The sequence below is a fragment of the Gymnoscopelus microlampas genome (assembly GCF_963454915.1).
Source record: "Gymnoscopelus microlampas genome assembly, chromosome: 10".
Taxonomy (NCBI): Eukaryota; Metazoa; Chordata; class Actinopteri; order Myctophiformes; family Myctophidae; genus Gymnoscopelus; species Gymnoscopelus microlampas.
Window position 1 is genome coordinate 13,823,474 of NC_139947.1, and position 144,179 is coordinate 13,967,652.

Consider the following 144,179-nt stretch of genomic DNA (forward strand, 5'->3'; position numbering starts at 1 on the left):
TGGTTGTGGTGACGTCATGATGATTTGGTCTATAGTGGACTTTGTAGAGCTTAAGGATGCTTTCATTTAGTCCTTGTTGTGCATTATTACAACTAAGCCAGATCCAGAAAGTCTTTAAGCACATAATGAGGGTGCAAAGTACTTCCTTGAATGAGTAAGTGAGGAAATAGTTCCTCAGCAAGACCTCACACTTCGCCTTTAAAGCCGGAGCAGGTAGCGTACTAAAATGACAGGAATTACACAACGCAAAAGGGTACGCCTAGCCGATCTACAAACTCCCAACACGTTGCAAAGTGACACGTTATGAGCTTCTAGATTGGCTATTTTCGCCTCCGTGGTTAAAAAGACTTATGAACAGGTTTTGAATCAGGCTTTAATTCTCAGATGAGAACCTGTGAGGTGTGGTTGTGAACTCACAGCAGGGGAACATATGGGGATTTCCCAACAGGAAGTGAATTTGAACATGTACCAATTCCACACCAGCGCTGCGGTAGGGATGAGGGAGGGAGATTTTGCCACACAACAAAAAATGCAGATGGGCAAGACGGAGTGATGAAAAGAAAAAAATATGTTAATGTTTACTCAGTACTCATGACATCCTAGCCTTTGTTTTTAGATTTTTTAAATCTCGATAAGTTGATGAGTGACCTATACTTTAGTTACCCTACCAAAGACTTGACGAACACAAGGAGAATTGGCTTTCTTTTTAAGCTCAAGAGGTATAATTGTTTTGTATACTTATTGCGAATGTTGGACATGTTTACTCAAAAGGATAAATGTACATGTGAATGTGCAACATCCAGCAGGACCTCATTTTCGATGTGTATCCACAAGTTTCCTAGGGGGCATCACTTCCTGTCAATTTGATCAGGTATCAGGGATCAAATCAACAGGAAGTGATACCTCATGCCCACCCCCCCCTAGGAAACTTGAGCATAGAACTTTGAAATACAATAGAAGAAAAAAATGAGTGCATTTGTAAACTAGAGATTCCTCAGCTAGAGAAGGCGTCATTATTTTAATTACCACCATCTCAAAGGCCTACATCTCAAGGCACGAGCCTTCCTCTGCATTTATGTGTCATGCGAAGCCCCTTGAGTCCGGGAAGGCAGGTCCCCATGGCTTCCTCCTCCCGCCCTACCGCACGGCGTGGGCGTCTTCCACACATAATCACAGGTTGGCCCTGCAGGTATGTGCCACGCCGGCCAACCCGTCACTCAACACCTTTTATTATCACAACTGCAAGGTGTTGCTAGGCAAGTCCCTTCATGCGATGTCGGAGAGGAAGAGAGGTTTCTTTCTTCTGCCATTGGTTGGACAGCGTCTGGCTTTACTACAGCAATAACTCCTCAGGCATCTCAGCTCCGAGGGTGGAGAGAACCAAGATTGAATTTCAGCGTAGTATTTTAAACCGCCAAGATCGTAATGAAACCTGGGCTAATACGCCGTTTTCAGAGCAGCCATATTGACATTGAAATACAAGAGGACTTATTCCAAAAATTGGCCAAATTTGTATTTTTGCTTTTTAAGGTCACAATTATGGGCTTTATTTTACAAAATACTACACTTAGAGACTTGCATTTAACATTACAATGAAGTTACACTTTACAATGAAATGAATAATACTGCCTGATAATAAATAATAAATATAACTATTATTAACCAGTTATGATCTTAGGTAATTATGGCATAGAATAACCCCCCCTCCCCCCTATCATTAATAGCTTATTAGCTTTCATCTTACTGGTAGCAATGTATAGCTTTTGGTTCTGTCTCACAGTCTGACCTAGTTCTAGGAGTGGGTGTGTCTGGAGCTGCTGCCTGCCAGGGCGCACACCTGGAGACAATCATCTGCAATCAAGCCAGCTGTATTTAAGTAGAGTTTCATTTCAATTCATTTTTTTGCTTATACTGAGCAGATAGCAAGCACTGAACCAGAGCAGAGACCATCAACCGGTCAGGAGTTAACAGAGTGTGTTGTGAATTCGGAATCTCCAACAGCCCCACTAGTTGAACCGGGGGCTTATTTAAAACCATGGGCTACTATGTGATCACAAGCTGCCCAGATCCGTGAACATCAGCCCCTTCTGCGTACTGCAGTTGTCAAATCAAATGAAATCCCCCAAATGAAATATGCTAAATGCAGGCCATCTACGCAAAAGCAATTGACTGCCTAGGACCTCAATGGAAACAAGACCGCAAGGACGTTTTTGGTGTTATCCTTTTAGACAAAGTGTTTGACTGTACTCGTGCTGTTTTTACATTTCTGTCTAATAAAATATTCAATCAATCAATCAATGCAAGTCACGCAATGCTCCAACGTGTGCTTGCGTGGTAAATGTGCTGAAGTGCACTCGGGGGGCTGCCAGAATACCCCCTATGATCTGACAACACAGATGCACATGCAAGTGATAATCATATTGGAAATGAACATTTTTAAACAAATGGTCAGCAAATCACATGTTAAAACAATGGTTCCTGTCAGTCGGAATGGACCCTGCAGCACACCTGAATATGCCGGTATTAAAATGACATTGTTAAAAAGGTGATGTTACCTGTAACATGGGTCAATTTAGGCAAGGCAAGACATGGCACGTTTATTTGTATAGCAGTTTAGTTATATTAAATGGTTAAATTACACTGAGAATTTTACTGTGTACAATGGTCTGGTGTTTTGGAAATGGACGGTTTGCTGATGAGTGCAGACATTAGAAACGTGGTGGTGGTGGTGGTGAGGTCACTGGATGAGGTCTTTGAGAAAGAAAATAATAAACAAGTTTTTAATGGGAAGTTCAGTGTCTGGTGAAAGAACAGTGTACTATTAACCACTGGAGTCATCTGGGCCAGGGTTCTATGCTAGGCCCCATCCTTTTTCCCCTCTACACCAATATAGGCTTAGTCACCGAAAATAGCCAATCTACAGCTTGTATATTTCCGCTGAATATTCGCCATAGAATAGCGACATAATGTGGTTAGAGGGTAGTTCACCCCCAAAATGGACCCCCATGGAGACTTGAATTCATGGATATGTTTTTGTCGCATTCCTAAGCCAATAATTTGATGGCCAATAATTTGATGGTTCCGGTAGGAGACTGGAACTGCTGCCTACCAGTCCGCTGGTCATTAAATTATTGGCTTAGGAATGCGGCAAACGAAAAAAATATCTATGAATTCATATCTCCATGGGGTGACTAATCGATAGAAAAAAATATTTTTCTGGGGTGCCTTCCACACCACACCTTTAACTACGGTTTAACTATACTGTTCACCACTATCACCGTTGTGGTGTGAACTCTGCCATACACTTCACGTAAGTTTTAAAACAATGTTTTTATAGTTGTAATTATAGTGCTTGGTTCACTGGTGGTGTGAGTGTGATGCTACCACCAGGGAACTGTCAGTTCCTTTGGAAGGGTTGGGGGGTGTTTAAGTTACATGCTGAGTCAGTGGACAGACAAACGGATATGTGACTACACTCAGCGCCCGGAAATCCTGTGGTCCCATCAGAAAGACACCTTATGGCATCAAATATGAAAGCAAATTAGGACAGGGTGATAAGCAGAAAATCTAATATCACAACACTTTGGACCAAATACTTTGATAGCGATATTGTGGCAATACATTTTTATTTTTTTGAACAATTTCTAAAATAGCAGCTCTACAAGCTCACAATGCCTTACAATGTGTGCTGTAGATCAGCTATTTTAGCTTTTTCTTCCTTTCTTTTTTTCCTTTTTACATTTTGAAAATGTTTGAAAGTATAAAATAGAGCTTAAGTAATTAAAACCAGGAAAAACAATATGCACGATATGCAAAATCCCAGGATTGGCTTTAGGACCTAAAGCATATAAATTGGATACTTCTAAGTGTTCTATATAAGTGAAAGCAATGACAGATGACACACAGTCAAGTAAAAATATACAATATATTTGTTGTATAAACTTGTACACAATGTCTTGGACATTTAGTTTTACATATACTATACATAAAGTAATAGGGTCACTTTCACATCCTTCATGATTTTGGAGAAAATGCCCTACCCTCCTCTCCCCTCCCCTCCCCATTATGACCACCAAATTGTATGTACAGCTTTACAAAACACATACCAGACAAAACAGCCCTTGGATGCACTTTAAGAGGCTGTGACAAGATACAGTTGCCTTATAAAAGATACAAAATAAAAGTCCCTGAAAATATCTCTCTGAGGTAATCTCACATCAGTCCAACTCCTTTCATGTCACCTACTCAGAGCTCACTCATTTCATAAAGACAAGACTGGCAGTCGAGAACGGATAATTATATGTCATGTTTTCCCTTAATATAATTATGCCACGGGAAGATTAGCTGCAGAATGAAGACTGAATGAACAGTGAAAACAATGTGAATTCCTTTAGAGGTTGGAAAACGTGTACAGTTGAGCCGTTTCAAAGCATGACAAAAGACAATCCTTTGCACTGTATCGCCACACAGTAAAATCCACATTATTTAAGGTGCCGTACGTGACATTTTTTGGTTAATTGTGTGTGTTTGTTAAATAACAGGGGTCTCCCGTCTCTCCAACTCTTTCAGATGGGACACCAATTTCATCCCATCAGGAGAGAGGACCCGTTTATCAGCATCAATTTTATAGTGTTCCAATTAAATAAATAAAAATCACCACTTCCAATTTCACTTGTTTATCCTGTATTCTGTATGAGCTTTCTCTCCTTATTGGATGAAATTGGTGCCCAGACCTGAAAATGTATGTTCTGTTTACTAAAGAAAGAAAAAAAAATATATCACTTTAATACACCCCCTTTAACTCTGAGAGTGTACAAGCCTAACTAAATGGACCTGGATGAGTTACATTTGTAACTCAAGAGTTACAAATGAACACTGAGGATTTTGCTGTGCAGTTACCGGAAGCAGACATACTGTAGATACATTTGGTGTTAAGGTGCAGTAAAGGCCACAGGAACAGACAATATGAATTATATGAGGGACATGAGGTACTATTATGTCCTTGATAGAACATAATAGTACGCAAAATGATGCAGTTGTAATCAACAGAATGTACAAAGATAGTTGCTGGACAAATATATTTCACCACTGATTATTTCTGTGATGGCAAACCATAGAAAAGATTTAAAGCGCAACCACAAGTGGCTAAAGTTACTGTATTTTCCATGTAAAGATATTAGTGAAGGTATTCTGGGTAAAATTCAGGGTAAAATGCATTCAATGGTCAGTCCATTCTGCTGTGAGAGAGCTGCATTCGAGGAAGATTGTACGATAATTCAAGGCCAGCTTACTGTAGTAGCTTATTTGCCTCAGCTAGAGTACCATCAAATCGGATTGGTCCCAGAAAAAAACATTCGGAAAGGCCAATGTCTTTCTTCAGACCAACAAGGCAAATTAACCATAAACCTTGATTTATACTTAGTTGTGCGGTGCGCCAGGCACGCACGCACCAACAAAAAAAAACAGATCCACAAGCTCACAAGCTGTTCTGAGCTTGTACATTGGCTATTTTTGGTGTGCGACACAGCATGCAGCCAAGTATAAATCAGGCATGAGCGTTACAAAGAAACACACATCCACTTTTACAGCTGGTGAATAACAAATAACAGTCAGTTAATAAGAGCCATTATCAAATGTCCTGTGATTAGTACTGCCCACCACCAAGCATCTTACCATGAGTACCATGTATGGGGGGGATTACAAAAGCAATCCTTGTGTCAATTATTTAAGGCATCAGAGATTGGAACCTAATGGAGATTATGTACTACTATGCAAAAGAAGGGGTGCATGCATACCATGAAAAAGAAACACAAAAAGGTAAACCTTTATTGATCCCGCGGGGGAAATTCTGTTTCAGTGAGCTGCGGGCTGCTTAGATGGTCATGATGACTGCACGAGAGAGCTATAAGGGGTTAATTCGTCTTGCTCAGGAACGCTGTGACACGTAGACTGGGCGGACCCCAGTCTACTGAACCTGGGGACCTCTGTACCCACTCAGCTATGGCCGTGAAGAGATCGACATAGAGGCTTTTGCTGACTGACTGACTCGCTGCCTGCTGCTGTGTTCACACTAGCAGCAAAAAAGCGACTGGCTACAAGCCATTTCCAATGGAAGCCATGATGCCCCGACACCCCTTGCTGCGTGACGAGCTACAGAAACTACAAAAAAGGTTGAACTGGCTTCAACTTTTTTCCAGCGCTCCAATGAAGCGTCAATGAACCCCATTTTTTGTTTCACCATTTAATTCAAACTCCCCTTCTTTCTCTCTCCACACCATTTCTGCTTCTAATAGAGCACCGAAGTCTGACGTAATTCACGCATCCTACCTGGGTCGCGTTTTCCCCCCCCCATTCTGAATTCCCATAGACGTGTTTAATATGGCGTCATATAAGAACTGTGTTCCAAAAATAAACAAATGATCCCGGCGGTTTGACTCTTATGGATATGAAGCATCAACTGACGGTGAGAAAACGCTAATGTTACTTCTACCAAATTAGTAAAATTTTCGCCGGAAACAGACTGTATCAAATATGATAGACTGACTATCACAAACGACACAGAGCCTCCTCCCTGACAATATCGCCGAGACAGTTTGTTTATTTTTGGACCACAATTCTTATATGAGACGATTCTAAGATGACCCAAAGTTATTCTCCATAGAGGAAATGACTTCCGCGACCCAGGGGATGAACGAGTGACATCAGGACTTCTGTACTCTATGGGGGGGAAACATATTCTTGACAATGCCATCAGCCAGGTCCCTGTTCTTTATATTTTCGATTATAATTTTTCTTCGCTCGTTGCTCTCACACAAGGATGCACGCATGATGACATCAACGAGCATGTTGAGCAAAAGCCTCAACCGCAACTCGGCAACAGTGAAGCAGACGACTTGGTGTCGAATTGTAGCTTTTGTTTCTGCTAGCATGAAAACAGCAGCAGGCAGTCAGCTCAGCCAGCCTGGCATCTTGACTAGGCTACGGAATGCAACGGAGAGGGTCCAAAGTCTGGTCTAACCCTCATCATGTGGACTCCAGTGTGTCCAACTGGAAGACATTGTGATTGGTCGGCGTGGTGAAGAAGAGCTTCTCATTGGTCGTGGTGGAACGGTTGTCGCAGGGACTGTGCAGCGTCCTCTCAAAGTCCAGGAGCTGGCCCATGAAGTTGAAGTTCGGGGAAATGTTGGACTTCTTCCTCTTGACGAAGTCGTAGGCGTCGTTCAGAGACAGGTCCAGCCTCTGCATCAGGTAGGCCACGGTGACCGTGACCGAGCGACTGATGCCTGCCAGACAGTGGACCAGGATGCCACATTGCTTGGACCGCGCCTCATCTGTGAGAAAAACGTGAAGAACAACAGCTGCTGATGAATATTCATAGGGATGGGCAAAATATATATAGAAATACGCGATCTAGCGATCTAGACGGTTATGAACATTTTTATGAGTTATGAAAATGTTCTACTGTACCACTCGTCCTATACATAATAACATCATATAAAGTTAAGGAAAAGGCTAGTCCGGAATTCTCCTTTAAAGCTTTATTTTGTACACATAAATCGTTTTGAAATGTTTTGAAAAATGCACAAGAAAATATAAATATATTATCGTCACAATAGGATATTATCTTTATCTTCACAATATTGATATTGAGGTAAATATTGAGGGAGGATTGTCATTCAAACTTGCACAAGGAAGTCAGATCGTCACATCAACAGATCATTTCGTACAGTAAACGTGTCCACACCTTGTTTAAAATGGCACCTTACAACTGATGGTAATTTCCTTCTAAGTTACACTGCATCCACTGTCAAATCCTGAGTGTTGAGATAACGCAACTCTGAGTGTACAAATGGAACCAAATGCACCACTAAGTGTCCATTTGTTTCCAAATATATACAATAACACTAAGGATTTCACTACATACACATTTTATTCAGTTCAATGTAGGCCTAACAAGTGCCACATGGAATATATATACGGTACATATATTCATGTAAATTCATACTTATTCATCCATATCAATATGTATGCCCTTTCATAGCCTCATATTGTTCCTATAGTTTCTTCATACTATTTTTTATTCATACATGTATTGAGAAGTTATGGTGTAAATATGTTTAATACTTGTTGCTGTTCTCTACATTGCACCAACCTTTCCAGGTAAAATCCCTCACATGCACATTATGGTCATAATCTATATACTGTATGTGCAAACATATATGGTGATATGAACATTTATGATTCCCATTCTCTAACTCATTTAGCCTTTAGGATTATTATTATAGTAGTCAATATGATACTCTTTGACTACATTAATACTGGATCTATACCCGTTAATAGCTCATACCCCACGCTAATCCCGGGGGAGTCCAAGTGCAGTGTGCCAAGCATAAATCTCCTGGTTTCTGGTACTTAATTCCTGATACTAATGCTTTACTGCCATAAACTCTTTATTATCGTTACAGTATTTACTCCTCGATGTATACTTTTTCTGTACTGTGTTGCATAACCGGCAAAATCTATCCACACTCACTAATTTCTCCTCGATAAGAGTATGCCTCACATCCTCTTTTAAACTTGTTTACAGATATCATCAAACTGAGTGTCAAGGAGCTGACGCCCTGCATCGCCACAATCAGGATATGTGTGCACCGTAACTCATGACCTGACGATCAAACAGCCATGTTTCCTTCCTCCTTTCTACCACTAAACCCTGAACATGGAACGCTGCCAAGCAAACCACCGCGCACGCACACACACACACACACACACACACACACACACACACACACACACACACACACACACACACACACACACACACACACACACACACACACACACACACACACACACACACACACAGACACCTGTGGTTTCAAGTGGAGGCGTGAGAACTGAAGATGGGTTACGTTTAGCAAAAGTACACTTCAGACTTAGTTATGCTGATGTGCTGCCACAAAAGAAAAAGCATTGTAAATATGACTGTGCTGCTGTTATCCTCAGGGCTAGGCAACCTTAGGCACGGGTGCCAACATTGGCACAGGGGAGGGTGATCACTGGCACAATGGCATAAGTGTGAAAGAGAGGTTTTTTCTTTTAAATTTAAATCAAGTCCCCTCACATCCATATACAAATGACATCCTACACATCATTCTACATTCATTCAAACTCCTAACTCTGACTGGGGAGGGAGTCTGGGAGATGGGTGGGTTATTGAGTCTAATGATCATTAGATCCTGATGCGAAAGAAAATATTTCTAAAGAAGAAAGAAATAAAGGTTGTTATGTATATGGACAATCAAAATCAGTTGGAAATATTACATTTTGACGTGGTGTCATAATTAAACTTAATTTTGATATGGCACACTGACTATCAAAGAAATGAAACACTTAATGTCAAAAAGGTTGCCGACCCCTAACCATTCAGTTATTTGTTGTGTATGTGTTCTTTGTGTATCTCGAGAACCACTTCACACTTAGTGCGCTTCGCCAGAGACCCAATTGAGTGTGGAGCCTGGTGTGAGAAGTAGGTCAGATCAGCAGTACTCCAGAAATATCTATAAATCCACAAATCCCCCTATATATATAGATATCCCTGCTGTTATCAAGGAGATGTCATTGTATTGACGTCATGGGCTGGCCTCCGAGTACTACAGTATGATAATGGATGCTGCACTAAGTGCTCTGACAACAGGTATTGCATAACAGGGGCATAGGTTCCAAAGGCATCACACACAAGTGTATAAAAAAGGTCTGTCTGTCACTGTCTGTCTGTCTGTCTGTCTGTCTGTCTGTCTATCTATCACGCAAACTTATAGTTACTTATATTTACTTACAGTAAATGTGTTGAAATGCTGAAATGCTTTTTTTCCAGTTTTAGTCATAGTCTTTTGAATCAAATTCCAATTAGTTTTAGTCATATTTTAGTCATCTGAAATGTTAGTCTTGTTTTAGTTGACTAGATATCATACATTTATAGTCGACTAAATCTACGGTTGATTTAGTCGACTAAAATGTATTTTGGCGGGCCTTGATGCCGTCGTAATGGCTGATTTTACAATTGGTTGCATGATGAAAACGCGTTGTGAGCTTGTAGATCTGCTATTTTCAGAACGCAACCAAGTGCAACCAAGCATAAAATGACTTGTCGTAGTTCTACTGGATCTCTTCTCCACTAGTCACTCCCTAAAATTTTAGTCTAGTTTTTATTTGTTGACAAAATTGTCAATATATTTACTCTTAGTTTTAGTCATTATAGCTTAGTTTTTTTGTTTTTATTTAGTTTTCGTCAGTGAAAAAAGGTAGTCGACGAACATTTTTCGTCACTGTTTTAGTCGACGAAATCAACACTGATTTGCTTAACATGGGTCAGCCAACGAGCCATACTCACCAATGAAAGAGATGGCCTCCGGGAAGAACTGAGACAGATTCTGACTCCAGTGGTCCGAGATGGGGATCTGCTTGTACCTGAAGTGTCCGTCGTGTTCGAACATGTTGGGGAGGTTGGGCGTGACGTTCAGGATGTACTTGATGTTGTACTGGGACAGCACGTCCAGGTTGGCCGAGTCTTTGGCACAGCCCAGGTACAGGTAGGGAATGATCTGGACCGGGAAGGCGGGCTGATTGCCGACGGGGACGGGGCTTTCCTCCGACTCCGTGGCGCTACTGCTGCTGGGCTCGCGGTCCGACTCGCCGTCGGAACAGTCGGAGCTGATCCGGAGGTTTCCCAGCCCCATGACGGACAGCGGCGGAGACGAACCGGGCCAGGAGCCGTCGTGGAGAGTCTCACAATGTTCCGGGTATTCCGTCTTGAACTTGAGAAATCCCCCTGGAACAAGAGGCAAAGTGCGTTGTTAACCACATGAACCCCTAGCGTCCCTAATAGCCGATCTCCATGCTTTTAATGTGACGCATTGTGAGCTGAGTAGATTGGCTGTTGTCGGCAAAGAGATTTGGTGTAGAGGCAAATACTAGCAGACCTACTATAGAGCCATGTGGGACCATGGTCATCTAAATATGTAGGCCCAGGGTTGAAGTAGAATGGTAAATGGTGCATTTATATAGCGCTTTTATCCAAAGCGCTTTACATAAGATTACATTACATTCACCCATTCACACACATTCACACACCGATGGCGGAGGAAACCGTGCAAGACACCGACCTGCTCATTGGGAGCAATTAGGGGTTCAGCGTCTTGCTCAAGGACACTTCGACACTAACTCTGGGGGAGCCCGGGATCGAACTGGGAACCGACAGTACTAAAACCCATTTCACAGACGTAGGTTTAAATCCACTCCTCAGGTTAATGTGACCTACACGCATCAAGGATTGAAGCTACTTGACGCCTAAACAATACTCAGTATTAGGACGCTGTCGCTTGCCAAAAGGGGCTGATTTTCGGCAAGCGGTTCATCTTTCCCCAAACAAGCCATTTGTGATATGCATGCCTGGTCCTGTTGGAGCAAAAACACAGTGCAGCCATTTTGGAATTTTAATTGAGAATCTCAGTGACAGTCCAGACACCCAAAATGTGTGAGACATAAGCTACTCTCAAATGCTGCTGAATATATAATAATATGAATACATGAATCCCTCTAACAACATGCCAATCTATAATAATGTTAACTAATTACAATTCTATTTCCAAACTTCAAAAGTAGACACAAGAAAGTAGACAGTAGAAACCTTCACATTATTAAAGCTGTATTTGTGTTAATTACATTATTATAAGCATGAACCTGAATTTATTCCATCAATTTACTCCATCGTGTGGCTTTTCAAAAAGAACAGATCTACAAGCTAACAACACTTTGCAAGCTTGTAGATCAGTAGTTTTTTTGACAGGCGACCTACTACGGAGTAAACAACTCCTCATCATCACATGACTTTTTGATTACAAGCTCACAATGATGTGAGCTTGTAGATCAGCAATTTTCAAATGGCTGAAATGTATGTAGGGCTAAAGTGGTTAATGTATGTTTTGTAATAATAATCAAAATCTACAAAGTAACTAGTAACTCAAGTACAATATTTGCCTCTGAGATGTAATGGAATAGAAGTAAAAGTACTGAAAATTAAAGTAAATAAAAATAAATAAAAAACTCAAAATTGTACTCAAGTACAGTACTTGAGTACATGTACTTAGTTACTTTACACCACATGGGCCAAATCTTTGTATTTACCTTCCAGGTAATACGCTTGGCAACCGTCCTCCCACAGCTTGTGGAGCAGCAGCCCCAAGACCGAGCCCCCCGACCCGGACGGGGGGTCCGTGTTGTTGGGGGTCCCGGTCCAGTCCGCGGTGGTCTCGTCGTACAGCAGCACCGTGTCGCCTGTGGCGCACCGCCGCACGAACCTCTCCTTGTCCTCGTGGTTGGAGATGCAGGTCCGCACAGGGATGTTGCCCTTCCTGAACCTATAAGGATCGATAGATAGGCCTGTCACAGTTATTACATAATCGCCTGATCGCAATTATTTGAGATAATCGCGATATCATTTTTTCATATTAAAAAAGTTCATATATTTAAAAAATAATAATCAAAAATGGAGTGGAAATAGCAGATCAAGCTCAAAACGGGTTCCACTATTAACGTTTATTTTCAAGTATAAAATGTGTTATTTATTTGTCATATCTGCCCTGTACAACTTTTGTTTACTGAGGCTAAAAGCCAAACAGAACTGTCATTTTCATTCATAATGTTCCAATAATGTTCAAGGCAGTGTTCATTTTGACAGCAAATTCTGTTTTAGTCTTTACATATCTCTTTTGAATAACACACCATTTAGTTGTGTATATAGTCCTATTAAAGTCATCTGAAATTGTTTAGTCTTAGTCTAGTCTTAGTCGACTAAATATCAAAATCTTAGTCTTTTATCTTAGTAAACAAAAGTAACACTGGTCCAAGGACGGAAACACAAAATCGTACAAGACAGTAACAAGTAGTAAAATTGTGTCATAATAATAAATCGTGACAGCCATAACCTGGAACGCATCTGTGTCATTTTTTGATTTGAGCTAAAAAGCATTATTTTACACTTTGGCTATTCAAAAATAGCAGATAAAGCTCATGCTTGTAGATCTGCTATTTTTGAAAAATCGTGAAAATGTGTGCAAATATTTGAATATATATATTTTTAAAGCAAACATTTTTAACTCAAATCTTTGCTTCTGGGACCCCCTGGAACTACATATTTTGAGATGGGGGTCCGACCCCCAAATACAAATGTGGGGGTCCTTGACATTAAAAAGTTTGAGCACCACTGATGAACATACGTTTTTTCAGAATACTGTTGGGATTTAGGAGACATGTAGAATCGGCTTCAGGTCTTAATGGGTTGTTAACAGAACTGTACCTGCGGAGCATCAGGCCCGGCACGGCCACGTTGATGGCCGTGAAGACGTGGGACGCCTCGTACAGCTCGTGCGGCCGGCAGTCCAGCACGAGCACACCCGGACCCGGACCCGAACCCGAACCTGAACCTCCACCACCCCCGCCGCCGCCGGACTCCTCCAACTGGAGCCGCAGCCATTCCACGCTTTTACAACACGGCTTCGGCTCCGTCGTCGTCGTCACATTGTTCGACATGTTCTCGAACTCAGTAATAACATATTATAAGACTTTTTTGTCTCTCCAACTGCTACATTGTTTGTTTCGAATGAAAGTCACGAGGGTACAATGTTTCACTGTTAAAAAAAACAACTAAAACTAAAGCCAACTGACTAACGCATGCCGCACGCGCCGCTTATAACTAGGTCTGATATGATAAAAAGCGGATATTTCTTTTTACACATCGCGCTCCTTCGGGTTTTCTTCTCCGACGAAGAAAAGATTTCCTCCTCTTCATCTTTCCACGTCCATTAGGTCATGGTAATGGTCATAATAACGCATAGATAGACGCTTATTACACGTTAATTCGTGTATTAAATGTCAAGTTAAAAACGTCTAAACAACAGTTAGTTGAACTTCTCTCTCTCTCTCGCTACTCGCTTGTCTCTCTGTGTGTGTGTGTGTGTGTGTGTATGTGTATGTGTTGTGTGTGTGTACGCGCGCGCTGCGTGCACGTGCTCGTTCATTCCGACGCATGAAGGATTTCTCTTTTTCTTTTTTTTTCACTCTGGTTGACAGTAGAACCAGTGTTGCCAGATTTTAAGCAGAAATAAGCAATCAGGTCTATGAAAACAAGCCCAACAATATGTAATAATAATAATAATATAATCATACAGGTATAAAAATACATTACTTATATATATACAAGCTCACGATGTGTTGTGAGCTTGTAGATCTGAATTATTTATTTATTTTAATGTTGGGGAAAAAAGTGAAAAATTCTGAATACTTTAACAACACAAATCTGGTATGGGGGTGGGGGGGGGGGGGGGGTCCCTGCCACAAAATATTGTCCACGGACAAATAAAGGCCAAACAAGCAAGCAACTGCACTTTAGAAATACGCCCCAAAAAACGCAACCCGCAACTTACTACCAATATTTACAAGCAACTTTACAAAAACTCAAGCCCAAAGTCGCTTATAATAAACAGACCTGGCAACACTGAGTAGAACGAGGGAGGGGTTTATGTTCCTTGTGATTTAAAGACATAGACATAGTAGTGCAGTGATTCTCAGTGGTGGAAAAAGTACTCAAATGTTTTACTTACGTAAAAGTATCAATACTGCAATGTAGAACGTATGGCCGAAATGTATATAGGGCTGAAGTAGTTAATGTATGTTTTGTAATAATAATCAAAATCTACAAAGTAACTAGTAACTCAAGTTTTCAAATAATTGTAGTGGAGTAAAAGTACAATATTTGCCTCTGATATGTGGAGTAGAAGTAAAAGTACAGACAATTGGAAATACTCCAGTAAAGCAAAAATACCTCAACATTTTACAGTACTTCAGTACATGTACTTAGTTACTTTACACCATCAGTGATTCTCAACCTTTATGCATTACTGCTACATTTGATGTTTCATCACTGGGACCCCAATATACGTGGCCAAATCCTCTGAAGAGCATTTTTTTTTTTTTTTTTTATACTCTTAAGAGTAATGGACGCGGGCCATAAGGGACTAACCTACTATTTGTTCCCAAACTATTATTTATTTTGGGAACAAAATGATTCTACCCGCTGGAACGCCCCCAAGGACCCCTGGGGTTCCCGGACCCCAGGTTACGATCCAGTGACATATGGGAGTAATGGGATATTATAAAACTTTATCCGAATAATCTTTTTTCAATTATTTCTTTATTAACTTACGCACTATTGTTTCATATCATAACCATGACAAAGCATTGTTATAAATCTCGTTTTCAGCCATTTCCTGGGATCCAAACACTGATTGCAACACTGATCCAACTCATCACTTTATTTAAAAAAAAGTATTTCCATTCCAATGACTTGCCTTTGTTTTCACCATCATCTTCATCAGCATGTATTTCAGTCATAGCCACAACTCTGAGAATCCCCACCAAGTGCATTGCTTCCTCCATGCCTCATTTTGCCTTTTATTTATGATGTGAAGAATAACCCATGTATCATGTACCGTGTATCATGTACCATGATATGTACCATGTGTATAATGTGCCATGATATGTACCATGTGTATAATGTGCCATGATATGTACCATGTGTATCATGTACCATGATATGTACCATGTATCATGTACCATGATATGTACCATGTGTATAATGTACCATGATATGTACCATGTATCATGTACCATGATATGTACCATGTGTATAATGTACCATGATATGTACCATGTGTATAATGTACCATGATATGTACCATGTGTATAATGTGCCATGATATGTACCATGTATCATGTACCATGATATGTACCATGTGTATAATGTACCATGATATGTACCATGTGTATAATGTGCCATGATATGTACCATGTATCATGTACCATGATATGTACCATGTGTATAATGTACCATGATATGTACCATGTGTATAATGTGCCATGATATGTACCATGTGTATAATGTACCATGATATGTACCATGTGTATAATGTGCCATGATATGTACCATGTATCATGTACCATGATATGTACCATGTGTATAATGTGCCATGATATGTACCATGTATCATGTACCATGATATGTACCATGTATCATGTACCATGATATGTACCATGTGTATAATGTACCATGATATGTACCATGTGTATAATGTACCATGATATGTACCATGTGTATAATGTACCATGATATGTACCATGTGTATAATGTGCCATGATATGTACCATGTATCATGTACCATGTGTATCATGTGCCATGATATGTACCATGTATCATGTACCATGATATGTACCATGTGTATAATGTGCCATGATATGTACCATGTACCATGATAGTACCATGTGTATCGTATTATGTGACATGTCATGTACCATGTAGCCTCGGAAAACCATGCCTTTTTTTTGTTATGTACCATGTAATGTACCAGGTCATGTACGGTACCATGATATGTGCCATGTGTATTGTGTACCATGTGCAAGTATTTTCTCGTTTCTCTTGACTGTGTTTCCCAACTCTGTTAGAAAATAATATGAGATGCATCAGCGTGCTGCTCATTTCCTAAGTTATTACACAACACTGAAGATTTACCAGATTCCCCAGTGATGGGTATAATGTGAGTGAGGAGAGAGAGACAGATAGAGAGACAGATAGAGAAGTGAGAGAGAGATAGAGAAGTGAGAGAGAGAGAGAGAGAGAGAGAGAGAGAGAGAGAGAGAGAGAGAGAGAGAGAGAGAGAGAGAGAGAGAGAGAGAGAGAGAGAGAGAGAGAGAGAGAGAGAGAGAGAGAGAGAGAGAGAGAGATGAGTGCAGTGGGAATGCAGCCATGCGGCTCATCTGTCTGTGCACGTGAGTGGGAGACACAGATGTGCAGTGCAGCAGGATTAACACAGAACGATGAGCTAAACCTGCATGTGTGTACATGTACACACACACACACACACACACACACACACACACACACACACACACACACACACACACACACACACACAAGTGGTTCTCAACCTGTGGGTCGGGACCCGGGGGGGGGGGGGGGGGTCGCGGCCTGAAAAAGGTTAAGAACCACTGCACTACACTGGTGGTTCTCAAATTGTGGTATGTGGACCACCAGGGGTCCTTGGGCAGGTTACAGGGGGTCCCCAACCACTGAGAGTTAAATAAACAGAATTGTGTACACCACCTGCCTCCAACAACAACATAGAGGGTATACAAGGCGAGGAATACTGACAATATACTTTGAGCACCTTTGTCACAAACGTTACACCCTGGCCTGGCAGAACCTGGCACAGGCCTGAGAAGTGTCCTGATAAAGAAATGCACGGCGTATAACACAGAATAGAATGATTGATGTGGAGAATATTGAGGTCAGACACACAATGCATTACATAGAATGTTCCACCTGTGCAACTATGACTGCAAGTCAATTTGACAGGAAATGCATAACAATAATGTAAATTTCTGAAGTGGGGGCCATTCCCAAAATGTGTGTGTGTGTGTGTGTGTGTGTGTGTGTGTGTGTGTGTGTGTGTGTGTGTGTGTGTGTGTGTGTGTGTGTGTGTGTGTGTGTGTGTGTGTGTGTTAAATCTAACATGGACATGAAAAATGTGACCTCAGTCTAATAAGTGAAGCGGAGACACACAACTGAAATAGGCTACATATTAAATATAGCATTGCGGTGTGCTTATGATTTCAAATCTGAATAATACATTTTAAATTGTTATATAAATGGCCAGCTCACTAATATCACAGTCGCTCCCTCATAGAATATCAAATAGAATAGTAATAATAGCACGCTGAAAGAGAAAATGTCCCCGTGTCAAACCATCAAAGACTGTAATCCTCACAGGCTGGTCACCTGACTGACTGTTCCATTTATACAGCATGGCTTCAATTACATAACACCATAACACTCTGAACGTGAGCTCATGGTAATTCTCTCACAGGAAACTGCTTTGATTTACAGAATCCCTGCACTTTAAGTCCTGAGTGTTCATTTCAGTCAGACTTACAAATGGATACATTAATGTTGAACGCACACAATCTTGCTTTTGTAAACAAAGAATATGAAAGTAAAAGATAAATAGAAAGAGAGACATAGAAGAGTAAGTAGGAAAGTAAAGGTAGAAAGGAGGAGAAGAGATAGAGAGGATGTATGAATGCACAGTATGTAATAGTATGCAAGGGTTCTAAATTAGAATATGAATGAGGAAATAAATTAAACTGTGTGTGTGTGTGTGTGTGTGTGTGTGTGTGTGTGTGTGTGTGTGTGTGTGTGTGTGTGTGTGTGTGTGTGTGTGTGTGTGTGTGTGTGTGTGTGTGTGTGTGTGTGTGTGTGTGTGTGTGTGTGTGTGTGTGTGTGCGCGCTAAAGGATCCAGGAGGGAGGAGGGACTCCACTCTTCATTGATGTTTCGCAGTGTGTGGCGTTGTGAAGTGGTTCGGTCTAAACATGTTCATGAGAGGCTGTGAGACGAGAGACAACAGAATGGGTAATAATTATCTTAGAACAAACCTCTATAAATTAGATAGGCCCTTAAAATGCGTGGTTAAAATTACATCCAGATGTATATTGGTGAGAAGTTGTGCAATTCCTGCACGCTTCTGATTTGGTTTTAGTCTGCTACAGTGACGGCCAATAAACTACACAGTACAGTACATGGTAGATTATTTTCAGATTTTCATCAGAACCGACATGGTCTCCATCCATGTCATCTATTCCTGTCTTCTATCAATACCATCTAGTGGCTGGTGATGGGAGCTGCTACGCTTAACTATGAGTCATCCAAAAGAGGTGTGTATATATGTAGGCAAAGCTATCCTTCCTTACCTATGTCTAAATACTGTACATTCTAACAGCAAATGAACATTTGTGGTCTGGTAAGCCAGTTATTCCATGTTGCAATGTGACATAGCGCTGTTTTTGCTGTATTCCCTTAAATTGTAGGCTACATACTGTACATGTCTTTGTTTGTTTTATTTATGTTTTTATTTATTAAGTGTTTGACACTTACTTTGGCAATGTAAATGTAGGTCTTGGTCTTCTCATATGGCAATAAAGCTCATTCGAATAGAATTGAAGTGTGTGTGTGTGTGTGTGTGTGTGTGTGTGTGTGTGTGTGTGTGTGTGTGTGTGTGTGTGTGTGTGTGTGTGTGTGTGTGTGTGTGTGTGTGTGTGTGTGTGTGTGTGTGTGTGTGTGTGTGTGTGTGTGTGTGTGTGTGTGTGTGTGTGGTTGGTTGCAACGGGGGGCATAGAGGGGAGTGATAACATGGCACCGCAGCCACCAAAAGGGGGCCTTGTATGCCCTCTTGTGGTCTAAAATGTATTAAATGAAAAGGGCCCATAACTATGAAAGGACCGCACATTTCAGTGTTGCGTCATAATGTATCTGACCCGGAAGGGGTCCGTGTCAAATAACACTCAAGCCTTTTGTAACAGAGAGGACCTCTGTTACTGATGTTTGGCACTTTATAGCAGTTTGCACAGTTGCATTTTGCACATGATTTTACTATTGAATGATTATCATGAGGGGCAAGTGCAATGCAAAATGTATGAGTGCAATAGAGGGGGTAATGCTAAGTCATGATTGAAAGGCTTAACATGTACCAAGTGGTTCTGTGGCCAGTGTAATTGGGCTGAATCAAGTCAGAATGGCAGAGGGGGGTTGTGATATACATTTGTAGTTGCTAAGGATATTGTGGTTGTGTAATGTTGTAGTAGTGTAAAGAATTTATATTTATTTGTTGGTCATTGAAGTTTTAAGATAATTCATGTGGGTTATGTATTTATTGTATGGCTATTTATGTATATATGCTAGATCGAAAACACCCCTTGACATGGTGCAGTCCAAGCTCATTTGCTCAGCTGGCTATAAAATGCTGCCAGTTGACATCAGTGGAGAACTGTGAGTGGAGAGACAAACACCACTATGCCAAGGGTTCTGTAGAGATTATCCATATACGTCATTGGTGATGAATAAATACACCTTCGGGTTAGACCCTGCTCCAGGCCTCTGTACTGCTTCCAGCCGCAAGTCGGGCATTCTCACACCTTTCCAAAACATACTGGCCAATTATACTCTGAGTCTGTGCTGAGTCAGCTGGCATTCAATTATAATTCTAAATCAGATTAGGACTTCAGTTCCGGTAGGAGACACGTATCTCCACTGGTCATCAAATTATTGGCTTAAGAATGCGACAAAAACAAAAAAAAGATTTTGGGGGGTGAACTATCCCTTTAATAATACTGTATATGTTCATCTTGTTTGACTGAGAGTCATTAAATGGTACTTAAGGTGTACTCTTTGAATAAAGTCTCTGCCACAGACTTTATTGAACGTCTAGCAATGTCCATCAATCATATTCGCTATCTATGTAATCAGTGTATTCAGGGTTACTGCGGGCCTTTTGGGTGCCCTACTTGCGATGGCTTTTTTGGTGCCCCTGGCAATATAAGGTACACATGCTTATACTTATACAAAAGATAACAAAGATGACATACGTTTCGGCTATCCAGCCAGCCCAGCTGAAACGTCTGTCATCTTTGTCATGTTGAGGCATATGGAACAACAATAACAATTTTTACTTTTATTTCTGAGTGTGACACTCCAAATTATGATTTAGTCTCCACTGCGGTGAAATGTTTCTGCAAGTCCACCTTTAACAATGCTTGAATCCTTTGCTGTGTCTCAAATCTCTCTTGCAGAGACATCAAAGCAGAGTCTACAACACGGTTGAAAAATGATACCTTAAGCCCTTTGAGGGCATAGCGCTCCTGAGCCTTTTCTCCTTAAGCTCTGTCTCTATGTTCAGTACTTCACAGAGCTCCTTGGCATTTGACACAGCCTCAGCAAAACCAGAGTGTCTGTATTTGGAGAGACTGGTTTCAGCACTCTCAATGAGCCTGACTGGAATGTCAGTCTGCATTTACCTTGATTAAAGCAGCAAGTTCACCTGGTTAGTGACGGTAAGAATGTCACAACATACAACATAACAAACCACTTGCTAAACTGTGAGGGAGCTTAAGAACACCCCCTCACTAAAGGTGAAAAACAGATGTAGCCTATATTGACAAAACCTGCTAATACATCACATTTATTTTGGTTATGTTGTATTGTCATTGTGGGCATCCTAATTATCCTCTTCTCTTGAGGTCTACTTCCTGGAAGTGGGCAAGGAATCTCTTTTTTAAGGAAAGGACACCAAAATCATTTTCTCTATCCAGCAATGACAGACTCACACCGGAAGTTCGGTGAAATAACATTGGAGTCTATATAACAGATTGCCTAGCCTCCATGCGAGCTTCTCCGATTTATTTTACTATTTTAGTCTGCCTTCCCATCGAACATCACCCCCAAGATTTCAGCGTCAGGTGAACTTGGTCAAGTTGGTACATTGCTGTGTGGCTCCTGAAAAGAAAGTACAGTATATCCAATAGCATGGACTAGATGACTTGGCAGCATCAACTATTACAAGATACATTGCGTGCTGTGCAAGGAACAAACAATGCTCTTGAAATTTAGCCGTGGTAGTCAGGACTGGACACCTTGCTTCTTCCCTTTCATGTTGGCGCCATTGTCATAGGCCTGTCCTCTCCTATTTCCAAAGGGAATGTTGAGTGACTTAAGCTTGTCAAGAATGACACTGGACAGGTTTAAGCCATTTCTTGAGGCAAGAGAGAGTGAGTGATTGCCATCAAGCATGTGAGGACATCTCGCCTCTTTTTTTCTCTGCCTCTAGTAATGTCAGTTCCTGTTGGGCTATTTCATGTTTTATTTTTAAGCCGTGTGCCCAGTTCCCTCCAACTGAACATGCATTTTGTATGTTCTGGGCTACATTCATGAATGAGGATTCATGAATGATGAAATGTTATTTGTGTTTGACCAGTCACTTGGGCCCTCTGCAGTTAGCTTTATAGTCTTCTCTGCGTACACAAGCCAAGTTCTTATGATCTTCTCACCATTTGAAAGGGTTCTACCTAAGAGGCTGCTATGCTCGTTTTCCCTTGGAAAATTGAAATTGGATGCGACTTTAAACGGACCTCTGCGTGCATAGTTCTAAGCGAATATGAGATGGCCGAAAATCAGGATTACTGGAAGGGACACAATGGTCTCTACAGACTCAACCACTAATGGGGTCTGAATGACAGTAGCCTATGTGCTGATGCTGCTTTTACCTTCAGAACTCCTGGTTGCTCGGTGTTGGTCAGGGCTGGGTAATGTCGCTGTAAAGTACCATCAGAACTGCTGGTTGTGTGCCGTTGGTCTTGTGTACCTGTAAGGATGATTAACAGACATCGTTCTACCATTGATGTGTAATAAAAGGGAATAACACAAATAATATTTGAACATTTATCCAGACCTGGAGAGCTTTTAAAAAAAATCATGCATGCTTAGCTGCCAATCAATGTGACCTTGTACGTTAAAGTGACCAGGCCTGCACATTAGGCTATAGTCATGGTGGTGTCTTGTGTGCATCATCTGTTTCTCTGCTTGACCATTTTACACACAGTCTGTATTTGAGTTTAAGGGCCCTATTTTCGCCAGTGCCTTACCCATTATCCCTAAACTTCTTGGGTCATTTTTTACTATTTTTAAAAACATTTTCAAATAGTTCAAATAGCCAATCTACGAGCTCACGTGTCCAGGTAGATAGTCGAGGCTAGCTGAACTATTTGAAAATATTTTTAAAAATGGTAAAAAAAAATCAAAGAAGTTTAGGGATATGGGTACCGGCGAAAATAGAGCTCTACATGTTTTATACCTTAAACCTTATCACATCCTTGATAACACAGTGTGAAACACTTTGATTGAATGAAATATTGATTAGCCATGAAAACTTTTTTTCTCTATAAAGTAATATCAATGTAGCACGCACGGCTATTGTACGGTCTGGACCCCATGTTTTAGTATAATTGTGTTTACAAGGCTGGGGAAATTATTTTCCATGTTAATCAAATCAATGGCTGTGTTCATTTATTCTTTATGTTGGTATGGTCGAGACAAACCATTTATGGGAGAGTGTGTGACTGTGTCTGCTGGTACAAATTATAGTCCAGCAGGTGGCAGTGTAGTCACTTTTAGGCCATTTAGCGGTTTACCAGTATGAGCCATGATTAATTAAAGGCAAAAGTCTGTCTACTATACTTCCACCAACTGGACTATTTTTGACAGTCTTGCAACAAACGGATCCAATTTATGTAAAATTATATACCACAAGAACTTAAACACTCCAACACTAAAGAATGTATTAAAGAGTGCATCATTTTGTCTGACTGCACACAGACACTTGCAAAATATAGCCTACTGCAATTGTTAAATATACTGAAATCAAAACTGGATTCATTTTATATGCATTACTGATACTGTAACGAAGAGGTACTCCGTTACTTATAATTGACACTAATTTGCACTTTACTCTTTTGCACAGTATATTTGCACTAGGATATTGGATCATAAGAGGAATGTGCAATATGTTTTAGTGCAATATAATTTGGCAATATATATGGGATGTTGGATTGTGATTTTAATACTGCTTATGTCTGTCTGTTCCAGGGTGTTCGGGCAAAAGAGTCCCCAGGGTGCCCGAGCACCATATATGGGTGGACTGGACCACAGTAGAAGAGAGAGGGGGGTTTTGTGTTGTATATTGGAAGTTTTGTGTTGTATATTGGAAGCTGCTAATAATGTGATGTTTGTTTTGCCATAGGGTGTTTAAGTTATATGGTTTTGCCAGGGTTATTGATTCAGATGTTTTAATGGAATGTGTGGTTTAGATTTGTTGCATGTTTGAAGTAACCTGCAACATGGTTGAACCCACACTGATTGACTCACACTGATTGGCTCAGCTGAGTATAAAAGGCTGCCAGAAACAAACACACTCAGTTTTAGGACAAGGACATGGTGGAGCTGCTGACCACATGCCACCTTCTGCTGCTGATGCCCTTAACCTGTACACTTTGGATGAATAAAAGCACTTTGGTTGCAATTTACACCTGACTCTGTGCTGTTTCCAGCCGCTTATTGGGCCAGTCCTTTACAGATACTTAAGTCAAATTGTATCAGTAACAAAGAAATCATAACCTACTGGCACAAAAAAAAAACTCTTATTTATTTTTGCTTTAGTTTTTACCCCATTTTTTCTCCCCAATTTAGTTGTTGTGCCAGTTGATTCCTCCCCCTGTTTGTTGTCACTGCCATTGTTGTATGCTACTGGCTCACCGGCAGTGTGGAACCCCCACCAGGAGGACGTAGACTCTTCTCGTCGTAGAGCCTTCGTCCTACTCCTCCCACCCAATACTCAGACAGGTGCCATCCCATGCCGTAGGATAGTGTTAGGAAACACCTGTTGCCCAACACTGGCCCGCCAGTGATGACATCTGGCGCGGTAAATGATTTTGTAAATAATTTACAAGATCTGACAGTCCCACGTATAAGGCTAGTGATTCTCAAAGTGGGGCCCAGGGATCCCCAAGGCTCCTTGAGGGGCTTCCAGGGGGTCCCCAGCTAAATTGTAGTTTGGCACTAAATTGACCCTTAAAAAGTCTTTAACTCCGAGTGTACAAATGGAACCAAATGGACCCTACGGTTCCACTTGTACTCTCTCTGAGTTATGGGGGTCCGTGTACCAAACTGGAGATCCTTTTAATTTAAAAATTTGAGAATCTACCCCCACCTTAAGAATGTTTTTATCCATGTTGGGAGTGCTTCACAGGCATGCGTTTCATAAAGTTCCTCTTCATATCTAAGAAGACCTTGAGCTCCTATTCAATGAAAGAGCTTATTCATCTCTGTTCAAAAGGGAGTTTCTCCAGGTGTTTTTTTGTTTTTTACTTTTTAATTAACTAAACATCCTGATTCAAGGATGTGGCCTTCAAAAAACGATTACCCCAAGTGTGTGTGTGTGTGTGTGTGTGTGTGTGTGTGTGTGTGTGTGTGTGTGTGTGTGTGTGTGTATATATATATATATATATGCAGCTGTGACATTTGATTACACACACAATTCTATCTGTATTAAAACACAAATCTTTCTTCAGTAGCTTTTATAGCAATTAATATATTGATTATTGTATAAGACGGTCTGTCAAAGTTCCAGATCTTAACTTAGCCTTTATGTTCCGGTATTTTTTGTTGGGTTCAAGTGGTTTAGAAGTGGCCCATAGATCATCCGTTTCATAATTACTGTCCATCTGAAAGCACCAACCTCCTGGTGGAGAGCGCATGAGACACTGTCATATAAAAGTATGTAAATATAGCACGGCGCTATGCGACATGAACTGCCACGTGGTTGCCAATATGAAGGTCCATACTGTGCCTCATGGACGAGCTCCTGCCTTCTCATTTGAGCCTCGACTGCAGGCAGTTTCCTCATGGCTGGGGCCAGGCTCCCCTGAGAAACAAATGAACGTCATCTCCCGCTCTCTCTCTCTCCTCACACTCCCTGGAACGCTGGTGCCCTCTGGCCCCTTTCTTCTCCAAATCTACAGACCTCTCAAAACAAAACTAGTCAGACTACTACTAGACCTCACACCTAGGACTCACCTAACACCTGCTCATTATGCTAGGGTGGGATAGCTCAGGGTAGAGGACGGAGTACAGCAACTTGGCAGCAACAGGCCTGGTTTTCAAGATACTCAAGCAAACAGTGCCCAGTGTACCTGTCTAACTACTTCAAAAGAGTGAGTAACGCCAACAGGTACAACACCAGAGGGAGCTCCACAGATCTCATTCCCCCCAGATTCGGCAGAAACATGGGGATGAATTAATTCTATTATGCCAACAAAATGTGGAATGCCCTACCACCAGCCATCAAAAAGTGCAACTCCCTAGTCTTCTAGCTTGCCAAAAGAAATGAACCCCCACTGTTTTTCTGTAATATACTTTTATTGCTCCTAGTATTGATGAGTTCTTGTATGGTATTGTAAGTCTTTATACAGTATGTCTTGATGAATTGAATACACAGGAGTCAGGCCCACAATGGAAACTAGCCCTCATCATTGTATAACTGTACTTTTTACAAACTGTTAAAAAGTATTCAATCAATCAAAATACTGTTTTGCAGTAGCAGTAGGTGTGTGCCGATACACTAATTTCACCAAACGATACGATACGAAATTTGGCTCACAACTTCGATACTGTATAGATACGATACGATACGCACTTTTTTTATTATGAAAATTTATGGGGGAGGAAAAAAGTAAATGCAAACAAATAATTCTGTTTTTGCATTATTCAGACATGCAAACTTGTAGCTTTTCAGCTACAATAGCCGTTTTCAATCCAAATAGGGCAATAGTGTGACACCTGACCCGAAAAAAACATGTTGTTACCCTTTTCACCTCGGGGCTGTTTGCATGCCTGATTATAATGATTGTTAAAAAAATAAAATAATTAAAAACAATATTTTTTCCCCCCAAAACGATACATATCGTCACGAAAACGTATCGCGATATATCGGCACACCCCTAAGTAGCAGTCATCTCTCCTTCACTCTCTGCTCATCTGCTGTGTACAGCATCCTTTCTGCTCACCTTATTTTGCTAAAAAGGTTCCAAAAACAAACTCTGCTTTCGGTTTGTTGTCATTTCAGTCTGCTGCTGCCAGAGACTGGAATGACCTACACAAAAAGTTTGAAACTGGACACCTTCATCCCCAAATTGGCTTTTTAAAGATTCTATTGAGGACATTCTCAAAGAAAAATGTTGCCGTCCTTCAGACAGTTAAGACCTGCTCATTTTATCGGTCTTTAATCCGATTATCGCATTGAAGCAAAGTAAATATGGCTGTTAATTGATTTTAAATGTTGATTTCTCTTCCTTTTTAATACAGTGATTTTAATATTGCTTGCCCTACTAATACGATTAATTAATAGTATTAATATTATTAATAATTATTATTATTAATATTAATATTATCATTTCCCCTTTAGTGTAGTTTTATAAACATGGAAAAGTTAAGTAAATAAATGCATATAGCTTATATGAAAATGTACCTTCTGAAAGCTAGTGAAGTCTCAAGGAAACGCATGGCATCCATGCTTTCGTGCTTTCGGCATCCGTGTTTTCCAATTCCTGCCTGGCCCCCTCTTTCTCCTCCTTTTTCTTCAAATTTCTTTGCATCTTCACCTAAAAGCATTTCAAAGTATATTAGATACAATTAATGTCAGTCATCAAACAAAGTAGCAAGTAAAATAATGGCAGAAATATGAGTGGAGCATTTATGATGAATGCCATTATGAATGTAGCATTAGTATATTTTTCTGTATTTCTATGCTATTCTATGCCCCAAATCGGGTTCAGAATAAAAAAATGCTATAATGTGCGTTTGAGTACACGTACAGTCACCCCTGCCCTTCACTATTGTAAGTACTAATTACAAACTGTGGACAAATATATGCAGTGTCATCATATCCAGCAAACATAAATATAGCCTACAGTAGCCACTAGGTGGAGCCGGTCCTTATGCAGGGACAACAACAGGACCTCAGGGTTCTTGTGATGGTCTTATTTAAAGCCCGTCTCTGTGGCCTGTCAGGAAACAGAAATAGAACAGATAAACACATTTAGCCAAACTGCTGCAGAAATAGAAGGCCAGGGGTCACCAGATGTCTTTGATCTTGAACGCGAGTCACCATTTTCGATGACACCAGGGTTATTTCTTCCCTAAGAAAAAGGGGCTTGAAATAATAAAAAAACTCAATGCTTACATCATGAAATTTGCGATGGGCTAAGGTCAAAAACCTGAATACAAAAAAAACCCTAAACGATCAGCTGACTAACATGTACAATGACTTAATCCATTCAGACCGGGGAAAGAATCTGTCATTTTTAGATTTCTTTGGCTATTCGAAAATAGCAGATCTACAAGCTCGTACCGCGGCACTCTGCTATTTTTGAAAAAATAATGAAAATTTGTGCAAATCTTTGAATATATTTTAAAGCTATTTTTTGTAACTCAACTCTTTGCTTCTGGGGATTCTACAAATGTCTTCTAAATCCTAACAGTTTTTTTTTTTTAAACATAAGTTGCTATATATCAGTGGTTCTCAAAACATTTTCACGTCACGGTCCCCCCCAAAAATGATACGCATTTGGCCCAAATAAATCTACAAAATGACACACAGATGCGTTCCCGGTCTAAATGGGTTAAGTTCTGACTTGAAGGTTGTTGCTGGGGGTCAGGTGGTCTTTTGCCCAGCAGGATGTAGAGATAATGGATGTTTACCTTCAAAACAAAACAGGACTGTCTTCTCCTTGTGCAAAGCATGTGACCAGCGGGGCCTTGTTGGCAGGCGTGTTGTTCCAGCGAGCTTGCCAGTGGCTGTGCAGTGGCATCGGCCCATGGTAAGAGTCCCCCCCCTCCCGGTGTGGAGTGTCTGGACTGCGTCTCTCCTGCGAGGTTCCACCACGTTGCAACAGCAAACATTAACACCCCGCTACCAAGTATTGCACATGTGTGTGGGGATTTCACTGAGGGGGCCTGTTCACATGCTAGGACGGCAAAAGCTGTATATATAATCTGGTGGTTTTCAATACGACACTCGATTTGTCTGTTCAAATTTCAAGCAGATCGCTAGTTGGTTTGGAATCAAACCACATGTTTTCAATGTTTGGGGGGCAGGGGGGGGCAATTGGAAAGGAGAAGAAACATATATCTAAATCAATTCATAAGATTATTCTACCTCTTTCAACCTGGCACCCCCCCGAAAAAATTCAAACAGTTTCACAATAACCTCGCGTCACCAGACTCTCCACCTCGGAGGAATGCCTGGTATTCGTTCTAAAACTAGCCGTGTGATACGGTTTAGAAAAAAGGAAAAAAAGAATTGTGTTTCCGGTTGTCGTCGCATTGTTTTTGTTCCCCACATTATAAAAATTAGTTTAGTCTCGCTAGTCGTGCCACGAGTTAGAATAGAAAATGGACATACCAAACCATTATTGTACCAAAAGAAACGAAACAATTATACCAAAACTAAACAAGTTTTAAACTAGGGGAATCATTTTGGAGTTAAACGGCGCCGGTGGTTCCGGTCGTTGGTTACGGCCACCTGATGACGTAATGTTCCGACCGGATCAGAAACCCGAAAATGGAAATTGATCCCAGGCTAGTTCCACAACAGTGGGGCGGCAGCCAGAGTCCTTGGTACGTTAAAGGTTTGGGTACCCCTGCACTAGCAGACACAGACCAGCATTGGCAAAGGAATTTAACTTAATTTTATTAAAACAACAGTGAATAAAGAACTTTCTCACCAATAAAACGTTTTTAACCTCTTGAAAGAGACATGATAGACAAAAATGCAAATTAGTTTCCAAATCATTTTTTAAATATTTAAGACAACTTGCCAAAATATCCAGCTCATGATAACCCATGACCCATGATAAGGAAGTGACCATAAAAGATCAGCTCAAGGCTCTGGACGGTCGACACATATAGCCATTGCTTTTTGTTAAAATGTGCAAATTCAACGTTTTTCCTCAATCACTCATGCTTCCTGTCTGACAGAATATAATCCTCCTGAATGACAGAAAAAAAAATAAGGAGAAAAAAAAAACAATAAAAAGCAATTAAAAGATAAAGATGACAATAATAAAATTCCCATATCTATTCCATTCTGATTAAGACAATGCAGAATCAAATACTACTGTGCAACTAAAGCCCGATTTATACTTCGCTGTGCGCAGGTGTCGCGCGCCGAAAAATAGCTGATCTACAAGCCTTACGACGCGCCGCCGTCGTGCCGCGCGACACCGTCGTACGACAGGGCATAAATTAAGCATTACATGGACTACATCCAACTGCTTGCTTTTGATGGTCAGAGGTGAAGTTGTGCAGAGTAAAATAAGACTCATTTATACTTCCGCCGTACGGCCGCGTTGCTCGACCCAAATCGCGCGTTTTCTTAAAAAGGAGAATTCCGCCCGGCGTTTTTCTTACCTTTTGATATGATATTATGATATCCTAGGACGAGTGGTACAGTAGAAACAATTCATAACTCCATCCCGAGTCGACCGCAGCTAAAAAGCCGAGCCTATGGGACTTGCGCTAGGTCGCGTATTTTAACAGCTTTTTTTTTCTTGGTGAGATCTAACGTTGTTATGGACAGAAAACCCTCCACAATGTCGGGCCGCCGTAGTGTTGACAAAGTGACGTGGATGACGTCACGGGTGAAATCTCGTCTTGCGGGACTTCCGGAGAGGGTGCATCCAACATAAACACTGTGGAGTGTTTTCTGTCCATAAGAACGTTAGATCTCACACAAAAAAAACAAACCTGTACCACCACTAGGATATCATATAAAAAAGGTGAGAAAAACGTTGGGCGGAATTCCCCTTTAACGCGTCATTCCTGTCGAGTGCCAAGGTCGCGCGACCAAGTATGAATGAAGCCTCAGTTCAGGCTTTGCTGTTTTCTCTTTAAGGCAAGTAAGCTTTTGAAGGGTCCTCTTCATCAGAAACGCTTTGTGCAGAGCTCAAACTCCAAGAGACAATTCAAGTCTTTCTCTCTCTCGAGTTTCCTTCAAACGTCTGTGTGTGTGTGTGTGTGTGTGTGTGTGTGTCTGTCTCTAGGTAGGCGTGCGTGCACGCCGTGTGTTCCGTCTTTTAGGTAGGCGTGCGTGCACGTAGCATGTCTTGTCTCTAGGGAGGTGTGCGTGCACGTCGTATATTTACACATTTCATTAACTGCATTGCCTGCAGAAGACGGATGGACGGTGTGTGTGTGTGTGTGTGGGGGGGAGTTCTTGCAGAAGAACACCAATCATTCCTGCAAGTGGTTGGCAAATGACTGGCTTCCCCAAGCAGAGATCCATCAGTTTTTGATTGGTTCCTACCAATCCAGCAAAACGCCCTCCATAGTCGTTCCCAGATTCCACATCCACCCACTTCTCCTCTCTTCCTGCGGTACGTGTTTAACCCATTCAATCCGGGAATCCTGGGTCTGTGTCATTTTTAGATTTCTTTGGCTATTCAAAAATAGCAGATATGCAAGCTCATATTGTAGATCTGCTATTTTTGAATAATCGTGAAAATCTGTGCAAATCTTTGAATATATATATTTTTTTAAAGCGAACATTTGTGACTCAAATCTTTGCTTCTGGGGGGTCCCTGGAACTAAATATTTTACAAATGCTCGCTTTAAAAAATATATATATTCCAAAATGTGCAAAGATTTTCACGATTTTTCTAAAAATAGCAGATCTACAAGCTCATAGCACGGCACTCGGTGCCATGCTATGAGCTTGTATATCTGCTATTTTTGAATAGCCAAAGAAATCTTAAAATGACAAGGACGCCTTATAACGGACTCATAAATGTTCACCTTAAACATCTGTGCTTGATGCTTCATTTCGTCCCGTGCGTACGTGTGTGTGTGTGAGTGAGATATTTGGCGACGAAGGAGCAGAGGGGGAGGGGGCAGCAGAAGGCGGTGGGGTGTGTGCGTAGTGCCGTCCGAAGCTCTTAGAACACGGGCAGTCTGGAGGTGAGGGTGAAGACGTTGATGTCCTCGGCGTGCGAGGCCCGGTGCAGCGAGGGTTCCGAGGCACTGCGGTTAATCTTGGGGAGGGCGTGCTGGAGGAGCTCGATGGACGACAAGATCTGGAGAGACGCAACGTGCAACCACACAAGACAGGAAAGGAGAATATAAACAAAAAATATATTATGCCATTTCTCACTTCAAATGTTTTCAAAAACATTCTTAAGAGAACGTTCAGTTGTAAATGACATGGTGTGTTTGTTTACATGGCTGTCATGTTGGACACGGCATAAAATGAAGCAGCGCGGGTTGATAGGAGCAGGTGCTCTGAGTCTTTGATTAGACAGCGGTCTGTTATAGAGCTCATTCGTCATTATCAAGAAATGACACACCGCTGAATTCAGCGATTGACCAATCAGAATCAAGCATTCAACCAAGCCGTGTAATAAAATAATTTAGTCCCCTTTACTTGTTTTGGGGGTATTTGTCGTTGTACATTTGGTCATACTGTATGTGAAATTTGCCCTCTGCATTTATGTATGGCTGTATTTATGGCTGCTATTAATACAGTGAGGAGTTAAGTGTCTCGCTCGGAGGACACTCACAGCCTGGGTGGTCCTGGGGGGGGGACCAGTGACTTTGTGATTACCAGACAGCCCCTCTACCCACTCAGCTTGACAGCATTAACATGGTGGGGTTTTACCTGGGGGAAAAGCGGCCTCCCTTCCTTGGACTTATTGATGCAGTCGGCCACCAGTCTCTTCATGGCTTTGGGGCAACTCTTGTAGAGCTTACTGAGGTCTGGAGAGAGGAAGCATCGTCCCACCATGAAGATGATCTGACAAAACGAGTGTAGAGACAATGAACAAGTAGTTAGAGGAGGTGTATTTATCTGCAGTGGTTCCCAAACATTTTCATGTGGTGGAAAAGAGACCGTTAGTAAATCCACATTATCTAAGCTCAACTATGGCCCATGGGGGGTCAGGCGTGGCCATCAGCACCAGATGACCTGAGGAGATGAACATCAAGCAGTCTGACTGGCATCTGAAACGCCCAAGCTATCGCGGTGGCATTGAGCGTATTTGTGATCGGTACTAAACGCATAAGAGCAAAGCTATGTGCTTCCAAATCAGCCGAGGCATTTCAAGCAGGTGAGCACCAGCAGAGCAATGAATCACTCATATTCACAATCTACAGGGTAGACAAGACACTACTGTATGTCTTCAATGCAAGTCTGGCATACGGCCATAAACAGTGTTGCCAGACTTTGCGAGAGAAATGAGCAACCAGGTCTATGAAAACAAGCGACTAGGCCACATTAAACCTACATGCATCCCTGGCACACAATATTTTCAGATGGGGGTCCGTGGACAAATACATATTAATTTGGGTCCTTGACATGAAAGAAATGTTTGAGAACCACTGATTTAAACAACATGGAGCAAGCCCAAATAAGCAACTGCACTTTAGAAGCAAGCCCCAAAAAACGCAATCATCAATATTTTGAAGCGACTCAACAGAAAAACAAGCCCAAACAAACCCAAAGTCACTTATAATAAGCGGACATGGCAACCCTGGCCATAAATTGTATAAGAGGACAGATTATGATCCTGGCCTGGACTGTAGAATGGTCTGAGTAGACATACATAGAACCACAAACACACATAGGGTTGTGTTACTGGCTCTAAAATTAGTCCCGTGGCTCCAGGGTGGCAGAAAGCTTCACAGCCAGCCAGCCAGCCAGGCAGGGAACACTACTAGTGTTGCCATGTCTGCTTATTATAAACGACTTGGGCTAGCTTTTAAGTAAAGTTGCTTGTAATAATAATGGTAGTTGCGGGTTGTGGTTTTTGGGGCTTGTTTTGAAAGTGTAGTTGCTTATTTGGGCTCGCTTCCAAATGTATTGATTATTGTTAAAACCAGTGGTTCTTTAACATTTTCATGCGAAGGACCCGCAAATTAATACGAATTTGTCCACGGATGGACCCCCATCTGAAATAATTTTGTGCCATGGACCCCGTACCAGATTTGAGTTGTTAAAATGAAACTTTTTAAAAACTTTTTTCACTCAAGATATTTTTTTAAATAGCAGCTATCTACAGCTTGTAGACCGGTTATTGTCAAATAGCTGATGCATATAGCTTTAAAGTGCTCATGTGGCCTAGTTGCTCCTTTTGGGATCGTTTTCATAGACCTGGCTGCTTGTTTCTCTCGCAGAGAAATCTGGCAACGCTGAACACTAACAGTACACAACGTCCACGTGCTGGAAAGAAGTGGGTCACCCGTTCCAATTCTGTTTGACTTGTTTAAATCAAACAATGCGCTGAAAAGGTCACAGGCCTATACTTTATGACCAATCACTTTGTGTTTACATTAGGGTACATTATGGTGAGCCACAGGAACGGCCCACGGGACGGAGGACAAAGGTTGCCGGTTAGAATTTAGCTACACAACAGCATCGGTACGACACATATTGTTGTCGTCGGGCGGACACCTTGTTAGGTCTAAAACGTCCCCTCCCGTTCCCTCAGGTCCGGTGTAGCCAAGCTCCTGGAGGTCCCCAAGGCCAAGTACCGTACCGGGGGGGGACGGGGCGAGGGGAAAGGACAGGGCTTTCTCTATTGCTGCCCCCTCCCTCTGGAATGCACTCCCCAACCATATTAACCCATTAAGACCTGGGAAGGTATCTGTCATTCTAGGTTTAAACCACACATTATTTCATACTTTGGCTATTCAAAAATAGCAGATATACAAGCTTATAGCACATTATACACACACACATTTTGACACTTTAGTGCCCGGACAAGTGAATGGGAAATGTACTTGTCCGAAAGACAAGTGCCTCAAAAACTCAATGTCAAGCCCTGTCTTGTACGACGAAGTAGGGCATTCATTTACGTACACAATATGGACTATGGAGAGTTTTCTAGCCGGACAGCAGCGCCATCTTAGCCACGGACCTGTATTTGGGTTAAACCTCACCTGATCTCTGTTTGCTATGTGAGAGTATGGCAGCTCCCCCGTCATCAGCTCGTACAGAACGATGCCGTAGGAATACACGTCAGACTGGAAGCTGTACGGGTTGTTGTCCATCCGGATAACCTCAGGAGCCTTTGGACATGAGAGGGGGGGGGGGGGGGGGAGACATATTTTAAACCTCAACCGTCTTAAATCCTATGCATTTTCCCAGCTAGATTATAGAGTGCGAGTACTTATTAGAGGCGCGCGGAGTTTTTTTTTCGTCACCCTAATCCGCGCGTACACGTTCATTATCCAATCCGTCATCCCACCGCATTAATTATATCATCCTATTTATAGACCCGCACCCAGCGGTGTAAAGTAACTGAGTACATGTACTCAAGTACTGTACTTAAGTACAATTTTGAGGTAAATTTACTGGAGTATTTACAGTTTTCTGTACTTTTACTCCACTACATCTCAGAGACAAATATTGTACTTTTAATCCACTACAATTATTTGGAAACTTTAGTTACTTTTTACTTTGCAGATATAAATTATATTATATACATAGGCCATCTGAAAATAGCCAATCTACAAGCTCACAACGCGTCGTGAGCTTGTACATCTGCTATTTTCAAACATTTTAGTACTTTAAGTATATTTTGATGCCAATACTTTTGTACTTTTACTCAAGTAGCATTTTGAACACAGGCCTTTTACTTGTAACAGTATTTTCATAGTGTGGTATTGCTACTTTTACTTAAGTAAAATATCTGAGTACTCCACCCAAACTGCGGTTATCCGCGGCAACCCCGGCTAAAACCACGATCCGCGCATCCCTAGTACTTATAGACTCTGGCAGAGGTTCCGGTGCATTAAGATCTGTTCACAGTCTCAAATAGTTGTCAATAGATCATACAGAAATGACTCGTCTTACTGACCATCCACAGAATGGAGCCAGACGGCTGCTCCACCAGATGGGAGCCGCTCCATCTGGCCTTCACCGTAGCTAGACCAAAGTCCCCGATTTTCACCGTCAACCCTTCGTGCAAGAAGATGTCTGCGTTTCTGTCAAGGAAGCGCCACTAAGTCCACGACGGAAAAGGTTACATGATCAACATTGTGACAAATTCTTTCACCTATGAATGCAACACAATCACACACACACTCAGGAAAAATCAAGAGAAAAAAGGATACTGTTGGATTTCATGTCGCGATGAATGATGTTCTTGGCGTGCAAGTAGCTGAAAGAGAGACAACTGTTATAATGGCATTCTGCAAATCAATACATAGCATTCAGAATACATGGATTAAAGCAAAATAAAAGCTAGACTTATTTTTTTTTTTTTGTGAGACTTATTTCCAATGAACACGATATGTAAAATTGACGTTTTAGTAATGTTCCTGCTGTTCTACAACGGCCTACTAGGTGAAGAAATCACAGATTGAGGCTTTAACCCTTGCCTTTCATGAAATATCCCAGACCATTAGGGTTTTATGGAAAATTCTTCTAACCCCATCGCTAGTTTGACCACTTCAAAATGAATGCTCTAATCTTTAAAAAGATAACCAAAAATATTTTCGCTGCGAAACATGCTTTCATAGAAGACATTCTTGCTTCTGGTTCTGGCAGTGGTTCTAAAACTTTCTCATGTCAAGGACACCCAAAATCATATGCATTTGGCCGTGGACCCCCCATCTCAAAATACTTTGTTCCAGGGACCCCCAGAAGCAAAGAGTTACAAATGTTGGCTTAATTTTTTTTTATACATATATTCAAAGATTTGAACACATTTTCGAATAGCCAAAGTATACACCACTGGTTAAAATGATTGTGACGCTACACATTAACTTATTCAGCTGGGGACCACCTGGTGCCCCGCCAAGGACCCCCCTCTCTATGGAATCCAAATGACTGAAACCAGTCGTGGGGGGTACGGGGAACTTTAAATCCATGAGAATGCTATTCATTGGTAAACCTTACTCCATGCCCTGAGCACACTGCCTGGCGATGTCTATGAGCTGAAACATCTGGTAGTTGGTCTCCTGGACGTGGAGGTGCTTGTACAGGCTGCTGCCCTCGCACCACTGCGTCACAATGGCCAGGTTGTCCTTCGTCATGTAACCCATGAACAACAGGATGTTGACGTGTCGTGTTTTCCTGTGGTCAGAGCGCAGCGCGGCGCGGAAGAGGAAATTACCAGAATAAAAAAAAGATGAGATAACAGTTTCGAGAAGATCTCTACAGAGAGAATTCATCCGGGGGTTTCGTAACTGTTAAGATAGACAGATTAAGTTTGACTATTTCAACCAATAAAAACTTAAGGTAGGCCTGGTAGGGTAAGTGATATTTTTTGGTTATAACAAAAAGCTTTATGTTAAAAGGTTAAAGCACTATATTCTGATAGAAATCCTTGCTATAGTGTATAGTGTGTTTGTTCAGTCACAGGGGTCGCGCCGTCTCTCCAGCTCAAGCTTAATAAACAGAAAAATAAATTTCAGGTAGGTGATAACATTTCAGCCAATCAGGAGAGAGTACCCATTTATCAGCTTCATTTTGATAATGATCCAGTTTCAATTTTGTCTGCTCATTTCTTTGTGTCATCACTTCCAATTTCACTTGTGAGACTCCTGTTACTGAACAAACACTCTATCTATAGCAACGAGTACTATCAGAATATAGAGTTATTTAACACTTATTTTAGCCAAAGAAAATCACTTACCCTACCTTTAACTATTTCGACCAATTAAGACTCTGGGGAAACATTGCATCCGTGTTCTGTTTAACATGATATATGTCTTACCTCAGGACAGCTACTTCATTTCTGAAGGCCTGGAACTGCTCTGGCGTGGGATCAACCACCTTTAAAATCTTCACTGCTACGTCACCTAGAGCAGGTGGGAAAACAAAGCATGTTTAACCACTTAACCCCATTATGCTTTGTTGACTGGGGTCCCCGAGGGGTCTATACTTGGTCCCCTCCTGCTCTCTATAATAGCTGATCTACAAACTCACAACTGTTATTATTTTTTTTGCCAAATGTTCGCCTATTATGAAATGCCCAGAGTCGGGATGCTAGGGTTGATGTGGTGAAGACGAGGGGTGCAGTAGCCAGTGTTGCCATGTCCGCTTATTATAAGCAACTTTGGGCTTGTTTTTCTGTAAAGTTGCTTGTAAATATTGGTAGTTCAGGTGCGTTTTGTTTTGGCTTGTTTCTAATGCGTAGTTGCTTATTTGGGCTTGCTTCCCCAAATGAATATGCATTTGTCCCTAACCCCCCCCCATCTGAAAATATTTTGTGCCAGGGACCCCCTATACAAGATTTGCATTGTTCAAATGTTTCCAATATTTCACATTTTCTTCCAAGATTTTTTGAAAATAGCAGATCTACAAGCCCACAACATGTCGTATCCCGTTGTGGGCTTGTAGATCGGCTATTTTCAATGCATATAGGAGTAAAGTGCTCATGTGGCCTCGTCGCTTCCTCTGGCCTTGTTTTCTTAGACCTGGTTGCTTACTTCTCTCTGTAACAGAGAGGTCCTCTGTTACTTTCCATTTGCACATGTACATTGTAACCTTTATTTATGGATGGATTAATTGCATAGCATCACTTTAGTATTTGCACGGCATAATTTGCACATTGTAGTTTGCACAGAAAGGAATGCAGTCATTTTATTGTTGATTACATTAACTGAACATTTGAGTTGTGTCCTGTCCAGCTGAGCTGGCCACTCAGCTAACTAGTCCACCTATGGAGACAACATGTTTGGTGATATCTGGCAAGTGCAATTGGTGTACCGTAATATGAGTGCAATAGAGACTAAGTGGAGTCTCTATTGCACTCGTAACAGAGGACCTGCAGAGAGGTCCTCTGTTACTTTCCATTTGCACATGTACATTGTAACCTTTATTTATGGATGGATTAATTGCATAGCATCACTTTAGTATTTGCACGGCATAATTTGCACATTGTAGTTTGCACAGAAAGGAATGCAGTCATTTTATTGTTGATTACATTAACTGAACATTTGAGTTGTGTCCTGTCCAGCTGAGCTGGCCACTCAGCTAACTAGTCCACCTATGGAGACAACATGTTTGGTGATATCTGGCAAGTGCAATTGGTGTACCGTAATATGAGTGCAATAGAGACTAAGTGGAATGTGTGAGAGGTGCAATATGGGTAATGCTGAGTAATGATTGAAAGCTTAACATGTACCAAAGTGGGCTGTTCTGTTTGCCAGTGTAATGGACCCTTCGCTAAACCCCACCCCAAAAGCGATTGTCCAATGCCAGCTTAGCAACCGTTGTTAGCCTGGCACAGGTCTGGCAAACTTTCGTCACCTGCCATGTTATTTCGCCCGCACACACACACACACACACAATCATTTGCAACATAATAGCAAGAACAGGAATACCACGATAACGCAATGGTGACTATGAACCAGCAACAGATTCCACTTATCCACAACTGGAGGGTTCTCTTCCCAAGCTGAAATCTGCGCTTAAACTGGAAGGCTATGGCTGTGCCTGAGTTGTTGAACACAGCTTAACGTTGGGAAAGTTACACGACTCACTCGCCCAGGTGATGTCAATGATAATAATCACCGTAATCGTAACACAATTCAGAATCCCAGCGCTGCCTGTTTCGAATTCCGCACGTTAAAGTATATTCATTCATTTGTTCGTCTATTTATTAACTGCTACTGTAGTCTTACCCTGCGTTACATGAAAACTCCTGTTACAGTCATGGATCAACTTCAACCTGGTGTTTGCACTTTCTCCATTTACGGTCCGTACATCTATATAAACGTTCAGATTTCAAAATATAAATTGCTTATGCTATGGCCACGGATGTTAAAATTATGCACGGGACTCTCAAAAGTACCCGTATATTCTGTGTTGTTCAATAAAAAGCATTTTAATCCGATCGGTGGCCATTTTCTCATAGTTATAATGTATCAGAGTGCAATACACCTACCAACCGATAGGGTCGCTCATTTGAACGCATATGGAGAAAATGGCCACCGATCATATTAAAATGCTTTTTATTGAACAATACGGATGATACGGGTACTTTTGAGAACCCGTACATAAATGTAACATCCATAAACGTACATAAACGTACATAAATGTAACATAAATGTAAAATGTAACATAAATGTAACATAAATCTTAACATCATGGGATAAGCACTTTATATTTGAAATATGAACGTTTCTGTAGATGTACGGGCCGTAAATGGAGACAGTGCAAACACCAGGTTGAAGTTCATCCATGACGGTCAAGACAGTCGACCGTCGTGTATCCATGGCTATTACTCCCTCTAACATTTCCCGTGTTTTTAGTTTATTGAAATAATGTCATGCACATTTGTCCAGTGCATAGCCTACTGCAGGCCTTGTTGACTAGATTTAGAAGAGATTTTGAAGCTCTTGCTACTGAAATGATCGATTATTTTTAAGGGGAAAAGCCGTCATTTAACATGCAAGTCAATGGGTGAGAAGCAAAGTTTGCCAGGCGCTGCCAGGCCTGGGTGTGACTAACTCCGCACCACCAGTCAAAGAGTGGAGTGGGTGGGGCTTAGCGAAGGGTCCATTGGGCTGGACCAAGTCAGAAGGGCAGAGGGGGGTTGTAATGTGTATTTGGAATTGTGAGGGATCTTGTGTAAGGTTGTAGTATGAGAATCATAGTGGTGTAGTTCATGGAGTTTTAAGATATTTTATGAGTTAATGTTATATGTATTTCTGTATTCATATATTTCTGTATTTGTATATCTGTTGATTTACCCCTTGACATGGTGGAGTTCTAATTGCCTCAGCTGCTCCAGCTGAGTATAAAAGGCTGCCAGTAACAAGCCTGTTCAGTTGAGGTAGAATGTGAGCCAAGCAACACCATGTCTGTCACCTGTGTTGGAGCTCCTGTGTTGTCTTGTGTAAATGTGATGTCGGTGAATAAACACACCTCTTGGTTGCACTTTACAAACGCCTCTGTACTGCTTCCAGCCGCAAAAGGGCTCATTCTCACACTCTCAAAAAGAAATTGGCAACACAGTGCAGTAGTGCTCAGTGCAGGAAGCCGTAGTAAACTCAAGACGGGAATACGCGTCACGTCACTGCCACAAGGTTACATAACATGTCACTTGTGAATTGATTGACCAACACTCACTACCTCAAAAGAGACAAGTGACAAAACACCAAACTGTCATTGATACAGATGTTAAAAAGTTGCAAACGTTCTCACCGTGCCATTTCCCTTTGTATACGGTCCCGAATGAGCCCGAACCAATACGGGATTGTAGACACACCTCGCTGGAATCAATCTCCCAGTAGTAACTAGAGTCCCGCTTGTCTCTGGGTCTCTGGATTGGACACAAAGCAAGAAATGTACAGCATGCAAGCATTCATGAAGTCGCTCTGAAAGGGATCCAAATGATATCGTTCACCACATTCGTTGTCGTTTAAGAGTTGTGCCGTGAACTCTGCCATCTACTTGACTTAGAACTATTTCTAAAGACATATACAATAGTTATCATTATAGTTCTCATACAGTAGTTATTATAGTTCTCATTCTTGATGTGAATGGCCCTTAAAGCTGAGCAATGGCACCAGAAACTAGTAGGTATTCTATTTTCATATGGTGCAAATTATACACAGAGGTAGACCGAATTTGAATATATCTGGCGTGTTATCTACGGTGCCATCAGAATGCCTGATGAGAAAGAAGGAATGCAGAACCTACAATTTTGTTTTTCTCCTGAGTGTTGAAGGACGTGGCCCTCTCTCTCTGCGCAGGCGTGGGGAGTTTGTGGGAGTGGGACTGGGACCCCCACCCTGTAGGGCTCTGGCTGGGGGAACTGCCCTCTAAAAAGGAAAAAAAAGGTCAAGGGATGGAGAGAAAACATTCAGGACAGGACCTCCAGATTCTGTGGATGTGTACTAATGTAAGCTAGCCGAGTTGTGTGTTCCTCAGCTCAGTAAATCAAGTGTTCACTTCGTCACTCACCAGAGTCATGGTCGCGCATCGCATCCTACAGAGACAAAAACAAAGAAAATATGATGACTGCTTTGACAAAAAAAATAAAGAAATCAAATACAGGTCACTCTTGATTTCAGAAACAATTGAATAGGGCTGCAACAGTTCACAAAAATCTATTTAAAAATATATATATATATTTCAGTCAATATAGAACCTCGCCAAACCCATTACTGTTTGTTTTTTAAACAAAAATCAACTTCCTGTTGATTTTACTATTTGAAGATCCGGCTCCAAATCCAGTCTGGGTTTCCTAATAAAAATGCCTAAATCAACAAGGAAGTTGACATTTTCTTACATTCTCTATGGAAATAATTGATAGTTGCAGCCCTACAACTGAGTTGTGCAAAAACATGGTTAGCCCGTTTACAGACTGCACAGACACACAGCTTCCTAACCTTTATTCTCGGACTCTCGGACGCCGCCTCAACAAAGTGAACATTACCTACTCTCCTCTTCAGCCAGAATCTATGGCACCAGTTGCTTGGGGAGGCATTCAGGCAGTCTAGCTATTCCCCAGCAGGGGAACATACAAGACCCCAGAGAAGAGAAGCGGGGGAAAGGGAAGGAGACGAAAGGAAAAGACAGTGGAGGAAAGGAAAGTAAGGATAGAAGAACAAAAGTGCTGCCGCCAGGGTGTTTTATCCCATTCGAACCCGGGAACGCATCCGTGTAACCACTTTAGACATTATTTTTTATACTTTGGCTATTTTTGAAAAATCTTGAAAATGTGCAAATCTTTTTTTAAAGTGAACATTTTAACTCATATTTGCTTCTGGGGGGGGTCCCCTGGAACAAAATATTTTGAGGGTCGGCGGCCAAATGCATATAATTTTGGGGGTCCTTGACATGAAACAGATTGAGAACCACTGATTATAGCAACATGAGTCAACAACTGTTTTATTTAGAAGACATTTGTAGAGTCCCCAGAAGCAAAGATTTGAGTTAAAAATGTTCAATACATATTCAAAGATTTGCACACATTTTCACAATTTTTCAAAAGAAATAGCAGATCTACAAGCTCGTAGCGCGTCACTTCCTGCCGAGCTATGAGCTTGTAGATCTGCTATTTTTTGAATAGCCAAAGAAATCTTAAAATGACACAAGACGTGTTCCCGGATTGAATGGGGTTATTGGTAAGAGTTTCAAATCAGGAGGAATATTCTACAACTGTGATTCTCAACCGTTTGGATTTCAAGGACCCCAATTTTGACACGCTTTAGGCCACGGACCCCCAGTCGATTTCTTTTAAATCTCTGGGGACTCCAATATACACTGTAAAATGCTCAGCGTTGATTGAACTCAAGAGTGTACAAATGGAACCAAATGGACGCAGCGCATTTGGTTCCATTTATCCATTCTGAAAGAGTTACGGACCCCTGGTGGTCCCCGGAACCAGACGTTGAGAAATCCAGTGTTCTACAAGGTAGGGCCGGGCAATATAAACCAAACACCACAATATCGATATCGTCGTGATATTGCGATAATATTAATTTTCTTTTTCATTCGCGAAACATGTTCAATCAATATTATATATCGATGCAATATGGGTATATTGCTCAGCCCCACTACAAAGCATGCAGAACGGTTATGATGATCATGATGTGAGAGGCGTTCCAGCAGCACCCGGGTGAAAACAAACAGAACTAACTAAACAGGGGCGGTAAATAAGGTGGAATAAAATAGGATAAGATGGTTGAAAGGTGCTGTAAGTGATTTATTTGTTTTGTTGATTTTATTCTTAGGCTTTTCCCTAATAGTTATTTTGTCCCCACCCCCATGTAAAGCGTCTTTAGGTACTTAGAAAAGCTTATTGCTAAAAAGCTAAAGCTCTAGATTCCGATAACAATCATGGCATTAGTGTTCCGTAACAGGGATCTCCCCGTCTCTCCAGCTCTTTAGTAAACATAAAATACATTTTCAGGTGGGTTACAAATTGTATCCCATCAGGAGAGGGAACCCCACACAGATAATATATCAGCTTGCTGTTCCAGCTCCAATTTTGTCTGCTCGTTTAGTCGTTTAATCACTTTCAACTCGTTTATCCTGTACGAGTTCCCTCTCCTGATTGGATGAAATCGGTATCCGTTTACTAAAGAGAGCTAGAGAGACGGGGAGACCCCCGTCACTGAACATTCTATAGCAGTGGTTCTCAGTGGGTTCTTCCAGGGACCCCTCAGGCAGGGTTGCCAGACCTGCTTATCATAATTTCCCCGCAAGATTTTATTTGAAAATAGCCAATCTACCATTTGTACACCCCTCAGGGTTACAGTTTGAGAACGACTGCTCTATCGCAATGATTTCTATCAGAATACGGAGCCATTTAACACGTATTTTAACAAAACCATATCACTTACGAGCCCTTTTAAAAAAAGGGGGTACAAAGAGAGGCAGAGAGAGGGCAGAATAAAGAGACTCATGCTAAATGAAGCTGAACTGCATCCAGTTGTGATGACTAAACACAGTGGTACGTTATACAGCAGGCGGGCTGGAATGCCTGCTGCGTTAAGAGGAGGGGTAAGATCACTCCCTAGGCTGGGGGGGGGGGGATATTTATAAGACCAGACCTCCAGGAGGACCCGGGGGGGGGGGGGGCCCGCGTGGTGTGTAGTTACCTCGATCATGCTGCTGTCGACGGGCAGGGTGGTGCTAACCATGTGGACGTTGGGCGTGGAGGTGGAGCGCTGCCTCTGGGACAGTGTGCACCCTGTCGGCGGGAAGGGCGCGGGGTAGTTGAAGGCGTGCGGGGTCGAGTAGCGGTGCATGGTGCTGCCAGGAGGACACGAGAGAGAGAGAGAGAGAGAGAGGACAGAAAGGTCAGGGGTCATCGATGTGCCCACGAGACTTGTCATTGTCCGTGGCAAATATTAGATTTAGTTTTTACATAACGTTACAATGTTCTTATTTTGATCATAAGACCCAATTGCTGAATGTCAGTCTAGGCCTGTCACAATCATTACATAATCGTCCACCAGTACAGTGGTTCTCAACCAGTGGCGTAGCGTCATGGAGGCCAACGTGGCCGTGGCCCGGTCAGTAATACCCTGCCTGCCCTGTCTGCTCAAACTGCAGGACTAGATCCACCAGGGGAAAAAAACAAAAAATCAACATAACAACCACAGCAAGTTGCCTTTGTTTTCAAATGAGGCTCATTTTGAAAATGAGGACCATTTGAAAACCGGTTTGGCCGCCGACAGGCGCGCAGAATGCATGGATGCATATTTATAGCAGAAAGAGCTTCACATTTAACTATAGCTGTACTACTCATTCAATTCTGAACCGATTCTTAAAATCAAAAATTCTCCATTAGCTGTGAAGGGTCTACTCTTCTTTCATGTGTATCAGTCATGAATGTTTCACCATCAAACAATATCAAGCAAAAAGGAAACATCGGCCGTCCTTCTCCCATTGCGCAGGACCCCCATAACTCTGAGAGCGTACAAATGGTTCCATGTACACTCTCAAAGTCACAGACCTGTAATGGTCCATTTTGACCACCTTCAAGGAACGCCGAAGGTCCCTCAACCCACTTTGAGGACCACAACACTAGTAGTACACATTTAGGACTATAGCTCCGTTTCTGGTCATATTTGCACGTCCATGGCAAAAATAGCCTTTCGACAAAAATGTCCACCACAAGCTAGCATGGCGATGAACCCTGCAGAAGATGCATTACTAATGTTACCGAGTGACTGACTGCCACCGGTCTGTAGGACAAACTAGAGAGAAAAATTAAACACTATGAAAACCCACTGAACACCAGTGTAACTTCTTAAATGACAACAAAATTAAACACTATGAAAACCCACTGAACGCCAGTGTAACTTCTTTAATTTGGTCTGTGTTGGGTGTGGTGGATGCTACAGTTGTTTGTCGGTTTCATTTCTGCCATTTTCTCTCACTTTCTCCCATTGCAGGCATCACCGCCGTCATCACAGTTAACCACTTCAGTCCTATATACAGTAATTCACTGTACAAAAAATAGCGAAAGTAGACAATCTACAAGCTCACAACGCGTTACGATCAATGTTTTGATTCATTTTTTATTTATTCTTGCCCAAAATAGGGATGCCAGAGTTTGTGGTTAAGACACTTTTCTGTTTTTAGCACCATTAGCTCCTTCTTCCTCCGAGAAGGCAAGAGGAAGTCTGTGTGACCAGAAATGACAAGGCCTGGTGAGTACATACAAATAGACACAAAGTTTATCTACTGAAACCACCTTCTCTAGTAGAAACCAAACAAAGAACCATGTCAGCAACAAACACGCAACATAAACTTTCACATTTGAATTGTGGGAAACTAATTCTAGAAATAACTTTACTATTGGTCAACCCCCGATCCCATTTTTGGCGTGTGTGGAGCTATTTTGCCCTTTATGTTTGCCAAGCCCTGTGTTTGCCTCAAGTGTGCAGAGCAAAGCTTGTCAGCCAAGTAAGAAAACGGCAAACAATCCAAACGCTGGTCCAACAAAAACAAGTTCAAATATGAACACCAACTTACACCAATGTAAGAAGTCAAATGTATAGATAATGGTTCAAGGTGGCCTTTATTTTTACATCTTATCAGTGGTGGAAAAAGTACTAAAAAGTTTTACTTAAGTAAAAGTATCAATACTGCAATGTAGAAATACTTTAATATTTTCAAATTCAAATATTACTTGAGTAAAAGTACAAAAGTATTGGTATCAAAATGTACTTAAAGTACCAAAAGTAGAAAGTACTCATTATGCAGAATGTCCCATTTCACAACTTTCTAAATGTATAAAATGTATACAAATCTTTTGAAAATAGAAGATCTACAAGCTCAATGTGACGCATTGTGAGCTTGTAGATCGGCTATTTTCAAATGGCCGAAATGTATGTATGTATGGGTAGTGGGTAATGTATGTTTTGTAATGATAATCAAAATCTACAAAGTAACTAGTAACTTAAGTTTTCAAATAATTATCGTGGCGTAAAAGTACAATATTTCATATTTGCCTCTGAGTTGAAGTGGAGTAGAAGTAAAAGTACTGAAAATTGGAAATACTCCAGTAAAGTAAAAGTACCTCAAAATTGAACTCAAGTACAGTACTTGAGTAAATGTACTTAGTTACTTTACATCACTGCATCTTATACACAGGTACATAAGGGTAAAACTTAAGTGTTCGGCTTCAAAGGAATATAATAACATAAATCAACTATGACAGCAACGGATGATGTCCGTTTGTGCCAATTTTGTCTACCAATTCAGAGATGCACGTCTCTGGTCTGTTAACTGGGCTGTCTCTGTACTACACTGTGGCCTGCTGGTGAGAAACAGAGAAAGTGGGAGTCCATTTGAGTGACGTCTATAAACAGAGATCAAATTACAGCCGATGGCGTGCACTTCACCAGCACAAATCCCCCTTTTGGCAACACAAAACGGTGTTTCGAAAACGTCTTTGAGATTGCTCCGCTCCGCTTGGAACAACTTGATACTTTGCGAGTACTAATTTGGCTACAGGTATTTTTAAACTATGTTAAGTGCTCCTCAAACAACAGGCTCTTTTCACACCTCGTGTTACATCAGTTCTTGTTACATGGGCTGGTAAGCCCCCATTAAGCTGAAGACGTCATTAAAAACAGGAACTGATTCAATCAACTTTACAGTATAACTACAGTGCAGCGACCGAGATGCAAGCAGGCGATTCAGAGAGAATTTGTTCGTGGTGACCTCAGTCTGCTTAAGTAGCCTACTGTATGTCCACCCTAAATAAATGTTGTACCAATCTTTATCCCACCAAAACACCCATTAAACCACAAAAGAGAAGAGCTTTTTTCCCCTTGTGCTTCCTGCTGTTGGTACAAGGTTGCCAGGGATTTGTGGTCCAAGTAGCAATGGCACAGCAGTTTTGAAAGTGGGTGGTGCCAGGGAGCGCCAGGGGGGCCAAAGGGAAATGAGAGGGGCAAAACATTTTCAAAACCTTTAGAAAATAGCAAAAATAGCATATCACACTGTGAGCTTATAAATCGACCATTTTCTGAGAGTAGATTTATGGTCTGTGGTAGGCTACTTCGTTACATTAGACTTATGATCTGTGGCAGGGCTGACTTTGTTTTATTAGGCTCATGATCAGTGGCAGGGCCACTTCGTTACACAAGGTTTATGAGCGCGGGCAGGGCTACTCGGTTACATAAGCACAGTAGGATCATGATTCGAGGGTCAGAGCAAGGGCATCAAGTTCGTCTTACCTATTAGGAAATCGAGTCAAGGACTCTCTCATTCGCCGAGACGTCAGCGGGGGCAAGGACGGCCCGCCACTTTCACCTGGCGTAGGAAACAGCCTGCGGACGGACACACACAGACACACAGACAGACAGACGTTATGGGTCTATTGTGTGAACGGAGGGCATGCATGTCTTTGTGAGGGAGAGAGATGCCAGATTAACAAAGGTTGTCAGCAAAATGGTTGTCACAGAAAGCCTTATCTCTTAACTGTCACTGATATTCATCTGTGAATGCTTATTGTCAGGCCTAAAGCCTGCATGCAAAACAATGCTCTATTCTCAGTGCAAGTATGCAAAGCTTTGTACATGGAGCTTACAACTACCCAAGTAAAAGGACCTGCAGGCTCGGCAGAGCTTGTTCTCCCTCTTTTTATCCTGACAATGTCATCCCTGATGAAATATGAAACTAGTTTAAGATGACATGGCAAAGAGTTAATCTTCTTAGTTGCGTTTGATATCAAGTTTCGTTTGCCCCATCATATTTCAACCACAAACTATGCCTACATTATTATGAGAAAGTTATTCGTCATCTCAAACAAAAAGGAGAGCTAAAGTATTTCTCTTTTTTTAGATAACCCTTCCCCCAGCGAGGAGACTTACAGGAGTTGTCTGATATTACTCCAGTCCACACACATCGTGGGCACTTTGGTGCTACAATGCTCGTGGAACTTGTAGCCGCACGTTTGGCATCGGAAACCATTCAAAAGAAACTTCTGGCAAATATCGCAGAAGGCTAGCTTCAGAAATGTTTTGCGAACCTGAAAATTAAAGAGATAACAATTTATTCCTCTCACAGTGGGAAAAAAACAAGCAGCGTGTCTGGGCGTCACAGTAAATAACATGGGTACTTACAAAGTTGTGTGTAGTTAAGGGCACATGATCTAACACCTCCACTAGCAGCTCTTCACCTATTAGCGATGTGGAGTCCGTGTTCCAGTCCATCCGCTGCTTTTTACTGAATTGATCAAAGACACTCCATGAGGAACAGTAATAATAATAAATAATAATCCATCACATAGACCTGTATTAATTAGGAAAGACTACAATAAACAATAATAATCATACAAATATTTTATGATTTTTTAATTTGCTCCCCTTTCCCAGACTCTTATGGCGCAAATTATACTTGCATGCTGTGTTGAATGCAATCTATCATGCAACTAGTAGCCAATAGCATCCCATGTCCTCTCAGAATATGGCATCTAAACAACTACGCAGCATATGGGATCTAAGTATGGATTCGATACAGTGTTTGGCCACTGTGTGTGTGTGTGTGTGTGTGTGTGTGTGTGTGTGTGTGTGTGTGTGTGTGTGTGTGTGTGCGTGTGCGCGTGTGCGTGTGTGCGTGTGTGCGCGCGCGCGCGCACACACACACACACACACACACACATACATCTCAATTCTCTATGGTAAATCTTTGGCGCTGTTCCTCACTCGGCCAGCCAATCAAAGGGCAGCCATCTTGTTTTGCGTTTAGTGCTAGGCAGGACTAGCACAGACTGGCAAATATGGTTTTATTTAACATAGAAGAACGCAAAAGTACATTACTAAACACATGTATGACATAGTGTGTTTAGTCAGAACTCAGAATGCTATGCTGGCCATGTTCAATGGAGAAATGGTTACGGGACGTTTTTTTGGACACGGAAACGGCTGTTTGTGTTTCGGATATATATGACTGTCATTCATTTCTTGTTTTTTTTTGTTTTATTTCACAAAATGTTATTCTGACCAATCAGCATGGAAGAGTGTGTTAATACAATGCGACAGTGGTTGTATTTGGTCGCTCTGCTTTTCTATTGAGATATACATCCTCTACTGGTTGGCTGACCAGTGGTATTCCTACTGCCTGAAGGTCAAAATTGTATTTCTCCCTAAAAAGACGAAAGCAGGCATGCTCCATTAGCCTAGTGGTAGATATTTCGGCACCAGGGATCAAATCCCGAGCTTTTAAGCGTCTCACCTCCGTTGTCCAGGGTGTAGTTTGAAGACGGCGCAGCACTCTGGCTGCAAACCCCGCACCTTCAAGGCTTTGCTCAGGCAACTGTGCAGAGTCATACCTGGTCGCACAGTCACCTGAAGGACCACAACACAGTCACACACAAGAGTAGTTCAGTCTTATGTTCTGCCTACAATCCCAGGAGCATCTGAATTCAATTTGCTTCTGACCAACCGTTAACAATGATGCAAGTAGCATTTTATAAGGCTTATGGCTAGTGTGATAAACCAAGCTTAGCCGCTGTACCCGATGGTGCTGTGGTGGCAAAAATAGCCAATCCACAAGCTTGTGACGCGTATATTGAGCTTGTATATTGCCTATTTAAGCTCCTTTTTTAAGTTTGTGGAAATGTTAATCTATTGTCAATTACAACAATTTAGAAATTTAGCTGACGCTCTGATCCAGAGCGACTTACGAGTGTGATATCGGAATAAGCAGAGCATAAACCCTAGTCATGATCAAACAGCAAGGTAAATAGTCACATAAGTATAGCGCAGAGAGAACAATGTAATGCCTCAAAAAACTATGACACCAGGTAAACATCAAACCTAGTATCTGTCTACACAACATGCCATCAAAATAACATTCTTAAAGGAGAAATCCGGTCATTTTAAGTGTTATGTTTGATGTGTGTCAAATCACTTACCAACGTATAAATGAAAATCGCGTAACTCCACAGAGCCCCCTATCGACCCCCACCGTTGTCATTATAGGAGGATATAGGATAGCCCAAATTCGCCTATTTTAACCAATGCAAAGTCTGTTTTTTTGCTTCTAGTACTCATTGTTGAGTCCCATGATAATGTAACAGGCGCTAAAACTCCCGACAAGCTAACGGCTAATAACAGAACGAGCTAATGCTGGTTGCTGGTTTCTCTCCCGACCTGGCAACCTGGGGCTGCCATGCAGAGAGATAAGCAGCCCCAGCGTTAGCTCGTTTGTTATTAGCCGTTAGCTTGTCGGGAGTTTTAGCGCCTGTTACATTATCATGGGACTCAACAATGAGTACTAGAAGCAAAAAAATAGACTTTGCATTGGTTAAAATAGGCGAATTTGGGCTATCCTATATCCTCCTATAATGACAACGGTGGGGGTCGATAGGGGGCTCTGTGGAGTTACGCGATTTTCATTTATACGTTGGTAAGTGATTTGACACACATCAAACATAACACTTAAAATGACCGGATTTCTCCTTTAACATTGTGGTCAAGAACAAATCTAAGTAACAAAAACATGAGAACAAGATATACAATACTTCCGCATAGTAAACTAGCGTCTATCAAACATAAGGTTACTAGAAAGGATACACGGAGAGAGGAGTTCAAGGGGGTGAGGTGGCGCCTTAAGAGGTGGGTGCGAGGGGGGTGAGGTGGAGTCTGAAGAGGCGGGTGCTAGGGGGATGAGGTGGAGTCTGAAGAGGTGGGTGCTAGGGGGATGAAGTGGAGTCTGAAAGGGTGGGTTTTCAGACTACGGCAGACAATCAGGAGTGAGTCTGCAGCTCTCTCCGCAATAGGGAGCTTATTCCACAATTTGGAAGCCAGGAGGGAGAAAAGTCTAGCATGTTTGGAGCATTGTTAAAGCTAAGGCTTCAACCTACACCTTTTTGGTCTAGGTTATCAATGATAACAAATGAAGGCTTTGTAGGTCTGAAGCCGATTCTACAAATGTCTCCTATAAATCCCAACAGTTTTCTGAAAAACGTATGTTTCTATATCAGTGGTGCTCGAACCTTTTCATGTCAAGGACCCCCAAAAATTATATGTATTTTGCCGCGGACCCGCATCTCAAAATATTTGGTTCCAGGGACCGCCCAAGAAGCAAGGATTTGAGTTAAAAATGTTCGCTTTAAAAGAATATAAATATATTAATTTGCACACATTTTCTCGATTATTCAAAAATAGCAGATCTACAAGCTCGTAGCTATGAGCTTGTATATCTGCTAGTCGAAAAAATAGCCGAAAAGTGTAAAATAATGTTTTTTTTTAAACTCAAATCAAAAAGTGACACAGATGCGTCCCAGCTCTTAATGAGTTAATGACCCAAATAAATAAAACTACATTGTCCAGGGTGTTTTAGGGAAGGCCATGTTTTGTCACCCCCCCAAAATAGGGCCACCAGCTTCTAAGTGGCTAGTTGGCTCTCTGAGGCAGGCGGATAGCGTCGACTCACCACAGTACGTTGCTGGTTGGGGAGGTAGACGCGGATTGTGCTGCTAGCCTTAGAATCGGGCATCTTGCTGTCGTCTGAGGCGCGCCGTTGGTACGGGAAGCCCTGGACCATGGTGGGCGAAAGGCACGGGCCCTCGAACACTGAGTCCTTCATTCCGAAGCCGTTGCTCAGCGTCTTCCACGCTCCCTGGAGGTGCTCCATTAGCAAAGCCAAGTGCTCTCAATGGTCTGGAAAACACACACACACACGTTTGTATTACCATACTTGTGAGGACATAAAAATGTTAGGATGGTTTATAAATGGCATTTCTATCATAACGAACCATAATGTTATCATAAACCGAAAATAGCTCAAAACATGTCACAGTGGTGTGCAATATCGGTGAGCAACCAAGTATAAATCAGGCATAACTCCAGCCCCAGCCCCTAAACCTAACCTCTAAATGCCTAATCCTAACATGTTTTACTAATTGACTTGTTGTAAAGTAACTCCAAAAAACAATCATTTATCTTGTGAAGACCAGAGACATTGTCCTCACAATGTCCATTTTCTCAAATACTACTATACAAGGTCCCTACAAGTATAGTAGTACAAATACACACACAGCTTTCGCACTTACAAAGTTTGGACAGCTCACATCACCATATGACCTCTTTATCAATATTCAATATTACTTTAGGTTATCTTTCTTTCTCCTCGCATACAGACTCGACTTCAAAGTCTGAGTCCAGTTTTGGTTGACCCGGGGTCAAGGCTGTCACGATTCCAAATTTAAGCTGATGATTCATTGTCACTCAAATAATTGTGATTAATGATTTAATTGTGTGTTTGGCATTGATCACTGGAGCATATGAAGCCTTTAAGGCTTCGTAATAAAAAAAATGCACAGGGCAGATATGACAAATGACTGAAATATACAAATAAATTGACATAATTAATATTTTTTATAAATGTAAAAAGCAGAAATAGCTGAACTACAAGATTACAACCCGTCACGAAGTGTAAGCTTGTAGATCAGCTATTTCTGCTTTTTTAATATTTTAAAATGTGTGAAAATCTTTCAATATGGAAACGATGATGACGATTATGCAAAAATAATTGTGATCATCTCAAAGACAATTGCGATTCGACGATTATGTAATAATTGTGACAGGCCTAACCAGGGTCCCGCAGGCCAGGGCTCCACTCTTTGTCCCCTCCTTTTCTGCCTCTCTACACCAAATCTCTTCTGTGAAAACAGCAAGCTTACAACGTGCCACGCCCTCAACGCGTTGCAAGCTTGTCGACCTGGCTTTACCGGCTAAATGTTTGCCTAGTTTTTGCATAATTATGGCATACGACATGCCCAGAATAGGGACGCTAGGGTTCAAGTGGTTAGGTAGAATGGTTTCTTGGCCTGGACCGCTGGCGTAGCGGTCCAGAGGCACCGAGGCTACAATGCAGCCTGACAGTGTGTTGCGGGTTCGAGTCCCGATCCCGACGGACTTTGCTGCGTGTCAACCCCCCCCCCTCTTCTCTCTCTCCCTATTTCCTGTCAGCCTACTGTCCTATCTATAATAAAAAGGTATAAAAAGACCCCAAAAAAATCTTAAGAGAAAATGTTTTCTGTTACTTGTGCCGAGGACTAGTGTCAGGAACACTTTTGGTGGACATCAGTGCAGCAAGCCCTGTAAATATAACACCTGAGATTCAAATCCGGGTATCACGTGTGAGAAACCAAACACCCACGCTTGGACAAGAGGGAATTCCTCCCCCCCCCCCCCCCCCCCCCCCCTTGACCAGGAGGAGATAGGCTTATGCGCTTCAGGCGGTACTGCTTCACATTCACACACCCGCCCCCCCCCCCACTCCCCCTTTGACCTCCCCCCAACTGGGAAACCCGATCCAGGACATGGCACCGATGCAACACCCAACATTTAAACCCGGGTCTCCCGCGTGGGGAAAAAAAAAAACATCTACCGCTAGTCCAAGAGGGAATCCCCCCCTCCCCCCCCGCCCACTAGGCCAGAAGAAATATTACGCTTATGAGCTTGTGAGGAGCAGGCAGGGCTACTCCTTCACACAAAAGTCCCACATTTTATAATAATAGAGAGAAGCCTTTCACCTGAACCAGTGCAGTGGCCTTGCTGTGGGCCATAAACTTTGGACTGAACCCTGTATTTTCTGACAAGTAGCTGGCATGATTATACAACATACCACACAGCATTCTGGTGCAAAACCGGAATCTTGATATGTTCTTTTCCCCACTAACAGAGGGAAGGGGGGAGGAGCGGAACGGTATGGACGCAAACTAATGCACTCTCAGACCAGGAGAGTTTCAGGCCACTGCAGGTCAGCCATGTTATTTACAGTAAGATATTTTCTTTTGGGGGGGGGGGGGCTTTTTATGCCTTTATTTTATTCATTTATTTATTTTTTGGAGAGGGATAGGGACAGTAGGCTGACAGGAAATGTGGAGAGAGATGGGCCGGTGACACACAGGAAAGGTCGTCGGGAACGGGAGTCGAACCCGCGACACGCTGTCAGGCTGGAATTGCAGCCTAGGGTGCCTGGACAGTCACGCTACGGCCCAGGCCTTGTTATTTACAGTAGAGCATGACCGATGCCAGATTGTAGGGTCTGTTGGTTATCCCCACTTGGTAGACCACCGATTACTGAGGTTTTGACTGGTATTTATGGCAGATTTTTTGATCAATTTGAAAAACCTTGATTTGATTTAAAGTTTCTACGTATTTGAGAACATGCAACTTACACGCAAATAAAGACAAACTAGAAAAGTCTGCTCCTCGGAGTACAGGTCTCGATTCGATCAGGACCCACAAACTTTGGAAGGCGGTCATAGCAACTTGGAATGGGATCTGTAAAATCAAACTATACATCTTGATCACATGATCGCAGAGATGATGTGTACCGATGTGTGTGAGTTTTGGACAAAATCTGTAGAAGTAGTAGCTAAAAGTGTTTTGAAGAAAACGTAAAATGGTGGAAAATGTAATCTGGTATGTGCCAGGGCCTTTATGGAGAGAGGATCCAAGGAATCCGGCTTAAAAACAAGTTTTATTGTACAAACCATGGACGGTTCAGGAGTTATAGGCCAAAACGTGAATCTATGCTTGCATTTCTCCCTTGGCCTAGTACGAATGAGCATGCCAAGTTTTACGGCAATCGGACGCTGCGTTTATGATTTGAAACATCGGACAGATAGGTCTTGATCACATGACCATAGAGGTAGTGTGTATCGATTTGTTTGAGGTTTGGACAAAATCTGTAGGAGTAATATTTTTTTAACGATTGCTTTGCAAAAATCTGCCTCATGGCGCTATAACAGCCCAAATTTGGAGCAGAGGTTCTGCTCCAGGGAGTGTGCATGCCAGGTTTCACGCAGATTGGTCCAACGGTGCCGGAGATTAGCTGTTCAGACTCGCACACACGGAGTGGACAAACATGGGCAAAAACATTCTACAGCCTTCGGCTGTCCAGCCTGGCGGAGACAATAAACTACTTTTTATGTAACCAGTATAGCCCTATTGAAAGTAGCGCTGCATTGGGAGCTTTCTATTTTTAAAAGGTTTTGAAAATCTTTATAAGTATATCTATAATGAGATGCTCAAAATAGGGATGCCAGGTTGAAAGTGGTGTAAGGACACATCAGCTTCATGAAATGCAGATACCGATGTTGGAAAGAGAAAAAAAGTCAAATAATGACAGATATATCGGCTGCTGAAACAGAGTCTCTTAGTTCTGTACTAACAGAATAAGACCCAGACTAAGCTCATCACACCAACGATCATCGTGTTCACGCTTCAACTGTTGGAACTTAGTGTTGCTAACCACTTAAGCCCATCTGACAAGCTCTGGAGATCAGCTATTTTTGTAGATTTTTGAAAATGCCTATAATGACAGACCCAAAATAGGGACGTGGGGGTGAACGTTAAATGACACTAGGATGGCTACTCTCAGTTGGACCAGCCAGTGTTATTAAAATAACCAAAATACATTTGTTTGTGTTCAAGCAGAAGAAAGCATGGACTCAACAAAGGTCCCTCATGCTTCGACTAGGGGGGAGTCACCAAAAATGAAACTTTAGTTCAGGTCGTACCTACCCATCACAAACTGCTCTGTTTTCAGTACAAATGCAGGGCTCTATACATAGACCCTATATAAACACAACTCTAAAAGTGTATGCTTGTCTGTCTGTCTGTGCCCTCCCCTCTCTTTCACTCCCTGACGCCTGATTGGTCCAGCAAATGAGCCTGTTAAGACAGTGATTCTCAAACATTTACATGTCAAGGAAGGAGGACCCCCAAATTGATATGCATCTGGCTGCGGACCCCAGTTTCAAATGATTTTGTCTTTTGTCCCAGGGCCCCCAAAAGAGAGTATCGCAATGTGTTGTGAGCTTGTAGATCTGCTATTTTTGAATAGCCAAAAATAATTAAATGCGACTCTTCCTCATTTTGCTGGAGACCACCTGGAAACCCCTCAAGGACCCCTGGGGAGGTCCTCGGACCTCACTTTGAGAACCAGTGTGCTAAGAGACTGTGGAGATAATTTAGTGCAGTTAGTGGTTAACTACAAGGCTGGCAGGCTCACATGTCACAACAGAAGAGCGGGGGCGGACAGACAGACACCATTCTGGGTCTGTTGTGCCCACCATGCCACAAGAGTTGTGTTCAAAACAAAGTGCTTGTGACCCATCCAGCAAAGGGTATCAACACATACAGAAAGAACGCCAAGGCCAAGTTCACATGATAATACGTGCACTCTCACACTTGCATAATGTTATATCAATGCGAAACAACCACATTTCCACATAAGCCATGGCATAGGCTACAGTATATCATAGCGCAGTGGTTCTCAAACTTTTTAATTCAAAGGAGCCAGATAACTCTTAAGAGTTGCAGACCCGTTAAGGGTTCATTTGAAACGCAAATGGGAGCGGCCATAGCTGAGTGGTTAGTGAGCCCGCCTACGGAGCCAGAGGCCCTGGTTGCCCCGGGTTCGATTCCAGGCCAGGCCAGCATATGTGTCGATGAAATGAAATTTGTCCCTGAGCAAGACTCTTAACCCCTAATTGCTCACAGGTTCTCATTGGAAACAAGACCGCAAGGACTTCCATGAACGACCTGTTAAAAGGAATTATCCTTATCCTTAAGGAGCCCACTATGAGAACCACTACCAGAGAGTAGTAATGATATATTAATTGACATAAAAAGTCAATTAATGTTAAAAGGCACTGATCAAGAAGAGAGGTAGGTGACGTCAAAGTCATCAGGAGCTCGGGCACATTTAATATTTGTTGAAGGAGTAATGTCAATACTGAACTGCTACTTGTATGCGTTTAGTTCATATAATCGAAGTTACCATATATCAAATACATCTTGTAGGCCTCATCTCTCTCTCAGCTAGGGGGTCCCTGCTTCATCTCTCTCTCAGCTAGGGGGTCCCTAGCCTGGCTCCACCCCCTGAATCCTTTGCTTGGAGTGAAACGAAATGAAAATTAAGGCTGAGTGTCAGGCTAGGGGGTCCCTGCTTCATCTCTCTCTCAGCTAGGGGGTCCTTGGGCTGAAAACGTTGAAGACCCCTGGGCTAGTGCATGAATGCTGAATACGTGGTCAGACTGCATCGTTGTGTTCTTCTATGGCCGAGCAAACCTAGGAAAAGCTGCAGAAAGGTTTCATGTTGAAGTGTGCCTGTAGTCAGTGTAAAGTAACTAAAGTACATTTACACAAGTACTGTACTTAAGTAAACTTTTGAGGATTTTTTACTTTTAGCATTTCCAATTGTCAATACTTTTACTTCTACTCCACTACATCTCAGAGGGAAATGTTGTACTTTTTACTCCACTACAAGTATTTGAAGAGTTTAGTTACTTTATAGATTTAGATTATTATTACAAAACATGCATTAACCACTTCAGCCCTATGTATACTTATAATAGCCTAGTTAGCTCACAACGCGTCGATATTTTCAAAATATTTTTTATACATTCGAATACTTGTGAAATGGGCCAGTCTGCTAAATGAGTACTTTTACTTTCAGCATTTAAGCATATTTTAATGCTAGTACTTTTACTCAAGTACATTTTGAATGCATGACTTGTACCAGAGTATTTCTACATTGCAGCATTGATACTTTTACTTAAGTACCCCACTGCCTGTAGTAGTAGGCCGTCAGATCAGCCAACTAACAACTAAACTTCATTGCCCTCACAGACAGACACACACACACACACACACACACACACACACACACACACACACACACACAGATCTATAAATGATGCTTTGTGTGCTCGCCTGGCGGAGCAACGGGATTCGCCTGTTGTAAAATCGGCGTTTCAAAGCGGTCATGTCGTAGGCCTAGCGTGTAATAATGCTCATAAAACTCACCAAGACGAGTTGGAAAACTTCTGCTCCGCCATAACTTCAGGAAAAAGTGGCGTCGATGACATCATCATATTTGCAACGAACGCATTCGAGAAAAGGAGGAACCAAAAAAAAGCAGCGATCGACGCTGTAAACAAGACGGACGGCAACAAAATGTATCACAACGTTAAGACAGACAACGACTGTATCAGATCACGCTGGGATCAAGGTCAGTTTGGATCCGATTGATAGATCTCCCGATACTAAACTTTAATTCAATCCGAAGTTTCAAAACAGCGAAAAATCCCTGTCGGCTTCGGTCGGGGGCTCCTCCGTCTACTCTTTTTTCCCCCCCACGTCTTTCTCTCTAATCAAAAAGTCACACGAATCCCATCATCCTCGAGTCTTTTCTTTTTTTTTAGATAGATCGGTTGCGGTTCTAAACTAACGACAAAAGTTATTAAAGTTCCGCTCCTGTTCCGATCGATATTGGTGTTAGGATTGTAGAAGGTGAAAGGGTTTGAGTCTCTGGCTGCCCTGACGCCACTGATTGAAACAGGACCTTCAGTCATAACTAGCGGTGGGGAAAAAAGTGCATTTCAGTGAACGGACGATTTTGTTCACGTTCACGGCGACGATTCGTTCAAATGATTCGTTCACGTTCTCGTTCTGTAGCGCTATTTTTGAGTGTTCAAAATTGACTCGAGGAAAAAGTACAAAAGTATTGGCATCAAAATATACTTAAAGAACCAAAAGTAGAAGTACTAACAGATTTGAAAATAGCAGATCTAAGCTCACATGCGAAGCGTTGTGAGCTTGTAGATCTGCTATTTTCAAATAGCCTAGGTATAAAATAGGGCTAAAGTGGTTAATGTATCTTTTATAATATATGTGTAAAACACCATCGCATGAGCGTTTTTTTTTTATCGCACGAACTTAACAGTTTCAGAAAGTGAACGAGCTCGTTCACGTTCACGGCAAATGAACTAGTTCTTTTGAACGAATCGATCATGAGCGACACATCACTAGTTCATAACAAGCAGCCACACTGTGAGCCCACCCACTCCGCCAAGACACACTGCTTTTTATACCACCCCAAATAAATACATAAATAAATAATCACAATACATAGACAAATTGTACAATGTTGAGAAAACACGCTATTCCCTCTACACCTAAAATAATTCTTGTAGCTTCAAGACAGCTCAAAGTGCACCATCATCTGGCGATGTGAAGCCAGCGCAAAATCGTTGTCCTGTTAAATAGCCATGTGAAACCTATCATTTACTGCACGTTTTGAAAAAGTAAATTATACCCGACATTAGTTGGATAGATTGGTGTATAGACCTGAATGTTTTTGTAGGTAGGCCTATATGGCCAAGGTTGCTTTTTGTACAGTAGTGATAGTAATTCTTCTTCCTCTTTTGCATTGTTCAAAACATTTTGAAATAGGGTTTAAAAAAAGAGAGAGAGAGAGAGAAAGAGGGAAGGAGAAAAAAATAAGCTTTTTGTTAGTTAAGCATATTGTGTTTCAACTGGCCCAGGAACAGTAGCCTACCGCTGTGAAATCTAAGCCTCTATTAAAGCTGCTGCCACTTACCATGTGTTCTCTCAGCATCCCATAGCATCCCAGCAGGTCCCCTGAGGAGCAGCAAGAATCACAGATGGTTCATAGGTTCTGTTCTACCAGAGAGAAGAACCTTGAGTTGTTGTTGGAGAGCTGACCGCCCGGCTTCACAGACCTTCCCAGTCCCAGACAGTCTGCCTTGATGAGCTGAGTCCAACATTGATTCCATAAAGCAGCAAACATTATTATGATGCTGATGAGTACAGTATAGCCCCACATCACGTTCCCATCTTTTCAAGCAATATCCATCTTCTGTCTGCACCATATCTCTCTCTGGCCCTCTCTTCACCTATGGAATTTGGGCTTTTCTTAACATTATTATTACAATTCCAGAAACACCAAATACTGTGTGTGTGTGTGTGTGTGTGTGTGTGTGTGTGTGTGTGTGTGTGTGTGTGTGTGTGTGTGTGTGTGTGTGTGTGTGTGTGTGTGTGTGTGTGTGTGTGTGTGTGTGTGTGTGTGTGTGTGTGTGTGTGTGTGTCTCAGAGAGGGCAGGGCCATGTCATTGGTGAGTCGTTTTAAGGTATACCGGTCCTTGTGCAGCTTTGTGTTGCACAAGCAGGTATATTAGGCCATAACTTTGCATCTCTAAATTGAACTGTGATAATGCACCAGACACTACTAGTGTACTGTACTTCCGCAAAGGCAATCAACTGCTGACTAGTGGCCATGTGAAACAGCACACACGCCCTTCTCTTTGTGAACAACCAATGCCACCTTAAGACAAGGATGATTGCATCGTTCCCTCTTTATTGATCTGACCAAACACTCAGAACAGTGAGCTGAGATGCTTATAGCCTCCATGATCCACTGAACTGTTGTCTCACTGATCATGTATTCAGCATGATTCAGTCCATGTGGACGAAACACTGTGAATCTGATGGACCATGGAGCCATATTCCTTTTTATACCAATTTCAGTTTAGTTTCACTTATTTATTATGTGGCTTGCTACAGTTTTTTCCCCCTCTTTTTCTTACAGAAATGTTTTGCACTCATTTGTATTTTTACTTTTGGCTGTAACTGGCTGGGAGAAATACAAATACATCTATAAATAAATTCAAAATGTATAATTTTATTGATAAATGTGGGCCGAGTTATATTTCTTTTCTTGTTTTTTTTGTTACTCCAGTCATTTTTCTCCCAGTGCAGTTTTTTTCAGAGCTATTTTAGGTTTGATTAATGAAAATGGCTCACTCTGCCTATTTGTGATTCAGCATTTTAGGGCAGTGGTTCCTTAACCTTTTCAAATACCGTAATCATATTTGAACTGGGGACCGCCCACCCTGATAAGCACTTGGAAGCTTTCGCTTTGCGAGGCGTTGTGAGCTTGTAAATCGGCATTATTTATTTATCCCACGATTTTGTAACCCATTTTTTCACCCAGTGCATATTGCCTAAGTAATCCTGGGCGCTACTCTTCCTCTGCCAGCCTGGGGAGAGCCCCGAACTGAGCTCATGCCTCCTTCAATGCATGAGGAGTTAACAGGCCGGTTCTTATCACCTGACAGGGGGGAGTTTCCCCGGTAGGACTTAGCGAGTGGAAGGAACACGTTATTCCTACCTGTTCCTTTCCCCTCCATCAGGCGCCCCGGCTGACCAGGGGGAGGATTACTTGCATGTTTTTGTGAGGGAGGGAACATGCAAACTCCACACATATGTTTGACCAGTCCACATGTTTTTACTGCTGTTTTATAGTTGTTGATTACTTTTGATGCAGTATTGGTCTTCTTATTTATTTTTTTAGGTATTAAAAAGTATTTAAAGTCCTTACATTGTCACGTCACTGTCATCTACCCCCCCCCCCCCCCCCCCCTTTTTTTTTTAGGGGACTGGTGGAGCAATAAAGTGAAAACAAAACACTTGTGTTCTACATCACAACAAAAGGAATGGGTAGATTTGTGGGTCATGTTGTGCTGTCACAGCGCCCTCTTGAGGACGAACTAAAACAGCACACCTCAGCTGTGCTTGCCTGATCAAAAGATTGCTGATGATGATGATAATAATAAATAACCTAGTTTCTGTTTGAAGGATTAATCATGCGTTCAAAATATGTTGTTAATTTAATTATGTATAATACACCACTGGATATGCTACAGTGTAGGCTACAATAAGAAGCAGGTGTAGGCGTTGCTGTCGGGCAGAAACCTCGTATCTCCACATTTCAACTTTGAATGTTTTTTTGTAAATTGACACCCTACTTCATCATACAAGAATGTCGCACGCAAGTAGTCAAAATAGCAGATCTACAAGCTAAAAAAGAAATGGTTTTGGACATACAAGGTTTCCACCCGACAGCAACGATGGGAAAAGTAAGTTACTATATTCACTTTGCAGGTTACATATCCGGTCTGAGCGGATACGGAAACGGACCGTATGCGTGCATGTATACGTAGTAGATCACCGAATACAGTAGGCGGGCTCTAGATCGGATCTGAGCACCGAACAGTAAATGTAAACCATGACGGGACCCATTCCCAGTGTTGCCATGTCTGCTTATTATAAGCGACGTTGGGCTTGTTTTTATGTGAAGTTGCTTATAAATATTGGTAGTTCCAGTTTTTTGGGCTTGTTTACCTCTAAATGACCTCTCTCTTAAAAAAAAAGAAAAAAAAGATATATATATATTTTTAAATAGCAGGTCTTCAAGCTTGTAGATCGGCTATTTTGAAATTACCTTAGCCTAGTCGTCGCTTCTTTTGGGCTTGTTTTCAGAGATGTGGTTGCTTGTTTCGGTCGCAAAATCTGGCAACGCGGGACCCATTCCCATCGGCGATTGGCTAACTCGAGGAGGCGGTGTCCGGGATCCCTCGCCGCCGATTGGCGGGACACGGAGCTGGTTCCGGTGAATGACACTCAGAACAGGAACTCGTGTTCCCACCGCATGTAGCGCAAAGAGAGCGAGAGAGAGAGAGGGAGGAGGTAAACAGAATCACGTAGCTGTAGCGAGGTGAGCACCCACTAAAACACCACAAAAATACACATTTGCGCACACATCGGACATTATTTTATCATCTCAGTGCATGATACAGCGTATGTCCGTGGTGATCGGTGCTTTAGTTGGCTTTTTTAACATAAATCTAAACCTCGGGGCGGAGATGATGATAACGGGCCTGCTGGGCTGGCCTGCTAGCACACGGTGACGACTTTGATCCAGCGCGGCGCGCGGGAATAATTTGCGTTATTAAATTATGTATTCACCGTGAATCGATACTTGCGAAAACCCGCACTCTGCTAAGAACGATCGATTGATTTTGAAACCTGCGGGGCGATCATTCGACTAGAAGATGCAACTGTCGTGCGACAGCATCGTGTGTTTTTTTTCTCCCCCCCTTTGGGGGGAGGGGAGGGGGGTCTCGCGACGGAGCGGAGGGGCGATGCTGCTGCTGTGTGGTGTTCGATTTGTAAATCGTCGTACGACGGTGCGGAGCCACTGAAAATGGCAGATCTGCAAGCTCACAGTGCGTCGCATCCGCAACGCGCCGTGAGCTTGCAGATCTGCCATTTTGCGGCCCCCGCGACACCGCCGTACGGCACGACGAGATTATAAATCAGGCTTGTGCGTTAGCACGCGCTAGCTCGCGTGCGTTGCAGCAGCAAGCATGGATGTTACGTTTAGATCGAAATAATTATAGTATTTCGAGTAATTTTAACCGAATTAAGCTTATTTTATTTGGAAATTTGTGTATTTGTATGTTTCTTTTTTGTCGAGTGAAAGGCTCTTGCCACGAAGCATTGATCCTATATTAAAATGGCATCAAACGTCAACAGGCCCCGTGTTGGCGTTGCCTTTTAAACTCCTGCTTCATCAGTGCCACATTCATTCAACATGTCTCCCAACGTTAGACTAGCAAGGAATTAAACCCCCCCCCCCCCCCCCCCCCCCCCCAGACGCTTAAAATGAATAAATATGTATTATGCACACACAACTTGTGTATAATAATGTGTGACCTCGCGACAAGAAACGACTGTTGTGTTGGAGACTAGCGTGCTAAAGTTAGCTGACGAGCCACGACATGTGTTTGTTCAGGGACTGGGAACAGATGGCCTTTTTCAGAACTTTTCTGATATCTGTTCAGTGCTGGTCAAACATGGGCATGTCAAGGACCCCCACATTTGGACAGTGGACCCCTATGCAATAGATGTTTTGTGCCAGGGACCCCCACAAGAAAAGAGTTTTCTTATGTTATATTAGTATAGAATTATACGACTCTATGCTGTTGCTGGAATAATAATACATCACTTATATAGGCTTTTCTTGGTACCAAAAGTAGCTTTACAAAACAAATACAAATTAACAACTTTATTAGGAGAGAAACATAGTTGAAAGGCTAAAAATCTAGCAAAGAGAAAACATTAAGCTAAGACTAAAAGGTAGTATACAGTACTGTATACTGTAGTTGGGAAAATATTAATGGAGAGTGAACCCTTTGATTGGAATAGTAATTTGCTCTCATTGGGTGACTTACTGTAAAGGTGGTAAAATAATAGTAACATTAAACAGTGCCTCACCCAGACCACACTTTGAAAACTCTCCTTTAGCCTTTAGTACAAAGTAGGAGCTTGCCAGAAATGACGTATCTGCAAGCTAATAACACACAGACAAGCAGCACTGTAGTGTGATGAAGTACAAATTGTGCTTGACGTTCTCATGTCAGGTAATATTGGATGGTTCTGGCAGCAACAAGCAAGCTCCTACTTGCAACTCGTATTGTGTGGTAATGTTACATAAGATTTATATAAAATTCGACAGGGCCTGTCACTCGTTTACTGGACGTCATAACTTCACTGTATTGTGACAAGTGTCTGTTTACTGTGATTTGATGCCATCGACATAAATATTTCACCCTGTTAACTAAAGCTAATACTTTTGCAATTTGCATTGCAGCATATAGTTGGTCACTTTTACCATAATGGTATATGTCGACTATGGCTCTTAACTAACTTTGCAAGGAAAGGAGGGTTGGCTGCTGCTACTTGTAAATGATTTGGCTACTTATTAACTCACATTCTTCCTGACTTGCTGTCTCTAGCACCGTCAGCAATCTCTTTGGAGAAGTATGGCCAATGGTGATCACAACATGATTCCATTGGGGAAATCATGTAAGTTAGCTGTGTAGCTAGTTCTTAGAAGCTTGTAAATGTACCCAGTAGTTTAATAATAGATTACATCCATAAGTAGTCAATCCCGCTAGTTAAACCCATGCAGTACTAGTTGTGCTGTGATATGAGTCACAAACCTGACTCCAAATCCCCTTAATCACCATTTACATTAAACATGTAGGATTATTTTCCCTCTGTGACGTATTGGCAGGTTGGATTTTCCCTAATTGTATAGCAGTCAATATTCTAACTTGATTTGTCCTGTTAAATCTTTGGCATCATGATTTTGATATCGGTTCAACATATGTTTTTCTGTATACTCATACAATTTGCTTCTTTGTTTCTAGATAATGGACATGAGCAGCAGCAGCGAGTGCTTTGGATGTGGCCGTTCAGGTCACTGGATCAAGAACTGTCCCAATGCTGGTGGACGGGGGGGCGGGGGACGCGGCAGGGGCCGGGGAAGAGGCAAGGGTACTAAATGATTTGTGCACCGCACCCAAGATAGGGATTGATTATCACAAAGATCACTGTGCTTAGCAGATTCATTATCATTGCTGTTATAGTTACTATACATGCATAGTTTCATATTGAAGTCCATAACCTATAGCAACTAGATCAAAAGTTTGAGTATAAAAGTGCACTCTCATCCATAGCATAACATTTAACGATGGAGTATTTTTCCCCAGTGTAAAATATGGAAGAAAACTGCTCAAACACCTCACAGACAGGTCACCAACTCACCATAAGTTAAACTTGTTGTTCCACATCTTCCTTTCATGCATGTACTAATTAATGTGCCCATATCCTTCTCCCATTAGACCTTTTCTGCTATCGGTGTGGAGAACAAGGTCACATCGCCAGGGATTGTGAGCAGACTGAGGATGGTGGGCATTACATTATCTATTAATACAATTGTGTTTTTTTTTTTAGGACCGTTTTCTTACATGTCCCTTGTAGAATAATTGCTGTTCTGATAATTAACCACATGAACCCTGGTGTCCCTTTTCTGGGGTGAACATGTGTTGAAAATAGCAGATCTGTTCGCGACACGCACGTATGCAACCCATTTACGGGAACCCCTATTCATAGCTATACCTTTCAATCCAAGAACCCCTTTTGGGGTTGTTTTTGCTATGTACAGTATATAGCAACATATTTTTTTCACATTTTTGAATAAATATTTGAAGTTTTCCAGAGAACTTGGGTCAGGATTCAGAAGGCGTTTTTAGAATCGGCCTCAGGTCTAAATGGGTTAAGCTTGTAGAGCGGCTATTTTTTACGACAAGATTTGGTGTAGCAGGAAATACCAGCGTCCCTGGTATATAAAGCCCCGGGGGACCCCAGTGAACTAAGTATATAGGATTTAAGTGGTTAGTTGACAAATGGTTATAAAAGAGCAGATCTGCAAGCTCAGCATTGTGAGCTTGTGAATCAGCTATCGGCAAAGAGATTTTTGGTAGAGGGAAATTATAGGGGGGCCTAGTCTAAAGCCCTGGGGGGCTTTATACTATGTATATAGGGTTTAAGTGGGTTAACTGCGTGTGCACTTCTTTAACCAGTTGAGCAACAATTTAATTCAGTATCCAGATAAGCGACACTTCACATAAAACTGAGGCCACATTGCTTTTTGATTTTGCCGTTTAGCGTGCTACAACTGCCACAGGAGTGGTCACATCTCTCGCGACTGCAAGGAGCCGAAGAAGGAGAGGGAGCAGGTGTGCTACAGCTGTGGCAAAGCCGGACACGTGGCCCGTGAGTGTGACCATGCCAACGAGCAGAAATGCTACTCCTGCGGAGGCTTTGGTCACATCCAGAAGCTTTGTGATAAAGTCAAGTGTTACAGGTGAGCATTAACGTTTGCACGTCTGTTGTTGGGTACTTGGGCCAGACATTCAGCAAAAAAAAACAGATATTGATGCGCACAACGCAATCGCAATGCACTTGTAGATCGGCCATTTATGGTGTCGAGGGAATTACTAGAGGTTCTAGTATAGAGCCACGAGGGACCCCTGTCAACTAAGTTCATAGGGTTTAAGTAGTCATGTAAAATAATTGGCCTCTTATTAGTAGGTATCGAGACCTTAACACTAGGACAGGATTCTATATTGATATCAAATGTAGTGCAACACCATAATAGATGGACTTTTATTGATCCAGCAGGGGAAATTCAGTTATCGTAGCATTACAGCAGTTTTAAAACATTGGACAGGTAAAGATAAAGCTAGGAGTAACAAAGAATAGCAATATAAAACATAAAAAAAGTTACAGCCATGCAAACTTGTAGCTTTTCAGCTACAATAGCCATTTGGAAAAAAACATGATGTCACCTTTTTCACCTCGGGCTGTTTGCATGCCTGAGGTTAGCAGATCGTGACTCATGGGCATTAGGACAAGAGTACCGAAAACCAAATATACTAGAAAACTAAATATGCTTTAAAAAAAAAAAAAAAACATTTTGCTTGGCCCTTTGTACTACCTGGGAATTAGTGTGGTGAAAGTGCTTTCAACAGGTTGTCAAAGTGCTCAACAATTTATTAACAGTTACAACATACTGTGGGTATATGTTTGGCATACCGTACACAGTAAGGTTAGGTTTATCGGGTTTCTGAGTCAATAATATAATCTTATGGTGGTGTTCTTTGCATGTTAAATAAGCAGCAGACATTTATCCGGTGTTCTCTCTTTCCTTTAGGTGTGGTGAGATCGGTCACGTCGCCGTGCATTGCAGTAAATCCAATGAGATGAACTGCTACAACTGCGGCAAGTCGGGACACCTGGCAAAAGAGTGCATTGAAGCCACAGCATAATCAGTGCCCTTAGTTGCCCCTCCTTTTTTCTGATTGATGGTTGGTTGTATTATTTTTCTCTGAATCCTCTTCACTGGCCAAAGGTTGGCTAACAGAGGCTAGTCCCAGGCCAGTGAGCCTCTCGACATGTAATACGAAGAAAGGGGTTGAAAAAATATCTTTCTGCATTCAATACAAAAATGTTTTAGTTTGGTAGCGGTGTTATGTATAATGCTTTGTTAAAGAACCCCCCTTTCCAAGCAGCCACTGGTTGTCAGAGATGAATGAATGGGACTAAACACATGGGATATATAGGACCTCTGAGCTTGTGGAAGTGAGCCTCAGTAAGAAGGGAGTAAATGGAAACCTGAACTTCCATGTAGGGTTATTTTGGTTTTGTTTTAGCGGGGTAAGATATGAGTTGGCCAAGAGAGTATGACATGAGAAACCGTTGAACACGATGCATCTGAGCCCTACAAGCAGCAAAGTGGGCGGTAACAAACCACATGTTATATAGCAAAGGTATTCAATTTTGGAGGAATCAAAAGAATCTTAAGTTCTTTTATAAAAAAATAAATAATCTGTTTACAATTTAAATATCACTTAGTCCAGGGTTGGTGTTTCTCATGGATTTGGGAACATTTTACCTTGGAGGAAATTAGCATCATGAGCTATGAGTTGTCAGATCAGAAGAATTAGGAGTTATTTGGGAACGGAGAATGTTTTCACAGAAATGTTATTTTTGTACAATATCACTTAGACTACTGTAAAAATACCATTTTGCTTGTACTCAGTTTTTAAGTCGGAAGGAAAATGCAACTGAAGTCCTAGAAAATAGAAATGTAAACTAATTTTAAACTATCAATAAAGCTGGAGGCGCACGGGGAGGAATGTATTCATGGGTCTTATTTTCTGTTCTAATGTAATTCTACCAGGGTTTCTATGATGGCAGTTTGAATTCCTTACATTCTGGATCTAGCAACAGTCTCATTTATCAGTCATGTTTAACCTGTAGACCATATAATGGTACATTTAAATTGTTAAACACTACTTTTAACTTGTCAAGGATCCAGATTTGAAGGGGGAAAATATGTACTGTTGATTAACAGTTGCCGAATGAGTGGTGAACTGACATTTTTTAAATATATAATTTATTAGATATTTACAGTTTGGGAACCTGTTATCTTATATTTATACAGCTGATTGTGTACCATTTCCCATGACAAACCAAGACCTAGTTTGTCGCGACAAATGGGCCACCGGTTACTGGGTGACATTTTCTTCAAAGAATGTGGGACATTCTGTAGCCTCGAACCAATAGCTCAGATTTCTACATCCAATTCCTTAACGCCTGCACTACCAGGGTAAATTTAGGAACCCTATATAAAGCATATCTTGGGGCCCCAGCTTAGCTTGGGTTAATACCAATTAAGTGTTATTATATAGATTAAGGGTTCTTATGTGGAGCTGAGATGGAAAACAGCATGTTTGGGTAAGTAACCTGCATAAAACTGATGTCAACGTGGGGTCCTTGGTGGTGGGGTTCCCCAGATAAATTGGTGATAGTTGGGAAGCAAACAAACCGTTACAGGTCTGTAACTCAGAGAATACAAATAGATCCAAAAATGTAAGGTTCCATTTGCTTATTTGTAGATTTTGTACACCCAAGAGGTGTGTGTGTGTGTGTGTGTGTGTGTGTGTGGGGGGGGTCTGTGTTCTGTCATGTATACCAAACCGGGGCGGGGGGCCCTCGAAATTCCAGGGTTTTGAGAACCACGTGTTGACATACATAAAATGTATGAAAATAAAGGTATTTGTTGTTAAATTAGAGAATGGCAGGCCTCCCCACTGGATTGACTGGTTTTGTTCTTGCAGTACTGGCCGTTGCTCTGTAGAGGAGGTGCTTGCTTTTGCTTTTAAACTCCCACACCTGATGTGTAAAATGGCAGCGGTGCGGTGCGGCTCGGCTGCTCCATGGAGGAGTTCCTCACTCCGTTCTGTTGGTTCGATGCTCTGCGTCTTCATCGATGCGCGAAGGACCTCCTCCTGCCCATATGTCGTCATCTGCTCGTGTCCAGTCAAATGATGTATGGGCGAGAGAAGAAGCGGAGGAAAACAGCAAAACAAGTCTAGAAGCAGGCGAAGAGCCAAGCTGAGCAGCTCAGCCCAAGCCAGCTCTCTTGAATAGAGTTTTTATTTTTTTTATTGTTTTAACCCGGTGGGGGATAAAAGACAGAAACAAAGGAGATGAAGGGACTCCTGACGTTTAGCCACCGGGCGGTATGCACCCTGAGTAACCGTCAAGTAACCGCCGGTTCTCGGTGCTGCGGCTTTTACGGAACTGTGTCTAATAACAAGGTACGGGTGTTTCGAGTCAGTCTCTGGAGCTGTTCGTTGCTTCATGTTGGGCTCCCTCGAACTGCATTGTTGCCGTCGTGTCGATTGATTGTCGTTAAATAGGTCAGCGTGTCAAATGAGTGTGCGTCGCAATGCCTTGTAAACGTTATTTGATGCGGGATGCGGTTCTCTGGGCTAGCCCTGAAACGTGACTGTCATACCGTGACACTGATGAATGAACTTCAACCTGGTGTCTGCACTTTCTCCCTTTTTAGCCCGTACATCTACATAAACGTTCAGATTTCAAATACAAAGTGCTTACCCCATGGTCATGGATGTTATTATTATATACGGGCCCTCAGAAGTACCCTTATCTTCCGTATTGTTCAATAAAAAGCATTTTAATCCGATTGGTGGCCATTTTCTTATAGAGTTATAATGTATCAGAGTGCAGTACACTTCCCAACCGATAGGTCGCTTAGTTGAAAGCATATGGAGGAAATAGGAAGAAAATGGCCACCGATCGGATTAAAATGCTTTGTATTGAACAATACGGAAGATACGGGTATTTCAGCGGGCCCGTACACAATTGTAACATCCATGGCCATGGGTTATGCACTTTATATTTGAAATCAGAACGTTTTTGTAGATGTACGGACCAAAAAGGGAGAAAGTGCCAACACCAGGTTGAAGTTCATCCATCATGTTTCAGGTCTCGGAGCTGACCTAACCTAACCACACTCACGACATTTGCATACTGTAGCCTAACTGCTGTGAAAAAGAACCAGTCCCTAGTATGTCTTAACAAAAATCTTACATTTTCCACACGAATACATTGAAGAAAATACATTTTATATTGTCTTGTGAGTGTAATTAGACAGCGATGTCATAATGCAAAGCCTCTCTGTGTTGGGATGACAATCTGATGAATCATTACAGGGTCCTCCTACATATTTTACTTTATTATGTTGTAAATCTGCAATAAAAAAAAAAAAAACATATATATATATATATAAAAATCCCATAGCTAAATAACCAGTTGCCTCATATGTTCTCATCAACTACTATATTTCAACAATTATGATCAGCATTAATTTAAAAAACAGACTAAATATAATTTACATTTTGCCATGCCCGACCCCCCCCCCCCCCCCCAAATGCGGACTCCCATTTGAAAATAATGTGTGCCAGAGAAAATAGCGGATCTACAAGCCCACTGTGAGCTTGTAGAGCAGCTATTTTCAAATAGCGTAAAAATAAAATGGGGCTTAAGTGTTTAAACTGTTCCTCGTTTTGCTGGGGGCCGCCCTCAATGACCCCTGGGTGTCCCCTCCCCAGAACCACTGCTTAATAGCGAATGCATAATTACAGCTCTTGAATCCCACAAAACCTTCATTGTTTACTTCCATACTGTATGTGTGGTTGTTTCATTTCACACCTGTCGTCTGATCACGAGACACCTCTTGCCCTACAGTAGGCTGTATATATTTTCATTGTACTCATCCAGGAATTTGAATATCTGACCTGTTTTTTTATCCTTGTTTTCTTGCTTTCTTTCTCAATTCTTGAAACTGCAAATGATGGTGCTTGTACCAAAAACACACGCATACAATTCACCCACTTGTTTACCTGTAATGGTCACTTTATTTGTTTTATGACGGGATACGGTGAGACACTGTAACCTTGTGTTGTTGCTTCCTGCATAGTGCAGGACGGGATACTGTGTGACAGTGTAACCTTGTGTTTGTTTTTCTGTAACCTCGCCTCACCAGACTTTCCACCTCGGAGGAAAGCCTGGTATTCGTTCCATTCGTTCGTGTGATCCGGTCTATACCACGCTTACTGAAGAAAAAAGGGAGAAAAAAACGTATACAGTGATTCCGGTGGCTGGTTCCATTTTTTTGGCGCCGCTGTGTTTTGGTTCCCCTTGTTAGTTTCCCCAATCCCAATTTAAATGCTGAATCGAGTAACTGCTAGTTTAGTCTCACCAGTCGCTATGAGTTGGAATAAAAGATGGATATACCAAACAAATTATTCCTATAAGCTAAACTACGCCGCGCATCAAGGGTTTTATTGGGTAGGCCCAATAAATACAATTTATTGCCCCATACAATTATGATGCCCTCGATTGCAGGGAATTATTTTGGGTGATACCGGTACCCTTGGTATATCTCTTGGTCATTTCCGCTCCCGACCGGATCAGAAACCTGAAAATGGTATTGATCCCAGGTTTTTCTACATAGTGCAGTGTTTGTTTTTCCTGCATAGTGCAGGACAGATGTATAGGTGTATTGTATATTGTTGTTCTGTTTTGATAGTGCTCCTTGTTTTCTTTTTCTTGCCTTGTATTGCTGTATACGACAGTACTTTTTTTTTCTTACTCTCTTTACCTGTAACTCTTAACTCCTGTGCTGCCTCTGGGCTGATTAGGACTGATTTCCTCCCGCTTGGGATCTATCTATCTATCTACCTGTGGTGTGACAATTAAGTTGATTCGGATTCTTGTGTCTTTTAACACAGCCACAGCCCAGCTTTGGTCTGCTGTTCGACATCGACGGCGTCCTCGTCCGGGGAAAGATGCCCATCCCCGCCGCAAAGAAGGCTTTTCAAAAGCTTGTCAACAATCAGGGTCAATTTAGGGTACCAGTCGTCTTTGTCACAAACGCAGGAAATTGCCTCCGACAGACAAAAGCAGACCAGCTCTCTCATATTCTGGGTGTATCTGTAAGTAGATGCATTGGCAAATATAGGGTTGGGATCCGTGTTATTCTGTCTCCTGGTTTATGTACAGCCCTATTCATCTCCCCTTGTTTGTTTTTTTGTTTTTTTCTGTTTACAGATTACTCAAGACCAGGTCATCATGTCCCACAGTCCACTGAGGATGTTCAAGAAGTACCATGACAAATGTGTTCTCGTGTCGGGACAAGGACCTGTCCTGGACATTGCCAAAAAGTACGACAGTATGGTTGAATCTTGTGATCTTATGTCTTGATCTGTATTCTAGTCTCTGGCTAGAATAATAATTTGTCTTTCTCTTTAGTTTGGGCTTTGAGAATGTGGTCAGTATTGAAATGCTGAGGGAATCATTCCCATTGCTGGACTGTGTGGATCACAACAGGAGACCCAAACTGCCAGTGAGTTAATTGGATGGAATTAGAGGGGAACTAAACCCTTGGCTAGCCTAACCCTTGGTCACTTTTGTGCCAGTTTTGTGAGTTTGCTGCTATCTAAAGCTTAAACATTATCTAAAAGGGATGGGCTGAGCGTGTTAAACTGTGATGTATGTATGAAACACAGCTGCAACTAATAAACCTAGTAATGGGTGTTTTAGATGTGATTGTGCCAATGACCAAACACAGACAATACCATTGTTTATTGTCGGGGGGGGGGGGGGGGGGGGGGTTACATGAAACTCTAAACCTGGTAGGAGGCAATATCACCCAGATAACCTGAGGCTACACTAGATGCAGAACATTCCATGTGGAACTGAAAAACATACATGTTACAGTAGAATATACACTTGTGACTGACAGTCACATGCACAAGACATGGTGCCCACACACACACACACACACGCACACAAACAAAGTGAAAGATCACCAGCTCATCCAACATGAAGTACACATTAGAAAACGCACAAAACTGAGCCTCCATAAAAAGCTGGAGAGGGGGGAATGTGCTATTTGCAAAGAAGTTATATGAGTGTTGCACAACGTAGTTCTTTTTTTAGACACCTCTGGAATTTCCTGAACTGTATTAACCAGAACAACAATAACTATTTGTAGTAACAACACATGCCACTGTCCATGTCCAATTAGATTGTATTCTTTCTTTCAGTCTACTCCTGTTGGCAACCTTCCTAAGGTTGAAGGTATGTGCTTGATCTATATATTATACTGTGTTATATATCTATATAACCTCAACTAATAATCAGCTGGCATTGTCAAAGTTGCCCAGGAACATTTATCTTTTTACAATTTCTTTGCTAAATATAGATTATTTGCTAGGTCAGTGGTTTTCAACCCTTTTCACATCAAGGTCCATTATTTATTCGGCATTTGAGCCGTGGACCACCATTTGATGAGATTTAGACTCTCAGACCCAAAACTTTGAATATTTTGTTATCGTTTGATACGATTTTGTCCACAATTCCAAGCTGTGTTGATGTTGGTACCATAAGAGAGATAACAGGCAAACTTTGATCAAAATAACAATTCTTTAATGAAGTAATGCAGATGTTTAACAATAATTTAACTCATGAGAGAGTAAAATGAAACCATTTGGTTTCATTTTACACTCCATCATTTAGCTGGGGACCACCTGGAATCCCCTCAAGGACCACTGGTGGTCCCTGGACCACTGGTTGAGAAGACAATGGCAGAACGGCATTTGATTAACACGTTAATTGAACATAGATTGAACACGTATATTAACATTATGGTCAACTGCCCAGAGTCCCGCTGGAATTCCCAACAGAGTGAGGAGGGAGTTGATTGAACATAATGGCAGGCGTTCCTGGCTGCTGAGCTCGCCATTACGCAGCCAATCGGTCTGTGAGCTGACAAAGCTCGCTGTTTTCCACCCTGCTGATTGGACGTATCCACCCTTGAACTGATACGGCCGCTAACCAATCAGTGGAAGCTTAAAACCCTTCCGGTCCTTTTATCACTCCCTCACCCTAGGCAAATAATGGCTGTGTAACGTTGGGTCGGGGGACCACCAGGGGTACGAATGGACACTTAGGGTCTGTAAAATAACACTGAGGAATTGACAGTGTTGATTGGAGTCCAAGAGATACATTTAAAAAAGTACCAAATGGGGGCCTAATGAATATCAAAGAATTCTGTATCAATTAGTAATCGTTGAGGTAAACCGAGTTGGAGACACTTCATGCTAAGATAGAAATAAATGAGCTCATGGGAGAAGTACATCAGACCAGTGGTTCCCAAAGCTTTTAACTCAAGACCCAAAAGAGAAAATGTATATCTCCCCGCGGGACCAAGACTAGTGAAAATAGTCAATCTACAAGCTCACAACACGTGCATCACAACATGCGACATGTTGTGTGCTTGTAGATCTGCTAGAGCTTGTAGATCTGCTAGAGCAGGGGTGGGCAACATCTTTTTCCCCCAAGGGGCCATACTGACTTCGATAAAGTGAGTGAAGAGCCACACATTGGACTATTGCATTTAAACTTGAAACACACGTGCTGAATTATGTTGAACTGCATTGATTTGATAGACACAACAGTCTACTTTATAGGGTCAACTATTATTTTATTTTATTTTTTCCAACCTCTTCCCTATTTTGCTCGGTGTCTGCATTTGAAAAACATTTTAAAAATGGCGAAAATAGCCGATCTACAAGGTCACAACGTGTCGCTGTAGATTGGCTATTTTCACTATTTTAAAATAGACATTTAACATTTGAGTACATACGGATGGAATATGGAATGCAGCTATGTACTCAAATGGTCAGTAGAGTTAAATTAGTTTCCCATTTTGTTTTTCTTTAAGGACATCGGGGGCCGGATTGAGATGGTCAAAGGGCTTGCCTGCGGGTCCGGCCCCCGGGCCGTATGTTGCCCATGTGTGTGCTAGAGCTTGTAGATCTGCTATTCTCAGTATTATTTTCCCCCCTCTTAAATAATAGATTTTTCTTTTTTTTATGGAATTCTTTTGAAAAACGTTTTAATTCATTTTTAACTTATGAAGAATCTTTGGGATTTTTTTGAAAATCTTTTGAAATAATAATTATTAAAAACATAATGTAGGAATAAATAAAGGGATATTTACTCTCGACCCATAAAAAGTGGACCACAACCCACTGTTTGGGAAACATTAGACATTAGGTACAGTTAGTTCTCAGGGGAAAGCAGGGAGAGGGCAAAGATAAGAGAGGAACTAGCTTGCGGCACAGGGCCAAGCTGTACAGCTGTACCCAAAACAGTAGTTTCCCTTCCTGTGCCATGGCACCTTGACTCTGATATTCAGAACATATTATGAGGCAAACGTAGGGCTGTCAGGATTACAACATTTAGGTTGACGTTTAATTATCATACAAATAATTGAGATTAACGATTACATTTTTTGCATTGAACATTGAAACATGAATACAAATGTAATTTCTATTTGCCTTTTTATTTTTCATAATCAAAAAATGCACAGCGCTGAAATAGACAAAGTAATTACTGACATATTTACTTTATTATTTCAGCTATTTCTGGAAAATGTATGAACATTTTTCAACATAGAAACGATTATGATGATTCTGCAAAATAATTGCGATTATAGAAAATAATTGCGATTCGTCGATTATGTAATAACTCCGACAGGCTTAGGCAAAAGGTTAACAACATAATAACAACATACAGTAAGCTGTAATTCTACTACAATTCTTCCTCAGTGTCCTTGAAATTAAAAAGGTTCAGAATCGACGATGAAGACTGTTAAAGAAGCACTTCACCAATTCTAAACCGATCTTCATATAATTGGTCCTCACTAACACTCATAATAGGAGGGCTTAATTTACATCAACTCACTCTGTGTCTCATGGGTTGGCTGTGGGCATTTCAGAAACCTGCCTACCAATGACTTCATCGATGGGGATTCCAAGCTAATAGACTACAGCCTTTCTCTTCCTATATCATGCGGAAAGTGACCAAAACCTGCATATTGATGATGTCACTGGTAGGCGGGTTTCTGAACTGCCCAAATGCCCTTCTCTGAGACTCGTAGAGAGCGAGTAGACCGTTATGGTGCCATATTATTATAAACACATACTGAGGATCAGTGGTAGAAAAAGTACTATTTTTTTTTACTTAAGTAAAAGTATCAATACTGCAATGTAGAAATACTCTGTTAGGGCGCGCTCCCACCAAAACATGGTCGGCTGCTGTTAAACGCAGGTTGTGCGCGGCCACAGTTTTTTGCAGCCAGCGGATTCTAAAAAACGGGAGTGACGCACCTGTCACTCACTTTCAGGACCCTCCCCGTAGTCCGCATCGCCTTCTGCCTTGAGCACCATGGTGCTTCCTGAGTCTTGGGACGGTCCGCCTTCGACTCACCCGATTGGACAGAGGAGGAAAAGCAGCTCCTGCCTCCAGCAGTTATATGCTTCAAATGGACAAGTCGTGTAGAGTGGATAAACGCACGGTCTGCGCGACAGGCGGAAAGATCCGCTCTTGTGTGAATCCACGCATTTACATTGACAAAGCATTGGCAGATTCCGCCCCAGAGGTCAAATAAAACTGCGGTGGGAGCGCACCCTTACAAGTAAAAGTCTGGCGTTTAAATTTAATTCTCGTGAGTAAAAGTACAAAAGTATTGGCATCAAAATGTTCTTAAAGTACCAAAAGTAAAAGTACTTATTATGCAGAATATCCCATTTCACAAGTTTTCACAAGTTAAAAAAATAAAATAAATTGTAAATAGCAGATCTACAAGCTCACAATGCGTTGCATCGCGATGCATTGTGACCTTGTAGGACTCGGCTATTTTCAAATAGACAAAATATATAGGGCTGAAGTAATCTGAGTTCCCAGAAGTTTTCGCCAGCTCTCGCATACAAACGGGAGGGGCAAGGAACTTCTGGGCCAAAACACCTGTATTTGTGGGCGGGATGTAACTTACGCTCAGAATCTGAGAGCTGAGAGCTGTGCAACTCTTCTAAACAGTCCGACGAGAGGCAAACAGCAGTACACAACAATGGCAATTTCTCAAGGAGAAATTGCTTCCCGTCGCTCCTATTTACATGCAACACCCACTGCATGTGGATCCCGCCTCCTTTTCTTCATTGGCTATTGATTTGAATCAGAACGCAGTGGCCGCGCCCCTGCTGTCCAGGCTCTGAGCCGAAGCCTCCCAGACTAGGGCTGAAGTGGTTACTGTATGTTTTTGTAATAATAACCAAAATCTACAAAGTAACTAGTAACTGAAGTTTTCAATTAATTGTAGTAGAGTAAAAGCACAATATTTTCCTCCGAGATGTAGTGGAGTAGAAGTAAAAGTACTGACAATTGGAAATACTCCAGTAAAGTAAAAGTACCTCAACATTGTACTTAAGTATAGCACTTAGTACGTAAATGTACTTAGTTACTTTACACCACTGCTGAGGATCAATTATATGAAGAATGAAATGTTGAAAATGTGTGACGTGCTCCTTCCAAGTCACGTGTGTCCCTCCTTTCGCACACACAGCTGTCATCCTCTTCGGGGAGCCCATTCGATGGGAGACCAACCTCCAGCTGATCGTTGACATCCTGCTGACCAATGGGAACCTGAGCGGCGTCCACCAGCCCCAGACGTTTCCTCACCTCCCCCTGCTGGCCTGCAACGTGGACCTCATGTGGATGGCCGAGGCCCAGTCGCCACGGTAACCGCATCAGCAGCAGTCCTGCTATATTTAAATGTTTTGGGAAAAAGATAAATAGTTTTTATTCATCCTTCATAGCCGTGACCCAACACTGGAACTAGTCACAAACATGTCGGCATATCAATAAATTATAGTCGTTAAATGTAATAGTGGTTAAATGTAATATCTATCTCGTTGCCTTTCTTGTTTTCTCTCTCTCTCTGTTTTATAATCTAGATGTTTCTCTTTCTGATTTCATTTTAGCTTTGGCCATGGGGCGTTCCTCGTGTGCCTTGAGAACATCTATAAGAAGATAACGGGTGGAGAAGTGAAGTACGAGGCTCTGATGGGGAAACCCAGTGAACTGACCTACCACTTCTGTGAGTACCTCATCAGAGGCCAGGCCATGGAGAGAGAATGGAAACGTCCAATCACCTCGCTCTATGCTATCGGGTAAGACCCCCCCGCCCCCGCCATCACCTCCCTCTATGCCACTGACCATTTTAATTTCAAGGACTCCCGGTTTGATATGCATTAGGCCACAGACAATTTAATCTCTGGGACCCTAATCTAAGAAGGACCCTAATCTTAATCAATTTATGTACACTCTCAGAGTTACAGACCCGTAAGTGTCCATTTGGACCCAACATTGAGAACCAGTGCAGTTGCACTTAACCACTTGGACCCTATTGTCCCTGTTCTGGGGTGAACATTTGGCTGAAATATTTGCGACACGTTGTGAGCTTGTACATTGGCTGTTTTCTGCAGTGTAGAGGGAAATACTATCAGAGCTTGTATAGAACCCTGGGGGACTCCGGTAAACTGAGTATATAATAGGGTTTAATTGGTTAAGTTCTAGTATTTAAACTAGGTCAAAGCCAGTACGTTTCACTATCCTTTATTGTACAACCAAAATAACCTGTGATGGTTATCATACGTTTACAGAGCTAAAGATGTTCTACACAAGCACAAAAAACATTATTTATCACTGTTTATGTAAAGTAAATCATGTTTTTCACTGAGCAGAATGCATAACAGCTTTCTCTCAAGTGTATTTGATACAAATAAGCCAATAACTAGTTACAGTTAATGTGTTTTTGTGATGTATTACTCCTAACGATGTTGATTTGTGATAAGTAGGTTATTATGTGATTAAGGTTACTGATGACAAAGACACGAAAGAAAGAAAGAAAGAAAAGGACTAATCATATCTTTGCCTCCCCACCTTCATATTTAAATCTTTAGACCTCTGAGCCTCTTTAACCACCAGCAGAATACAAGCTTAGAATCAGATCGTGTCAGTCAAAAGAGTAGGGCAGTCTAAGAGGCTTGAAGGCATAGATCTGGGTAAATAAACAGAAGTGACCTTTCCACTTCCCTTCTCTGTCTACCCACAAGCATGTTTCTGGATCAACTGCAACGACCACTACAGCTCCAGCGTTTAGTGTAGTGTACATCACTGATGCCGTTGTACTGATATGTTAAAAACGTTGTCCTTTCTGTTGGCATAATCCCTTACATTATCACAGGGTCTGAAATGATCACTAGCCAAGCATCAAATGTGGGTGGATTTTTCATTTAGTTTTGGAAGCCACCCGTTGGCGGGTGACTTAGTCTACAACAATATATAAGTATTGATGGTTCAGCTCTTTACAAAATATCAACCTCGGTGGTTCATAGTACGGGGCATTCGGGCAACTTTTTGCCTTAAAATAATCAGCATTGATGGCCCAGTGCGAGTAAGATTTGTAACAAAATATCAGCCTTGGTGGCTCATACAGCACACAAGTGAAGGAACTGGTTGGTGAGCTAGATCACATGTTGTCGTCAACATACCAGTAATGTCTTAGTGTTTGAGTGTAACATAATCCGTCACTTTGTCTACTTTCACTGAGCTGGAATGTGCTGTACTGTACCTCCTTTGATCTCATAAACCTTTAGACGGAGTTAATAACACACATCGTTGCTGTCGGGTGGAAGCCATGTCGAAAATTGTCCTTTTTTGATTATTTATTTATTTAAAAACATGTTTTTTTTTAATAGTGAAAATAGCCGATCTACAAGCTCACAACACGTCGCGAGTCGCTTGTAGATCTGCTATTTTGACTACTTTTGGTGCGACGCTCTTGTATGATAAGGTAGGGTATTAATTTACGAAAAAACATACAAAAAAATGGAGATAAAAGGCTTCTGCCCGACAGCAACGAAAATCTTCATTGTAACTCTTCATTTCCTGGATGTCTTATTGACCCGGAGAGTAAAAGTGACGCTTTTGTTTTAAAACAAGCATAGTTTTAACTCTATTCAATGATTAATTCATAAACATTTGGACCCTCCCTGTACCATCTACCCTGACCACTGTTTGTATTCACCACCATAATGCCTTATTAACCCATTAAGACCGGGAACGCATCTGTGTAACCACTTTAATTAAAAAATAGCAGATATACAAGCTCATAGCTCGGCACCGAACTTGTAGATCTGCTATTTTTGAAAAATAGTGAAAATGTGTGCAAATCTTTTAATATATTGTATATATTTTAAAAGCAATTATTTTTAACAAAAATCTTTGCTTCTGGGGGTCCCTGGAACAACTTATTTTGAGATGGGGATCCGCGGCAAAACACATATCATTTCGGGGGTCCTTGACATGAAATAGTCTGAGAACCACTGATATAGCAACATAACTGTTAGGATTTAGAAGACATTTTGTAGAATTTGTAGGGCTTAATGGGTTAAGCAGATTAAATGTATGTACGACACGCAACACCCCAAACATTTTTATGGGCTGGTAAAACAAAGTTTGCCAGGTAGACTGTGTAATCTACCAGACCAATGGGCTCTATGCACAGCAGCCATTTTGGAGAAAAAATGGGCCTCTTCTGACTTCCTTCACAGGTGTTACCAATGATACTAATGAAGGCTCTGTTCCATTCTGGTCAAACAGAGTCAGGGTGCTGATATTGGGCATGTTGGCTCACTAGAAATACTTGTGGGTCTCAAAGTGTGGTCCACGGACCCTCATGGTTCCTTGAGAGAGTGTAACTCTGAGAGTGTACAAATGGACCATCCCGGGTCCATTTGGTTCCATTTGTACACTCTCAGAGAAACACTGTGCTACACTAAATGGAACAGAGCCTTCATTAGTGTCATTGGTAACACCTGTGAAGGAAGCAAGGAAGGGGCCCAATTTCTGTCCAATGTGGCTGCTGTGCATAGAGCCTATTGGCCGGTGAGTTTACCCCTGCTTTTCTCACATCCTCCCGAAGGGACAACCTCATGACCGACATCTACGGCGCCAACCTCTACAACCGTTACCTGGAGGAGAAGGTCGCCAGGAAGAAGTCCAAAGCCGTGGCCAAGGTGGCGGCCGCCACCGGTTCCGCCGCCGTCCTGCCGCGGCGGGAGGAGGAAGCCGACGCAAACGCCAGCGCCTGGGACTGGGAGAGCGAGCTGGCGCCGCCCGCCGCCACTTCCTGTAAGTCGGTGTTGGTCTGCACGGGGGTGTACAACCCCAACGCGGGGGTGCCCTCCGATGCCAGCCACTGCATCAAAGGGACCGTGTTCCACGGGCACCGGGACTTCCGCTTTGACCCCGCCTTGGTGGAGCCCAATCACCTGGTGTATGACGTGGCGGAAGCCGTCGACCTCATCTTTGAGCAAGAGAAGTTTGTGCCTCAGTAGATCACATGACCCCGCCCCTAGCGTTCCCGGAACTCTCTGCGTAAATAGCCGATCCACAAGCTCCACAACGCGTAGCGTTTGCGACGCGTTGTGAGCTTGTGGATCGGCTATTTTCGCCAAAGATAGTGCAAACAGGAGGGGGGCCTAGTATAGAGCCCTGGGGGACTCCAGTCAACTATAGGGTTTTAAAAGGAGTAGTTCACCCAAAAAATTACTTATTTTCTATCATTTACACACGCCATGAAGCCTTGAATTCATGGAGAGTTTTTGTCGCATTCCTAAGCCAATAATGTGATGACCGGCGGAGACTCAATTGACCTGCAATTGAGTCTCCTACAGCTACAGTAGGAGACTCCGCCGGTCATCAAATTATTGCCTTAGGAATGTGACAAAAACAAAAAAATGTCCATGAATTTAAGGCTTCATGGGCTGTGTAATTGGTAGAATTTATTTGGGTGCACTACTCCTTTTTAAGTGGTTTAAGTCATAGGGTAGAGGGGTGGGGCGTTAAACCACTTGTAAGTATTATTCTTTATGAACCTAACACTGTGGACATTGTTTACAGACGTGCCAGTGCGTTAAAGAAACATAGCTTACATTCATACTCAAACATATTAACTCTTTTAACCGTTCTCTGTTTTAAGCAGTTTTTAGCAATATTTCTTATCTTGTGATAGTCTCTGAATTGAATAATGTGCACAATTAACTTTAGGAAAAGGCCGTTTTAAAGACTGCCTTATTTCCTGGTATGTTTATTCAAGGCAAATCATTTCTTAAAACTGTGGCCATGTTTTGGATGGGTGTTCAAACTTTTGAAACCATCCGATATTTATTACGAGAATTTCTCAATGGTTTTACGATGTTTACTCCTTTTTATGTTTTACCTTTATTCTCAAGATGATTTCTTTTTTTAACCGTCAAACGGCCAACACCCATTTAACCCAGTAATGCATGAATAGATTTATGTATCCATTGTAAGAACACCCGCTTACTATTCAGAGTGCAATATTGTCCTGTAATAGTGTTGTCTGTCTGCATTGTGTCTAGTTGTGTAAGCATTGACGGGCATTTGCACAGATCCAAACCATTCATCCTCGTTTAAATCTTACCCCTTATCCCTGTCTGGTGGATCTACCCCTTGTAAATGTTGTAGGATTTGGAAGAAGAGAAAAAATAAGCAGAAAACTGTAACTAGCTATATATATATATTTATATTGTAGACATAAATCTAACATGAGATATTTTTTCATTTGAAGATTTACCATGCATTTAATTTGATGCATTGCCTACTTTATTGAGGTAAATGTTACAACCCGACTGAAATACGTTGAGTTTTAGGAACCAAGCTAAGGTTAAGTTAAAGTCCCCACATGATGTGTAGGGAGCACAACATGGAAAAATAAAACCTTCATGGTACCTTGTTGCCGTCTCAACTCAAGGTGTGTGATTATTTTATCATCTATTTGTTAAAGCTCCACTATGTCACTTTTTAATACATTAAGATTTTTGGCACAAATTTTCCCGATTTAAAAAAAGTAGCACTTTACAAACTCATAGCACAATTTTACAAGCACGAAGTGATGCGCTTGTATATCTGCTATTTTTGAATAGCCAAAGTATAAAATAATGGTTAAAGTTTAGATCAAAAATCTAAGTGACACATTATTTCCCGGTTCTAATGGGTTAAAGCTCCACTATGTAACTTTTTAATAACTATATAGCACACTATGTCCCATACCAAAAGTTTAAGCAACAAATCTCTCTCTTCCCTGACTGTAGTCTCTTTACTGTATTATTTGGTAGTGTGTGACCACTGGCAGGCATCTTGTTGCTTATACATGTAACTTTGTATTTGTATATGGGTCATAATGTTTTTGTTAAAGTTATAGTGGATCTTTAATATATTGGATGATATCTTAGACAACTGAGCAACAGTCTAAAAAGTCAATTCCGTTCAAAACCGCAAATTTGTTCATCTGCAGCCACGCCTGGAATTTCATCTATTTAGAGGCTTGGCCTTTGGTGTTGTACATGTTTTGAAGGCAGTCATGGCAAACGGCCAAATTCCAAGGCAGCAAGGCCATCAAATAAAACAAGGATTTGTACATGGAAGTAATTACATTAATTTAAGCGTTAAGAGTGGATCTGTTTTGAATAGATAGTATAACTATCAGTGAAATAAATAACGCTTTTTATTTCCCCAAATAATTTATTGGTATTTAAAATGACCAATATTTGTACAAATTCCTGAGTCAAATGTTCATACATGTTCAGCCTCTGGACTCATTTGAAGATGGGGAGTCAGGGAGAGTTGACAATTCAGAATCTCAACAAAAGACTGGTGTCTAAAAACCGTATTGACTGGAAAGAGGCAGAGGAGAAATTGGTGAAATTAGCTGGGGCAGTGTGGGTAGAACATCAAGGCCAGTTAAAGAGAATAAAGGTCTGCACAACTGCATAGCTCCTAAGTGTTTAGTTTACTTTAAAACACAGAATTACATGGTGCAACGTTTCGGCATTCTTCTGCAACTGTGGCTGAAACGTACCATGTAATTATTTCTGTGTTTTAAAGTAAACTAAACACTTAGGAGCAATGCTGTTGTGCAGACTTTTATTCTCTTGAACTGTCACCCTGTGTCCAGCACCAGCCACGAACTGGATGTGCACAACACACTGTTTTGAACTAGAACATCAAGTCCACCATGGCCTCAGGGCATAAATGTTTTGAAGGGCATAAAGACCAAACTGAGGGAGCACAGCGGCCATGGACTTCATGGCCCCCATGAAATTCCTGCCTTGCCCGGTAGCGGACTTGCTATATTCATAAGTACTGAGAGTCTGGCTGGAGTCTACAGACATCACGATCCATATGGTCAGAATATTTCTCAAGTGGACTTTATCTTTATGTTGTGCTTCTTCTGCAAGACGTCCAGTATTTGTGGCAGTAATTCCATGTTGATAAGTGGCCTTTCCAGGTCATCATCGGCGTCGGACCAGGTCTCCATGATCTCAGACAGGTTGCTCTGGAGCCTCTTCCTGTGTTTGGGCTTCAGCGATCGTAACGAGTCCGCTTGGAACCCCGTGTGTCTCTCGTCGATGTCCAGAGTGAAGGTAGAGTTCTTGGCGAGCCTCAGACCCCACATTAACAGAACAATGAGGCCGCATAGCATCGCCCCCATCAGGACGGCGTAAGCTCCGCCGCTGCACGTTTGCCGGGCACAGGAGTCAAAATGGTCATCGCCGAGTTCAGCGATAAGGCCGTACGCCACAGAGCTGGGAGTGGCGCACACGGGCTCCTGTGACACTACGTCCCTGTTCCTCAGCAACCAGTTCCTCAGGTATTGGATCCTACAGTCACAGTGAAACGGGTTCCCGGTCAGAGAGACCCTCATTAGTCCCGGCAGCCTGTCGAAAAGGCCCGGTGGTACCGCGGTGAGCCGGTTGCCCTGCAGGTGGAGCTCCGTGGTGTCTGGAGGGAGCCTGGGAACGTCCACGAGGTCGAGGGAACTGCAGTTGACTTGTAGCCCGCCTGGCAGCAGCTCTGTACAGAGACAGGACTGGACAGACGCCTGTGCACTGGATGTAGCCAAGAGCAGTAGGACTGCTAGCCCTGAGTATTGAAGAGAGGCATTGTGTTAGCATCGTATTCTAATCCATTAAGACCTGAGGCCGATTCTGCAAATGCCTTCTAAATCAGTAGTTCTCAAGCTTTTTCGTGCCACAAGGACCCCCAAATGTATATATATTTGGCCGTGGATCCCCATCTGAAAATGGTTTGTGCCAGGGACCCCCAGAAGAGAAGATTTGTGTTACATATATTTTTTTATTATTCAAATAATTTCCAACACTTTCAAGATTTTTCAAAAATGTTCAAAAATAGCAGATGTACAACTTAGTATCACGGCATGAAGTGACGTGCTGTGAGCTTGTATATTTCCTGTTTTTGAATAGCCAAAGCTAAAATCTAAAATGACAGATGCTTTCCCCGTTTTAATGGGCTAAGCTGCTTTTGTACCGTGCACACTACTATTCGTTAATATTAACCACTTTCAACCAGTTGTCCCTATTTTCGGCATGTCGTGAAAAATATTCCAAAATAAAAAAAATTAGTAAAAACTCCAGAAACCTTTTTTATTTTATTTTTTTAGTTAATTACCGAACTCTGACCAAAGTCTGTCTGGAGTTTATACATTATGTAACCAATAAAAAAATGGTAAGACTGTATATTAAGGTCGTACCCATAATTATAAGATGGAATACATAACTACCATAGTGTAGTCAGTTATAAAGTGTCTTTGTTATAAGTTGTTATGCATAATTATACATATTTATAACGTATTAACAAGAGGTTGTAATTCAATAATAACTACACTGGATCCTTTGGAACACAGGTTATTATTTTTTTTTAATTTCCTGAAAAGTACAGGGTTTCCACCCGACAGCAAAAACATTAAAAGCATTACATACGTTTCAGTGTCGAGCCAATTTGGAAGTAAGTCCTAGTGTTGCCAGTCATCATAGGTCTCTTCTCCGTCCTGTTCAGCCTAATGTTGTGCCAAGTTCTGAGAGTTCATCATCACACACTCCATTTTGTAACAATTATAATAATAATTTTCAGATTACCAAACGGCATCAGAGTACGAGGGATTCACTGATGAAAGTGTGAGTGTGTTTTGGCTCATCTGGCGCGAGGGGAATACCTCTGCTGAGATGAGATAAGAGCTTATCTATGAAAACATGGCTAAAGGCTTTAAAAACAGAGGGTCTTACATATTTGCTACTGTAGTCTGTAACTGAATCTACATGGACGCTCTTCTACTTTTGTAATTATACTATGCTTGTGCTTTATAATAATTTACTTTATATAATTGGGTCAGTGCCAAAATTTGGTTGTGAAAGATGACAAATTTGGAAAATCTTTCCAGGTTCGTTAAAATGTGCTTTTTGTAGTCATGTTGGTTTCATGTCATTTGAAAATACATTTGCACCAATTACAGCATACAATGAAAATGACAGAATGTGCATGAAAATGTCAAGGTGTAACCACATGAAAATGAAAAATATCTAATATTTTATCCACGTTAAGTGAATGAAAGTGTTCTCATAAGAAAATGTTACTTTAAAAAAAATCTAATGAAAATACATATTAGCATTAACTCTAGATGTGTTTTTTACTAAATCTTTGACCAATTGTCTAAAAATGGTTTAAAAATGTTTTATTCCACGTTCCATTATTCCACTGTTTTCCTGTATATTATCATATTCTTACACCAATTGACACAGTTAAACCACTTGACAATGTTGCTTCTACAGTCAAATTCCGCTCATTGCTGAAGAAAGTGATCAAAATAACTTGGTGTTTTATTTTATTTCACCTGACAACAATTAATCAGGATAGAAACATAAGAAATTGTGCGTGTGCGTGCGTAATTTGTATTTGGCTGAGACGGAAAAAATCACATGTAATATATACTGTACTTTCAGATCTGATTTTTCTGTTTTTTAAATACAAAAAATAAATGTTATTCTCAAATTGACACATTTTAAACATTTACACAGGTTTATACTGTGGAATGTCACTTCTACTCTGCCTCTGATTGGCTTACCCACCCTCAGAACAAATCCAACCACAAATGAGAGGCAGACTAGGGCGGGTCTTGAGACAGACTTCATATCACCTTGCCTCAACTAGCGAATGAAGCCTTGTGGTAGTGTCCTTATGCATTAAAGATAGTTTACCATTGTTATAACAAGCCTAATATTTGATTATTTGTGATGCTTTGGGTCAGTATCCTGGTGTCTGTGTCCTGGGGTCAGTATCCTGCTGTCAGTATTCTGGTGTCAGTATGCTGGTGTCAGTATTCTGGTGTCAGTATCATAATGGCAGTATTCTGGTGTCAGTATACTGGTCAGTATCATGGTCATTTTGGCTGCCTGCTCCAAACACTATGAAAAACACTCCTGCCTGTGATGAATGATCAATTTCTTTCTTAGAAATTCTGATATTGGCAATTAATTTAATATTTGGAAATCAATCCATGAATTGACTAATCATTGCATCAGTTGTTGTTTTTTAAAGCAGAGATTCCATGTTCAAATCCCAGGTCTCCTAGTTCAATTCTGGAATACCTTGATATTTTCAAAATATATATATATTTTTGTAAAGTGCATGAGCCAAGTGCCTTTAATTATTTTGGGGGAATGTTCATGCAATGTCAATGTCTAATGTTTCTTATGTCAATCTAGGTAGCTCAGTCGAAAGAGCTCTTGACTCTGAACAACGCGGTCATGCGATCGAATCCTGGGACTGGCAAATCAGCATGTGAGCAATCTGGCTCTCTGGGGTTCTACTCCTGTGTTCTTTGCTGTTGCTGACAATAAGCTTACTTGTAAAGTGCATGAGCCAAATGGCTTTAATTATTTCATGTTCATGAAATGTCAATGTACAAAGCTTGGTGTGTGTTGGTAGCTCAGTCGGAAGAGGTCTTGACTTCAGACCAAGGTCATGGGCTCAAATCCTAGCACAGGAACTCAGCATCTGAGAAAACTGGCTCCCATGGGTCTACTAACCTTTTTCTCCTTTAAATGTCCATGGCCATTGACAATACATTGGGCGCTTAAAGTAAAATATAAAAAAAATACACATTATTTCAAAGTAAAAATCTCAAGCATGCATGTCCTCAGTAAGGTGGAATTTTCAAATTGTGAATCAAGTGTATAGGATAGGTTAAAGTATGAAGGAACAGTGAGGTGCCAAAGTTTTCATATGTAAGTTTTAAAAGTTAATTATCTAAAAAACTACATAATATTTCAAAGTAAAACGTTCAAATATATGTATCCACAGTAAGCTGAATTATAAAAAAGTGTGAATGGAGTTTCTAGGTGAAAGTATTTTTTGAGGTGCCAAAATCTTCCCATTGACCTCCATTATAATCTTCTTAACTTTTAAAGGAGTATATTTCTAAAACCATGAAACATTTCAAAGATTCATTTTCAGGCAAACATGTCCACAGTAAGATGAACATTTTAAAGTTTGAATGGGGTTTCTAGGTGTAAGTATGTTGTAAGCCTGCCTTTAAATGTCCATTGGCCGCATTGACAATGTATTGGGCGCTTAAAGTTAAATATCCAAAACTACAAATGATTTCAAAGAAAAAATCTCAAGCATGCATGTCCACAGTAAGGTGGAATTTTTGAACTGTGAATGGAGTTTCTAGGTGAAAGTGTTTTTTTGAGGTCCCAAATTCGTCCATCGACCTCCATTATAAATCTCTGAACTTTTAAAGGAGTACAATTCTGAAACAATTCTAAACATTTCAAAGATTCCTTTTCAGGCAAACATGTCCATATTAGGATGAACATTTTAAAGTTTGAATGGGGTTTCCATTCTATATATGACATTTTTAATCATTACAGTCAGTTCACCTTCTTTTGGGTCTTGAGTCGAACCAATTACTCCCGCGGAGAGATCAAATTTCTCTTTTGGGCCTTGAGTCTTGGGACTCAAGGCCCAAAAGATAAATTTGATCTCTCCGCGGGAGTAATTGGTTCGACTCAAGACTCTTTTGGGTCTTGAGTCTTGGGACTCGAGACTCAAATCCTGGAAATCAAATCCTGGAAATGGCAAATCAGCATGTGTGGGATTTGAAGGTGCAAGAGTCAGGTAAAAGTTGGAAAAATGTCTAAGTTGGATTTGGACTCGGAACCTTCCGGTTGTAAGCCCTGTATCTAAACCACTGCACCACAGAGATTTTGACGTAATCTGTTAACTTGTGTGGTATTCACTACAATATTAGATAACGGTAAAAGCCCCAGGTAAAAGTTTAAATGTCCATTGCCGCATTGACAATGCATTGGGCGCTTAAAGTTAAATATCTCCCAAACTACAAATGATTTCAAAGAAAAAAACTCAAGCATGCATGTCGGTCAGGGGATCTTAGTATAATCTCACATTCTATTCCAATTCACTTTTTAAACAATTATTTTACTGATTTTCCTTTCAGACCCCAAATTAGATATTGCTCAATTTTTCAAATATTCACTTCCAATTTGAAGCTCAGATTATACTAAGATCCCCCGGGCCTGTGAAGGTATCTTAGTATAATCTGAAGATTCAATTCAAATTCCCTTCTCAAGTCTATCTTACTGATTTTCGTTTCAGAACCAAAATAAAACATTGCTTGTTTCTGTCTGCTTCTGTGATGTATGTCCTGTAATGTACTTTGTGTAATGTATTGTGTATGTCCTACCTGTATCTTGAACGGTGACGTCATGGACACAAAGCAAATTTCGGTGAAAGCTGACAATAAAGTTGTATTGCATCGTATCGTATCGTATTGCTTCATTTTTTTAATTTCTATCCCACCAAAAAATCAGGAAAATGCTCCATTTTTCTGATATTCTGCTTAGTATTTTGGCTTCTTTTGATTTGGGACTGACACTGAGAAAAGCTCAAAATAGTTTTTTTTTACAAATCTTTCATCCCAGAATAAAAATCAAAGAATGTCTTTGCCATTTTTCCAATTTTCTAGCCTACCCCAAAAAATCAGGAAAATGTTTCGTTTCGGTAAAATGTATTTTACCGAAACGAAAGTTAAATCCGAAAAAATCACTAAGTGTGGAGGCCAAAATCGTCCCCCCAAAAACCTGTTAGGAGTACGTTTCAGGCAGTGTTGTGTTCTAGTTTTTTCTTGAAGGTATACTATGATTATTCCCTGCCTCCCACACGCACGGCATGCGCGCGTCTATAATTAATTAAATGTAAAAAATGATGTGAACATTTTCCACACGCAATATGCTTTGTAGGCCTACTGACTTTTTCTTACTGATGTCTGATCACCTGAGCTCAACCACTTCCAAGCTTAGATGCATTTTCAATGCAACAAACTCGGCCAGGCCCACTCAGGCCCAGTTTCACAGTAAAACTGAGTAGCCTACACTTACAATATGCTTTGTACTGATTTTCTACTGTTTCTAATGTTAATCACCCTGTAACTCAACCACTTCGGAGCTGCTTTTAGCCTTGGATGCATTTAAAAAATACATATATATTACCATAGAAGTGCAAATTTTTCGTCACCAGCATTTTTTCGTCACCAGCATTTTTTGTCATTTTTCGTCACCAGCATTTTTTCGTCACCAGCATTTTTCGTCATTTTTCGTCACCAGCATTTTTCGTCATTTTTCGTCACCAGCATTTTTCGTCACCAGCATTTTTTCGTCACCAGCATTTTTTTCGTCACCAGCATTTTTCGTCATTTTTCGTCACCAGCATTTTTCGTCATTTTTCGTCACCAGCATTTTTTCGTCACCAGCATTTTTCGTCATTTTTCGTCACCAGCATTTTTCGTCATTTTTCGTCACCAGCATTTTTTCGTCACCAGCATTTTTCGTCATTTTTCGTCACCAGCATTTTTTCGTCACCAGCATTTTTCGTCATTTTTCGTCACCAGCATTTTTCGTCATTTTTCGTCACCAGCATTTTTTCGTCACCAGCATTTTTTTCGTCACCAATATTTTTCGTCATTTTTCGTCACCAGCATTTTTCGTCATTTTTCGTCACCAGCATTTTTTCGTCACCAGCATTTTTCGTCATTTTTCGTCACCAGCATTTTTCGTCATTTTTCGTCACCAGCATTTTCCGTCATTTTTCGTCACCAGCATTTTTTTGTCACCAGCATTTTTTTCGTCACCAGCATTTTTCGTCATTTTTCGTCACCAGCATTTTTTCGTCACCAGCATTTTTCGTCATTCTTCGTCACCAGCATTTTTTCATTTTTCGTCACCAGCATTTTTTCGTCACCAGCATTTTTTTCGTCACCAGCATTTTTCGTCATTTTTCGTCACCAGCATTTTTTCGTCACTCGCATTTTTTTCGTCACCAGCATTTTTCGTCATTTTTCGTCACCAGCATTTTTTCGTCACCAGCATTTTTCGTCATTTTTCGTCACCAGCATTTTTTCGTCATTTTTCGTCACCAAAATGTTTTCGTCACCAGCATTTTTTTCGTCACCAGCATTTTTCGTCATTTTTCGTCACCAAAATGTTTTCGTCACCAGCATTTTTTTCGTCACCAGCATTTTTCGTCATTTTTCGTCACCAGCATTTTTTCGTCACCCGCATTTTTTTCGTCACCAGCATTTTTCGTCATTTTTCGTCACCAGCATTTTTCGTCATTTTTCGTCACCAGCATTTTTTCGTCACCAGCATTTTTCGTCATTTTTCGTCACCAGCATTTTTCGTCATTTTTTGTCACCAGCATTTTTTCGTCACCAGCATTTTTCGTCATTTTTCGTCACCAGCATTTTTTCGTCACCAGCATTTTTCGTCATTTTTCGTCACCAGCATTTTTTCGTCACCAGCATTTTTCGTCATTTTTCGTCACCAGCATTTTTCGTCACCAGCATTTTTTCGTCACCAGCATTTTTTGTCATTTTTCGTCACCAGCATTTTTCGTCATTTTTCGTCACCAGCATTTTTTCGTCACCAGCATTTTTTCATTTTTCGTCACCAGCATTTTTTCGTCACCAGCATTTTTTTCGTCACCAGCATTTTTCGTCTTTTTTCGTCACCAGCATTTTTTCGTCACCCGCATTTTTTTCGTCACCAGCATTTTTCGTCATTTTTCGTCACCAGCATTTTTCGTCATTTTTCGTCACCAGCATTTTTTCGTCACCAGCATTTTTTTCGTCACCAGCATTTTTCGTCATTTTTCGTCACCAGCATTATTTCGTCACCAGCATTTTTCGTCATTTTTCGTCACCAGAATTTTTTCGTCATCAGCATTTTTTTTCACCAGAATTTTTTCGTCACCAGCATTTTTTGTCATTTTTCGTCACCAGCATTTTTCGTAATTTTTCGTCACCAGCATTTTTTCGTCACCCGTATTTTTTTCGTCACCAGCATTTTTCGTCATTTTTCGTCACCAGCATTTTTTCGTCACCAGCATTTTTCGTCATTTTTCGTCACCAGCATTTTTTGGTCATTTTTCGTCACCAAAATGTTTTCGTCACCAGCATTTTTTTCGTCACCAGCATTTTTCGTCATTTTTCGTCACCAGCATTTTTTCGTCACCCGCATTTTTTTCGTCACCAGCATTTTTCGTCATTTTTCGTCACCAGCATTTTTCGTCATTTTTCGTCACCAGCATTTTTTCGTCACCAGCATTTTTCGTCACCAGCATTTTTTCGTCACCAGCATTTTTCGTCATTTTTCATCACCAGCATTTTTTCGTCACCAGCATTTTTTCGTCACCAGCATTTTTTGTCATTTTTCGTCACCAGCATTTTTTCGTCACCAGCATCTTTCGTCATTTTTCGTCACCAGCATTTTTTCGTCACCAGCATTTTTCGTCATTTTTCATCACCAGCATTTTTCGTCGTTTTTCGTCACCAGCATTTTTTCGTCACCAGCATTTTTTGTCATTTTTCGTCACCAGCATTTTTCGTAATTTTTCGTCACCAGCATTTTTCGTCATTTTTCGTCACCAGAATTTTTTCGTCACCAGCATTTTTCGTCATTTTTCGTCACCAGCATTTTTTTCGTCACCAGCATTTTTCGTCATTTTTCGTCACCAGCATTTTTCGTCACCAGCATTTTTTCGTCACCAGCATTTTTCGTCACCAGCATTTTTCGTCATTTTTTGTCACCTGCATTTTTTCGTCACCAGCATTTTTCGTCACCAGCATTTTTTTCGTCACCAGCATTTTTCGTCATTTTTCGTCACCAGCATTTTTTCGTCACCAGCATTTTTTGTCATTTTTCGTCACCAGCATTTTTTCGTCACCAGCATTTTTCGTAATTTTTCGTCACCAGCATTTTTTCGTCACCCGCATTTTTTTCGTCACCAGCATTTTTCGTCATTTTTCGTCACCAGCATTTTTCGTCATTTTTCGTCACCAGCATTTTTTCGTCACCAGCATTTTTCGTCATTTTTCGTCACTTTTCGTCATTTTTCGTCACCAGATTTTTTTCGTCACCAGCATTTTTCGTCATTTTTCGTCACCAGCATTTTTTTCGTCACCAGCATTTTTCGTCATTTTTCGTCACCAGCATTTTTCGTCACCAGCATTTTTTCGTCACCAGCATTTTTCGTCACCAGCATTTTTCGTCATTTTTTGTCACCTGCATTTTTTCGTCACCAGCATTTTTCGTCACCAGCATTTTTTTCGTCACCAGCATTTTTCGTCATTTTTCGTCACCAGCATTTTTTCGTCACCAGCATTTTTTGTCATTTTTCGTCACCAGCATTTTTTCGTCACCAGCATTTTTCGTAATTTTTCGTCACCAGCATTTTTTCGTCACCCGCATTTTTTTCGTCACCAGCATTTTTCGTCATTTTTCGTCACCAGCATTTTTCGTCATTTTTCGTCACCAGCATTTTTTCGTCACCAGCATTTTTCGTCATTTTTCGTCACCAGCATTTTTCGTCATTTTTCGTCACCAGCATTTTTTTCGTCACCAATATTTTTCGTCATTTTTCGTCACCAGCATTTTTTCGTCACCAGCATTTTTCGTCATTTTTCGTCACCAGCATTTTTTCGTCACCAGCATTTTTCGTCATTTTTCGTCACCAACATTTTTTCGTCACCAGCATTTTTCGTCATTTTTCGTCACCAGCATTTTTTCGTCACCAGCATTTTTCGTCATTTTTCGTCACCAGCATTTTTTGTCATTTTTGGTCACCAGCATTTTTCATCATTTTTCGTCACCAGCATTTTTTCGTCACCAGCATTTTTTGTCATTTTTCGTCACCAGCATTTTTTGTCATTTTTCGTCACCAGCATTTATTCGTCACCAGCATTTTTTTCACTTTTCGTCACCAGCATTTTTTCGTCACCAGCATTTTTCGTCACCAGCATTTTTTGTCATTTTTCGTCACCAGCATCTTTCGTCATTTTTCGTCACCATCATTTTTCGTCATTTTTCGTCACCAGCATTTTTTCGTCACCAGCATTTTTCGTCATTTTTCGTCACCAGCATTTTTCGTCATTTTTCGTCACCAGCATTTTTTCGTCACCAGCATTTTTTGTCATTTTTCGTCACCAGCATTTTTTCGTCACCAGCATTTTTCGTCATTTTTCGTCACCAGCATTTTTCGTCACCAGCATTTTTTCGTCACCAACATTTTTTGTCATTTTTCGTCACCAGCATTTTTCGTAATTTTTCGTCACCAGCATTTTTTCGTCACCAGCATTTTTCGTCATTTTTCGTCACCAGCATTTTCCGTCATTTTTCGTCACCAGCATTTTTTCGTCACCAGCATTTTTTTGTCACCAGCATTTTTTCGTCACCAGCATTTTTCGTCATTTTTCGTCACCAGCATTTTTTTCGTCACCAGCATTTTTCGTCATTTTTCGTCACCAGCATTTTTTCGTCACCAGCATTTTTTGTCATTTTTCGTCACCAGCATTTTTCGTCATTTTTCGTCACCAGCATTTTTTCGTCACCAGCATTTTTTCGTCACCAGCATTTTTTCGTCACCAGCATTTTTTCATTTTTCGTCACCAGCATTTTTTCGTCACCAGCATTTTTTTCGTCACCAGCATTTTTCGTCATTTTTCGTCACCAGCATTTTTTCGTCACCCGCATTTTTTTCGTCACCAGCATTTTTCGTCATTTTTCGTCACCAGCATTTTTCGTCATTTTTCGTCACCAGCATTTTTTCGTCACCAGCATTTTTTTCGTCACCAGCATTTTTCGTCATTTTTCGTCACCAGCATTATTTCGTCACCAGCATTTTTCGTCATTTTTCGTCACCAGAATTTTTTCGTCATCAGCATTTTTTTTCACCAGAATCTTTTCGTCACCAGCATTTTTGGTCATTTTTCGTCACCAGCATTTTTCGTAATTTTTCGTCACCAGCATTTTTTCGTCACCCGCATTTTTTTCGTCACCAGCATTTTTCGTCATTTTTCGTCACCAGCATTTTTTCGTCACCAGCATTTTTCGTCATTTTTCGTCACCAGCATTTTTTCGTCATTTTTCGTCACCAAAATGTTTTCGTCACCAGCATTTTTTTCGTCACCAGCATTTTTAGTCATTTTTCGTCACCAGCATTTTTTCGTCACCCGCATTTTTTTCGTCACCAGCATTTTTCGTCATTTTTCGTCACCAGCATTTTTCGTCATTTTTCGTCACCAGCATTTTTTCGTCACCAGCATTTTACGTCATTTTTCGTCACCAGCATTTTTTCGTCACCAGCATTTTTCGTCATTTTTCGTCACCAGCATTTTTTCGTCACCAGCATTTTTTGTCATTTTTCGTCACCAGCATTTTTTCGTCACCAGCATCTTTCGTCATTTTTCGTCACCAGCATTTTTTCGTCACCAGCATTTTTCGTCATTTTTCGTCACCAGCATTTTTTCGTCACCAGCATTTTTTGTCATTTTTCGTCACCAGCATTTTTTCGTCACCAGCATCTTTCGTCATTTTTCGTCACCAGCATTTTTTCGTCACCAGCATTTTTCGTCATTTTTCGTCACCAGCATTTTTCGTCGTTTTTCGTCACCAGCATTTTTTCGTCACCAGCATTTTTTGTCATTTTTCGTCACCAGCATTTTTCGTATTTTTTCGTCACCAGCATTTTTCGTCACCAGCATTTTTTCGTCATTTTTCGTCACCAGCATTTTTTTCGTCACCAGCATTTTTCGTCATTTTTCGTCACCAGCATTTTTCGTCACCAGCATTTTTTCGTCACCAGCATTTTTCGTCACCAGCATTTTTCGTCATTTTTCGTCACCTGCATTTTTTCGTCACCAGCATTTTTCGTCACCAGCATTTTTTTCGTCACCAGCATTTTTCGTCATTTTTCGTCACCAGCATTTTTTCGTCACCAGCATTTTTCGTCACCAGCATTTTTTTCGTCACCAGCATTTTTCGTCATTTTTCGTCACCAGCATTTTTTCGTCACCAGCATTTTTTGTCATTTTTCGTCACCAGCATCTTTCGTCTTTTTTCGTCACCAGCATTTTTCGTCATTTTTCGTCACCAGCATTTTTTCGTCACCAGCATTTTTCGTCATTTTTCGTCACCAGCATTTTTTGTCATTTTTCGTCACCAGCATCTTTCGTCTTTTTTCGTCACCAGCATTTTTCGTCATTTTTCGTCACCAGCATTTTTTCGTCACCAGCATTTTTCGTCATTTTTCGTCACCAGCATTTTTTCGTCACCAGCATTTTTCGTCATTTTTCGTCAACAGCATTTTTTCGTCACCAGCATTTTTCGTCATTTTTCGTCACCAGCATTTTTTCGTCACCAGCATTTTTCGTCATTTTTCGTCACCAGCATTTTTCGTCACCAGCATTTTTTCGTCACCAACATTTTTTGTCACCAGCATTTTTCGTAATTTTTCGTCACCAGCATTTTTTCGTCACCAGCATTTTTCGTCATTTTTCGTCACCAGCATTTTTCGTCATTTTTCGTCACCAGCATTTTTTCGTCACCAGCATTTTTTCGTCACCAGCATTTTTTCGTCACCAGCATTTTTTCGTCACCAGCATTTTTCGTCATTTTTCGTCACCAGCATTTTTTTCGTCACCAGCATTTTTCGTCATTTTTCGTCACCAGCATTTTTTCGTCACCAGCATTTTTTGTCATTTTTCGTCACCAGCATTTTTTCGTCACCAGCATTTTTCGTCATTTTTCGTCACCAGCATTTTTCGTAATTTTTCACCAGCATTTTTTTCGTCACCAGCATTTTTCGTCATTTTTCGTCACCAGCATTTTAAAAAAAAGTATCAATACTACGATGTAGAAGTACTCTGTTACAAGTAAAAGTCCGGAATTCAAAATGTACTTGAGTAAAAGTACAAAAGTTTTGGCATCAAAATGGACTTAAAGTACTAAAATGTTTTACTGAAGTAAAATTATCAATACTGCAATGTAGAAGCACTCTGTTACAAGTAAAAGTCTGGTGTACAAAAGTATTGGTATCAAAATGTATTTAAAGTACCAAAAGTACTGAAGTACTGAAATGTTTGAAAATAGCAGATCTACAAGCTCACAACGTGGTAGTTAGTTACTTTCCCACCACTTAGATTGGATACTTTCAAACAGCTGATGCATAAAATAGGGTCAAAGTGGTTCAACTGATTTTGACGTTCTATTAACCTATTTTGCAGGATTTTCAAGGACCCCCTGGGGCTCCGCGGACCCCACTTTGAGAACCATTAATATTGTGGTCTGATGCTTGTTTGCCTGCGGGTGCATTTCCAGTTTTCCCTGAAGTCGTATCTTAATCAAGTCCGTGGAGTGATGTTTGGTGGGCTGCTGATGAAAATCAAAGGCATAATGCACACGCACAGATCCTCCTTTTGATTAGAGGACCTTTTTAATATCTTCAAGATAGCCTACTTTGTATCAGATTAGACAGCTTTCCCCCTCGTTTATCAATGCTCAGGCTACAGAAATCATCTCATGACAGGGTCATTTATTTATGAAACGTTGTGTCTCGCAATTCGCAAGCATTGCTGCACATTGCTCCGCCGTGGCCCGCGTGCGTATTTTGCACGTTGTTGTTTGGCTGTGTGGTGTAAGTAACCATTCAGGCAATTTAGAGTTGATTGGTAATTTTCGTTTCGGTAAAATGTATTTTACCGAAACGAAAGTTAAATCCGAAAAAATCACTAAGTGTGGAGGCCAAAATCGTCCCCCCAAAAACCTGTTAGGAGTACGTTTCAGGCAATTTAGAGTTGATTGGTAGTACTTTGTAGTGACTTTTTTTGGTCCCTAGCTCTGGACTTAGTAAATTTATTTTTTCACCATTGTGTCACTACCGAAACGAAAGTTTGTCACTACCGAAACGAAAGTTAAATCCGAAAAAATCACTAATTGTGGAGGCCAAAATCGTCCCCCCAAAAACCTGTTAGGAGTACAGTAAAAATGTATTTTACCGAAACGAAAGTTAAATCCGAAAAAATCGCTAAGTGTGGAGGCCAAAATCGTCCCCCCAGGCAATTTAGAGTTGATTGGTAATTTTCGTTTCGGTAAAATTTATTTTACCGAAACGAACGTTAAATCCGAAAAAATCACTAAGTGTGTAGGCCAAAATCGTCCCCCCAAAAACCTGTTAGGAGTACGTTTCAGGCAATTTAGAGTTGATTGGTAGTACTTTGTAGTGACTTTTTTTGGTCCCTAACATTCATCGAGCTCTGGACTTAGTACATTTCACCATTGTGTCACTACCGAAACGAAAGTTGGTCACTACCGAAACGAAAGTTAAATCCGAAAAAATCACTAAGTGTGGAGGCCAAAATCGTCCCCCCAAAAACCTGTTAGGAGTACGTTTCAGGCAATTTAGAGTTGATTGGTAGTACTTTGTAGTGACTTTTTTTGGTCCCTAGCTCTGGACTTAGTATATTTATTTTTTCACCATTGTCACTACCGAAACGAAAGTTTGTCACTACCGAAACGAAAGTTAAATCCGAAAAAATCACTAATTGTGGAGGCCAAAATCGTCCCCCCAAAAACCTGTTGGGAGTACGTTTCAGGCAATTTAGAGTTGATCGGTAATTTTCGTTTCGGTAAAATTTATTTTACCGAAACGAAAGTTAAATCCGAAAAAATCACTAAGTGTGGAGGCCAAAATCGTCCCCCCAAAAACCTGTTAGGAGTACGTTTCAGGCAATTTAGAGTTGATTGGTAATTTTCGTTTCGGTAAAATTTATTTTACCGAAACGAAAGTTAAGTGCGAAAAAAATCACTAAGTGTGGAGGCCAAAATCGTCCCCCCAAAAACCTGTTAGGAGTACGTTTCAGGCAATTTAGAGTTGATTGGTAATTTTCGTTTCGGTAAAATGTATTTTACCGAATCGAAAGTTAAATCCGAAAAAATCACTACCACTACCAATCAACTCTAAATTGTCTGAAACTTACTCCTAACAGGTTTTTGGGGGACGATTTTGGCCTCCACACTTAGTGATTTTTTCGGATTTAACTTTCGTTTCGGTAGTGACAAACTTTCGTTTCGGTAGTGACACAATGGTGAAAAAATAAATGTATTTGTCTTGTTTGTTGTTCAAGTCAAAGCACCAGGAAGGCTGTATTTCTCGGCCAACAGTTAGCTCAATGGGTTGAGACGCAGTATTCATGATCCAGAGGCCATGAGTTCAAATCCCACTGGTGTCTTTACTGTGATGCTTCCCTTTGCAGACTAACTTCTAGAAAAACAAGTTAAAACCACCAGGAAACCTGTAACTCTCAGCCAACAGCTTAGCTCAACTGGTAGAGCGTCTGTCCAATAACATGACTTGACTTGACTTTAGTGGGTTCGATTCCCACTTGAGTCAAGTGTCCCCGGTAACTTGGGGCAACGGATAAATTGACTGGTATCCTTAGTGATGCTTCCCTTTGCAGACTAACTTCTAGAAAAACAAGTTAAAACCACCAGGAAGGCTGTAACTCTCAGCCAATAGCTTAGCTCAACTGGTAGAGCGTCTGTCCAATAACATGACTTGACTTGACTTGACTGGGTTCGATTCCCACTCGAGTCAAGTGTCCCCGGTAACTTAATCCTGGTGGTTTTAACTTTTTTTTCTAGAATTAACTTGTTTTTCTAGAAGTTAGTCTGCAAAAGGAAGCATCACTAAGGATATCAGTCAATTTATCCGTTGCCCCAAATTACCGGGGACACTTGACTCGCGTGGGAATCGAACCCAGTCAAGTCAAGTCAAGTCATGTTATTGGACAGACGCTCTACCAGTTGAGCTATGCTGTTGGCTGAGAGTTACAGGTTTCCTGGTGGTTTTAACTTGTTTTTCTAGAATTAACTTGTTTTTCTAGAAGTTAGTCTGCAAAGGGAAGCATCACAAAGGATATCAGTCAATTTATCCGTTGCCACAAGTTACCGGGGACACTTGACTCGAGTGGGAATCGAACCCAGTCAAGTCAAATCAAGTCATGTTATTGGACAGACGCTCTACCAGTTGAGCTAAGCTGTTGGCTGAGAGTTACAGCCTTCCTGGTGGTTTTAACTTGTTTTTCTAGAAGTTAGTCTGCAAAGGGAAGCATCACTAAGGATACCAGTCAATTTATCCGTTGCCCCAAGTTACCGGGGACACTTGACTCGAGTGGGAATTAAACCCACTCAAGTCAAGTCAAGTCATGTTATTGGACAGACGCTCTACCAGTTGAGCTATGCTGTTGGCTGAGAGTTACAGGTTTCCTGGTGGTTTTAACTTGTTTTTCTATAAGTTAGTCTGCAAAGGGAAGCATCACTAAGGATATCAGTCAATTTATCCGTTGCCCCAAGTTACCGGGGACACTTGACTCGAGTGGGAATCAAACGCACTCAAGTCAAGTCAAGTCATGTTATTGGACTCTACCTGTTGAGTTATGCTGTCGGCTGAGAGTTACAGGTTTCCTTGTGGTTTTAACTTGTTTTTCTAGAAGTTAGTCTGCAAAGGGAAGCATCACAGTAAAGACACCAGTGGGATTTGAACTTATGGCCTCTGGATCATGAATACTGCGTCTCAACCCATTGAGCTAACTGTTGGCCAAGAAATACAGCCTTCCTGGTGCTTTGACTTGAACAACAAACAAGACGAATACATTTATTTTTTCACCATTGTGTCACTACCGAAACGAAAGTTTGTCACTACCGAAACGAAAGTGCCTCCACACTTAGTGATTTTTTCGGATTTAACTTTCGTTTCGGTAAAATAAATTTTACCGAAACAAAAATTACCAATCAACTCTAAATTGCCTGAAACGTACTCCTAACAGGTTTTTGGGGGGACGATTTTGGCCTCCACACTTAGTGATTTTTTCGCATTTAACTTTTGACCGAAACGAAAATTACCAATCAACTCTAAATTGCCTGAAACGTACTCCTAACAGGTTTTTGGGGGGACGATTTTGGCCTCCACACTTAGTGATTTTTTCGGATTTAACTTTCGTTTCGGTAAAATAAATTTTACCGAAACGAAAATTACCAATCAACTCTAATTTGCCTGTAACGTACTCCTAACAGGTTTTTGGGGGGACGATTCTGGCCTTCACAATTAGTGATTTTTTCGGATTTAACTTTCGTTTCGGTAGTGACAAACTTTCGTTTCGGTAGTGACACAATGGTGAAAAAAAAAATACTCCACTACAAAGTACTACCAATCAACTCTAAATTGCCTGAAACGTACTCCTAACAGGTTTTTGGGAGGACGATTTTGGCATCCACACTTAGTGATTTTTTCGGATTTAACTTTCTTTTCGTTAGTGACACAAAAACGTTTCGGTAGTGACACAATGGTGAAAAAATATTACTCCACTACAAAGTACTACCAATCAACTCTAAATTGCCTGAAACGTACTCCTAACAGGTTTTTGGGGGGACGATTTTGGCCTCCACACTTCGTGATTTTTTCGGATTTAATTTTCGTTTCGGTAGTGACACAAAAACGTTTCAGTAGTGAATGGTGAAAAAAAATTACTCCACCACAAAGTACTACCAATCAACTCTAAATTGCCTGAAACGTACTCCTAATAGGTTTTTGGGGGGACGATTTTTGCCTCCACACTTCGTGATTTTTTCGGATTTAACTTTCGTTTCGGTAGTGACACAAAAACGTTTCGGTAGTGACACGATGGTGAAAAAAAAAATACTCCACTACCAATCAACTCTAAATTGCCTGAAACTTACTCCTAACAGGTTTTTGGGGGGACGATTTTGGCCTCCACACTTAGTGATTTTTTCGGATTTAACTTTCGTTTCGGTAGTGACACAATGGTGAAAAAAAGATTACTCCACTACAAAGTACTACCAATCAACTCTAAATTGCCTGAAACGTACTCCTAACAGGTTTTTGGGAGGACGATTTTGGCATCCACACTTAGTGATTTTTTCGGATTTAACTTTCGTTTCGGTAGTGACAAACTTTCGTTTCGGTAGTGACACAATGGTGAAAAAAAAATTACTCCACTACAAAGTACTACCAATCAACTCTAAATTGCCTGAAACGTACTCCTAACAGGTTTTTGGGGGGACGTTTTTGGCCTCCACACTTAATGATTTTTTTCGGATTTAACTTTCGTTTCGGTAGTGACACAAAAACGTTTCGGTAGTGACATAATGGTGAAAAAAAAATTACTCCACTACAAAGTACTACCAATCAACTCTAAATTGCCTGAAACGTACTCCTAACAGGTTTTTGGGGGGACGATTTTGGCCTCCAGACTTAGTGATTTTTTCGGATTTAACTTTCGTTTCGGTAGTGACACAAACGTTTCGGTAGTGACACAATGGTGAAAAAAAAAATTACTCCACTACAAAGTTTTGGGGGGACGATTTTGGCCTATACACTTAGTGATTTTTTCGGATTTAACTTTCGTTTCGGTAGTGACACAAAAATGTTTCGGTAGTGACACAATGGTGAAAAAAAAAATTACTCCACTACCAAGTTTTGGGGGGACGATTTTGGCCTATACACTTAGTGATTTTTTTCGGATTTAACTTTCGTTTCGGTAGTGACACAAAAACGTTTCGGTAGTGACACAATGGTGAAAAAAAAAATTACTCCACTACAAAGTACTACAAATCAACTCTAAATTGCCTGAAACGTACTCCTAACAGGTTTTTGGGGGGACGGGGACGATGTTGGCCTCCACACTTAGTGATTTTTTTGGATTTAACTTTCGTTTCGGTAGTGACACAAAAACGTTTCGGTAGTGACGGTCTAAACCAGCGGCCTCGGAGCGCGAAAAAAATGGGGCAGTGTGTTTTTGGGACGAGGGTTCCGTTTACCACCCGGTAGTGAAAATAGCAGATCTACATACAAGCTTACGATGTGACGCATTGTGAGCTTGTAGATCTGCTACTTTCACTACTTTGGGTCCCGGCCGGGAGACATCAAATTTATGTTTTGGGTCCCGAGCTAAAAGGTTTGGGAACCTCTGGTTTAAAATATGCTAATAATATCTTTGTTTATTGTAGCTACTCCACTTATTTATTAACTGCTTTTACTTGTATTAAACGTTATAGCTGGATAGCTGTTCTGAATTGTGAACCAGCAGTGGTCTAGAACAGGGGTCTTCAACAGGGGGTCCGGGACCCCTAGGGGGTCCTCAGAGCTACTATAGGGGTCCGCCAAATCTTTGTGTGATAGGATTTCGTTTTTTTTACATTAACCACTTGAACCCTAGAATTCATTTTCTGAGGGGAACATTAGCCGAAAATAGCAGATCTACAAGCTCTCAACGCCTCGCAACGCTGCGATTTTTGGCAAAGAGGTATAGGTGTAGAGGGGAAAAAAGAGCTGACCAAGTAAAATATAAAGGTTAATCTGAAACACAATTGTATACAATATAAAGGTTGCTGGACAATATATAGAGGGTGAAATGCATAATTTATTAAATAATATAAAGGTAATATCATAGTCCTGTAGCAAGCCCTCAAAAAAGGCCTTAGTTTTTGAGATACCCCTACCCGAGGTAGAACAAAACACAACCATGTTTTTTCTTATCTTTAGGGTCTCCCATTAATGAAATGGATTGTTGTGAAATTTTATTTTGGGGCAAAATTAGTTTTTTTGGCTATTCTTTAGAACTACCCCAATCTTTGAAAAAGGCAAATCCGAATAGGGCAAAGGTGACCAAATATGCTATAACCTGAGAATGCTCACTCTTATCTTCATCAAATTTGCTGAGGTATGAACCAGGTGTCTACCCTACATCACCAAAGAGTCAGAATGTAATTTACCTAAAGAAATACTGAAATATAGTCCTTTAAACATACCTTTAGTTTAGGCGGAAATTGTACTTTTCTAGTGAGGACTCCTCTACTTTCCCTCATTTAGAAAAACAACATACATTTATGTCAAATAAGCTGTTACTGCATAGCCTAAGATGCTATTAAACAATAACCAGTGGTTGTGTGGAGAGATCTAGTACAGTTTTATTGCAAATTAGACTTCTTTAGACATAACCCATCTCTGGAAATAAAACATTATAGGCGGGTGCAAATATGATTTGACCCAAAAATAATTAGAACCAAAGGTTTCTCAATGGTTTATTGTAGTATCAGGTGTACTTAATAACATATCAAAAGTTTACCAAAATCTGATCATTAGAAATGTCAAATGTCCAAGATGGCCGTCACCAGTTCCTTAAAAGACCATTACTCCTTCATTATTTGCCCTACACAAGTCATTTTGGTGCCTAATCCAATTTTTGGTGATCTAGGAATCCAATTAGCATATATAAATTATAGTCAAGTGATTATAAGTACAATTATATATTAAAGCAATTGGTTATAAGCATATTTAACAATGTAATTTGACATTTCTCCCTTTTCTACATGCCATAATGCCCAGGATTGGTGAATTCATCACCTATACATGTAATTCACATTCTGTTGAAGCTTTCAAGATTTCTTTTGATACCAATAAGGAATGAATTAATTATTACTGGGTGGTAGGTACTGTGACATTTGTAAAACATGGCTGCCAATGTGATAGACTGGGAATATTACACAAATCTTGGAAGAAATTCACTGAGAAATGTCTTCACCAATTTGTTTGTAAAGGTGTCTGGTTCCCAAACTGGGGGTCCCCCAAATGATTTTGGGGGGTCCCCACCCAGATGGTTAGCTTGATGTGCAACATTGTTTTCAATACTCAACAGTAAACAAACCAACATACAGTATGTGTATACAGGGTATCTGCACATTTCTAAAGTTACAATTGAATTACTCTTAAGACTCAATATTATCTCAAATATTAGGTAAGAAAGAGGCAAACATTGTGAAAATAGCCGATGTACAAGCTCACAACGCTACACTAAAAAGAATGGCCACTTCTCTGGTCTATGGGGAAGATGGACTCCTAAGTGGGGATACAGTGGAGAGAAATGGCCCCTTATGGGCCTAGAGAGGATGTGCAAGTCAGTACAGAGCTATCACAACATGTATCTAGTGTCTGGGTGTCTAGGCAGGGGTGGTGGAGGAGTGTGGCGTGGATAAGGTGCAGATGTGCTTGTCACAAACATCTCCTTATTCCTGAGACTAGTAGTTGTGTGAGGTTTTAGTGCAAAATTAATTTCACATGACTTTATTTTATGATTGGTACTGCTGGCAATAAGCTTGAACCTTGATATTTTTAACAGCAAGAAGGTACGTATAGGGGACAGCCCATGACGCCCTGGGCTCCAGTCTCCCCATAGAATCCCAATCTAACCGACCTCCACGCCCATAAGGGGCTGTGTCTCTGCTGCTATCTCACAAACAAGCATTGCTTTAGGCAAACACCAAGTTTTTGTTGTGGAGCTGTTCTGGAGAGGGGAGAGGACGCTCTGAGCCATAATGATAAGTCACTGGGGGCCCCTGGGAATATTAACGGTCAGCCACCACGACTCTCCTGTGAGCCAGTCCGACATACACCCTTGTCTGCCTGACACACAGTCATGCACCACCACGTGGAGGTCTTACAACCAGCACTATGGGGGGGCGACCCTCCTTACGAATGCCTATGCCCACTCACGAGCGCCTATCTCGGGCATAGGAGCCAGCCAGACCCGCCAGGAGGTCCATTTGGCATACATACATATGTATATGACACAGTCTTGCAACATGTGGAGGTCTTACAACCACCACCACTGGGGACTGTCCTCACTACCTATGCTAACTAAAGAGAGCCTATCTCGGGAATGCCTATCTTGGGAGCAAGCGTGGAGGTCCACTTGGGACCAGTGGGACTATCCAGTGAGCCAGGCGACATAGGGACACTCCTCTCAGCCTCACGCATTAGCTAAATTCCAATACCTTAATTTCTGCCTCCTCCTCACTCCGTCCTCCAGCGTGCCGTGACTTAGAAATCGTTTGCACCCCAAATGCTAATTTGCTTTTGGAGGAGCTGAGAACGAGGAGAGCGCAGGCACCCTAAGCCACTTGGAGTGAGATCTGGCAAAGATACAAGTTTATCTTTCATGTATCGTTTGCAGAACTGTCTTCGTTGAAATGGCGTATCATTTCTGTTGGAGGTTTTGCATGTCGGACATGGGGGGGAGGAGAAGCTCAGGGTCTCCTTGGCTCCTAACTTTGCTCTTCTGTGCTCCAAGTGCCCAGGGAGCAATCCAGTGACCCCCTATACTCCCCTCTACCCACCTGAGGGGAACCCCAGGCCCATTTATGTTGGGCGGGGATATGCCCTGCCCACACATCCAGGTATATCCCGCTTTGCACCCAGTGTAAACTCTAGACCAGACCCACACCCCATACTCCCCCCTGTCTAGGCACCCAGTAGATACTCGGTTCTGACAGCTCTACACTAACCTCCTCTACACTAACCTCTTTGCACACTCACACTTATTGCCTTCCTAATGTGTTAAAACATCTATTTAATGTTTTTCAAAATCTTGTGTCTACAAGATGACACTGCGCTTGTCCACGAAAAAAATAAATATTCTCGTGTATGTAGGGGAGGAGTTGGGTGGGTAAGGGGAGGGGTGCAGAGAGATTGGTTCATAATGCAAGACATTTTTTTGGGGTGGGGTGTATAGTCAAAGATGAATTTAGTTTGGGCTAAATTTGATCCACAGAGCTATCCAAAACCTTTCAATATTGAAAATATTCTCAACTGACAATATTCTCTGCCACCACCTTCTGAATTACTGCAAATTGTGACTATTAGTTTTGTTGTGTTTTGAGGATATCTTGAAGCCTTGTTCCAGTAAAAAATAAATATAAGTAGTTGGACATTTACTATATAATTAGTTAAACGGGTGACCATTTCAGTGTTTTAATCACAAACAAAATATTGGATTTCACAATTATCTAATTGTATCTCTGCAATTTGGACAAGTCCAATGGATTCCCAGGCGCTTTTTTAGGGTACGGTGCTTTTTTTCATATATGCAAAGTACAGCACCATATTCAATCACACTCACACATGATTGCTGTGTGTGGCAGGGGCAACATGAAGCCATGTCATTAATTAATGGATATATGAATTTATGATTTCAGTAGTAAGAACTTTTTATATACACATCCAAACCAAAGCTGCATAGATTAATTCATTTTAAGAATTGCAGGCCTCAATACAGAGAAGCATTACACAAATGGAATACTGTGATTAGGGGTATGTATGTCTAAAGACATCTCATTTGCAATAAAACTGTACTAGATCTCTCCACACAACCACTGGTTATTGTTTAATAGAATCTTAGGCTATGCAGTAACAGCTTGTTTGACATAAATGTATGTTGTTTTTCTAAATGAGGGAAAGTAGAGGAGTCCACACTACAAAGGTACCATTTCCGCCTAAACTAAAAGTGTGTTTAAAGGACTATATTTCAGTATTTCTTTAGGTAAATTACATTCTGACTCTTTGGTGATGTAGGGTAGACACCTGGTTCATACCTCAGCAAATTTGATGAAGATAAGAGTGAGCATTCTCAAGTTATAGCATTTTTGGTCACCTTTACCCTATTCGGATTAGCCTTTTTCAGAGATTGGGGTAGTTTTAAAGAATAGCCCAAAAAACTTATTTTGCCCAAAAATAAAATTTCACAACAATCCATTTCACTAATGGGAGACCCTAAAGATAAGAAAAAACATGGTTGTGTTTTGTTCTACCTCGGGTAGGGGTATCTCAAAATCTGAGGGCCTCTGCTACAGGACTATCAAATACATTGTAGAAAATGAGAGACATGACGCTTTATTAGCAAGACAGTCTTTTATTATATTATTCCTCATTTTGCTGGTTTCCCCTGAAACCCCTTTACTGTTACAGAGTACAACTGCCTGGCAAGAGCCTGCCTGGCAAGCCATAAATCCCAAGTTCGATCCCAGGCCTCAACAATGTGTCAAAGTGTCCCTGAACAAAACACTTAAAAGAATAGTTCACCCAAAAAATACTTATTTTCTATCAATTACACACTCCATGAAGCCTTGAATTCATGGAGATTTTTTTGTTTTTGACACATTCCTAAGCACAGACTCAGACATATGGTTGGATGCATGGCGCATATAATAGGCTATCGCATTGTAGATTAGTAGGCGATAATTCCAATATTCAACTGAATTATATATGTATGCACTTGTATATGAATTGTATATATTATATTATATATTTTTGGACGACTTTTGGACGTGCATTTAATTTGTCCGCAATACTTTGCCACGCTTTCTCCCTGGATCCATTTATTGCGGCCATGTTTCCTTTCTTGCTTATTATACATTTTACTTCCTCGTATGATTCCGGGGAGACATCAAATTTCTGTTTTGGGTCTCGAGTCGAACCAATTACTCCCGCGGAGACATCAAATTTTGATGTCTCCGCGGGAGCCTCTGTCTTGACTCAAGACTCATTTGGATCTTGAGTCTTGGGACTCAAGACCCAAAAGAGAAATTTGATGTCTCCCCGGGAGCCGGGACCCAAGCCTCAAGACTCTTGACACCTGTAAACCTGAAGTTGAACAGGAGTCTGTATTGAGAAAGGGGACACAACTCTTATATTTCAGTCTCCATGTTAAGAGTATTCCATCCAGCAAGAAATGCCAATATTATGTAGTTGCACAAGACACACTAAAATTTGGTAAACTTTCTGAGCCTAAGAAATTGCCAGAGTGGTACACTGCTGCACTGTGGGTGAACACTACTCAACCAACCAATAGGTGGTGCAATAGCACAAATATTCCTACTGAGGTCCTTATCAATGTAATATGCCCTCTAGTGCAAGAGCTGTAGCATTAAGAGTGTCTGGAAGAAGATACGAAAAATGCATATTAAGAAGCAACATAGACTGTAGTGCAAAATATAAAGTATTTTACAATATAGACCCAAGAACAAGACCTGCATACCATAAGTCATATATTTGTTTATTTTGTGTTCTCAACATCGTCACAGTTGAAGTTTTACAATAACTGGGGTCTTACCGAGTCACTACTCACTGTACAAACAGAATGCACATAGAAATTATGAGGCCACTCTTGTTCTTTCCCTTTTTTTTTTAAATGTGTCTCGCGCCTGACAGAACATCTTGCAGCAATGATGTGTGCATGTATGTATCTGTATGCATCTAGATGTACTGCAGGTGCTGCGTGTGTGTGTGTGTGTGTGTGTGTGTGTGTGTGTGTGTGAGAGAGAGAGAGAGAGAGAGCTAGAGAGAGTGAGAGGTTTCTAGTGGATGCAGAATGGCAAAAAAAGGTTTCTAACAGTCTGTTTTTGAGATCTATAGCAAATGACAGTTTCAGAGACAAGCGATATGTTCATGACAACCTCTCGGGTGATGATGTGTACATCCTGGATATCAGAATAGAGTAGAGATAATATACACATTATATACAACAGCGCTTTTTCCTCTTTGCCAACTTGGTCCCTTTACAACTTCATAATATTTAGATAAACCCCCTCGTTTACAAGTTCTTCAGTTTTTGCACATCAAACTCCCCCTCCTATTTACACAATGAAAGCCCTTCGGCAATCTCACCAGAAGTGCAATGGGTTTTTCAATGTTTGCTCTTTTTTTTTTGCAAATGGCTAAGTGGATGAAAATGCATGCCGAGCTCCAATAACTATCAGCTTCAACATAGAACAGCAAGAGCAAGTCAACACCGGGACATTCAAAATGAATAAGAAACCAAAAAAATCAAATAAGAAATAAATGTACACAGTAAAATTCATTGTGTTGTGTTAATAAAAATGAAATGGAACCAAATGGACCCTTACATGGAAGGGTTTGTAACTCCAATAGTATACAAATGGGTCCATTTGCCTCCATTTGCACACTCTTGGAGTTAAATTAACACGGATTAACGAGGATTTGACTGTGCAGATGTCAAAACGTTTATTATTCATTATTATTTTTTGTTCTCCTTCTCCATTAAGCTCACAGTGAATTTGGATACACGATGCATCAGAATCATGCAGTGCATTGTTGGGGTTTATCTCCTCACATTAAGGATGACCGTGGACATTAGAAGCACTACAACACACACCAACATAAAGAGATGTCTGTTCTTTTGCTTTTGTTTTACATCATCCCGAGATATCAGATCAGAGTCATAGAAGAAATATATAAATCAATAGAAAGACACATTCAACTGACCATTAATGTCCCATATATAAAGATATGTTTTTAACCTCTGAATTTCTGCTTGAGTGTGTGTCATAACAGTGAGTATTCACCATCGTTTGAAATTATGTTGAGTATATACGCTTGACTTATGGTAATGATTTTTCTTCAAGAATGTTAAAATACATTTACAACCTGAATATTGGGACAAACAGTTGACTCTCACTATAATAGACTCTTATTTGTAGAATGTATAAAGTTATTCTTTACATACCATACACACAGTTCCTTTTGCTCTGTTTTGCTTTTCAATGTATTATATCGGCATTTCCTGAAAAAAATGAAAGTGTTCTTTCACGTGTGCTTATCCAGCAAAATATTTCTTTTCAGCCCAAAGGGAAGCATATTCCTTTTATTAAAATATATACACACATTCCTCTTTCCACTGGGATCTCTAGTATTTATATATTCTTGAAATGAAAAAAGATATTTTTTTAATAATTTTTTTCACCTGAATCTCTTCCTGGACAACATGATGACAGACTCTCAGTCCAAAGTCTGTTTTTTTTTTAACATGATTGCACTTAAACTCGCTATGGTAACACTGATTTGTTATACAATGTGCAGAGAGTAGCCTCACATCAATAACATTACATGCAAAAAATCACTTATAAGACATTCCACTGAACTCCAAGACCGTACCTCTCAGAGACTTATGAGGACAGTCACAATTAATTTACTCCGAAAAAGACTGACAAGGGGTCCGAAGCTAAATAAATAAATAACACAACGTGAAAACGAACAGACTTGTCTGGAGGGATCGACGCCTTTGCTTGTTCTGAATGTACAAAATCAGGACAAAGATATTGCACGTGTAAAAAAAACAAAACAAAACAAATTTAAATCAAAAAAATACTTCACTACATAAGAGCAGATTTTAGTCACTCGCCAAATCTGGCTGGTGAATAAAACAAAAAAAACGTATTTATCAAGGCAAAAACTAAATTTAAACGTGGTACTGTTTATTTGTTTTTGTTTTGAGAGTCGGGAAAGCAGCTGTTGCATATTTAACCACTTTAGCCCCAATACTATGACTAGCAATAATATCTTATCTATAAGCTCACAAGTACGAGCTTGTAGAGGTAGATCTGCTATCTTTGCTATTAAATTGGACATTTTTGGAAAAACCTCACCTATGGACATGCCTAAAATAGGAACACCAGGTGGAAAGTGGTTAAAGACAAGAGACGGTGCAACATGTTCTGTGGGGGTCCATCTGTGGGGTCCATCTGTGATGTGACTGGAAGCCACAAGCCTTGAAGTACACTCAAACCGTCTGAAAGGTCCAAAAGGTGCCGTTCTAAGTCGAAAGAAATCTCACACCTTCCACTACAAAGCCTCACTAGTCTATACAGCTCTAAGCAGCCACAGTATGAGTGGTAAACTGAGATTTAAAGGGACCAAATGACCCAGCATATCAACAGGAACCATCTTTCTCTGAGTGGAACCAGGAAAACGGCCCCCGAAAACCAGCCCCACACTTTAGGACTCGTACGCTACAGCTGCCATCCAGAGGCTCTTGATCAAATTGAAAAGGCAAAAAAAAAAAAATACGATTCCATAAATCGATTATATTATAATAGGCCAGACTGAATGGGAGTTCTCTCCTTTTCAGATGTACTGTGTTGTGTTCTGTTACCATAGAGCCAGTATAATACTGATAAACTTCATTTCATTGATAATAATAATTGATGTAAGTATAATCTTACAATTTTACTTTACGCACAATATACTGTACATGAAGTCTTGACTAAATAGATTATGCATTAGTAATTGGCACATTTATTTATGAGAGCTAAAGAGACAACACATATATGCTGTCGTCTACATTAATTACAGCACTAGAACTACTACGACTGAGCCGGTTCACTCAGTTGTTTTACCTGTCCGTTGATCAAGGTAGTGTGAAATGATTATATCTAGCTTTTTCACTACGTATGAGTTCTACAGGAGGCAACAACAAGTAGCGGTTCTTAAATGATAATATAGCATCTGCAAACCCAAGAAAGCAGTGTTGAAAGTTAGCTTCTTCAGAAAGACTGTGTACAATATAATATGCCATCGCTGTTTTTTTTTTTTTAGAGAAAGCGTTCCCACCGTTATTTATCCGTCACGACTTTTTAAACCCAGGATGCCTTTCTCCTCTTGATTATCTGAAGGGAAGACAGCGCTATCGGAAAGGAATGGAGCAAATGGCGTGTCGTGGCTTGTTGAGAAAACCAGCGTTCCGCTTCATCCATCACGGCTGGGTAGCGAGGTGGGAGTTTTTATGGAAAATTAAAAGGCATTTTCCTACACACAACACCCCCGCGGAGCCCTGATGAGCTTAGCAAAGGCCCCTTAGCGGAGGATTTGAGTCCGGTTTCCATCCTGCATATTATTTGGGGAGTTGTAGGGTTACTAGGTGACTGCCTGTGATTCCGTCGTCTCCACCACAGCAGCAGTTAAAACACAGTGGACAGGCCGTTATGCAGACTTTATGCCAGTCAGTCCCTTTGGTGTAAGCAGTTGCCTTTCCTTCATCGAGTTCTCTCACTACTACTTTTTTCCCCGTGTCTCCCTTTTCCCCTCTTTTTGCGAGGGGAAAAAAAACAAAACACATCACACCACGGTGCTGATGCCACTGTGTTTGGGTTTGGGTCCGCCGGGCGCCGAACCCGGCTGCTGACTGTGGTGGTGAGGGCCGTGCTGGGAGTGTGAGGCGTGGTGAGAATGCTGGCTGTGGTGGCTGTGCTGCTGCTGCTGCTGCTGCTGTGGAGGAGGCGGGTGCGTGTGTTGGTGCGCGGTGTGCGTGTAGGCCGGGTGCTGGTGGAACTGCGTGTGCGGCGGGGGGTGGTAGTGGTGGTGGTGGTGGTAGGGCGGGGGGTTCTGTTGGACCTGGCAGTACTGGGAGTGGTGGGGGTGAGCGGGCTGCCCGGCCTGGGCCGTGTGGTGGAGGTTGGACGGGTGGGGCTTGTGGGATATAAGGGTGGGGTGCGCCTGTTGCTGCTGCTGCTGCTGGGCGGGGTGGTGCTGCTGCTGAATGGGAATGGGAGGGTGGCTCTGAGACGCAGGCTTCCCTCGTTTGCTGCCGAAGAGCGAGCCGAGGATGCTCCCGGTCGAGGCGGAGTTGGGCATGGAGGAATGGCCGCGGGGTGCGCCGCCCTCACGCGGAGTGGTGGCTCTCCGGCGCGTGTGAGGACTGCTAATGATGGACCCCTGCAGGACAAAAGGGAGGTACAACAACGTGCCAGGTCAGACGTTATGCAAGTTCTACTTTGCACCGTTTGCTACGCTATTAGGTGCCTTGCACCTGCCTGAAGGATTCATACAGACGGCATGTTTAGGATAAACAATAAGTAGCAAAAAAATGTTATTGGGCATGCAAATGACAAACAAAAAAATGAGAGAACATGAATGTTTCACCTTTGACAACACTTCATGCCTCTATTGATGGCCAAACATCACAAAAATGTTTACAGTAAGAGCTTTAGGACTCAAATTAAATTTAATGACTAATTTACACTTTGTCGTACGATGGTGTCCCACGTCTAAAAAAATCTATTTTCGATGCAGGACGCCACCGTACAACTATGCATAAATCAGGCTCATTAAATCCAGACTTTAAAATATATATAACAAGCTACATAATGACAAAGACATGAGCAAAAAGAATGCCATTTCTCTCTTCACTTGCAGTCGAAACACTTTGGGAACCTGCCGGGAGTCACACATGCACAATGTTAAAATCGATGGAGGCTCAGAAGCCACATGCAGAGGGTGTATAACAGGCAGACTTTCCATCCACACTGGGATAGCATTCAGCTAGACAGCAGTATAGGCAGCAGGGACGGAGCTCTGGTTGTGCACTGCTGCTTCACACTGTTCCCTTGGTCTGTGGCTCCGGTTCTACACAAGCCATCAATTCTTCTGCTAAAAATTAAGCGATTCCCAACCTGCGGGCCATCAGTGGGCCCCCAAATAATCGGCAAAACACTAAGATTTGATTTATATTATAACATTTACATAAAACTGAACGTATTGTTTTTTTTAATTAGCCATGGAACTTTTTTCTTTAAAAACCTTGAAAAATGAGTTATAGCGATACAGAGAAATAGGAACTTAAAAGTATACTGAGTATTCCATTGATCCAAGCCGGAACACAATCACTTGATTACTCATTCAAATAAAGCTGCTATGAAAATACACGCGGCCCACCCATCCGGCCACTTAACACGGCCGTACTTTGGGCGGCCGCATTGAAGTGGTCAAATGGGTGGGCCGACGAACGCTTTCAAGATTTTCAAGTTGGCCCTGATCCAGACGAGGTTGGGAACCGCTGGCTCTAATCCCATCAGTTTTTAAAGCTTTTCCTTTCATCCTTTTGTCACATGCTTGATGCTTCGTCTACGACTGCAGAGAGACCGCGGTGGGACTTTATTTGAAAGTAGAATGAAATTTGTCAGAGGGTTTCGATCCAGACTTCAACCCAGCACATGGACTTCATGGACACATGGAATGAATAAAAAGGTGAATGAATGAAATCCACATCTTTAATAAAACCTGTAAAGGGCTTTACTATACAGTACAGTATGTTCCTGCCTGGACCTGGCCTTTTTTGATAAGAAAAGAAACAGACCTGGCCCTGGGGCTGCAGACAGATTCTAACTAGCACCCCTGTGCCCCGCCCGGAGGGAAGGAAAAGGACCGAAAGAAAAGTCTGGCTGCTCGACGTGAGTGAATGAAAAGACAGGAAATGATAAGAAAGACAGACAGCAAGGGGGGAGGACAGAGGGACTGAAGGAGGAGGGGTGTGGGGGTGTATGGGGTTAGTAGAGTCATGCTTGTTTCATATTGGCCACATAACTTGACCAAAAAACAGGAGAACTGTGACTTCCATACAGGGGCAGGATCAGAGGCAAGGCAGCCCAACGCATGCACACTAACCGAGGCAGGCCGGCAATAATAAAGGCATCCCAGGAATAAAAATAAATAAATGATCTAAAAAAATAATAACAACAACAACAACAACAACAACGAATGAACTGTCTATGAAGCAAAGAGGGTGCAAGACCAAAACAATAAAAAAAAAAGTCAATGGTGTGTTTTTTTGACAGTGCACATCATCACATAGAGAGTAGCTTGGATACCAGCTGCTTCCAACTTACTTCCATATTGCTGTCTAGTGATCCTGCACTGCTGCGACGCCCCCGTTTGCCTGCCCGAGACATGCAATACCACAGATTAGAGATGGACAGTACTCCTGGATCAACTACAGAGGCTCAGGGTAAGCCCTCTCCGGTCCCATAGGGGAGCAGTGCAGGAGATTGTGACTGTGCGTATAAGGTAACAAAATGTGGGTAGAAAAGGGGATAAGGGAATCAATGGGGTGGTTGGTTGGTTGGTTGGTTCTGGGAGCGTGTGGGGGAAACAGGTGGTGAGTATTGTGGCTATCTTTAAGGGTGTAGTCTTCTTTCTCCGTTTTTAATTCAGGGCTCAACTCGGATTCATTCAATATCTAGAACATCATTCTGTGTCATTTACCTCTAAACTAAGTCGAAAGCTCGAATCGACATGTACCTAAGTCAACATGAATCTCAGTTAAGATCGACGCTCCCTGACGGGCGTGCATGGTCCCTGAGAGACAAGGTGCACTTTTCACCTGAAGATGACCTAGAGAGTCTCTTGAGTTTGTCCCGATACAATGTGACAACCGGATCTTAACGTTGTCACAAGATGAGGATTGTCATTAAGGAGAATAAAGGGTGGCTTGAATCCAGCAGTAGTGACAGTCACAGAGGAGAAGAGAGACATCAAAAGCAATACAATGGCATGTGGGATGTACAGGCAAACACACACACTCAGCCAATGATACATGACTGATTATTATCACACATAACCAGGAAAAAACCCTGATGTGTATGGAAATAACAATAAGTACGCATGAAATGGAATATGGCAAGAAAGGAGAAATTAAATAAAACATTGGTTACACAACAATGAACCCACTATCATGCCACATCCTACATAGAAAGTTCTCAACCAATAAAATAAAACAAAACGAAACAAAAAAACACATGAGAGAAAAGTGGACGGCTCATCACTTCTATTAAGTTCATCACTGACTGAACAACCAATATCGTTTTGTAAATGAAGTAGCGGAGGATTTGATCTTTACTGCGTCACTGAGAGTGAGACAGGACCCCTGATGACTGGATCTCCTTTTGGTATCAAGTTAATCAACCAATAACATAACATTACACAGTAATGAATGAAATGTACGTTTTCAAAGCACATCGCTTCGGAGACGGAGGCGCTACTGTATGTTGGACACCGATATTCATGGATGGAAATGATTGTTAGCACCGAGGCCGAAGCGAAATTAAGTTGCAACATTTTTTTAGAACGCCACAGATCACAACTGCATTCTTTTGATTAGTTTCACAAATATATAACGTGAGACGAGATGACTGAATGGCCAGTGATTTCTGAGTCAGTAAAGAATACAGATCAGGCAAGGGAGGCTTCTCGTGGAATGTTTTCAGGAACACAATTTAGGAATGACAGGTAAACATGTGACATGAAAAAAAAACATAAATGGTATTGTTCATAAACAAACCGGTTTCAAATAATGAGGGGTGACAACTGCCCATCAATTTCATTCATCAATCAAAAGACAAATATAATGTATAGAAATGGACTAAGCCTGTATTTCCAAACAGTATACTAGTTGTGTTCAGTTGTCAAGTCCATTGTAAAATGCTAGGGCTTGAAGTCGCACACAGGGACATTTCGACCCTGTCGAAATGTCCCTGTGTAGGACACCTACACTAGATAGCAATGTCAATAAAGTTATTTGAAGCACATGGCACACCAGATTGAACACTAGGAAGCGTTGCCGTCTTTGTTGTAGCTCAGACATCGTTGGTGCCATTACTTCCTCTCTCTGTCGGGACTGACTGGATTTAATTAAAAAAAAAAGATACATTGTCCACTCCAAACCTAGCGATCCAATCTTTGTGCCTATAAGAGATGGTGGATTTGTACCACTTAAACCCCTCTATACTTATTGAAACGGGTCCGAGTTTGGCTCTGTACTTGGGTTCTGCTTGTTTCCTTCTATGGCCAAATCTCTCCCCATGAAATAGCCGATCTACAAGTAGATCGTAGTAGATTTTCTGGCGATGGGGTTCAATGGTTGAGATCCACACATAGAGTTAACAGTGCTGTGTGGAACAACATGTAGCCATTCCTAAACAATGTTCCCCTCGTGGCACAAAGCAAGACACCTCAGCGTTAGTTTAACTCAAGAGTGTGTACAAAAAAATGGACCCAAAACCGACTCTTCCGGTCTGTAACTCAGAGAGGGTTACAAATTGAAGCAAATGGGCCCTTAAGGGCCCATTTGGTTCCATTTGTGGACCCTTAAGGCTCCATTTGGTTCCATTTGTGGACCCTTAAGGCTCCATTTGGTTCCATTTGTAGCCCTCTCTCAGTTAAATGAAACACTGTGGTTGGTTGGTTGGTATAAAAGCGAGGGGTACCTGCGTCAGAGAGGTCCCTTAGGGAGCTGCTCAGGGCGCTCCTCTTGAGGCCCTCCCCCATGGTGTAGGTGTCGTCCAGGCTCTGGCGGTTCATGCCCCCGTTGCCGGCCTCCTTCTTCAGGCCGGAGCTCTGGGACATGCTGGGTCGGACCACCCCCTTCTGCTTCTCCAGCTCCGCTGTACGGGGGGGGAAAGGGGCAGCAAGGTGACGTCAGTTACTACCTTTACGCCTTTTAGTGCTTTTCAACCCTTTTCATAATCAAGTAACATTATTTATTCGGCATTTGAGCCCCGGAACCACCGTTTGATGATTTTGTCCACAATTCCATGCTGTATTGATGTTGTACCATAAGAGAGATAAGAGGCAGACGTTGGTCAAAAATAACAATCCTTCTACATTCTCTAATTGTGTAGACTTCTTGTAAATTAAGTAATGCAGATTTTTAACAATAATTGAACTCTTGAGAGTGTCAAATGAAACCAAATGGACCCGTAAGGGTCCATTTGGTTTTATTTGACACTCTCAAGAGTTAAAGATCTATAAGGGTCCATTTGGTTACCAACTCTCCACATCATTTAGCTGGGGACCACCTGGAATCCCTTCAAGGACCACTGGTGGTCCCCGGACCACTGGTTGAGAACCACTGCTTTACGCAACGCTGACTCATCATAGCCCCGGTTTTAGCTGCACTACACACCAAAGGTGGTTCATTTAGGAAGATCCGCATCCCAATCGGAGCCACTAGAGGCGAAATGGTACACAAATCCTACAAATGGTCTCCTTAGGGGGCGCCGGCATCTGACGGCAAAACGTTCTATGTTTACTGGTGCTAGATCCCGCGAGAGTGTGTTGCCGGGACAGAGAAAGGTTCGATAATAAAGTAGATTTTAGTATGAAAATCTTGGGAATCATACGGTGTGGCTTGTGACGATAAGGTGCAATATTTAGTTCCGTGACCACGGAGCTAAAGAATGGTTCAGAAGCTGTGTTAGCACGTTCACTCTTACACTGGAAATAATAGACTCCAACCTGCTTTCGGTCTCCTAAAAAGGTGTCCGCCTACTTCACGCAGATACGGGAAGTAGACCGGAGATGGTGAGTCTTGATATTTTTGTCTTGGACTATACTGTCTGCCAGGGGGCGGGGGGGGGTCGAACCCAGGACATCAGCCTATGTGGTACACGCCTTAACCACTTGGCGGCCCCTGCCAGTCACTTTTAGAATTGATTTAAAGATTTTATTGGTAAACCTTTGAAGCTCTTTCTGGTCTGACACCTATATTCATATTGACACCTGATTGATATGCTCAAACTCCCCATCTCCTCTGATCATGCCTGTGGCTCTCTCATGTCATGCTGATGACAATCTATTGATGCCCAAGCATGGAGGGTCGGTGGATCTGACATTATGAATTATTATGGGAAATAAATCAAAAATAATAAGTAGATTTGCTTCCTTCAAGCCTACTGGCAGCAACATGCATCTGATTGGACGAGTGGTTTGTGAGATTAGCTGCACACATACGCACACACACACACATCAAGATGGCTCGCCCACTAGGTGCCACGCTAGCCGCGCGCGCACACACACACACACACACACACACACACACACACACACACACACACATCAAGACGGCTCGCCCACTAGGTGCCACGCTAGCCGCGCACGCACGCACGCACGCACGCACGCACGCACAGTGAGAAAAAAAGAATCTTTTCCAACATTCTGTTCAGTTTTGCCATGACTGAAGAGCCTGTCTTTGCACAGTCAAATCTGGACCCGTAAAGGGTTCCATGAGGTGTGTTGTACACTCTGTGGATTTTACAGTGTGCCCGGTGCTCACTATAACTGCCGTCCCTCAGGGAGGCGTCCTGTGGACTGTGTAAACACTCTCCCACATAAACAGAGCCTGGCCTGGTTCTACTTTACTCTACTTCACACTGCTCCGGGCAGACAGGAGGAGGGGGAGACAGGGGGAGGGGGAGGGGGGGGTCCGCTCACACTCTATCCTGTATTTCTCCATTTCCTGGACCTCGGCGATGGACTCCCGTAGGTCGTCGGTGAACTTCTTGCGGTCCTGGGGGTTGGGCGCGTTAAAGTTGATGAGGACTTTGATGTCCGCACCTGGTATGGCTGATGTAAGCCTGATTCCATTTGGGTAATCTGCACCGACGGGGGTTAACAGAGAGAGAGAGAGAGAGAGAGAGAGAGAGAGAGAGAGAGAGAGAGATTAACACATGGTACCAGTGTTGATTTCGTCGACTAAAACTATGACAAAAAATGTTCGTCGACTCCCTTTTTTCACTGACAAAAACTAAATAAGAACTAAGCTATGATGACTAAAACTATAGACAATTTAAATGTCAGGGAGGGACTAGCGGAGAAGAGATCCAGTAGAACTAAAAGACAAGTCAATTTATGCTTGGTTGCGTTCGGGTGTTAGCAGATGAAAGGTGAAAATAGCAGATCTACAAGCTCACAACGCGTCGCAGCGCGGCGCGTTGTGAGCGTGTAGATCTGCTATGGTCAGCATACAACCAAGTGTAAAATCATCCATTAAGACGCCATCAAGGCACCGCCAAAATACATTTTAGTCGACTAAATCAACTGTAGATTTAGTCGACAGTTGACTAAAATATGACTAAAACTAAATGGAATCTTATTCAAATGACTGACTAAAACTAAATCAAAATGTGCTGTCTAAATCAACACTGCGTGGTGCATCGATCACGACAAACGCTAAGACATGTTGTGAGAAGTCTGTCTGAAGTCTTTGGAGCGTAAACAACACAGTCACAGTCCATCAGCTTGACTTTTCTCATGTCTGTTAAGATGTGTGACGGAGCTAAATCCAGAGCGCTGCACGGTTTGCTTGTAAACACACACTGGGAGCTCTATGGAGGTGAGCGAGCGAGGAGAAGAGACTTACACTGATTCTCAAACAGAAGGACCTGCATGCCGTACAGGGAGAAGCTCTGCCTGAAGCTGTAGGTTACCGAGTTCTTCTTTTTCTGGAAGATCTTGGTTACCTGAGTTGGTAAGAAAAGCAGGCGTGAGAAACAGAGTTGATATGATGATGACGCATTGACTGTCGCTATCAGTAATACACTACAGTAAGATATTATAAAGATAGTATATAGAGTAGTGGTTTTAACCCTGTTCTGGATCAGGGTCCACTTTGAAAATCTCAAAAGCATTCGCAGCCCACCCATCTGACCACTTAACACATTGAGTACCAGAGGTTTTTTAAAACAGGATACAGCCAGTGCCAGCGTTTTTTACAGTTTATTGGCGATCTTTTTAGAGCTGCAGAAGCCACAACAAGGACCCGGTGTAAACAAAGGGTGTCTGAGATCACCCGTTGAAAATGCCTTTTTTTTTACCACTGTACAAAGATATGGAGATATGGACCTTTTTCTTAAGATCCCATCATTGGGGCGGATGCACGTCCGTTTTTTGGGGATGACGTCACATCCGTCCATTGCCTTTTAAAGGGTCCTAGGATCATTCCTAAGTTGCGTTAGAGCGCCCTCTTTTTGAAAAAACGTAATATTACGATTATAGCACTCCACGGGTGTATTCGCAAAAACGTAATATTACGTTTTTTGCACTGAACGTGTTAACAAGGTGTCAGATGAAAACTCTCTTTTCAAGGTTTTAAAGAAACACAAGTTCTTACATTTGTTTTCAAAATATTCATGTCATTAAAATGGCAGTGTATTGCCAATAATTTGGAGGCCCACTTGCGATATCCTCACGAAGAGGAGAGGAGAGGAGAGGAGAGGAGAGGAGAGGAGAGGAGAGGAGAGGAGAGGAGAGAGAGAGAGGAGAGGAGAGGAGAACACACCACTAGGAGGTCATTGAACAGGAAGATCTCCCGCTGATGCAGTCCCAGTTTCTGCAGCTTGTTGGGGTCTGGTACTTCAAACAGGCGGCAGTAACACACCAGCCTGCGATGGGGCAGCGACAACACCTAGAGGCACACAGCAACACACACACACATACCAACACCTCAGTCCACTGAGTCATAATAAGAAACACACGTCAGCCTCCCTGTTACTAGGAGTTAAAGCTGCAATCTGGAATTCATTTGAATGAATAAAACGTTATTTTAATAACCAATCTGTTTGATAAGTGTGTGTCAATACAATATAACTAGCACATTGCAGGTTGCAGGTGGTCTCTCTACTCTTCCATCGAGACGTCTAGACCCAAGTAGTACTGCCTGAAGTTCATAAGCGCAATATCTCTCCCCTGGCCAAGCCAGATTGGCCAATGAGATTCCCTCTTGGAAGAGTGGTAGACATTTTGGTCTCTATAACGCTGCGGTTTCGAATCCCGAGTACGACATGAAAACCTATCGATCGCATCCCTTAAAAAGGGATAGTTCACCCCCAAAATAACTTTTATTCTATTGATTTCTCACCCCATGGAGACTTGAATTCATGGATATTTTTTTGTTTGTGTCGCATTCCTAAGCCAATAATTTGATGACTGGCGGAGACTCAAAAGAGTCTCCATTGAGTCAAATTATTGGTGTAGGTAATTCAAGGTTTCATGGGGTATGTAATTGATAGAAAATAAGGTGAACTATCCCTTTAAGGACTGTCTTGCATTCTCCATGATGGCCACAGTGGGGAGATGTTACAATATACAACACCGATTCATACTGTCACATTAAAAAGGTTTCATTCATTTTCTCTCCCGTCGCTATAAAAGTCAGATCATCAAGTCAATGCTCAACAGAACACATAACTCATGCCTATGCGGTACTTAAGCTGTGCTCACATGTGTCATTGTTTCGCATAATGAAAGTGTTCTAGTAGAAAATGGATGTTTTATACATGTGGAGACAGTTCCGTGTGTGTGCTAGCTCTTCATGACTAACAGCCTGTGTTCTGTTTCTGTTCTGCATGTGACAGACGGCCATCTGCAGTGCAGCCTGGCGCTGCAACACGCCCCAGTGCAGCTCAATGCCACTCAGGAATTTATACGTGTTGACTCTCTCTGTCTGCACCACGTCCAAGTAAAGCTTTGTTACTTTATACCCACAAAGAGCAGTGGTTCTCAAACGTTTTCGTGCCAAGGACCCCCAAAATGACGAGTAATTTAGTTTACTTACGCATCCTAGTCCATGATGTAGCGATCCAATCTGAAAGGAAAAGAGAAGAGTGGGTTATATATTTATGCACGGCTGCATGCTCACAATGTCCTCTGTAAGAGTTATGAAGAAGGATGTCAAAACAACACCCCAGGGTCAGAATGACATTTTGAGAAAAAAAATCCCCCTGACATTTCATGGCATAGCACCTTGGGGCCGAGCCATCTAGAACAGCTGCTTCTAAAAACCTTTTCATGTCAAGGACCCGCAAAATGATATCTCTGCTGTCGTGGGGCAGAAACCAGCTAACTCCAAAATGTTCATTTCTCAGGAAATGAAAAAAACAAAACAAAAAGTGGAGATAGGTGGTTTTGTTCATCATTGATAAGAACAGCTGAATGGACCTCCAAGCTCACAGACACAATGAGGTTGGAGGTCAAAAGGGGGTGGAGCCTGGAGTCATCAAAACCAGCTAGCTCCACCCCCCTTTGGTGGACTTTAGCAGAAAGCTGGTTGGTGCTGGTTTAGCAGAAAGTTTGAGGATCCAATGGAGTTAGCTGGTTTTGTCAGAAGCACTTTTTCATGCTTTGCATTGGTTCAATTTACACTTGCCTTACAAGTGCGGGATCGGAATAAGCAGAGTAAGCATGGACTCTAGTCATAAAACAACAAGGTAAATAGTCACATATAGGAGATAGGACCTATAGTGTGACCGAGAATATGTCCAATATCCGACATGAAACCTGACACAAGTCAGCATGACACACCACTGCATGGTGTTATGAGACCATGAGAGAGAATATAAATAGAACCGGAACAGAGCAGGACAGACAGAAAAGAGTCCAGATTAGCCCCTTCAGATACAGGACTCCCAACAGGAATATTTCTCATCATAACAAATCATTCAGAATGTAGAAACTCTGTTGATTCTATACTCGACCGGGGGGACGGTCATCATACGATAAGCTACAGCGCAAAGCAGAGTCCAGCTATTCAGGATCGTAAAGGAATAATCCATCCCCTGAAACGACAACTCGACTATATAGAAGTTCTAAATCAACCTTTTTTCTGTTCAACCAAAGTTGACGTGCGTCTCAACAACTGCCCTAACCTGACAGCAGTGGTGTAAAGTAACTAAGTACATTTACTCAAGTACTGTACCTAAGTACAATGTTGAGGTATTTTTGCTTTACTGGAGTACTACTACCAATTTTCAGTACTTTTACTTCTACTCCACTACATCTCAGAGGCAAATATTGTACTTTTTACTCCACTACAATTATTTGAAAACTTTACTTAGTAGTCACTTTGTAGATTTTGATTATTATTACAAAACATACATTAACCACTTCAGCCCTATATACATTTCGGCCATTTGAAAATAGCAGATCTACAAGTTCACAATGCGTCGCGATGCGACGCATTGTGAGCTTTGGGATCTGCTATTTTCAAAGGATTTCTTTTATCCATTTTATACATTTGAAATTTGTGAAATGGGACATTCTGCATAATGAGTACTTTTACTTTTGGTACTTTAAGTACATTTTGATACCAATACTTTTGTACTTTTACTCAAGTAAATTGACTTGTAACAGAGTCTTTCTACATTGCATACATTGATACTTTAAAGTAAAACAATTTAGTACTTTTTCCACCACTGCCTGCAGAGAACAATGTAGTCGTGGCTCAAAGAAACTAGAATACCAGGTAAACATCAAACCTAGCATCTGTCTAAACAACATACTATCTAAATAACATTCTTAACATTTGTGGTCAAAGAAAAACAAATCTAAATAACAGATACAGTACATAATGACAAGTAACCAACATTGATATATCGGCATAGTACACTAGCAGCTATCAAAAAAAGGTGGACAGGAAGGGATAAGCTATAGCAACAAAAACACTGACAGTCACGTCACTGAAGAAGACTCACCGGTTTCTTTCCAACGATGAGCTTCTCGACCTTCTGCACCTGGGAGACGTGGTCCTCGTTGGTCTTCAGCTCGCGCTTGCGGATCCTCTCGTAGATGCCGATCAGAGTCTCCCTGGGGATGTCCTCACCGTCGTCCACACCTTCACAACAGGGGAGAGTAGTGTGTTTATGTGTGAAATGCTCTTCTTTACCACATGAACTCTAGTGCAGTACTTCTTAAACTTTTTCGTGCCAAGGACACCCAAAATCATATATATGTGGCCACGGACCCCCATCTTAAAATGTTTCGTGCCAGGGGGGACCCCCAGAAGCAAAGATTTGAGTTAAAAATGTTTGCTTTAAAAAATATAGATTTATTCAAAGATTTGCACAAACCTTCAAGATTTTTCAAAAAAAGTGACAAGCTCATAGCGTGTCACTTGGTGCCACGCTATGAGCTTGTACATCTGCTATTTTTGAATAGCCAAAGTATAAAATATGGTTTAAATGATTGTGACGCTATATTCACTCTGGTACCGCCCCAGGAACTCTCAAACTTTTTCGTGCCTAGGACGCCCAAATGAATACGTATTTGGCGGCGGACCCCTATCTGAAACATTTTCCAGAATAAAATAAATAAATAGCAGATGTACAAGCTCGCAGTGATGCTGTATTAACTAATGTCCTAACACCCCCCCCCCCCCCCCCCCTCCGAGTTAAGTCACAAATAGACTATACATTGCAAACATAACAACAACTTGCGAGGTGTATGAAGTATGAACGAGGCTTTGACTCTCGTTTACCTCGCAGGTTCTTCACAAAGTCCTCCAGCTTCATCTTCCTCTCCGGCTTGACGTTGGGGCTGTACATGTCCGTGTTGAGGAGGATGATGGCGAAGGCCAGGATGAAGATGGTGTCGGGGTTCCTGAACTGCCGCACCACCGTAGGGTTACAGATGCAGTAGCGCTGACTAAAAAGATACCATACAAAAAAACAAGAGGACGATGTTATGCGTCTGATCATAAGCTCTCATTATGAATCATGTTCATACTCAGGTGCGGGCGACTTTGATGATGGAGAAGGCCACTATATTTCCACACTGACTCCAGAGGGCCACATTGCATAATTGTCGGGTAGACACCTCTTATCTCTGTATTTGTACTTTTTTCGTAAAGTTACTTCGCCATTCTATGTCACAAACGTAGCAAAAATAGCCGATCTACAAGCTCAAAACGCGTCGCAGTGCGGCACGCTTTGAGCTTGTAGATCTGCTATTTTGGCTATTTTTAAATTGGAATCCTGAATTCTTTTTAGCTATTTTTGAATTGGAATCCTGAAAAGTAACATTTGTGTTTAATTTCAAATTTAGTTATACTTAAGTTAACTTTATGAACTTCAATACAAATACGGGTCATGTTTGCATGTTTGGAATTGTAACAGCTTAAATCAATAATATATCAGTATTCCGATAATCGGGCCGCATTAAGTGAAGGTGGGGGCGCATGTGGCCCCCGGGCCGCCAGTTGCCCATGTATGTTCATACTGGTACAAATTAGACACATCAACTACTTAAACCCTATATTCTTAGTTGACTGGGGTCATCCGATGAGTAATCTCTCAGCACCACTGCCCTAAACGTGTAGTTGTTAGTAGGAATAAACACAGAAGCACCCGGGAGGAAGTTGACTGAAAAAGGGGAGGAGCCAAACCGAGTTCCTGTTTCTACACAAAAAAATGAGGCAAAAAACAACACTGAATGGGTTCCCGGATTATCCGACGAGAGGTGATGATGTGTAATTCTTTAAACCGAACCCAATTCAAATTTTAAAATCTTCGAAAGTCTTTTAAAAATGGCATCCACTGTACAAGCTCACGTCACATCTGGAATGTATTGTGAGCTTGTAGATCCGCTATTTTTGAATATTTGTGAATAAGGCTTAACTCTTTGATTGCCGTGGACGTCTAGACGCGTCCGTTGGCCCTCAGTCCACAGTGCCAGGACGTGTTAGACGTGTTGGAGCTTTTCAGCGTTGGTTTTCCACCATATGACGATGTTGACTACCTTATGAATGATGCTTTCACTGCCAGATGACGACAGACCCGGAATTGACCCGGAAGTAAAATCCCTATATCTCCGTTCCTCTTGCTTTACAGTCAACAAGGCACATTCAACAAGCCACAGCTGTGCAATGGATTATCGTGCGGATATATTTTTTTTCCAGAGACTCCGGAGATGCGCGCGCGTGTAATGAGGCAATCTCTGTGTGGACGCCGTTCACGTAAAATATTCCATGATTTTTCAAAGAGTTAAGTGGCTAATTAAAAATGCAGTCAGTGGATATTTCTGCTCCGTCATGTGTTTTCATCATAGCGTGAGAACCTGCTACGTTTACTCAAGCTACAGTAATGCAACCACAGGCTGCCTCCAAGTATCAATAAATCATTCAGATGCTCCAGTAGTAAACACAGCCACAGGCACTTACTACCAAGGTTATTAGATTTAACTCAAACTAAACCAAAAACTCAAACTAGGTGTGAAAAAAAGAAATAGTTTCTTGAAAAGACTAAATAAATAGAAAAACGAACGAAAAAAATAACGATATTGTGTACTTACAAAGTTATAACAAAAATATAAGAAAAGGTATTTAGCTTTAGTTTATTGATCAAATCTGTCAACACAGCAAGCATGAGGAAGCATTGGTTCACACAGTTTGTTCATTGAGACATGACTGTGAGTCAGTTGTGTAGTGTGTGTATTGTAATACCTATACTGAACTTCCCTGTTCAAAAAAACCCTAAAATTAATACTGAAACTGAAATACTGAAATAAATAAATAAACTTCAAACAACCAAACCAGCTGGAGAATCAAACTGAAACTGAACTGAATTGAAGAGAAAACAAAAAAACGATGGAAAAACACGACAAAAATGTATAATCTTGGATACTATACTCTATACTGTATATACACATTGATAGAGAGGCAATACATTTGAGTATCAAAACAGATACACAACAGCCATTAATGTGTACACTCAGGTCACATGCCAAAGGGCATTTGGCTCCAGCAACTGTAGCCTCGTTTTAAGGTCAAGGAGACTCATTGTTTACACACAGATGTTATAGGAATCTGGGACACGTACTTCACTTCATTAACAATGCATGTGTGTGTGTGTGTGTGTGTGTGTGTGTGTGTGTGTGTGTGTGTGTGTGTGTGTGTGTGTGTGTGTGTGTGTGTGTGTGTGTGTGTGTGTGTGTGTGTAGTATAAGTATGTAGTAAGTATGTACCTATGTATGTATTGTATGTATGTTGTGCAATGTTCTTGCATGTAATGTTACATCGGTTTCATGTCTTATTTACAGAACTCAGCAACCAATAACGAAGGCCATAGGTTAGGGTATTGATCCAAAGGGGGAAGTGTGTGTGTGTGTGTGTGTGTGTGTGTGTGTGTGTGTGTGTGTGTGTGTGTGTGTGTGTGTGTGTGTGTGTGTGTGTGTGTGTGTGTGTGTGTGTGGGGGGGGGGGGGCACAGACAAATCGTATTCCAATGTGTTTTTGCAGAATGTATACTCTTCAGCCTCATTATCATACTAATTGGCACATCTGTTGTGTCTTGTTTGGTACACCCAATCAATGTGAGCTGTAAACCAGTGATTCTCACACTTTTTCATTCATATTTGAACTGTGGACCCAATGGTACCGGGGATGGACCCAATAATGGACCCCACGAGTTACCATGGACCCCATGAGTTACCAATCAACCAGCTGGACCCCCCTGGGAGGCTCCCCAGACCCCACCTCGAGAAGCACTGCTCTGACCTGTAGGCTTCGATGAGCCGCTCCACCTTCTGGGCCTCTCCCTGAACACGGATGTGGTTCTGGAACTTTCTGAGAGCTTCGTCCAACTCCATTCCCTGGAAGTCCATCTCATCCACCACGCAGCTGCAGTGTGCGCGCACGCACGCACGCACACACACACACACACACACACACACACACACACACACACACACACACACACACACACACACACACACACACACACACACACACACACACACACACACACACACACACACACACACACACACACACACAGAGAGAGAGGAGGAGATGAAGAGATTAGATAGGAAGAAGAACACAAACACTGGGACCAGACCAGACAAACAGTGCATGGTTTGATCTCTGCAGCTTCCTCCTCTGAACCAATTATTTGATCTTGTACAAAAACACAAGAAGGACAACATTTGAAAGGATGAATCCTAGCTGTGTACCAGATTGTATTTGTAGATTAGATCTGTGTGCATGTGAGGTTAACTAGGGACTTCCCGCCATCTTGATACATCCCAGTTACAATTAAAATGTAGGCATCTCAGCATGCAGGGAGTTTATTTTCCTTTATTACACGGCTTGGTTGAATGCTCGATTCTGATTGGTCGGTCATTATTTCTGGATAATGACCGATGAGCTCTATAACGGACCGCTGTGTAATCAGAGACTCAGAACACCTGCTCATGTCAACCTGTGCTGCTTGGTTTTATGCTTTATCCAACATGACAGTCATGTAAACAAACAAACAATGTCATTTACAACTAAACGTTGCTCTCAAGAATGTTTTTGAAAACATTTGAAGTGAGAAATAGACGATGCAATAACCGAGAAGTCATTCTATTTGATCCACTGCGCTTCCTTGTTTATCGTGGCACAACAACGGGGGAATACCAAAACGCTCGCCCCAAAACACAGTCGCCCCGGGGCAAATCCGGCGGTATTACAGGCAAATCGGCAGTAAATAGAATGGGGGGCGAGTGTGTTTTGGGGCGAGTTTTTTTTCCATTTCGTCATTTGTTTTTGCGAGGCGAACTTGTCCGCCCAGCCCAATACTTATGGAATACTTTCATTGCCGTAAGCAAGGAAATACTTCGTTTTGTTGTTACTTTTGGGTAAATGTATTTATGTATTTATTAAGTAGCCGTGTAATAAGCGGGATAATGCATGGGGAGGTAGTCATTATTGAAATTTAAAGCCCTTCAGGGCGATTAACCACCTCGGCTGCGCCTCGGTGGTTAATCGCCCTGTCGGGCTTTAAATTTCAATAATGACTACCTCCCCATGCATTATCCCTTGCTTATTTTATGTCTTTATAATTCCCTATCACCTGCAGCATCTTCATGAGTTGAGTTTGGGGGGAGATTCCTGCTCTGACTGTGACTCACTCTGCATCTCTAGTTCTATTATTAAATTCCCTTCAATATGACAGTAGGCCACGGTGTCCCGGGAGCACAACATCCGCCCCCCCCCGCGGCCCCAGGGCACAACATCCGCTCCCAGTGCCACCAAACAGCACCACTCTTTCCCTGTCATTTCCCACACTTGTAAATGCAAATTATTTTAAAGGGATAGTTCACCCAAAGTATGACTTCTTTTCTATCAATTACACACCCCATGAAGCCTTGAATTCATGGAGATTCTTTTGTTTTTGTCACATCCCTAAGGCAATAATTTGATGACCGGCGGAAAGATGCTAATGTCTCCGACTCACTCCTACCGGAGCCGCCGCCGCTCATCAAATTATTGGCTTAGGAATGAGATAATTTAAAAAATCTCCATGAATTCAAGTCTCCATGGGTGAGTAATCGATAGAAAAAGGGTCATTTTGGGGGTGAACTATCCCTGAGGTGAACTATCCCTGAGGTGGTGCCATGGTTTTGCACTTTTTCTGTTTTTCATGTGTCTATGAGGTTGATAGAACTTCATTAAGCCCCCTGGTGGTGTTGTTATGGTGTTTTATGTCTTCTCTGACTATTTTGAGTTTCTACCTGGAGGCTGAAACCTTGAGGGTCAAACGTGCCAATAGAGAAACAGCACTTTAGTGACATAGTAAAAACATACCCTCCCCCTTATTATCATAACACAACAGGTGTGGGTATGAGGAGGAGGAGGGACTAGGACAGGTGGGTGGTGCTAAGGTGGTGGAGGAGGTGCTAAGGTGAGAACCAGGTATACTTAATGAACTGGAGGTGTGTCCACATAAAAACTTAATTTTAACAATTTCTGTACACTTTTTTGAAAAAAATCTTCCTCCTAGTATAACCATAATACCTGATGATTATGTTTTAGGGGGGGGGGGGATCACTGAAAATCACGGCACCCCGTCTTTAAGAAATATTTTTTTCTGTGGCATTTGTATTGCTTTATTAGACAGGAGAGTGTAGAAACAAAGATTGTTGGATTTGAACCCGGGTCAATGCAACTCACAGGAAGCATGTGGTAAGTGCACTTACCACATATGGTAAGTGCACTTACCACATACGCAAGTGCACCAGGCAGCCCTATTTTGGCCTTTTGGGCATCTCATATAGTCAAAAATAAATGACAAAATTGCACAAATAGCCAATGTACAAGCTTATGAGCTTGTAGATCGGCTATTTCCAGTATACATTGTATAATGAAGTATCAGGCTTAACCACTTATAAACCCAATATATGGTTGAGTGGAGTCAGTCAGGGCGGTTCAGTGGTTCAGATTAAATCAGATATCATACTCACTCCAAGACATCTCTGTTGAACTGCTTCTGTCGGTTGCCGAGGAACTCTCCGATCATTTGTCTGCTCAAACCTTTCCTCTGTAGCAGGAAGTGGGCCACACCCACGGGCGTGTCAGGAACGAACCCTCTCTCTGTCAGGTACTGGATGCCTTTCTCTGGCTTCCTGAAAACGGAAAACCCCAAAAACAAGCATGATGTTATCGTCCCTGTCGGGTGTCCAAAAAAAACGTTACTTTTCAGGAAATGGACCAAAAAAAAAAGAAACCTGTGTTCCATTGGATTCAATATAGTAACTATTTAGTCACAAGCTCTTGTTAATACTTTTTATTCAGAGGTTAAATATTTATATTAAAAAAACACAGATAGACTTAACCGCTAACTTTCACTTTCAAAAACAGTGGGGGAAAAAAGCAGATCTACAAGCTCACAACGTGGTGTGTTTTGCACACTTTTGCATGACACTCCTGTATGACGTAGTAGGACATTCATTTGTGAAAAAAACATCAAAAGTTGAAATATGAAGATGCAAGGTGTGCTTATATTCTTTCACTCTAGATGCACTAGAAGGTCTTTCACACACAATTCAAGTGCACATTTTAACCAAATAGCAACAAAAATGCTTACTATTGCTGCTTACTGTCTTTTGTATAACACTAATGGTGCTGTACAGTATGTGTGGTTCTTTGCATGATGTGGAGTGATCATTGTAAGATGGGACACACAAAGCTACACAGCATATTCGTAGCTTTGTATCGTTGTAGCTGAAGTTGAAACCAGATAAACGTTTTTGTAGCTGTCGTAGCTTTTGTAGCAGCTACAAACGATGGATGTAGCTTTGTATCTTCATGTCTCTGGCTTCCTTTGAAACATAATGGTAGCCTGTATCTTTGTATCTGCCATTGTGAACACAGCATAATGTCGGTTAGGATAGGTAAATGAAGAGGACACGTTTTACTTATATGCAAATGCACAGCTCAACAATGACGTAAAGCGGACTAAATTCATTCATTCATTCGTCTTCTCAGTATTAGCACCCTGATTAAGAATATAAATGAACAACAAAGAAACACCCCCTGGAGTCCTTTTTACGGGCTTGTAAGTCAAATTAACCACTTGAACCCCAGCATCCTTATCGTGTGGAAGATCTTCGCAGAAAATAGCTGATCGACAAGCTCACAACGAGCTTGTCGAGCGGCTATTTTCCTGCGAAAGCTTTCCCCACAATAACAGAAAACAGAAAATACACCAGTATAGAGCCCTGAGAGACTCCGGTCAACCATATAGGGTTTAAGTGGTTAAAGGTAGCGTAAATGATATTTTTAGGTGAAAACTAAAAGTTTTGTTAAAAGGTTAAAGCACTATATTGTTATAGTAATCATTGCTATAGAGTGTTTGTTCAGTAACAGGGGTCTCTCTGTCTCTCCAGCTCTTTAATAAACACAAAATACATTTTCAGGTAGGTGACAACATGTCAGCCAATCAGGAGAGAGTACCCATTTTATCACCTTAATTCTAATAGTGTTCCAGTTCCAATTTTGTCTGCTCATTTATCAGTGTCAACACTTCCAATTTCACTTGTTTAATCTGTATCCAGAGTTCTCTATCCTGATTGGATAAAATTGGTATCCTGACCTGAAAATGCATTTTCTGTTTCTGGAGAGACATGGAGACTCCTGTTACTGAACAAACACTCTATAGCAATGAATACAATCAGAACATAGAGCTGTTTAACACTTATTTTAAACAAAGAAAATCACTTACCCTACCTGTAATGAAGTTAAATTGACATGCATATGAAGTTCAGTCATTCACACTAACATCACAGATGAAGCTCCAGCCAAAGAGCTCCGGACCACCTACTTGTTGAAGAGGTTCAGGCCGATGCGGTAGTGCCTCTTGCGGATGACGTCGTTGCTGAAGACGGGCGAGTCCCAGCTGTTGCGCGTCTCCTTGTGGTACGTCTGCTTGCTGAGCGTCTGCTCGCGCAGGCTGTCGCGGGACGACGACTCGGAGCTGCAGTTGATGGTGTCGTTGGAGTTGGACGTGCTGTTGATGCTGTCGTTGTCGCCGTCGGAGAAGTCCGACTCCGACTTGCTCTGCCGGTTGGCCGAGCCGTTGATGGCCAGGTGGCTCTCCAGCTGCCGGTGGCGGTGGCGCATGGGCGCCTCGTCGTCGCCGCCGCCGCCGCCGCCTCGGGAGGAGGGGGGCGCCGCCCGCAGCGGGGGCCCGTGGGAGATGTGCTTGGGGCTGGCCTGCGACGACGTCACGATGTGCGTGTGGGGCTCGTAGAGCGCCGGCCGCTTGACCGAGCCGCGCTCGGAGCGGTCGCTCAGCTCCGCCGAGCTGTCGCTGGGCGGCTCGATGGTCAGCAGCGGGAGGTGGTCCATGCGGAGGCGCTGCTCCTGGCACTCCAGGGACGGCGTGCTGCGGCAGCTGGTGTCCGTGTCGCGGCCCTCGTCCTTAGGGTCCATGATGGGCCAGTACTCCCCGGAGGAGTTGGCCGAACGCAGCCGAATGTCCGACTCCGTGCTGGAGGGCTGGTCCTGGCCCGACCGCGACAGGGCGATGGACGGCGTCATGTCCTCCTCGTCGATGAAGAGGGTGACGTCGCTGTAGGACGCCAGCATCTCGTCGTGCTGCATGCGTCCGGCGGCCCCCCCGCGGTGGGGCTTCCCCACCTGGTAGGGCCCCATCTCCCGCTCCATGTCGTGGCCCATGTGGGAGTCCGGGTCGGGGCCCTCGTCGCCCTGGAGGCTGCGGCAGTTCAGCGCGTCGTCTATCGACTCGGCCAGGGACTTGACCTGTCTGGAGAAGGCGTCCTCCAGCTCCGTGATGGCGTCCGTCAGGTCGCCCTGGGAGGAAGGTGGTCACCATCATGAATGAATGTTAGTTATTGATATTAATGATTTAATTGTGTTTGGCATTAAACAAAGGAACATAAAAATAAAAAAAATGCCTTTTAGGCTTTGTAGACAGGAAATTGTACAGGGCAGATATGGCAAATAACTTCACTATACAAAGAAATGACTGACATGACCGGTAATGCACTATGGCTAAAACAGGCCACATACTTAACTCAATTCCTGCCAATCACGCATAAATGCGATCTATTAAATAGCACACTTGGCCGCCAAGATCGCATAAATGCGTTCTATTGAAAAATTTGAATTTAAAAAAAAAAAAATCAATTTGACCCAAAGACCAAGGAGATATGATTTTTCGAAGATTTAGACTCCCATCCACTTCCTTGTTAACTCAAAACTTAAAAATTCTGTATCTCGGCTCCTGAGTACTTTTTTAATTTCAATGAAAAATCTCTGGCAGAAAACAGCAAAAAATCTGAAATAATTAGGGCAGGCTAAGTGTTAATAATTGCATACTTTCAAAAATGTTCAAAAATAGCGGAAACAGACGATCTACAAGCTTGTAGATCAGCTTTTTCTGCAAAGTAAATGTACTTAGTTACTTTCCACCACTGCTAACCAACAGTACCTGGGAGGACGGGTGCGGTGCCATGTTGGCCTGCGGGTGGCCCTCCATGTCCCCGCAGTCGGACTGGACCAGGGCCAGCGGGGAGCCGTCCTCCGTCATGGACACCTGCCTCCCCTCGAAGTAGGAGCTGTGGACCTTCTCGGGGCCCTCGAAGGACAGCTGCATCCTCATGTTGGACAGCACGATGCGGCGGGACATGCGGTTCTCGGACATGGAGCTGCGGAGCCGCTCGAAGTTCTTGTTCATCTGGTACTGGCGGAAGGCCGTCTGGATGGTGCGCGCCGCATGCCGGGTTATGAAGCGTCCGCCATATTTACGCTCCAGCATTTCCACCTGGAGAAAGAACAATGAATTAATGGAAGTGGTCCACCTTTTTTTTCCTAGTTTGGGACACAGTGACAGGATAAGGAGGATAGGAGAGCAGTTAACTCAACCAGAGAAATACAGATGTTGTTTTCAACTTTTATTTGTGTGTGGCATAAATAAAAGTTGTTTTGTTTCTGGTGAAATGCAGCAACAAAGCATCTGTTTGTATAATACTGTATGAACAGACTGAATGAATGATGGGAACGCCGCTAGAAACAGCCAGAGACGTCAGAGAGTGTTATACTGTACACAGTAAAAATCCCCAGCTTATTATATATCCCATCTCCAACTGGTACAGAGTTCAGCTGCTAGACTGCTAACATATTCTAAGAAACGTGACCGTATCACACCCATCTGTCTCTCCACTGGTTTCATAATAAATTATATGTTGAGATTCTACTGATGCCTTTTAAAGCCCTGCAAAGACAGGGAGGCTCCCAGGTACATTTCAGATATGCTGCCTGGTCCCCTCGCCTCATGACCCGGGGAGATCAGGCTTTTGCTGCCCAGGCCCCTTAAGGCTTTGGAAGGCCCTGCCTGAGGATCTAAGGCTAGATAAATCTGTGTCACATTTTAAATCACTTCTGAAAACAAGTCCTTTTCTTTGTGTTCTTGCGTCCTATGTCAGTTTTATTTTATTATTCTTATTCGATTTTAATTTCCCTGTTATTATGTTTTAATCAACATTATTTAAGCCACTGATTTTACTTCTTTATGGTTGTCTTGCTGCTCTTTTAACTTGTTATATGTACATGTAAAGCACTTTGTAGCCCTGTTTGGAAAAGTGCTATACAAATAAATGTATTATTGTATTATTGGCACTGCTCAGTTGTGATTGGATTTCACTCCCTCCGAAGTAGTGGGGGACCAATCAGGGCCACAGTATGCAAACATAGGGCGGGTTTATCACCAGAGGCATTTTTGGGTGGTGCCAACCACCCCTATATCTGGCTTTGTCTGTGTGTCCGTATGTATATATGTATGTCCTAAACAAACATTGATGACAACATCAATACGGGGGTCAATACGGGGCTCATCAAAGGCACCACCCTCTTCACACAGGGTGTGATTTTTTTTTAAACCGCCCCTTGGAAATGCAGGTTCTATACAGAGATTCCAGACTAATATATTCGCAGTGATATTAGTCTGGCCATGCCAGGCTACTATTATCAGTGTTCATTTATTCACTTGTAACTCCAAAAGTATACAAATGGAACCATACAGGTCCATTTCTTTCCATTTGTACACTCTCAGAGTTAACCCTTTAAGACCGGGAACGTCATTTTTAGATTTCGTTGGTTGGGCTATTCAAAAATAGCAGATATACAAGCTCATATCTGCTATTTTTGAAAAATCATGAAAAGTTGTGCAAATATTTGATTTGATCTGCTATTTTTGAATAGCCAAAGACATCTAAAAATGACACACAGATGCGTTCCCGGGTCTTAATGGGTTAAAACAAACACTGAGGATCTGGGTGTATGTCTGTGTCGTGTCGTGTACAACAACAACAACAACAACAACAGCACCTGTTTATCCTGGAGGTCGGCGGAGAGCTCGTAGCTCTCCGAGAGCGAGCGGGACCGCTTGATGGCCTCCTCCTCGGCCTGCTTGCGGAGAATGGACTGCGAGTGCTGCAGCTTGGCCCGACGGGGCCTCTGGGGGCCGGGCTGGACCCCGGCGTGGCCGTACAGCGGGCCGTCAAAGCGGTCGGGGCTGATGGCCGAGCCGTGAGTCACCGGGCCGCGTCCGTAGCCGCCGGCTCCGCCGTCCAGGGAAGGGCCGCTCTCATTGGGCCGTCCATCCCCCTCCACACTGCACACAGAGAGAGAGAGAGAGAGAGAGAGAGAGAGAGAGAGAGAGAGGAAAATTATGCTTATTATTAATCACCCACACAGAAGACTAAAAATGAACGATGGGACGCTGATGTTGACAAAGTGCCGACGTGATTCAGACATCATTCATCAAGGGGAATGTTCCACTGTCTGTGTTCCTTCTTTTTGTGCACTCGGAGCCAAATGCTGTTAAAGGGATAGTTCACCCAAATCATTTCTCATTTCCTATCGATTACACACCCCATGAAGCATTGAATTCATGGAGTTTTTTTTTTTTTGGTCGCATTCCTAAGCCAATAATTTGATTGCCGCGGCAGTGGCCGGATGAGAACCGCGAGGTTCCCAGTTCAATCCCGAGGTCCCCCAGAGTTAGTGTTGAAGTGTCCTTGAGCAAGACGCTGAACCCCTAATTGCTCCCGATGAGCTGGTCGGTGCCTTGCATGGTTGCCTCCACCGTCGGTGTATGAATGTGTGTGTGAATGGGTGAATGTAATGCACAATCTGTGTAAAGCACTTTGGATAAAAGCGCTATATAAATGCACCATTTATTGCCGGTGTAAAGATGCTAATGTATCTGGTAGGAGACTCAAAGTAGTCTCCTACCGGAAATACACCTGGTCATCAAATTATTGGCTTAGGAACGCGTCAAAAATGCATCATAAACTAAATGAACGAAAAGTGTGTAAATAAATACTTTTTTGGGTGAACTATTCCTTTAATTTAACTCTGAAAGTCTACAAATGTGTAGACTCTCAGAGTTACAAAAGGATTTGACTGTCTCCTGTCACATGAGCTGATGAGTGCGTAATATACTATGACTCAAGACAAAGCACAGTGAACGCCCATTAACACATGCGCTCTATGGGGAAACCAACCCGTTACCTGGAAACGGGACCATTATTTTGTGCAATTATTGCAAAGAAACAACAGCAACTATCTGTGGTTCTGAAACATGTAAATGGACCTGAAACAGAGCTTACGTAGCCGACGGCAAGTCATAAACTTTAGAGTTTGCCAATGCAGCCTTTTTTTCTCATAGAACTGCTGATTCCACTGCTTCTAAAATACATGGCTAACATTTCAGTCAACACTGAATGAATGTTGATTAATAATAGGAGCTAAGAGGGTCTCCAATCATTACAATTTGAAGAATGAACTGCAAACGTGTTACGTCATATGTTATATATTCTGCCTGCTGTTATTTATAGGCTATAAATTAAACGAATACTGTAGGTTTGTGAAGATTTGACTTGGAGCTGATCTCACACACTGAGAAAGGCAGTTTATTTGACAGTCAAACACAGCCGTAAAAGAATCATTAAACAAAACTGAAAAGGCTACTCACTCACTCGTACATTCGGCCGAGCTAAACTGCCGCTGCTTTGCGCGCAACGACCACCTCCTGTTTTCTAAAAAATGCCAGCTTTTCCTCCATATCTTGTCTACCATTCTGTACAAGTCCAGAAGGCCACCGAGGTGGTGCTCTCTCCCAGGGAACCAAAGTCTATACGCCACTTCAAAGAGGTGGGCCAATCAGTAATGACCAACAAACAGTTACATCATATTTGAAGAAGGGACGCACGTGGGCGGTACAAAGTCCAGTTTTACTGCAGTAACGCCAGTAAAAAACACAAACAGGAACAAGCTCTCAGAAGTGGCCGAATTATGGCTCAATCCATTCACTTTGAGGCGTGAGGCTGCATGCTGCATGTCTGTCATAGTCATAGTGCAGTGCTTTCACTTTTCACTGCCGCTGGGCTGGCCGGGGGTGAAAAGAATTATGCTGTGTTTGAATAGTGAGCCGACACACCCAGTCCACTGTACACAAACCACTTCCTTAATTGCAGAGTCTGAAATCAACATTCAACAGACAACCTACTGTACACGCTGCTATAACCCTGAGTGTTTCTTTAACTCTGGATAGAGCTGTTAGGGAGAGTCCTTTTTTTTTTTTTTTAACACTCTCTGAGTTAAACTAGCACTTCAACAGCTACAGCCAGCAGTGAACGCAAAGCAGACATGCAACCTGGACGGTTGAATAGAGCCCAGAAGCCCAGGAAATACAGTATTGTAAACATTAATCATAGTATTGCTGCTTCAGGGTTTGAGTTCAACCTAAACTGAATTGGACTGGCCTTGACTAGACATGATGTTCAGTAACTGCACTTTTGAAATACATAAACAGCACCTTATTATAGATTTTCAATTTTTATTAGGCTTTTTAGATGGTTTGTTGTTTTATGTTACACTGCAAGTGGCTATGGGTTTTTTTTGCATCTGGGTGTTGCCACATAAATGAAAAACAAGCAGACCATCGTGGGCTCTGGTGTTGCCAAATCATGTGCGAGAAACAAGCACCAATGTTGCAATGAACGTCTACACGCTCTACTGTCTCTGTCTCTGATGTGCGGGCCAGGCTACTAGACTAGTGTAAGAACATAGGGAAATTGACAAATAAAGCGATTAAGGGTTAATGTTAAGGATTAGGGTTCAGGTTAGGGTTGAGGGTGGGTAAAGCATGTGTTTGACCAGAGTACTTAAGTCTATTATTGGCTAGTCGTCGATACACAGTAAAATCCACCGTTTTAAATGATCCATTTGTAACTCAGAGAGTGTAAAAATGAAACCAAATGGACCCCTGGTTACATTGTGTATACTCTCAAGACTTGAATTAACACTAGTGGGATGCTGTGCTGTCCCACCCTATGTTAACTTAAATGACTACATAGAGACAACTCTGTTGTCTCTATGTAGTAATTTAGAACGTAATATAACGCAGAAGTAAACTATATACAATCACACACCTACGCACCATTTAAACACACCCACAGGCCATTGACTATATACAAACCAAGACTGCGCACACACACACACACACACACACACACACACACACACACACACACACACACACACACACACACACACACACACACACACACACGGAGCAACAGTGGCTCAGGAGAGGAAAGCAACCACTTGGGAATCGGAAGGTCTTTGAGCAAGACACTGTACCCCTATAACTGCTGGGAATGGGAAAATGTAAGTCACCTCGTTTAAAGTGCTTTGGAAAAAAGGTGCTACATAAGTGCAACATTTACCATTTGCAAACATTATGCAACATAAATGTACAGCCGTAAATCAATTATATGCAAATACTGTATAATGCTTTAGAAGTAGGAGCTATTACATGCACACTGCACCTTCACAAAGCACATCGAAGGATTCTACCGTATGATTAATGTACGATTGCAATTTACAATCCAGGCATTTAGCAGACGCTCTTATCCAGAGCGACTTGCACGTCCAAAAATGTGAATAAGCAGAGAAAGCATGATCTTCAGTTAATAAACAACAAGGTAAATAGTCACAGAGTGCAGAGACAACAATGTATACACAGCACGAAACAGCTGTTTCTTTACCGTACTACTTGTTATTCTTAATACTGGCTTTTGTTGTTGTAACTCTTTCATTGCCATGGACGAAAATTCCCGTCCGATTCTGCAATGGCCCACACTGCCAATGACGAAAATGACAAAAACTTTAAAAAAAAAAGGAACTAGGAGATAAAGCTATCCAAAAAGTTGCTGCTCCATTCACTTCAATGTTAAAAAATAAACTGAGAAAACATTTTTTTTTCCTGTGTTTTACTATGTATTTTTGAGTGAAACATGCTATTTTCAAACATCAATTGCAACAAATGTCAACGGTAACAACCATCAGGGGATCAATCACACTGGATATGAATATTCTGTGACTACTTGAAAAGATAAGAAAATAGCAAAATCCTGGCACTGGGACCACACAGCCAGAAATAAGTCTGGCAATGAAAGAGTTAAGGGGGGGTCCTTGAAATTTTAAAGTTTGAGAACCACTGAAGTAGAGCATTCATTTACAAAGAAAAAACATAAAAAGTTGAAATATGGAGATTCTTCACTACAGTACGTCTTCCATCCGAGAAGAGAAGGATTTAATTGTGGAGTAGGCTAACTATGCACACACTTCAGATACAAACACTGTTGTTTCAACATGGCGCTAATGAGCTAAATAGTTCTATGTACACACACTGCAGACACAAACACTTGAGAATCCAACACACTATGTAAACACCTGAGTCTAACGCTGCCAAAGCACCAGCATGCTAAATGATAGGTAAGGCAATTGCGTACTTAAGTACAGTACTTGAGTAAATGTACTTAGTTACTTTCCACTTCTGGAATGGTTAACCACTTGAACCCTAGCGTCTGTGTTCTGGGGGCGAACATTCAGCGAAAATAGACAATCTACAAGCTCACAACGTGTTGCTCTTTGCTATTTTCTGCAGAGATATTTGGAGTAGAGGGGAAACACGGAGGCCTGTTGGGTAACCGGAAGAGTGGGCGCCTTGATGTTAAATTGGCTATTTTTTCCCAACATGTTACATTTTTAAAAATATTTAATAATGTAAAGCAGGGGTCTTCAACGTTTTTCAGGCCAAGGACCCCTTAGCAGGGACAGAGATGAAGCAGGGACCCCCCCACACACTTTATATTGTATAAAACTGTGTTGCAAATTAGACTTTTACATAGATTTCATAGATAGGTTCATACAATTGTTTGACATACATGATCTATTCTATTAATATGTTGGATTCATGTTAATGTGTATTTTTCATTTTAAATCCTCAATATTTAGTCAACTTGACCGTTGGCTCTGTACTTGGTCCGCTCTTTTTCCATCTACGATTCTACGCCAACTCTCCGAAAATAGCCGACCTACAAGCTCACAACGCCTCGCAGCGCGAGACTAAAGTTTTCAAACAATTGTAGTGGAGTAAAAGTACAATATTTGCCTCTGAAATGTAGTGGAGTATAGAAGTAAAAGTATAGACAATTGGAAATACTCCAGTAAAGTAAAAGTACCTCAAAATTGTACTTAAGTACAGTACTTGAGTAAATGTACTTAGTCACTTTACACCACTGCAATCTTGTGTACTTTACATTACTTCAGACCATTTTCCAAATACATATCTTTTACACTCTTCCTGGAACTCTATAGAACCCTGGGAGACTTCAGAGTGCATACAGTAGGGTTTAGGTTTAAGTGGATCACATTAAGTCAACCCCCCCCCCCCCCCCCAACCCCCTGCTGTGGCAGGGCCGAGACCGCTAGGTTCAGCTAAGGTTACAGGGACACAGAATACCTTGACAGTAAACGAACGCTATACCTGACTCCCTCTGGGAGCTGGATGCAGACACAGTGTGTGTTTTGTTGTTGTACAGACAAGCAGAGAGCTGAAATAGGGCAACACACAGAGATCCCTGCTTACGTACGATAACCCAATTATACCAGCCGAGGATTTGATTTGTAAAAAAAAAAAGAACTGCATTTTCTTAACCCATATACCAGTGGTTCTCAAACTTTAACATTTCAAGGACCCCCCCTTAACTCTGACAGTAAACAAATGGAACCAAATGGACCCGTTAGGGTCCATTTGGTTCCATTTGTTTACTGTCAGAGTTACAGACTTGTAAGGGTCAATTTAGAACCCTCTAAAGGCACCCAGGGAACCACTGCCATATACGGTACTTCCTTGAGCGAAAAATAGCAAAAATAGACGATCTACAAGCTCACACAACGTGTGTTTTACGCTTGCAGATCTGCTTTGCTATTTTCAAATGAAAAATACGTACATAAATAAACATAAATCCTCCATTATATCTTCAAAAATCTGCTGCTTTACAAAAGTCACGTTCTTTCTCTTCTTTTCCCCGCCAACTTGATCAGCTGACCTGACAGGATGACCTCAGAGAAGGACAGTTTCCTCTCTCTCTCTCTCTCTTTCTAAGCTCAAAACTCGTCGTTTCGAGCTTGCGGATCTGCTACTTTTGATACTTTTGTGTGACACTATAGTGGGATCAAGTAGGGCATTAATTTACGGGAAAAAAACTCGAAAAGTGGTTTCTGCCCGACAGCAACTATATACATCCTGTGTTCCCATCATGGCGATGAGGATGAATCTCTCCGAACCACCTGACAACGCAAACTGTGACACACAGCCAGAGTCACACTGATGAAGCTCACTTTATACTCCATGGGACAATAGATGTGACACCTTGTTAGCTTGAAGGTCAGTCCTTTTGGCAAGCAACTCCGACCGCCACGCGACAAGAGCATATCAATTTAACTTTAGA

At 41.7% G+C, this 144,179-nt stretch overlaps 6 protein-coding genes across 10 annotated transcripts in view; 2 read left to right on the top strand and 4 right to left on the bottom strand.

Annotated features, from left to right (window-relative positions):
- Window positions 1–3,617: 3,617 nt before the first annotated feature.
- On the bottom strand, window positions 3,618–14,009 carry LOC311052856 (dual specificity protein phosphatase 7-like). The gene is made up of 4 exons (XM_084068087.1): window positions 13,358–14,009; window positions 12,187–12,419; window positions 10,394–10,831; window positions 3,618–7,331 (listed from the first exon to the last, which is right to left on the bottom strand). The coding sequence occupies exons 1-4, from the start codon at window positions 13,588–13,590 to the stop codon at window positions 7,024–7,026; spliced, it is 1,212 nt and encodes a 403-aa protein (XP_083924213.1). The 5' UTR covers window positions 13,591–14,009; the 3' UTR covers window positions 3,618–7,023.
- A 15,208-nt stretch (window positions 14,010–29,217) lies between these two features.
- On the bottom strand, window positions 29,218–58,832 carry raf1a (Raf-1 proto-oncogene, serine/threonine kinase a). Of its 2 annotated transcripts, XM_084068078.1 has the most exons (18): window positions 58,303–58,832; window positions 51,911–52,137; window positions 49,706–49,818; window positions 48,595–48,697; window positions 48,343–48,500; window positions 47,707–47,799; window positions 44,110–44,263; window positions 41,893–42,003; window positions 41,465–41,489; window positions 41,201–41,322; window positions 40,703–40,820; window positions 37,266–37,350; window positions 36,446–36,622; window positions 35,659–35,705; window positions 35,403–35,521; window positions 34,483–34,611; window positions 32,204–32,338; window positions 29,218–31,622 (listed from the first exon to the last, which is right to left on the bottom strand). In XM_084068078.1, exons 2-18 carry the CDS (start codon window positions 52,109–52,111, stop codon window positions 31,485–31,487), a joined length of 2,028 nt encoding a protein of 675 aa, XP_083924204.1. In that variant the 5' UTR covers window positions 52,112–52,137; window positions 58,303–58,832; the 3' UTR covers window positions 29,218–31,484. The 2 variants fall into 2 exon arrangements, with proteins under 2 accessions (XP_083924204.1, XP_083924205.1); XM_084068079.1 differs by lacking the exon at window positions 41,893–42,003.
- A 3,939-nt stretch (window positions 58,833–62,771) lies between these two features.
- LOC311052861 (CCHC-type zinc finger nucleic acid binding protein-like) lies at window positions 62,772–68,683 on the top strand. Of its 2 annotated transcripts, none has more exons than XM_084068093.1 (5): window positions 62,772–62,854; window positions 65,355–65,481; window positions 65,829–65,894; window positions 66,655–66,853; window positions 67,703–68,683. In XM_084068093.1, the coding sequence occupies exons 2-5, from the start codon at window positions 65,358–65,360 to the stop codon at window positions 67,815–67,817; spliced, it is 504 nt and encodes a 167-aa protein (XP_083924219.1). In that variant the 5' UTR covers window positions 62,772–62,854; window positions 65,355–65,357; the 3' UTR covers window positions 67,818–68,683. The 2 variants fall into 2 exon arrangements, with proteins under 2 accessions (XP_083924219.1, XP_083924220.1); XM_084068094.1 differs by having other exon boundaries at window positions 62,773–62,854; window positions 65,355–65,475.
- A 1,055-nt stretch (window positions 68,684–69,738) lies between these two features.
- LOC311052855 (haloacid dehalogenase-like hydrolase domain-containing 5) lies at window positions 69,739–82,218 on the top strand. Its single transcript, XM_084068086.1, has 8 exons — window positions 69,739–70,154; window positions 72,654–72,857; window positions 72,973–73,085; window positions 73,174–73,267; window positions 73,971–74,004; window positions 78,332–78,506; window positions 78,750–78,938; window positions 81,755–82,218. Exons 1-8 carry the CDS (start codon window positions 70,044–70,046, stop codon window positions 82,167–82,169), a joined length of 1,335 nt encoding a protein of 444 aa, XP_083924212.1. The 5' UTR covers window positions 69,739–70,043; the 3' UTR covers window positions 82,170–82,218.
- A 2,141-nt stretch (window positions 82,219–84,359) lies between these two features.
- On the bottom strand, window positions 84,360–86,802 carry gp9 (glycoprotein IX platelet). Its single transcript, XM_084068090.1, has 2 exons — window positions 86,637–86,802; window positions 84,360–85,779 (listed from the first exon to the last, which is right to left on the bottom strand). The coding sequence occupies exons 1-2, from the start codon at window positions 86,686–86,688 to the stop codon at window positions 85,055–85,057; spliced, it is 777 nt and encodes a 258-aa protein (XP_083924216.1). The 5' UTR covers window positions 86,689–86,802; the 3' UTR covers window positions 84,360–85,054.
- Window positions 86,803–113,691: 26,889 nt separating this feature from the next.
- LOC311052843 (IQ motif and SEC7 domain-containing protein 1-like) overlaps window positions 113,692–144,179 on the bottom strand; it is a 210,478-nt gene continuing 179,990 nt past the window's right edge. For 2 of the 3 annotated variants that reach the window (XM_084068066.1, XM_084068068.1), the window contains 14 exons: window positions 137,701–137,986; window positions 135,806–136,138; window positions 134,174–135,165; window positions 132,315–132,476; window positions 129,586–129,708; window positions 126,572–126,738; window positions 125,790–125,929; window positions 123,875–123,904; window positions 122,600–122,725; window positions 121,682–121,781; window positions 120,754–120,915; window positions 118,749–118,925; window positions 116,373–116,422; window positions 113,692–114,423 (listed from right to left, as the gene is read on the bottom strand). In XM_084068066.1, the coding sequence (XP_083924192.1) occupies window positions 113,827–114,423; window positions 116,373–116,422; window positions 118,749–118,925; window positions 120,754–120,915; window positions 121,682–121,781; window positions 122,600–122,725; window positions 123,875–123,904; window positions 125,790–125,929; window positions 126,572–126,738; window positions 129,586–129,708; window positions 132,315–132,476; window positions 134,174–135,165; window positions 135,806–136,138; window positions 137,701–137,986 (3,445 nt within the window). In that variant the 3' untranslated portion in view covers window positions 113,692–113,826. Of the gene's footprint in view, window positions 114,424–116,372; window positions 116,423–118,748; window positions 118,926–120,753; window positions 120,916–121,681; window positions 121,782–122,599; window positions 122,726–123,874; window positions 123,905–125,789; window positions 125,930–126,571; window positions 126,739–129,585; window positions 129,709–132,314; window positions 132,477–134,173; window positions 135,166–135,805; window positions 136,139–137,700; window positions 137,987–139,351; window positions 139,718–144,179 lie in introns of those variants that run through there. The other variant, XM_084068067.1, reaches the window with a different exon arrangement.

What these genes read in the sequence shown, in the direction of transcription:
- LOC311052861 (XM_084068093.1), top strand. Translation starts at nt 65,358, where the DNA reads ATGGACATGAGCAGCAGCAGCGAGTGCTTTGGATGTGGCCGTTCAGGT. An exon ending in GGGCCGGGGAAGAGGCAAGG is followed by an intron (nt 65,482 to 65,828) that starts GTACTAAATGAT and finishes TTCTCCCATTAG; the next exon opens with ACCTTTTCTGCTATCGGTGT. An exon ending in TTGTGAGCAGACTGAGGATG is followed by an intron (nt 65,895 to 66,654) that starts GTGGGCATTACA and finishes TTTGCCGTTTAG; the next exon opens with CGTGCTACAACTGCCACAGG.
- gp9 (XM_084068090.1), bottom strand. Translation starts at nt 86,688, where the DNA reads ATGATGACTGGCAACACTAGGACTTACTTCCAAATTGGCTCGACACTG. An exon ending in AATTGGCTCGACACTGAAAC is followed by an intron (nt 85,780 to 86,636) that starts GTATGTAATGCT and finishes TTCAATACTCAG; the next exon opens with GGCTAGCAGTCCTACTGCTC.
- raf1a (XM_084068078.1), bottom strand. Translation starts at nt 52,111, where the DNA reads ATGGAGCACCTCCAGGGAGCGTGGAAGACGCTGAGCAACGGCTTCGGA. An exon ending in GATGCGCGACCATGACTCTG is followed by an intron (nt 41,323 to 41,464) that starts GTGAGTGACGAA and finishes TTTCCTTTTTAG; the next exon opens with AGGGCAGTTCCCCCAGCCAG. An exon ending in CAGTGTGCTCAGGGCATGGA is followed by an intron (nt 35,706 to 36,445) that starts GTAAGGTTTACC and finishes TCTCTCTTTCAG; the next exon opens with CTACTTGCACGCCAAGAACA.
- LOC311052856 (XM_084068087.1), bottom strand. Translation starts at nt 13,590, where the DNA reads ATGTCGAACAATGTGACGACGACGACGGAGCCGAAGCCGTGTTGTAAA. An exon ending in CCAAGCGTATTACCTGGAAG is followed by an intron (nt 10,832 to 12,186) that starts GTAAATACAAAG and finishes CTCTTGTTCCAG; the next exon opens with GGGGATTTCTCAAGTTCAAG. An exon ending in GGAGGCCATCTCTTTCATTG is followed by an intron (nt 7,332 to 10,393) that starts GTGAGTATGGCT and finishes TTTTTCTCACAG; the next exon opens with ATGAGGCGCGGTCCAAGCAA.
- LOC311052855 (XM_084068086.1), top strand. Translation starts at nt 70,044, where the DNA reads ATGAAGGGACTCCTGACGTTTAGCCACCGGGCGGTATGCACCCTGAGT. An exon ending in GCCGAGGCCCAGTCGCCACG is followed by an intron (nt 78,507 to 78,749) that starts GTAACCGCATCA and finishes ATTTCATTTTAG; the next exon opens with CTTTGGCCATGGGGCGTTCC. An exon ending in ACCTCGCTCTATGCTATCGG is followed by an intron (nt 78,939 to 81,754) that starts GTAAGACCCCCC and finishes ATCCTCCCGAAG; the next exon opens with GGACAACCTCATGACCGACA.